This window comes from Camelus dromedarius, chromosome 3 (genome assembly GCF_036321535.1).
Source record: "Camelus dromedarius isolate mCamDro1 chromosome 3, mCamDro1.pat, whole genome shotgun sequence".
NCBI classification, from domain to species: Eukaryota; Metazoa; Chordata; class Mammalia; order Artiodactyla; family Camelidae; genus Camelus; species Camelus dromedarius.
This window is the reverse complement of record NC_087438.1, coordinates 99791742-99935920: the sequence shown is the minus strand read 5'-3', so window position 1 is coordinate 99935920 and position 144179 is coordinate 99791742. Positions and strand designations below refer to the sequence as shown.

General features: G+C 47.3%; 1 protein-coding gene and 1 long non-coding RNA gene across 7 annotated transcripts; both read left to right on the top strand.

Annotated features, from left to right (window-relative positions):
• Positions 1–2672: 2672 nt before the first annotated feature.
• On the top strand, positions 2673–8702 carry LOC135321015 (uncharacterized). Its single transcript, XR_010380388.1, has 3 exons — positions 2673–2779; positions 6615–8268; positions 8370–8702. It is a non-coding gene; the product is annotated as an uncharacterized LOC135321015 (long non-coding RNA).
• A 21615-nt stretch (positions 8703–30317) lies between these two features.
• FGF1 (fibroblast growth factor 1) lies at positions 30318–125158 on the top strand. Of its 6 annotated transcripts, none has more exons than XM_031449253.2 (5): positions 30318–30731; positions 40730–40871; positions 105143–105343; positions 117398–117501; positions 121888–125158. In XM_031449253.2, exons 3-5 carry the CDS (start codon positions 105175–105177, stop codon positions 122080–122082), a joined length of 468 nt encoding a protein of 155 aa, XP_031305113.1. In that variant the 5' UTR covers positions 30318–30731; positions 40730–40871; positions 105143–105174; the 3' UTR covers positions 122083–125158. The 6 variants fall into 6 exon arrangements, 5 of the variants coding, with proteins under 5 accessions (XP_031305113.1, XP_031305112.1, XP_064340477.1 ...); XR_010380389.1 differs by lacking the exons at positions 30318–30731; positions 40730–40871 and adding an exon at positions 98756–98868 and having other exon boundaries at positions 121888–124587; positions 124922–125158; XM_031449254.2 differs by lacking the exons at positions 30318–30731; positions 40730–40871 and adding exons at positions 98756–98868; positions 99568–99655.
• Positions 125159–144179: the final 19021 nt, after the last annotated feature.

Here is a 144179-nt window from a genome sequence, read left to right as displayed (position 1 = left end):
CTTACCATTCCCTTGCCTTCCTCGGGGAAGCTGTACCAGCCTTCACAAAATACACCAAACAATTAAAGGGTTGTCGATGCAGAGAATGAGGGTCAGGCTTTACTAGAGGGTAATTTCACTAAGGTTTTAAAGACGAGAAAAGAAGCCCTCATGGCAGCGGAGCAAAGCCAGAGAGGAGCATCTTGGCCCATCAGCAGTTGCAGTCAGAGAACAAGGAAGGCACAGCCTTGGATCCTTCATCCCCTGGCCTCTTACCCCTCTCAAGCTACAGAGCTGGACTCAGCAGCTGTGAGCTGGAGGGACGGAGAGGAAGTGAACTGCAACAACGCTGCCAGGTAGCTCCCAAATGTGCCATCTTGAGAGGCAGCCTCATTGTGTGAGAAGACATAAAATCCAGATGGCGATTTTTGGATGTTTAACTTCCTATACAGAAGTCACAATGTCCAGTACATCCTAATTCTATTTAGTGTGCGTGTGTGTGTGTGTGTGTGTGTGTGTGCTGGCTAAATGTCATTACCAATGACCAAGCACAAAAATGAAGAAAGTCATGAGGCCAGGATGGGGCGGGGCGGAGGGACAGTGGCCAGGGGCCACTGCTCGGCTGCATCTAAGTGTTGTGTGGCCTCCAGGGACCGTCACACATGTGAAAGCACAAATTTGGGCTGACAGCAACATCACATTCAATCAAGTCCTAGGCTGACCCAGAGAGCCACAGACTAGCTGCAGAAAACGCTTGAATGGTTGACTCAGAAAACAAATAGGTGCTTATTTGCATTAGAACTTGCATCTGCATGTTGTTTATTTCACTTAGGTGCAGACAACGGAACCGCAGTCTCTGCTCACATAGCTCGACATCCTTCTGATTTCAAACTGGGTTAGCCAAGCCTGAAACAACCAACCACAGGGCAGGAGGGAGGGGGTTAATCAAGACGGCACCTTGGAATCAGACAGCCTGGGTCTGAATGCGGGCTCTGCCGCTCACTCGAGCATGAGACCTGGGGAGACATGCTTAGTTTCCCAGAGCTTTTCTTCTTCTGTAAAACGGGGACAATATAAACAACCACTTCAAAGGTTGCCACGAGAATTAAACAAGGCAGATTTTTAGCCTGATACACAGTAAGTGCTTAAGAAATGCATGATCATGACTAAGGATGACCGTTTTTTTTTATTGCAGCAATCTTTATTTTGCCTTTGATGTCCTTCCTCACTTCAGAAGAGCAAAGGGTGCTGTTAAATTAATTACACCAGGAAGCCATTAGACTGAGATGGTTCTAGTGCCATCATGTGATGGCCTACGTAAGCAAGCCAAAATCTAAACCTGGAAATGCCTCAAGCTTAGGAAATCAAAACCTAAGGACAACCAGTCACAAACAGCCAACTAGGCTCTAAGCCGCAGACAAAGAACTTCTCCTCTTTACTTCTGCATTTTCTGTAGGTTAAGTCTCTCCCTAGCGCTTGTCAGAGGAGGGCTCCTAACCACTTCTGGACTGGTGCTGCCTGATCTGAATCGACTTTTTCTCAAATAAACTATTCAAAGTTTCACTGCGCCTCCATTTACCTTTTAACAGAACAAAGAGGAACTGAAATAGAAATGGGGCAAGATTTGACCAAATCCTTGCCTTATAAGAAGATAGAAGAGAGAGGAGGGGGATGCATGAGCAAGGCTCTCAAACACCAAGCAGGAACGGAAGACGGGAAAGAGAAGCGTAAGGACACACGTCTGCTCATGAGCACAAACCGCTCTGACTGCAACAGAGCACAACGATCACAGTAACTTAGCAGGAAACTTTTCTAAATAAAAAGGGAAATTAAAGTAGAATTAAAATGTCTCCTGAAGGGGGAGAGGAGGCCGTGCTACTTTGGCTGTAACGTCAAAACACTGAGGCGGCCCCTGTGCCTGGAGAGCATCACTCCCGCTACTTTACGGCAGGAGCCCTGGTCTCCCTGGTACCACAGTGACATCTCTCTATGATCTCCTGCTCCCATTTTTGCCTCTGGACAAACCATTCTCCACCCAGTGGCCAAAGTTATCTTTCAAAACAATGAATCAGATTATGTCACTGCTCTGCTTCAAATATTCACTAAGGGTTTTCCCAGTGGACTTCACATAAAACCCACACTCCCTGCCACGGCTGGCAAGGTCACGATCTGGCCTCCGGCTGCTTCCCTGGCCCCTGGCCTGCACCACCATCTCACTCAGGATTGCAGAGCAGGCCAAGCTGGGTCCCGCCGCGGGGCTGTTCCCCCCGCCTGGACCACTCGTGCCCGCATCTTTGCCTGGCTGGCTTCCCAGCGTGTGAGGCTCAGCTCAGATCAGCTTATGCAAGAGGCCTTCCTCAGACACCCAAGAAAACATGAACTCTCTCGTCCCATTCTCTATTCTATTACTTTCGAGGACTTCTATCACTGGGCAAAGCTGCCGTCTACATTTGTTTATACACTTATCTGACTGCTCTCCCCCCATTAGGATGTGAGCCTCTGGAGAGAGGGAACTTGTTCACGAATGACTGGAGTGGCACCCAATACAAAGGTAAGATTTCCTGATTAATAAGTAAACAGATGGGCATTTCACTCTCTTAAACCCTCCCCTATCCCTGCCTCCCCACCATGGGGGAGTTTGTGGTGTGGACCTATAAAAGCAGAAGCTGTCTGAGGCCAGCCTGCCCTTCTATTTTATGAAGACCTTACCAAGTTGAAGAGCAGATGGTAGGGGGCTCGGGGCCCAGGAGAGGAAGGGGCCCGGCTCTGAGGAGGAAAGGAGGAGGAGGACTGCAGGCTGGTGAGTGATGAGGCCCTGGAGGCATTCCCTGGCAGCTCCCTGGGGTGACGTGCAGACCTGGGGAGTGGCAGGATGCAGCAGGGGAGAGAGCTTCCTGGTGGGCTCAGGGAGGCAGGTGTGCCCTAGATGCATGAGAGCGCAGGGTCCGTGCTCACCTGAGCCTGGACAAGACTCACGCATCAGTCCCCTGGTCCCCCTATAGGGGTCTCCTCCATGTCTGGGCACCCTGTGACACCTGGGGATAGAGGAGCTGGAATCATAACTGACACTGAATTTCCTGGAAGCCTGATGGAATGGGGGCTTCGAGTTGGATTTCATTTGATTTTTTTAAAATAAGGAAGTGATGGGACATTTCAGATGCATCTGAGTTTCAGAAACAGAATATACTTGTTGCTCCAATATCTACCAAAGAAACACCCATTCTTACAGCAACTTTTACTTACTGAGACTTAAGAATTCCAGGCCTGCCCTGGGCACTTTTTGCCTCTTTCTCCCCTTAAACCTCAAAACAAGGCTAAGAGGGAGGTGCATTTATTATCTATTATCTATTATATACCTACCTAACTACCTACCATCATTATCTGGTTATCACTATCTAGCATTTTCTATTATCTATTTCATCTATCATCCTATCTATCAACTATCTATCTATCTATCTATCTATCTATCTATCTATCTATCTATCTATCTATCTATCTATCTATCTATCTATCTATTCATCCATCCATCCATCCATCCATCCATCCAACAGATTTAGAAGTCGAGGCCCAAAGATGCTTGGCACCCAGCTCCAGGTCCCTCCAGGGTACGTGCAGAGTGTTGGCTCTCACACTTCTCACTCCTCAGTACCCAGAGGCGGGTCCGCTTTGAGGTCAGCCCCCCCCCACCCCGTGACCCGTACTCCTGCCCCTCCCCCTCCCCCTGCAGGGTTTGTGAAAACCTCCTGACCAACCGCCAAGCCCCTGGCTAGGGCTTCCTGCATCAGCTCTTTGTCTTGCTTCTGGAAACAAGCAAGGGCCGCCTGCCTGTCTGTGAACGAGGAGTCTGCTCCCCGGGAGGAACAAGGCGTCCTGTCCCGCACGGCTGCAGGGCAAGGGAAGGGGGAAGTTATTTTCCCCTAAAGGTTTAGGGTTGGGATAATTTTAACCCTGAAGAGGCTACAACACTGAGATGGAATGAGCTGGCTCTGAGCCCTCCTCTGCCCCAGCACCTCCTGGCGGCACCCAAGGGGACAGAACCACTGCCTCATCTTAGCTTTTCCTCTCCCACCCACTGAGTCATATTAAATGTTTTCTTGCCTCAAAGACACAAAGATTTCCTCCTAGAATACATAGAGGCAGGTGAAGTGGGCAAATAACACATAGAAAAACAAATAGAATCATTTGTACCTTCCTGGCAAGGAACAGCAATCTATTACTCAGTACGTCATTTTTTTTTTTAAAGAATCACTGGGGTTCCCATCTGCTGCCTTAACCACATTCCTCACTGTGCCCACCTACTGCCCAGGGTTATTCCTGGATTGAGGAAAGGCCCGGGAAAATGAGTTCATATGGGAGCATTTGAGATTTAGTCACTTCCACATTGGGAAGTGAGAGTTGGATGGGGACGTGGGTGAGGAATAGCATTTAAAAAGGGGGGAGGGATGGATTAGGAGTTTGGGATTAATAGGTACATATTACAGTATGTAAAATAGATAAACAGGGACCTACTGCATAGCACAGGGAATGATACTCAATTTCTTGTAATAAGCTGTAATGGAAAAGAATCTGAAAAAAATATATGTATATAAATGCATAACTGAATTACTTTGCTGTGCACATGAAACTAACATTGTAAATCGACTACACTTCAATACAAAAAAAGAATTAAAAATAAAACAAATAAAATGTTTTTAAAAGACATGCCCAGAGAAGATTACACTTTGGACAAAGGGATGACTGAAGTGGTGGAAGTTCAGCCACAAAGTTGGGGCAGGAAACGGCTGGGACCCCATCACATCACAACACAAGTCTCTGCCTGGGGCCCTAACCCTGGGGAACCCGTCTGGCTGTTGAGGGAGCTTCCGTGTCCCAGGCTTTCTGGCCTGAACAGTGAATCCTAGAGGAGACTCTCCAGGGATGCCCTCTGCACCCCACCCCGGCCCTGCCTGCCTCTCCACAATCCCCTGTGCCACCAGATTTCATTCCTGAGACCAGGCCTGCACCCACGGTCAGGGAGGGGAGGTGGGCAGCCCAGGAGGGCCTGAAAGTCAGACACTTGGCAGTTCGGGGCATTTACATATTCTCACGGGGCTCAGTCAACAAGGCTCAGTCTACAGGAATTCTCAGTCCGGGCGCTTGCAGACTGGGGGCTGTCACAAGGCTGCTCACCCCTCCTGCTGCGTCCGGGAGCTGGGGAGGGTGAGCTGTGTAGTTGACTGGCAGCCCCTCTGAACCCTCCCCAGGGCTTGTGCCCAGGCCCTTTGCAGAGCTGCTCCTAGCAATGACCGAGCGTGCTACGGTCCTAGCACACAGGCTCCTCTAACTCCGGCTGAAGGATTCCCCCACTGGCCTGACTGAAGCTTTCTTAGAACCACACAGTGGTCTGAGATGCTTCCCACCAATCTTCCTTCCCAAGGTCTCCTTAAACAGATCTCAGACAAACAGAACAGTCTGAAGGCTCTCTCTTCCCAGCCATGTCCCTTCCTTTTTCTGCAAATAATCTCCCGCACTCCATCACATCTTGGCATCTGCTCCTCAGACAACCCAAACTAGCACAGGCATGGCTGGAGAAGGGAAGCAGAAAGCTGGGGCTTGGGGCCTGCCGCGCTCACCACCCACCAGAATGGCAGCAGACATCCTCCTGGGTACTACGTGGGGTGCAGAGAATCCCTGGCACAAGGTGGCAGCCATGTGGCTGAGTTGCCCCAGTGTCGGCCTGGGGAAGCATCCTGGTGGAAGGGGACAGCCTGACAGGTTAAGGGATCGGGCATCTGAATGACACTGGGGGTGGGGGGTGACGCCTACAAGATGGCGGAGTTAGCTGGTTACTGCCGAGTTGTCTTGAAGCCCAGCCAGGGAGGAGAAACCTAGGGTCACTAACAAACAAACAGTTGAGCACCAAGTGTGAGAGCCAGAGGGCCGATTTGGTAGCTTACAAAGAGGCCCTTATTTCCTGTGGTAGCAAAGCTAAGAGAACTGAGGAACCGAAGCAGGACTTGATTGTCTGAGTTTCAGAGTTTCAGAGACATTCAAAAGCTCAGCCTAGACCAGCAATTATGCTAAGGTCAACCCCCCGCTGGAAAATCTGGCACCTGAAATGTGGGCTGGGGATGTGTGGGCAGATGCTCTGGGCCTGTTCATACCCACGGGGCTGCTCCCCTCCCAGGGGGTGCCTCCGCAGGGGCAGTCCACCTCTTTCCGACAAGAGTCAGCACTTCCGTACGAATTAGCTGGCATGTGTCAGCAGGAGCTGGAGACCTCGGGGACTGGATTTGAAGGTTCTTGACCAAAGGGTAAGAACATAGGATTTAAAATACTTCGATTGGGAGGCACTTTCTTGGGACAAGGGATTTAATATCCTGTCAAGGACCCCAGGAGTCGAGGCAAACTTGCTGCTAGTGTAGCTACGACAGGCAGCCTCCAAGACGGCCCCCAGGGTCCCCTGCCTCCTGGTATTCACGCCCTTGTGTACTCTCTTCCCACTTAGTATGGGCTGAGCTTATGGCTCACTTCTACCAAGTAGGATATGGCAGAAGTGATCGATGTCCCTTCCATGATTAGGTCGGCTTAAGTCGTAGGCTTTCTCTCTTCCTGGTGCTCTGTCTCTCTGTACACACACTTTCTCTTTCTCTCAGACTCCGGCCACCATGCAAAGAAGTCCAGACTGTCTTGCAGGAGAAGGCACGTGGAGAAGGGAGGTCGTGGAGGATGAGACGTGGAAGAGAACCGAGACACCCCAGCCAGCACCAACAGCCAGTCATGTGAGTGAGCCTTCTTGGAAGGAAGCAGCCCCTCCAGCCCCAGCCAAGCCTTCAGAGGATGCAGACCTGGCTGCCACCTTGACTGCAACTTCATGAGAGGCCCTGAGCCGGAACCATTCAGCTAAGCCACTTCCGACCTGACCCACAACAACCATGAAATTATGTTTGTTGTTTTAAGCCACTGAATTTTTTTAGGGGATTTGTTCCACAGCAATAGACAACAAATCCAATAGCTCTCAGAAGCCTGGAGAGAGTGATGGCTCACGCTACGCAAAGCGGAAATGCCTGATTCGCACTAAAAGACAGGAGAGGGGGGAATAACGAAGCTGACGACTGGAGTAGACCCGTGATGTGAGGCCAGGGGGTCGCAGGACTGTGTTCCATGAGCGAGTCCAGAGGACAAACCATTAACCAAGACCATCAGGATCTTATTAACTTAGTGTCACTGAGGAGTTCGGGGGGGGGGGGGGCTCTCCTTTGCAGGCCAGAGAGATAGTCACAGAGATAGGCTTGTTAATGTCCATGGGGACGACCCCTCATTCTCAAGTAACAGAGGCCAGATGTCAATCATCAGAAGCCAGCTCTGGTGGTTTTCACCATAACAACTGGCAAGTTTGGAGGGGCAGCCAAGGGAAACTGTCCTGCAGGGAGTCTGGAGATTGTTGGTAGAGCCTTCAACAAGGCATTCCTAGGCATAATATAGATGAGCAGCCCACAGAGTGATGTTTGGCATTTATAATAACAACGTAGCAAGCGTGGAGGAGCAGGATACTGAGGGCAACTGGCCCCAGGAGTCATGGACCTCGACTCAGTTTCTAGATCAAGTCAATTTTCGGATCCAGATCCTATTGTCTGAAGGGTGGATGGGACCCAGCAACACCACAGAAGGTATATACTAGAACATTTACTCAGCACACTGTGAAAACGAGAATAGTCAGATATTGAGGGGCCCTTGGGCAGATCTGAGGTGACACTGATAGCCAGAGAACCAAAACCTTACCATGGCCCCCCTGTAGAGTCGGGGCTGGTAAGGATCAGGTTATAAATGGAATCACAGTTAACGTCTGGCTCATGGTAGGTCCCCTGGGTGGCAAAACCCCCGTGATCATTCTCCCCACCCTTGAGTATAAAATTGGAATTGATAAGTTCAGCAGTTGGTATAAAACCCACAGTGGGTCCTTGGCCTTTGCATAAGAGCTACCATAGTGGAGAAGCTCAGACAGAAACTTCTGAAGCTGCTCCCTCTTTCCTGGCCAAGAATGTAAATAAATAATACCACATCCTAGAGGGATGGAAGAGATTACCACCATTAAAAATTTAAAGTATACAGGGATGGTGGTCCCTTTTGTGTCTTCACTTAATTTGCCAGTCGGACCCCTGCAGAGGCCAGACGGATCTGGAGAATGACTGTAGACTGCTGCAGCTCAACCAATGAGTAGCCCTGATTGCAACTGCTGTACTGGACATGGCATTTTTGCTCTAGAAGATTAATAAGGCCTAGGGTACATGGAAAGTGGCTCTTGATTTGGTAAGTGTCTTTTCTATTTTTGTTAGAAAAGAGAATCAGAAATGGTTCACATTACCAAGAAACTAACAACATTGATTTACTTTGGCTTCCATGGACCACAGAGATGTGGACCCCCTGGACATCCCACAGAGCATCACACTGATTCGTTGTATTGATGGCATCAGGCTGATGAAGCAGGATGAGCAAGAGGAGGCCGAACGCTGGGAGCCCTAGTAAGAGAAGTGCACCGCACATGGCCGGGTACAAATGCTACAGAGGGTCAGGGACCAGCACGGCCACTGTGAAGGTTTTAGGGGTCCAATGGTCAGAGCTGTACCAGAACATCCCCTCTAAAGTAAAAGACAAATGGTTGACAGACCCAGCGGGAGAATCATGATGCTGTCCTGAGATTCCAGAGTGAGACAATGCAATCTGTGGCAGGCAGGCACACATCTTTGTAGAAACAACTCTTGATGTGTTCCTGGGTCCCAGTAGAGACAGAATGCTTGACTTTGGGTACAGAATGATCATGTATCTTTAATTGTCTCATTATGAGCTGGGTTATGTCATACCCACCAAGTGCGAGAGTTGGGTGGCCCCAGCAGCAGCAGCACAGTGTAGGCCGGGAATGGTGAATTTGGGACCAAGCCGCCTGGATGGATAGTCCAGCCCCCATGTCACCTATCACATCGGAACGAGCATCCCTTCCCCTGCTTACGCTTATGCCTTGTTGGGTGCCCTTGAGAACAGCTGCAGGCAGAGAGGAAGAAGCCCTAGCTTGCTTGATAGATAAGCTGGCCTTGTTGCCAGATGCAAGGCAAAAATGGATGGTGGCTGCAATATAGCCATAGTCAAGGGTGGTCGTGAATGGATGAAGCGGAGATAGAAGATCCTGCCAATGGGTGGATGTAGCTGCAAGTGATGCATGAACCACCCATTTTGTGTGAAAGCAAAAGTGCCCTGAGGTGAGCACTTATAGAGGTTTACAGGCACAGGGCATCAGGTCATCTGATCAGAGTCATAGAAGAAAAAGGGCTCCTCACTGGAATGGAGGCCCCTGGGATCCGCATGGTCTTGAAGAAGAGATTTAGACATTGCCTAAAAACTGAACAGGAATTTTGAATTTTCTGTTGCCACCTTGGAAAGAGATGAACCCTCCAAAACTGAGAGGAGAAGAAAAGCGAGACTGGGGTCCTTCTCAGTCTTCTCACATCTTGTGTCTTCTCACATCTTGGACATCAGGATGATGGGCAAGTCCTTGGGTACGTCCATCCCTTTAACTCCTTATTAAACTAACTTCCTAGAGGATCTTGTAGCGTCTTGTGGCTTAAAATAACACCTATATGCTGACGGCTCCCAAATTTATGTCAGCCCATCAAAATTTAAAACTCTGTGCTTCAAAGAACATAATCAAGGAAGGAAAAGACAAGGTGGGAGGGTATAGCTCAGTGGTAGAGAGTGTGCTTAGTATGCACGAGGTCCTGGGTTTAATCCTCCATACCTCCATTAATAAAATAAATAAATAAATACATAAGTAAATAAAAATAAACCTAATTGCCTCCCCCCACCAAAAAAGGAAGGAAGGAAGGAAGGGAGGGAGGGACGAAGGGAGGGAGGGAGGAAGGAAGGAAGGAAGGAAGGAAGGAAGGAAGGAAGGAAGTGAAAGGAAAGGAAAGAAAGGAAAGGAAAGGAAGGAAAGGAAGGAAGGAAAGGAAAGGAAAGAAAGGAAGGAAAGGAAGGAAAGGAAGGAAAGGAAGGAAGGAAGGAAGGAAGGAAGGAAGGAAGGAAGGAAGAAAGAAAGAAAGAAAGAAAGAAAGAAAGAAAGAAAGAAAGAAAGAAAGAAAGAAAAGAAGGAAAGAAGGAAAGAAAGAGACAACCCAACAGAGTAGCGGAAAATATTTGTAAATCATACTTTAGAGAGAGATTTGTATCCAGAAATATGAGGAATTCTTAGAACCCAAAAATAAAAGGACAAATAACCCAATTAAAAATGGACAAAGAATTCGAATAGATATTTTTCTAAAAACGAGACACGAGTGGCCAAAAGCATATGAAAAATGCTCCACACCATTAGTCTTCTGGGAAATGCAAATCAAAACTCAATGAGATACCACTTCACGCCCACTAGGATGGCAATAATAAAAGAGACAGACAACAACAAGGGTTAGTGACTATCTGGAGAAATTGGAATCCTCATACATTTGCTGATGGGAATGTAAAATGGTGCAGCTGCTTTATAAAACAGTTTTAAAATTCCTCAAAAAATTAAGCAGAGTTACCCTATGACCTAGCATTCCACTCCTAAGTAAATACTCAAGAGAACTGAAAACATGTGTTCACACAAAACCTTGTACATAAATGTTCATAACAGTATTATTCATAATAGCCAGAAAAACGCAAACAACCCAATTATCAATCAACTGATGAATGTGAACAAAGTATGACGTACCTATACGATGGAATACTATTTAGCCATAGTAAAGGATGAAGGGCTGGTACTCATGGATGGGATTTTGAAAACATGTTCAGTGAAAGAAGCCAGACATCAAAGGCCACCTATTATGTGATTCCATTGTTATGAAATGTCCCAAATAGGCAGATCCACAGAGAGAGGAAGTAGGTGAGTGATTGCCGAGGGCCGAGTGGGCAGAAAAATGGGAGTGACTGCTAGTGAGTTAGGAGGTTTCTTTTGAGGGTGATGAAATGTTCTGAAATTAGATTGTAGTAATGGTTGCACAATCTCGTGCATATACAAAAATCCACCAATGTGTAAACTTTAGAAGGGTGAATTTTATGATATGTGAATTCCCTCTCAATAATGCTGTTATTTAAAAAACCAAACCATAGAACTGAGAAAAAACAATTTTAAGTCAGTAAACTGGACCTCTCCCCTAAACTCCAGCCTGGCACATCCTACTGTCTCCTTGACATTTCTGCTTGGATGCCTAATAGACATCTCAGACTTAACATGCCCCAAACTGAATTCTCAGCATTTCCCAAAATTTGCTCCTCCCAAAGTTTTCTCCATCTCAATAAATGCCAACCCGGTACTTCCAGACGCCCAGGCCAAAGAATTCAGAGCCATCCTTGACTCTTGTCCTTCATCACAGCTTCCATCCAATCCTTCAATGAATCCTCCACTACCTCTAAGATATTTGTGGAATATGATGACTTCTTACACTGTCGCATCTGTCACTCTGGTCCAGGCCACCACCATCTCTTGCCAGCCCCCTAATTGGTCTCTCCAATTCTATCCTTGCCCTGTTAGGAACTAAACTGGGTTCCCTCCATATTCATGGGTTGAAGCGTTAACCCCCAGGATCTCAGAATGTGGCTACATTTGGAGATCTGCCTTGAAAGAGAGAATTAAGTTAAAATGAGACCATTAGGGAGACCTAATCACTCCCCAGGAGGATGTCCCTAACCGGTCTATTAAAATAGAAACCTGACTGGTGTCCTTACAAGAGAAGGAAATGAGGACCCACAGAGAGACCAGGGCTTCATGGCTGCAGAGAGAAGACCCTCTGAGGACATACGGAGAAGACAGTCCTCTGCACGCCAAGGAGAGAGACCTCAGAAGCAACTACTCCTGTTGACATCTTAACTGTGGACTTCCAGCCTCCAAAACGGTGAGAAAATAAGTCTCTGTTGTTTCAGCTACCCCGTCTGTCGTATTTTGTTGTGGCAGTCCTGGCCAACCTGCAAAACACCCCTCTACAACCTATTTTTCACACAGCAGCCAGAGTGATGTTTTAGAACCCTATCACAACTCTGCTCAACACTCTCATGTGCTGCCCACTTCCCTCAGAGTGAGAGTCACAGTCCTCACGTGGCCTGGAAGTTCTCATTTGCCTTCTGCCCTCATCTCCTCCCAGGGCTGCCAGGCTGCACAACTCCCAAGGGCACTGTGCACGTCCTACCCACTTCCCCACTGCCCCCCTCACTGTGCTCCAGCCCCGCTGACCTCTGGGAAATTCCTCAGACACACTAACTTCACCCGAGCCTCAGGGCCTTTGCACATGCTGCCCTCTGTGTCTAAAACACCCTACCCCCACATCCACGTGCCTCACTTCCTCCCTCTTCAGGCTGCTGCTCCAACATCACTCCCCAAGAGGACATCCCTAACTGGTCTATATAAAATAGAAAGATGCCTGTACGCTGTTTCATTTTCCTTTCAGCACTTAGCATCACCTGCCATATGATCATCATATATTTCATTGTTTCCTTGCATATTGTTTATTTCTCTCAATTGGCAAGGAAGCTCCCTGAAGTCAGGGACTTAACTTTGTTCCTATGGCTCTACCTCAGTGCCTAGGACAGAGCCTGGCCTGTAGAAGCTCAGTAAATAGTAGATTATTTTTAACAAAGGAAAGGGTAAAAAAACTGAGGGTATCTGGGTCACTTTTAAGACTGATTGCTTTTTCCCCTTGCTAAAAAGCTCAGAACCAATCTATTCACTGTCTTCAGTAAGTATACTAGGAAATGTACACAAGAACCTGGTTTTGTCTGTTTCCCTTCATTTTACTTTTGCTTTTACTCCTCTTATTGAGATACACTGTGTGCATTTCAGTCAGCTGCCTTTGTTTTCGAAATGATATTGAGTATAATGAAATGAATGTAAAAACACGTTTTAAGAATGTCTCCAGCTTCTGGCCCTCTGGGATGGCTGTTTGACCTCTAGCTGTCCTGGGGGTGAGAGAAGGACACTTGGAGCACTCCCCGTGCAAATCGCTGGGTGGACATGGGCTTCCCCGGACTCAAGAGTTCCTGGGAGAATTCTTCTGAAGCCATATGAATTCTCCAAGGGACCATCAGCTGCAGCAGAAAAAAAAAAAAAAGAGACTCTCTAAAGTCCTGATGGTCAAAGAGAATGGAAAAACTGCACTTTGGGGGAGGACAGTACATCTTCTCAGCCTATGAGGTGTCAGGCTGAAGTTGAAACGAGAGCTTTTAAATTTGCCTGCCCCAAAGGGCACAAGGGCCGTTTCTGGGTTAGCTGCCTGGGTGCCAGCAAACACAGGCACAGAGTGACTATTGTCCGGCCAGCCAGGTTCCTAGAGAACGCTCTGCACTGGCTCTCAGCGACTCATACGCTGACCCCAGGGACAGGGACATGGGGGCAAAGGGTCCTGAAACACTACTCAGACAGGCGGACTGTGACCCTCTGCTCCCTAGAGGTCAGAACTTGCCGCTGAGGCCAGGGCCAGGGCTTCTGACTTCCGAGATCCATGTTCCCAATCTCTCTGCTCACATAGTCCTGCCCCCAGCCTGCGGGCAGAGTTCAAAGCCACACAGGTCTGGAAGCAGCTGCGACTTCCTCTCCCAGAGGAGGCTGCCAGCTACCACTATCCCCTTCGTCAAAGAACTGGGTGGTGTGGGCAGTTTTCCGAAGGTTCTCACAGACTCCCCTTCGCCCTCCAAAGCCTTGTCACATGCCAGGTGGGGAGCCCTGGTGTTTTTCCATCACAATTTCTCGGCTTCAGACTCAATGTGGCTTCAAGTTACATTGCTTTTCTACTTTCTTTGCTTCTTTGTGTTCTGTTGGCCAGAACTTCCTCAGTGGCTGAAGAAGGCATAGTTGAGTGAGGAAAAAAAAATCTAGGGTCTGCAGGATGGAAATTCAACCTTAATTGTTGTAGAGCAGTGGCTTCCCGAGTGCCCTGGTACCTGGACATCATTCATACAGCAGTTCTCAAATACAAACATGTTCAAGCTGCCGAGAGACCTGTGGTTAAAGTCACCTGTTAAAAATCTATACCTGTCTATTTAGTGAGCCTGGGTGAGACCAAGGAATGTGCGTTTTTAAACAAGGGCCCAGGTGACTGCATGTAGGCAGCCTCGGGACCACATTGTGAGAAGTAAGCCCTCAGGAGCCAGTTAACCATCTCGGTGTCTGGGTCTGGCCACACACTTACCGATTCAGAACTTGCAGCTCTGTGTGTGTCCTTCTCCACAGAAGAATCCGGCACGCAGCTAAGCTGGGTGTGCCCTGCCAGAGAAATTATTTCATTCAGAAAAAAAAAGGGAAGGGATAGACTGGGATTTCAAAATTGTAGAATAGATAAACAAGATTACACTGTATAGCACAGGGAAATATACACAAAATCTTATGGTAGCTCACAGAGAAAAAAATGTGACAATGAGTGTGTATATGTCCATGTATGACTGAAAAATTGTGCTGAACACTGGAATTTGACACAACATTGTAAAATGATTATAAATCAATAAAAAATGTTAAAAAAAAAAAAAAAAGCAGCCAGACCTTCACTTTTGAGGTCCTTTCCTCCAGGAGCACTCATCACCCTCTGAAAATCAAGGCACGACAGTTTTCGGCACAGAAATCCTGGAGAAAAACTCTCCTGTGCCCCAGCAGGTGAGATCCTTAAACAATCATGACTACAGAAGTGAAAAGGATGATTGTCATCAGTTTATAGAGCTTATCTCTCTTTTCCTGGGTCTCATGGGAATCCCCAAGGTGAATATGGCCACCTGGAGCCAGCCACCTGGCTGGGAGACCAGCGCTCCCTGGTATTTGGGAGTGAGGAAGGCAGCTGTACCCGTCCATCACCCGAGCTAGCGTGGCTGGCACGCACCCTGAACAGCTGTGCATCACCGCCACACGGGCTCCTCGGTGCCCGGTGCCAGGTGGCTGCAACTGCCCAGGGCGAGGATGCGCTCTGTCTGAAAGGCTAACTGCACCTGGAGGGGACCATGGAACCTGCAGGAATGCTAGAGTCACCTGAGTGCAGAAAGCCCAGTAGGGGAAATGAGCAGACTCAGCCCTGAATTATAGCTGATTCAGCTGCAGGACTAGTGGTCAGACTTGCCTGTCTGGGCAGGCTGCTTCTCAGGGGGACCAGATGGTTTCATTTGGAGTTTATGCTAAAGTTGAGATCTCATTCAGATGAATGTAACCCTTATTTCTCAGTCCTCAAAAGACAAGTGGAATCATGAACGAATCTTAAGCTTAAGCACCTGTCCTGATCTCCCACCTCCAGTGGGTATCACTGGGATCATTTAAGCCATTGCTCTCTTTCATTCATTCAACAAACATTTACCAACTGCATACAGTGAAATAATAACTCAGATTGTCTAAGGGATTGCTCTGGGTCAGGCAGTAAGCTAGAGCTAGCATGGGCATCTTATGCAGTTCTCACCAAACAAATATGAGCGAGAGACTCCATTTCACAGATGAGGAAACTGAGGATTGAGGAGGCGAAGCAGCCTGTCTAAGGTACCACAACCAGTAAGGGATGCAGCAGCCTGCCGGATGGTCTGCCCAGCTGGGTGCGCCGGTGGGTTTACTCACCTATTCATTCTGCAAACAAACCTTTGTTCTCTCTCTGCGGTCTGCCCCTCAGCCTACCCACCCTGCCGCCCAGCCTGGGTCCCTCTACCTATCTACTAGCCTCTCAGGTGGATTCAAACCTGCTGTCCCCTAACTCCTCCTGGTGCCTTGTCACCACTCTCCCAATCTCCCCTCCACGCTCAAGCTCTTCCGGTGATTGGCCTCTGAACCCTGGTGTTCCTCAGAGTTTTCTGACACTCAGTCCCACGACATTTCTCCCGGGAAGGTGTCCCTGACCCGCTTCCTCCCCACACTCACGACTCCACAGTGCGATCCCATTGCATACGGAAGATGCCTTTATCCCAAAGTGACATCCCATAGGACATTGACACGTGGCGTTTCTATTTGTCGGTATCCCCTATTACAGTGGCTTCCTGAGGTTGGACTGGTGCCCAGCACCGTGCACGGCACACAATGGGTTCTCAGTGTCTGTCCAACCGACCAGAACTGACTCACATGCCTCACGTACCGGGCACGGGCAATAAAAAAGCAGGCCTGATATTTTAACATGAGAAGGTGAACGTAACCTCACGAATATTACTCACGCTTGGAAGAGAGAACATGAGAGAAATCTGATAAACTCATGCTCAAAAGAGCGAAAAACATGATGGAAATGCGGTAACTGGACTCTACAGGAAAGGCTACGGCATACAGGTTAAATGCATGACTTAGGAATCCGACCACCTGGGTGTGAGTCCTGGCTCCCCCACTTGGTAAATGAATGATCTAGAGCAAGTGAGTTTACTTCTCTGACACTTAATCCCGTCTATAAATGGGACTAACTCATCTTACAGGGTTGTGGGAGGAGTAAGTGAGATAATCTATGTGAAGCATTTAAAACAGCACATTATTAATGCTTGGTGAATGTTATATTTATTTTTTGCTTATAATAAATGGACTTGGTAATAAAAGAGTGAGGGAGGAAATGCAGAAGAGACGACACAGTATTTCGAGAGTATGGTACAAATCCCGAGGTCAGATAAAAAATGCAGGTGAGACGTGGCCAAGCAGAGGCCCAGCTTTTAGATTTCTAATTAGCTGCCATATTTAAAAATGGAGAAACTTCATATTAAGAAACAAACCCAGCGGGGAGGGTACAACTCAGGTAGAGAGCGTGCTTAGCATGCACGAGGTCCTGGGTTCAATCCCCAGGACCTCCATTAAACAAACAAACAAACAAACCTAATTACTTCCCCTCCACCCCCCCTCAAAGAAACAAATCCAGTTCCAACTTCTCTTGAGAAACTAGAAGAGCTGGCAGCTCTGGGCTCCTATTTCCCCACAGCGATAACTGTCCTGATTTGTGTAATAACTGTCCATTTGAGAGCCAACATGTTACCTTGAGCTTCCCCCGCCCCTCCACGCCCACTGTTTCTCACCTGGGCTTGCTTCACGCTGTAGGCGTCTGAGTTTGTGACCCGCCATAGCTGATGCCTTCTCAATACCAATATATTTTATTCTTATGCATGGTTCTCCTTTGCTCAAGAATCTCCTGTATCTCCCTAGTACTTCCATTATCAAACTCAAAGTTGAACTGTCACCTCCTCAATATGGAGACCCAACCAGCGTCACTTCCCATGACGCCCCATCACACCCCACTCCTCCCTGCTAGGGGGCTGGCATGGCCCCTCCGTCCCTTCTGCGCACCCGAAGCCCCTTCAAACCTTAGCGCCCGTCCAGCCGCCCTCACAAGCTCCTCCCTCCCTCCGCAGCCCACGGAGCGCTCTCCCTTCCCCAGGCCCGCCCTGCCCCGGGGGCAGGAGCAGCAGTGATCCCCGTGCAGCCCGGAGTTCTCCGTCTTGACCCCATACAGAAATCTGCCCTTGTCCACTCGGTTCTCTCCTTTCCCCCTGCCCTTTGGGGACCCCATCCCTGCTGGACCTATCCCTGGACTTTTGTGATTAAAAAAAAAAAAAAAAGAAAAACAGAATGGGATAGGAGAAATAATAGGAAAAGAGATGTGGGAGGTTAGGGAAAAGAAAGAGAAAACCAGGGCAAACCTGGGGCGGGCAGTTGAGAGGGGAGGGGAAAGGGAGGGACTGTAGCAGCCTTGGGTGGGGGCGGGTGCGGAGAAGAGAAAGGTGAGGACAGGGAAGGGACCTTGGCAGGTGTCTGCTTCCTCGTGCAGCCACACCGCACCATTCGGGGCCCCCCTCGGTCTTTGGTTCCTGTGGCAACGCCACCTTCTACAGGAGAGTGGAATCTCCACGAGGACAGACACCGTACTTAGTGCTCCTTTATATCCCCCAGAGCCCAGGGATGCCACAGGTTTGTGCAGAACGACTGACCTCAGAAAACTCAGTGGTTCTCAGGTAAGTGACCTGAGAAGATCAAGAACGTGGGCTCTTCCATTTCACCTCCTGGCAGAAGTGTGATAAGATCGGATGGCAACGTGGTTTTGCTTCCCAGCCAATAACCAGGAAGATGCTCCGGACTGGAGAGCAGTGCTGCTCACGCTGGAGCCTGCAGCACCAGCACCTGGGGGAGAGGAGGCGGAGGAGACGCTCATTAAAACAAATTGCGGCGCCGCGCCCCCAGGGCGTCTGATTCTGTCGGTCTCGGATGGGGAATTTGCTTTTCTAACAGCTTCCCAGGTGATGCTGATGCTGCTGGGAGACACACTTGGAGAAACCCGGCTCTCGAGTCCAGGGTGGAAGTCAAACTCCGAGGCCACATCTCAGCCACTTTCTGGAAGAAAAGTAACAGTTCCTTCCTCCTCCCTTCGCTGTTTAAATCTTCCCCATTCAGTGCCTTTACCTGGACCATAGATACCCACGGCGGGGTGAGGGTGCCACCTTGTGGCACACATGGAAAATTACCTGCACTGTAATGCACTCTTAGCCTTAATAAAAGTTGCCGAACAAATTTAGTCTTACCTGCTTGACAGAAGATCCAGGGAAACTTGAGATGTTCATCATTCCCTAGATCTGGTCCACGTGTAGAGGAGGGGCCAAGAGTCCATTCAGGTGGGTGATGGGTCAGATGCTTGGTCCAAAGGTGCCTAAGGACAACAGAAATAATTTATTCTCATGGCCTTGGGATTTTATAGTTTTAGGAGAATAGGCCAAACTGGGTTACTCACTAAATTCTCTATTGGAGAAGATGCCTTTGTAATGTAAGTTAGAACTGAACAATTTCAAAGCCCTGGAAGCACTATGTGGTTAAGAAGGGAACTTAGAATGACTTTGAACCGTTTCCCCCCTCACATTCCTGAAATTAGAAAGCTGCCTTTATTAACTCTGGTCTAGTGTAGACACTCTGGTACCCAGCTCTGTCACCAATTGACTTGGCACAAGCACGCAGCTTGTAAGCTTTTAGCAGGTGTTTCAATAGCCTTATAGCATATGCTGCCACCTGCTGCTCAGGTCTGGGATGTGCAGGAGTTGGTAACCAGGAAACTCCCTCAGCTGAGCAGGCTTCTCAGACTTCATAGTACATTAGAATCAGCTAGAGGGCTTGTTAACCCATAGATTTCTAGGCTCCATTTCCAGAGATTCTGATTCAGTGGGACTAGGATGGAGCCCGAGAAGTTGCGTTTCTACTGACTTCCTGGGTGACTGATGCTGCTGGTTGCAGGGCACACACCTGGATGGCATTTGTAGTTTCTCCTTATGCCACACATATTGAGAGCTTGAGCATTAATCAGTCTAAGCCTGTAAATTATCAAGAGCCTCTAATTCAGGTTTCTCAGCGTGGGCACTGTTGATATTCTGACCTGATAATTCTTTGTTGTATGTGTGTTGGCGGTGGGTGGGGGGAGGTGTTGTCCTGTACTTTGCAGGATGTTTAGCAGCATCCCTGTCCTCTACCCAGTAGATGCCAGGAGCAGCCCCCGTGCCCCAGGTATGGACAATCAAACATGTCTCAGGCATCACCAGACATGTTGCCCCCCGCTGAGAACCGCTGCTCTTCAAGGTGGGCAGATGTTCCTCTCCCACCGGGTAGACTGGGAAGGCATCCCCTAGTATTATCTTAAATACCTAATGTACCAACCTCTAGTAAACTCTCCGCTCTATGGGTTGAAATAATAACAGGGAAAAAAAACTTACACTTGTTTACCTACTCTGGGCAAGGCACTCTGTTAATGCTTTTTCATTTACCCCCTTTAATTCCTACAACCACTCTTTTACTGATGAGGAAACTGAAGCTTTGACGTGTTAAATAATTTGTCCAAGGTCATGGTTAATACCAGCTGGATCTGGGTGGGGCAAGGGGACTGTGGGCCTGAACCAATCAGCACAGTTCAATAAAAATATAAAGCAAGTCACAAATACAAGTCACATGTGTACTTCTATGTTTTCTATAAGCTGCATTAAAAAAGTAACCATTAAGTTAATTTTAATATCTTATATGTCACCCAATATTGACATCAAAACTGTTATTTTAACATGCAACTAGTATTTGTTAATTGTTGATAGATTTTACATTCTTTTTTATTTTAATTCAGTCTTTGAAGTCTGTGCATATTTGACACTCACAGCACCTCTTCATGCCCACCAGCCACACGTCAGGTTGCTCAAGGGCCACATGTGCCACTGGCGGCCATGTGGCATCGCACAGGACTAGACTCCTCGCCTCCGCCCAGCCACCCTCCAGCCTCGATGTGTGGAACAGCACGTGCCAATTACACCTCAGTGCCCTTCAATTTCAGCCATTTTATCAGACCCTGTCCCTATTCCCGTACCCTGCAACCTGTTCTTGGAATCTCCCTACTTCTTTTAAAATGAGGGCTATGGTTTTGTGAAACTTATCAAAGAAGAGATTCCTCGTCTGGTGGCCAGACTGCTGACTGTCATCTAATTTTAGTTCCGGTAGCTTTTCCAGTGGCTGCTTTCCCACAGTCTGTGTTTGTACTTGCATCACAGAGATCATTCATCTTACGTGACGCTAATCACCGAGGCACACATTAATATCACGCCCTCTTGTCTTCTGGATCAGCCCACACCATCTAGGAGTGTTCATCCTCATTCAGGGAATCTGCCTTTCAGTAGCCCCTACACGATGTTTCTCCCTGTAGTTCTCATGCTGTCTTTAGTGAATGTTTCTGCTCTCATAGGAAACCAATTATTCTCTAGAGAATTTTGCAATTAGACCCCTTTGTCTTACCACATTTGTTCATTAAAGTTTTACAGGCATGAAAATCAAAACAGATTTAAGCACTAAGGTCAACCTACCCCAATAAAAAATTATGACAGAGCTCATATTTATGAAATGCTTCCTATGAGTCATGCACTGTGTTCAGTACTTTTTTTTTTTTTTTACTTATTTCTCCTAATAGTCCTACCAGGAGGCTGCAATTACAGCTGCCATCCTAGAGGTGAGGGGAGGAGGCACAGAGAGTTAAGAAACTTGCCTAAGGTCTCCCCGCTAACAATTGGCAGGGCTGGGAGTTGTTTCGAGGTCTGATGATAGAACTGATCCCCTAATTTCTGTGCTCCTCTGTGTGAAAGGTGATTTGCAAATGTTGCTTTTATTTCTGGGTCTGTGAGGGTGTGGTTCTAGATTATAGCCCTTCTCTTGATGGAGAAGAGAAAGAAATAAATAAACACATAAATAATAAAATATACAATTCTTAGTATTTTAGGGACCGCCTTGGAAGAAAGCTGCCAGGACCACTCAGGGTGCAGGGCTCTTGCCTTCAAAGGGGGGTTGGAGGTGGCGTGGGGTATGATTTGCTTTGAAGTTTTGTTTTGTTAAACTTGTGCATGCTGCAAGGCTGAGGGGGAAAAAATTAAAGAGTTGGAGATACAGGGGGACTGGGAAAGGGGGTGGGTGTGCATTAGCAAGGACCCTAAAGAGTCAGGACAGGGAGGTGTTTGAAGCCCACGTAGGGGACACATGTTTGCGGGTGTGATGTCAGAGCCTCCTGGCACCTGCATTGCCCTAACACCTCCCACTGTCACTGATGGTCAACCCCTGTCAAGAGTCTCACGGCCAAGCGGCTTGGGAAGTTAGGTGTTCACAGTCAGAAACACTTTCTTCCCACCGGACATGACTTCTTATCCCCGTCAGTGAGGAAACGCACAATACGTACCCGCAGGCAGCCCCAGATGCACGTGACGTAGTTTGCTGCCAAAGACACCAAGGCTGTCTCCACCTAAAGCAGCTCTCAATGGCCAGCCTCAGATCCCTGAAACATTGCACCATCTGGATTACCTTCCCAAACAGTCCTGTCAAAACACAAACCAGTCAAAACAATCCAGAAAAGAGCAGCCATATTTACCGTAGCATCATTCACAACGGCCAAAAGGCGGAGGCCACTATGCTAAATGGAACAGGCCAGTCCCGAAAGGATAAACACTGTATGATCCCACCCACCTGCAGTATCCAGAGTGGCCAAATTCATAGAGACGGAAAGCAGAAGGGTGGTTGCCAGGAGCTGGGGGGAGGGGCAACGCGGAGTTGTTGTCTCATGGGTACCAGGTCTCAGTCTGGGGTGATGGAAAGGGTTCTGGGGATGGATGGTGGAGATGGGTTCACAACGGTGTGAATGCACTTAATGCCACTAACTGTTTACTTAAAAACCGTTAAGATGGAAAATTTTGTTACGTGTGTCTTATCACAATTAAAAAAATCAAGGGAAAAACTAGCTCATTTAAAAGGGGCCACTTGATTCCCTTGCTCTCATCTGTTATTAGACTGGCTCAGCTTTGCTTTTCAGTAAAGGAAACTCAGCCGGGGGCAAGACATCTCCTAGGACCTGGGGTCTGGGAGAGCTGGGGATAGCCATTCCCTGGGCTGTGGGACGTGGAAAGGCCAGCTCTGGAGCCCCGTCCTGACCTGAGAGGGACACTGCTGTGGGGTCCTCGGGAGCAGGAAGGGGGTGTGAGAGCCCCAGACACAGTGGGGAGCTGCTTTGGTGGGGAGACACCATCCTCTACCTTGCTCTGTACTGAGGGCCCCCGGGCCAGCGGCCTCCCTTTGAGGGAGAAAAAAACACAACACTGTCATTATTCCTAATTAGGCTCCTGTGAGTCAGCAACACTGGATTGTTTGGAAAACTCACAAGCTGATGTCAAAGAGACCAGACGAAAGTGTCAAAGTCAAGGGTGGGTGAGAGGAGGGTATGGCCACACCCACGACCCTCTCAGTCCAGGGCTCTCTCTAATTCGGCCAGCACCTCCTCCACCATCAGACCCTGGGAAAGAAAGCCTTTCGGCCACAGAGAGCAGCATTTTAGCCCTTCGTCATTAACGGGAGACAGAACTGTGACACTAGCATGGGAACACTAGTAGAAGGAACAGATTTCATTCCATGCATCTCCAGCCTGAGTCCCGAGCTCAACGCATGGTATTTTTATCAAATACTTTCTATTTCATGACATGCTTTGCCAACTTTCTATTATTAGACACATCAGAGAAAGCCCATATTTGCTTTCTCTTCCTTTGGGTTTCTCCCTCCTCCTCTGTGGGAAGACGTGGTAGTTCGGGTGGGGGCCCTGTCTCTTTAATAGTAGGTAAAGGAAAAGGAGATGGCAGCCATCTGGAGACTCACCTTGGTGCCAAAGCATCCTGGGTCTGGGCTCTGCCTCCTTTGCAAATGACATCTCGTCCTGGCCTCACCCCGCAGCCCCCAGATGGCAGAGCTGATGGTTGAGGAAAACATACATATTTTAGAGTCTACAGCATTGTTTCTCCCCACCCCCACTTCCTGTGAAGGAGGATTTAGTCTTGGCCAGCTACGTTCCGGAGCCTTTCTTGTGGAGAATACAGGAAAATACGTGAAGGGATTCGGAAGGGTGCAGTGCTGTGGGTCAGATGACACCGAAGAAAAGGCAGGGAATCACCTACTGGAGAAAGTGAAGGTGAGAGGGGGCACAAGGGAGATAAGAGCCAGGGATGGGCTGAATTGGGGGGACTTTAAGAGATAAATTAAGGGGGACTGGAGTAGCTGCCAGGCTGCCATGATGAGAATTCGGGAGAGAGATGGGAGATTTTTTCAGACGTGTTGTTGGTGTTATGATTGGAATCCATCCCCTGCCCCCTTGGCATTTTTAAGAGATTTCAGTAAAGACATAAATCGGTTTTAAAATTATTTTTTCTATGAGACACTGGTGTTTCTCCAAGGCAGCCTGGATCACTGGAGGCTCGCGTTTAATGATGAAGGACAGCCACCCTTCACCCCACTTCTCCCATCAACACAGACTGGAGTCCAGCTATTTTAAACTGGTGTCCTATAGGCTGAATTTGGACCCCAGATGGGTCTCGTTTGGCTCATTGAGAGTTAATTTTTTTTTTTAGCCACTGCTGAAAATTGAGATTTCACATCTAAAAAGCCTGCATTTCCTACTTCTCTTGAAAAAAATTGGAAAGTCTGGCAACATGAGACTTTCATTTCCATCAAGCAAAAATAGCCCATGCCCTGTGGTTGACCCCAGCGCCCACCACGCACATCAGATGGGCAGGTGCACCTGGCCTGCTTCCTGCATTTCTGTTTCTTACCATCTGCTAACGGCAGACTTGATCACTGAGACCTGCCTTCCTGCTGAGGACAATTAGAAAGACTGGACAAAATTAAGATAAAATCAGTCTGAAGGCATCAACGAGTTAATGATATAATGAAGAATCGCTAAACCAAGTTCTGGGGAAAGGTGGACATTCCGGGAGGCGAGCCCTATAACTGGGGGCTCCTTTCCCCTTGAGATTCTTGCTGCTACAAGAAGAAACAGCTACGAAGCTGAGAGGTGACGCAGCACCTGGGAAGCTTTGCACATCTAAGGGGACAAAAGCTGAAATCCGCCAAAGGAGAGGGGCCCTGGAACAGAGACCCTGCAGGACTACACCTTAAGACGAGGTGAATTGGAAACAACCAGATTCTGCAGGGCCTGAACCCAGCTCCCAATCAGCTTAATTCTTCAAATGGGATTAAGCCTATCCCAGGTTGCCGGCATCCCCAGGTGCCCAGCAGAAGCAAATGTAAGTGTCCTCTGGAGGAGAACACCGTAATGTCTCGTGTCACTTCTCCTAGCAATTTTCCACGTACAACGTCCGTCTGAAAAGACCCAGACGCGTAGGGAACTAAGACCACGTGAGTGAGATCCCGCAGTCACGGCTACAATGGAAGCAACCCCAGAGAACCCCACCTAGGGAGCTGTCCCACACAGACGTTGTTCAAAGGAGATAAAAGGCAGGATTTAAAAATCTGGCAGAGAACTGGGAACTTAAAAAAAAAAAAAAAAAGCGGGAGAGGGGACAATAATGATTTGAAAAATAACCAAGTAGAAATTTGGAGTCAAAAAATGTGATAACAACAGTAAAGAGCCCAGTGGATGGGTTTAGCAGCAGGCTAGACACAGTCAGTGGGAGATGTGATGAACTGGGAAGTCGGTTAGCAGGAAACCTCAGGGTGAAACTTGGTGAGGCACAAGGATGGAGAACACCGTGGGGAGATTAAGCGATACGGGTGATGAAGTGAAGATGGGAGTTCGAGGAGGAGGAGAGAGAGACAACAGGGCAGCAGCACTACTTTGAAGAGAAAAGTACTTGAGAAATTGCCAAAACTGACTGAAAACAAGCCGCAGATTCCAGAATCCCCGGGAACCCCAAGCAGGGTAAATAAAAAGGAAGCTACATCAAGGTAGGTCGTTATAGAATATGGGCAAACCAAAGACAAAGAGGAAAAAATGTTAAAGGCAGCTACCATTGCTTGAGAAAAAGGAACAGACTGTTAGCTTACTTCCTGACAGAAGCAATGGAAGCTAGAAATTAGTAGGACTTAAACATCTTCAAAGTGCTGACAGAAAGTAAGTGCCAACCTGAAATTCCATGTCCAGTGAAAGTAGCTCCTAATAATAAAGGTTAAATTAAGACATTTTCAGGATTCTTTACAAGCACTGGATCCCAAAGAATGCTCTTTAAGCAGAAGGAAGATGATTTAATATGATAGGTTACAGGTGCAGAAAGAAATGGAGAACGCCACAGAGGTTAAAGAAATCAAATGAAGTCAACTGTACCAAACAGCATTGCAATGTCCACTGGGGATTTAAAAAATTAAAATATAAGTCAGGAAGGAGGGGTAAAAATTAAAATGTTCTAAAGTCCTTGTATTACTATGGAAGAAGATCAAAATGTTAGTTAACATTAGACTTAGATAAACCAAAGATACATATTGTAATTTCCAGGATAATCTCTCGAAGAATAGTAAAAAAAAAAAAAAAAAAGCATATAACTTCTAAGGTAATAGCAGGAAAAATAGAATATTCAACCACTCCAAAGGCAAGAAAGAAAAGAGGAGAAAAAGAAACCAGAGCATGTATGGACAAATGAAAACATTTAATAAGATGGTAAGATTTGAATCCAAATATATCATTAGTTACATCAAACGTAAATGAACAAAATACTTCAATTAAAAACCAGAGTATTGAACTGGATTTTAAAAATCTATATACTGTTTATAAAAAACACATCTAAAACTAATTTTAAAATGTAGAAAGTAAAGGGTGGACAAAATATAAATATGAACTGAAATTATATTAATATTAATAGTATATAATAATACCAGACAAAAAATATTTCCAGGCAAAAAGCAGTACTCCAGCTAAAGAAGGACACATCATGATGATAAAAAGTTCAATTCACAGGGAACATACAGGGAATGTAAAACTTTTACACATCTTATAACGTAGCTTCAAAAATATGGAGCTAACACTGACACAAACCACAAGAAATGACCAGCTAAACGAGCAAAGATATAGAATGTTTGAACATGACCAGCAAACTTGACTTAGTGGGGACACACACACACACACACACACACACACAAACACATCTGTATATGATATTGTACCCAGCAATTACAGAATTCAGGTTCCCCAAATATTTATGATTCCCCTCCTTCCAAGCAAATAATAAAACTGAAATTCTCCACCTCATTTTACGTTAGGTGTGGCCATAAGACTTATTGTGGCCAATAAAATATGAGTAGGAGTAGCTTCCAGGTGCTAGTGTAACGGCAAACACGTGTCCCCTTTCCCTCCTGTGAGCAGAGGGCGGGAGCTCGCTCAGCGCGGGCCCTCAGCTGAGGACCGCACGGAGCGGAGCTGCCCCGCCAGCCTACCAACGCACGTGTCGATGGTGATGTGTGGGAAAGTTCCCTATAACACAGTATAACTTAGTCTACCCTGAATAATACACAGAAAAAGAGAAGGACTGGTTTTTGGGCACCGAGGTGAGCCTGTCTTAAGAGTATGGTGTGGTGAGTCCTGGTGGGTTCCCGGTGACTTAAGTTCTGGGGAGGTGGGGTAGGAGGAGAGCTGAGGCAGGAAAAGCAGCTCCCAAGAAGAGCCTATGAAGACCGGCTAGAGGCGAGTTTTGAAGGGGTTGGATTAATAATGAGAAATGGATGTTGTCTGGAAGGTGAAATTTCTCCAGAAGTTCGTGACTAGTTGAATATTGGTAGTAATGGAGAGGATGAACTGGGGAGAGTCTAACCGAGGCAAAAGGAGGGAATTAGGGAGAGAACTATTCTCAATTAATGTGTTAACATTTTTTTTCCTTTTCTTCCCACATCTTAGAGGTAGCCATTTTTAAAGAATTTGATGAGAATTTTCCCAGCAATTGCATGCACACGCAAACACACATATAAACCAATTTAAAAAAATTAGATCAATTACATTCTACCTGCTATTCTGAAAAAAAAAATCCAGTTAGTATCTTCATGGATATTTTCTGTGTCATCTCAAAGAAATTTGCCTCTTTCATTTTTAATTGGCTACTTCGTACACCACGGTATGGATGTAGCAAATTATGCAAGCATTTTCCTGTTGACAGACATTCAGGTGGTTTCCACTATTACAGTGTTTCAGCGACCTTACTATAAACTGTACCCATAGATTTTTGTCTCTTCTTTCTATAGACAGCAAGACAAGTTTTGCCACCATTTTAATGGTGAAAATTTTAGGGTGGGTAACAGGAATAGGACTAGGCAGGCTATTTGAGGTGACAATTTTGGTTAGGGGGTGCCTGGTATGCCTCGATGATGCCCAGAATAGTGTCTTGAACATAGTACGTGCTCAGTAAGTAATTGCTGAGTGAATGAATGGATGAATGAATGAACCCACATCCATGGCAGACACTTATTTGGCTTCCCTGCCCTCATCCATAACAGGATTTCTCAAACTCAGCATCACTGACTTTAGTGCCAGCCTGGATACTCTGTCACAGGGGCGGGGGTGGGGGTGGGAAGGGGCGCTGCCCTGAACATTGTAGGATGTCCGCAGCATCCCTGCATCCCTTGCCCCCACCCACTAGATGCCAGGAGCACAACCCCAGTTGCAGCAACCAAAAATACCTCCAGAAATTGCCCAATGTTCCTTGGGAAAATTTGCTCCCAATGATTTATAACATGGACTGTATTGTAACAGGGCAAAGGCCCTTTCTGAAAGCAACAGATTCTGCAGAGGTTGATCTTACTTCTCCCCAGTCCTGCCACATTAAAATGGCCCTTCTTGCCAGGTTTTCACAGTCTTATCATAGAGATTTCTGGATACCTTATTCTTGGTTCAGACCTCATTCTTAATGTCTCCCCCATGAATTAGGTCAGTCTTCATTATACATTGTCAATCAGCATTATACATTCTCCAGTCACTGGCTCCCCCTCCTTGGAGGTATTTATCAAAGGTGAATTCTTACATTTATTTGAGAAATTATTCAATTAATCTGTTTCCCTCACTCGACTCCCTAGAGGTTCTCATAAGTAAGAATTTGGCATGTCGCATGTCAGTTTTTGCTCACCATTTTTGTATCTAATGCCTGAAACAATGCCTGACACATAGTAGGTGTTGGATGGATGGGTGGATGGATGGATGGATAAGAGCCATTATCAGTCAACAAGAGCCACCCCTGGGCTGCAACAGCCTTCACCCATTTTTGCTCCTGTGCCTTCTAAAACAGTTTTGGAAAACAACGTTACCTATATCCACGTTCAAAACTGACATGCTACGTGTTCATTATTAAGTTCATATGAACCCGAGATAATAATTTCCAGGATACTGTAAATACTGCAATTAAAAAATTAAGCTGCGACCTCGTTCTTTAAATGTACCTATTAATCTATTATTATTGTTTCCAATATTCTCTATAATCTGCTTTCACAGAACTCTGCCTCAAATTCAAGGGACAGAAGAGACAAAGCTGTTAAACAAAAACATGCCTAACTAGTTATTGAGGGAAGCAGAATTAAATTACTAAAGGAAGTTTCCAGTTTGGGGACTTGGACCTGGAGATTTTTACATTTGGGGCAATGGCTTCTTAGTAAGATTTGGGAAGAGTGAGGGGTATTCTTTCCAGTAAGGGAAGGATTATTATGAACAAAGACATGTTCTCAGGCAAAACAGCTTTAGGAAAAAGTACCTAAAGAAAACTGAGAACCTGGAAATTGGTCCTCTGAGAATCATCCTTGTTGCGCTCAATGGAGAGTCCTCAAGACCACCACCCTGGGGGTAATTCCGCCTAGTGGCCAGCAGAGGGCAGTGTTGGACAAGCTGTTGGGCCCCATCTCCCTGGCTCTCCCTCAAGGTGGCAGAGAGAAAGGGCAATTCAGCTCGGAGGCAGTGGGGAGCCAGGCCCCTGGCTTTCCAGCCCAGTCTTCTCTGGTGTGTGTGTTTGCACAGTGAGTTATTCATAGGAAACTGGCCCCACGGAGCACAGAGGCCAGAGACTCTCCATCCTGTACCTAGAATAAGGGCCTGGGACGGCAAACAGACGGAACCCTTATTCTTTCTCTCCTTCAAGAACTAGGAAAAAAGAATTGGGGGGAAAAATCTCTGAGGAGTGAAGTCATGGTCTGAATCAACCGTGAGGTTTTTTGTTTTTCTTCTGATGAAATGAAAACGGTGAAATCTCATTAATTTATAGCTTCCGGAGACAGGAGCCACACAGGGGCCGGGAGCCCCTGCTCTGGAGTCAGGCGGTGGGGGCTGCGATCTGCCGTCCCCCCCCCCGTACCCCCTCCCCCCCGGCAAGCTCACTCCCCTGGCCTCTGCCGCCCTGGCTGTCAGATTGGAACAAGACTGCCTTCTTCACAGGGCGGCTGTGAGGGTAGATGAGGCAACCCGAGGAAAGAGGGCAGCGTGGGAATGGCATTTAGCGAGGGCTCAAGAAATAACAGCGCAGGTGATGATGTGGAATTGGCGTTCTGTCAGGCATGAGGTTTCAGAGCTTCCCATTCGTGTCCGAAGAGGCAGAATCAGGGGTGAAAAATCACGCTATTTCAATGGTTTACGTTTAGAAGCAGAAACAGCCAGGGGAAATGGCCAGAATCAGTGTGATTCCGTGTTTGAGCTTCGCTCCTCCACATGGCTGGATCCCACCCAGCGCGGCTAAGAGGGTCTCTGCGTCTGCACCGCCAGGTGGATGATGGCCGGATGCGGGTTGACGTGGGACACGCCCACCAGCCTCAGACGTGAGAGCAGTGACTTTGTTCATTACACCGATCCTCTGTGCAGCCTCAAAGTGTGGAGATGAACTGGGTGATATTCAGTTAGTAATTTGGACTAATTGCTCAGATATATTAAAAGTAAGGTTCAGAGCAAGATCCCCCCCCCCCCATTCTGCCTTTCCCAGGGAAAGGTAACGGAGGCTAATTCAGAAAGGCACAGAGACAACTTGGATGACATAACTGTCCTTTCGCCTGGCAGCTGTCCAGCCCCCAAATAGCTTTTGTGTTTGGTCCAAAAATAACATCACATGAGAGGGGGAGAAATAAATACGCAAGTGCTTGTCCTTGGGCTTTCTGTGGGTACACCGGCCACACTGGTAGGGGCCCCAAGAGGGTGACCTCACACCGCACTCCACCGCTTCCCTCCCCAGGCTCCCCAAGGCTAGAGGAACAGCCTGGATCAGGGGCCTGTGTGGTGTGTGATCTGCACACAGCCCTTCTCTGGGGGCTCCCTTGGGCTCCATTCACACCAGAGAGGCAGCAGAAGAGAGGGGACAAGCAGATCCAACAGCCTGGACTCTAGGAGAGTAAGGGCATCGCCTCCTTCGGTGAAGGACACTCCCTTCTGATGGAGAATGGAAACTCCCTTCTTCCTGCAGCAGCCGGCCTGCAGCGGCCCTGGTAGGACGGCGTGGACGCCCTAGGCTGTCACAGCTGCCCGTCGCCCCAGAAGGAGGGTCCCCAGAGCCAAAGCACAGAGGTGAGTGCGTCTGTTTCTCCAAGGAGCTCAGATTGCTGCAGACTTTCTGCTTGGCTTCAGGCTTGCGCTCAGCATGAACGTTCTCCCCAACCCCCTTCTCCCTCTTCTCCTCCCAGATCTGAGTGGGTGGCAGGTTTGAGTCTGTGTGATGGATGCTGTAGTAAAACATTCTCGTACTCCCTTCTCTCATTCGGAGGCCAACTTGCTTCCAGAGAGAACTGGGGAGTCTAATTCTGAGCAGGGAATCAGGAAGAGGTTCCACCAAGTAAATGATCTTTGCTGAGACCCGAGAAGACATTTCCCAGAAAATCATTAGACACATCCCATTACAGTAATGTTAATGCTTAGTTGTTAAAAGCTCCGTACGAAATAGGAAATAGATAAATGGATGTTGGCTGAGTCCTTGTAATTGGGTAAAAGAGAAAAAACACAAATGGGATCTGCAGAGCTTCCTTTCCCCACACCCACCTCCCTATCTCTTCCTGACTTCTTAGAGCCCAGCAGAATATACTTCACAGAGCCAAGAACTTTTTTCTTTGGTCGAGAACAAAAGGAATAAAATTAAGGGTTTGGGGAGAATTGCTCTGTAAGCAGAGTCGAGAGACAAAGAAAAAGGAAATTTTGCAGAGTCTTGGTTTCTCCTTCTAAAGTCTCTGCCTCTCAAGCACATGACAGGTGCCTGTGTGCACCTGGGGACGTGGACAGATGTCTCCGTCACGTGCACAGGCATGCATTCCTTGACACACATCGCCCCTCTGCTAGGGACCACAAATATCTATGCTAAGGGTAAGTCAACAAAATGCTTGTGGGAACCAGACAGCTCCTAGAATAAGTCAAGATTCTTTTAGTGACAATCGAATGGAATCCAGTTTGAAAAGACAGGCAAAATAAGGAGAAATTTTCTTCCTCATGTCGCTGAAAAGGTCAGGGTTTTGTTATGGTGGGATTCCGGTGCCCAGACGAGGGCATCCTGAATCTGTCTCTCTCCATTTTTTGGCTTTGCATCTGGTGTCGTCCTGTTCACAGGAGGACTCGCCCCTCCTGAGATGGCCACCAGCAGCTCCCTGTGGTGTCTGACACATACTAGGTGCTTCCAACTAATCAACAAACAAACAGCCTCCCTAAATAGCTTAGAGAGGATGGCTAGATTACTTGAGATCCTTAATTCTGATTTTGTAAGTGCTATGATAATAAGGACAAACATTGATGGAGCTCTGCAATGTAGACGGGATTGTGTGCAGTAAACAAGCATCCTCTCCCGTAATCCGCACAGTGACCCTGCAAGGTAAATACTGCTATTACCCCCATTTAACAGATGGGGAAACTGAGTCTCAGAAAGCTTCTCCTAGTTCAGAGCTAGGAAGTGGTGGCATGGGGGTTAGAACCCAGGCATGCCTGCCATCTCCTCCCCTATTAAATTCCTCATTTACATGCTTATCAGTGGCCGCACTTTCTGCTGCCTGATTTTAAAGAGCAAGGGGCACAGGTGACTGATCAGAGAGCGCAAGGAAGCTCAGATGTTTTCCCACCCCTCTTCTGCCACTATTACCTAATGATTTCCGCTAAGTGGGGGGGTCCTCATCAGACTGTACCTAGGGGTGAGAGGTCAAACCTCTACTCCAGAGCCAACAAGAAGGTCAGGGCCATGAGGATTTCACAAAAGGAGGTATCCCTGGGGCTCTGTAGAGAGTGAGCTGCTTTTTGGTTAAATGAGGTCTTGGCTTAGAGTGGTCCTTGGAGAGATGTTAGTTGGAGGGTGGGCTTTAGAATTTAAGTTTGCCCATCTGGCTGCCCATCACTGGGCATGGCCCTGACCTTCCTCCTGCTCCCTGAACAGGGTGACCAGGCAGGGGCCTCCCTCAGAGGGCGGCTTGCAGGATTTGGAAAGCAACCAAAGTTGGATCACAGGGGAAACCCAAATCTTAAGTAAATGGTATTTTTTATACCATCTGTGCCTCTGCACCCAACCACTGGCCTCGGGGTTGATATAGTCACCCGTGGTGCTGGGCAAGCCCTTGGTCTGAGGGTATCTTGTTTCTCTGATGCACACGAGCCCATCCTGTGGGTTAGCACCTTCTCAACAGAAGATCCTATTTGGTCCACGTCATTAATCCTCATGATATTCCTGAGAGCCCGAGAGCTGGTGTTCTTACAACCGAGGCGCACCGAGATGAAGTCACATCCCAGATCACACAGAAACAGAGAGGGGCCGGGCTCAGGGCAGAGGGGCTCTAAGGTCTTTGGAATCCAGACCTGCTTTGCTTCCCCACAAGATCACGAGAGAACAAAACTAAAACCAGAAGAATTGTATAGGCTAAGTAAAATGCTTTGGGTAAATCTTTAAGGGAAAAATCATCACTAGACCAAATAGAAATAAAAACATACGTTCACACAAAAACTTGTGCATAACACACTGGGACATTATGCTGTAGACCAGAAATTGACACATTGTAACTGACTATACTTCAATTAAAAAAAAAAACAACTTGTACACAACACAAATGTTTACAGTAGCATTACTCATGATAGGAAACAAGCCAAATGTCCATTAACTGATGAATGCATAAATAAAATGGGGCATATCCGTACAGTGAAATATCATTCAGCAGTAAAAATGAATGACATTCGGATACATGCTACAATATGGATGAATTTCAAAGACATAATGATTTTTCAGGAAAAGAAACTCATAGTGTATGACCCCATTTATAATGGCCAGAATAGGCAAATCTAGAGAGACAGGAAGTGGACGAGTGGTTGCCTAGGCCTGGTGGGAGGGAGGAATGGGGAGCGATTGCTAATGTGTAAGGGGTTTCTTTTAAGGATGACAAAAAATTCTAAAGCAGACAGTGGTGATGGTTGCACAACTTTGTGAATATACTAAAACCACTTAATTGTATACTTTAAATGGGTGAACTGCATGGTATGTGAACTATATCTCAATAAAGTTATTCCAAAAACCCCCAAACCATGGCTAATGAAATGATTAATGCAGTGACAGGACTTCGCAGAAGGATGTGGTCTGACCCTGCCTGCTCCGATAAGATTGTCTCGTCCCATAGCTTGGCCACAGGCCACCCAGACAATTCAAATGGAAAGAATACAGATGGAAAAGATGGGGTCCATAGATTTCTCCCCAGAGTCTAAACTAGGAGGACCTTTTTTCCTCTTTCTTGTACAGATCGTTTTAAATTGTACAAAATCAATCTTACTATTCTATTTTGGTTTCTGGGTTTCAAATCATGCTTCAAAACGTTCCCCATTCAAAGATGGTAAATCTTATTACCTAATGATTTCCGCTAAGGTTTTCTCTAATGTTTTCCTCTAAGGGTTGTCTTATTATATTTAAACCTCTGATTCATCAGGAATTTAAATGACAAACTGGGATCCAGGTTGTTTTGATTTGTTTTGCCAAATGGCTAGCCAATGATTAGATCAGGAGTTTTGAATCTGAGATTAAAATGGACTTGGGGCATCTTGTAGCTTCCTGAAATTCAGTGTGAAATCGGGTGTGTGTGTGTGTGTATGTTTATTTTTCTGGGGACAGGGTTATAGGTCTTGTCAGACTCTCTGGGGTCTTCTGACCCACAGAAAGACCACTGGTTCCTACATTTCATAACCTGTGGCCCAGGTAGACAAGCTGTGTGCATTCCAGTGCACCGGGGCCTAATCCAAACCAACAGGACAGCTGTTAAACAATTGTGGGGAAAGCCCTCGGGACAGTTCTCTGTCACATGTCAAGCGAGAGTCCCACTCCTTGTGGGTTTGGTGTTTTCAGAGAACAAGAGGTGTCTCTCACTGGTCCCCTTGGGCTGATAACACTTTTGGTTTCCAATCATCTGCTAACACATCAATGGAGCTGAAAAACCATTTCAGCTGACAGAACTTGGGGCACTCCTGTCACAAAGAATTTGAGGAGGTTTACTGTCCAATAAATATAAATAAGTGATGTCATGGAAACTGCCATTCCAAAGAAGGTAGCAGATCCTTCTGTGCAGACTTGTGCAATCACATTAGAAACATATACACCACACCCACGGGATTCTAGGCACTGTCTAGACTGGTGGTTCTCAAGTCTGGTCCGCGGACCAGCAGCAAAAATATATCCAGATGATTGGATAAAGAAGCTGTGGGGTTTGTGTGTGTGTGTGTGTGTGTGTGTGTGTGTGTGTGTACACGTACACAATGGAATACTACTCAGTCATAAAAAAGAATAAAATAATGCTAGTTGCAGCAACATGGATGGACCTGGAGATCATCATTCTAAGTGAAGTGGGCTGGAAAGAGAAAGAAAAATACCATATGATATCACTTATATATGGAATCTTAAAAAAAAAAAGACACAAAGGAACTACTTATAACTTAGACAATTGAGCTCTTGAATATGTGTGTAAGCACATTTGACTGTCCTTTATGATTAGATGACCACATTCTGTTGATTCTTATTTTGTGGTTGGCTCTATTCCTTTGGTAACTATGTAAGTTTAAAAAGCTAGAGCTCTAAACTGTTCTTAGAAATAATGATCAGTACATATATATAAACTAAAAATAAGTGCTGTATATTGTATGTATGTATGTATTTACATGCAATATAATGTATATGTGCAAACTGTTAACAATTCTACCTAATAAAAATGAAAAATGAAAAAAAAACAGTGTCACCTGGGAACTTGTTAGACAGGCAAGTTCCCAGGCCCACAACAGACCTACTGATTTAGAAACTCTGGGGTTGGGGTCCAGCCATCTGTGCTTTTGATGAAAACACCCTCCTGATGATTCTGATGCACATTCAAGTTTGAAAACCATCAGTACAAGGACTGGGAATATAATGGTGAAAAGACAGATAAAATCTCTGCTCTCCTCAAGGACTTGACATCCCATGCGGAATGTGCAGTAGGAGGAGACAGAAAACAGACAAGTAAACAAATAACTGAACATGATCATTTTCAGACAGTAATAAGATCTATGAAGAAAAAGAAAGCAGGGGGATGTGATAGACACTGGTGAGGGGCTGATTCAGAAGAGGTGGTCAGGGAGGAGGGTCTGAAATGAGGCCAGAATGATAAGAAAGAGCCAGCCAAGTAAAGAACGGAGGGGCAGAAAATAAATGCGGACACTTCAGGCAGAGGGAACAGTAAGTGCAAAGGCCCTGAGGTAGGACCACACTTGGCCTGTATGAGGTGCAGCAAGGCTGGAACACAGTGAGGAGGAGAAAGAGTGCATCAGGGAGGGACTTGTGGAGGCAGGCAGTGGGAGCAAGCTTAGCTTTTGTTCTTAGTGCCAGAGAAAGGCACTGGATAGTCCTGACCAAAGAGAACAAGATCTGAGTTACCTTTTAGCAGGATCCCTCTGGAATGAACTGTAGGGGATAAGGGTAGAAGCAGGGAAGCCAGCCAGGAGGAAATTACAAGAATCCAGGCAAGGAACGCTGGTGATCAGGTGGTCTAGGCCAGCATGAAAGATCTATTATTACATGAGAAACAAACAATGCGGACATGGTGCCTAGAAAATGGCTTTTAAGCTGTGCACACATTCAAATGCATAGAGACATTTTTTCCCCTGAAAGGACCCAGAAAAAAAGTGAAGAATGATTATCTTTGGAAAGAAGGGGGTGAGTGAGGGTCATTTTATACCTTTCTGAACATTACACATTTTTATCATGTGCATAAAGCCTTACTTTCATTTGAAGACAAGATATTTTAAAATTAAAATAGGAAAACAGGATTGAGGAAGACACAGAATTGGCAACAGGTGATGAATATCAGAAAGAGAAAGCCTACTTCTCGTGGCTATGACCCTGTCCAAGCGTCCTCCCCCGAAGTCGCTGAGTGCCAGGCTGACGAACTGGGGCAAGCTCCTGTTCTTGGGTTACAGTGGGAGCAGAGCGAGGCACCTTCCCCACTGAGAACCTTTGGACCCCGTTCCTGTCCTGCAGCTCTGGTGATGTTTGTGTCTGTCAGGTCTCCTTGGGCAACCAATACAATTTCCTGTGAGCGTCTGCTGCGTTTCCCTGTGCCCTGTTTGTCAAATTGCTCCCCTCCGTCATCTTGGCAGCTGCTTCACCATGAGGCCAGCATGCCCTTCATTTAATTGCATGATTGGGCATAAACAGAAGGAAATGCTTTGCTGGGGGTAGCGAGTGGCATGCAGCGTCTGATTTCTCCTGTCAGCTGATTAGGATTTGTTGAGTCCGAACAAGGTCAAATGAGATTAGAAAGAAAATGCAGTGTGTCTGGTATGCGTTTCCCATAACTGTATCATTTATGTAAACAGGATGAACCAAGGAGAAATTTTAAAGCAAATATTGAATGTCAGCCTCATGATTCAAGGACAAGAAGCCTGGGCTTATGTGTTATGCCTGGAGGGAAAGAAAATTTATTTACTGGGGACATTTTGAATCCTGCTGAATCTATCACACTCTGACTCTTCTTTTATGCCAGTGCAGTTAAAAAGTGATAGTTTTATGTCTGATTTTCAGAGGCACTGAGCACAAAATAAGAGAAACCACAGAAACGCCGCCGTCTACTTTCCCCCTGCTTTTAAAGCTCTCACAAGAGGTTTAGAGCCACTTTCTGTAATAGCAACTGCTGAAGTGCTTGGTAGTGAGTCAATCTTTTAGGACGTGGAAGGAAAAATCTCACCTCCAGCATCAGCCACAACATCCTAGACGTGCCTGATTCGGGCCAAGGCCACACCTCTGTGGATAAACCTCCTGGGCTTCTACTGGGATTTCTTTGGTCCTCCCAATCGGTCATTTTCTTCCTTTCTCAAGCCCACCTCTGCAGTGCTAGTAAGCACACAGATAAGGTTTTTGGTTTTTGTTTTTCATTAAAGTATAGTTGATTTACAATATTGTGTTAGTTTCTGGTCTACAGCATAGTGATTCAATTATGCATATATATATTCTTTTTCATATTCTTTTTCATTATAGGTTATTATAAGCTATTGAATATAGTTCCCTGTGCTATACAGTAGGACCTTGGTGTTTGTCTGTTTTATCTATAGTAGTTTGTATCTGCAAATCCCAGACTCCTAATTTATCTCTCCCTCTCCTTTCCCCTTTGGTGACCATAAGTTTGTTTCCTATGTCTGTGAGTCCCTTTCCGTTTTGTAAATAAGTTCATTTGTGTCATTTTTGTAGATGCCACATATAAGTGATATCATCTGATATTTGTCTTTCTCTGTCTGACTTACTTCACTTAATATGACAATCTCTAGGTCCGTTCATGTTGCTGCAAATGGCATTATTTTACTCTTTTTTATGGCTGAGTAGTATTCCATTGTGTATATATACAACAACTTCTTTATCCAGTCATCTGTCAGTGGACATTTAGGCTGTTTCCATGTCTCGGCTATTGTAAATAGCACTGCTATGAACATTGGGGCGCATGTATCTTTTCAAATTAAGAGTTGCCTCCAAATATATGTGCAGGAGTAGGATTGCCGGATCATATGGCAAGTCTATTTTCAGGTTTTTAAGGCTATATAAGGTTTTAGTCACTGCAGAAATGACTTTAAAAGCGACCTAAGGGCTTTAAGGGATGATGTCATTTCTGTTACTTGTAAAGGCTGTCGCATCTCTTGGATGCTTAATAAGTGGCTTTGACAGCTGTTATTCCCATGGACTATCCCCTGGCCCGGAGCTGGAGGGCTGCTCTGAGGCCAGGCTTTTCAACTAGGTAGCCCCCACCCCTTCCCATGCTAAATAACGGAGGGGCTGGACAGCATTCACAGTATCGTGTCTCCTGACTCCAAGCCTCTGAACGTGTATTACTTAAAAGATAAATCTGGGTACTTGACACAGATGTTGAAATAAATACAGAACTTGAGGGACGTTAAAGTAAAACTTTAAAAAGTTCAATACTGAGGAGAATTATATTATAGAAGGTACTTTAAGGAACTGAGGAATCATGATTTCCCAGCATTTGGACAGGACCATTGCTGAACACCCGATATGTAATCAAGAAATTGGTTTCTCTTAGTAGCTAGTGCTCATATTTGCCTAAGAGCTGTGTGGTTTTTCAACTTTTTTTTTTTTCCTGAACAGTATTTCACAACTAGATGTAACCGAGAAATAAAATTAAAATAATGACTTACACTTGCATTACTGGTTTTCAAGGTGCTGTCATACACTTGGGCACCTTTGACTGTCACCGTAATCGTGTCAGCTTGCAGGGAAGCTGTGGTTAAGGTCTCAGGAACCCCCTTCAGGAGGGAGGGAGGGAGAGCCCGGAAGAGCTGGGCTGCCCAGGAGCGTGCAACGGCACAGTGTGGGCAGGCTCACAGGTGCTAGCCTGAGGCAGGAGACCCGGTTTCAGACCCAGCGAGGACTTAGTTAACTAGGGGTGCAACCTGGGGGAGACGCTGAGCCGTGTCTCTGTCCTCAGGGTCTTTAGGGTGTCTCCTAACTTTAAAATGTATCATTCCACGTGGTTAAAAAGAGCTCACACACACCCTGGATGTAGCAAAGCAATTCTCCAATATCGAGAAGACTGTCTGAAATATTTTCCTCTTTCTACGATTCAGAAGGTCTTCAGGAATCGTGCAGATACTCAAGAAGATTATTATTATTTTTTTAAAGCAAATTATCAGTGCCTTTGAGTATGTGGAAGCAGCCATTCATGGAGGTTCCTATTAATAAGGCTTGGAGAAATGAACTTTTTCTGTACCTCTCAAGTCCCTTTTGGGAGAACCACAGCTCACCCATTGTTGGCGCTATGTGTTGCTTCTGCCTCTAGTGCCCTGTCATAGGAGACGAGCTGCTCCGAGGCTCGTCCCTTCAGGAGGCATCTGAAGGCTTCCTGACTGCTCCCTGATGGGTTTAGGGAACAGGGTTCCACCTCCACCTTCCCAGAGGAGCGAGAGACCAGTGAGAATATTTCTAGTTCCAACAGGTCAACCTGTACCTCCTGTATGAATCATCAGGTGGGCAGGCTTGTGGGCGCGCACACGCGCACACACACACACACACACACACACACACACACACACACACACACACAGAGCTACACCTCCCAGGCTCCAGCGCCTGCATCACAAGGTAGGACTCTTCATCAGTTACAGGAAACTATTAATCATGTTTCCATTTGGTCTCTTCAAAGACACCTCCTGATCTGTATCCTTTCAGTCCAGTTTCTTTCCTCACCTTCTCACCCAAGAGTTATTTGCAGAGGCAGCTCCCCCTCTTCCCTACCCCATCCTGGCCTCGGGCATAAAGACGATGCCCGTGGTCCACTGAAGAAATCCCCACGCCTGAAGCTGGGCTCACCTGATGTTTTGCCTCGTTCAGCAGGGACAGGCTTGACCCCTGGTGGGAACGGGCAGAAAATGCTCTCTGCCGCCCCTCCCCAGCCCTAAACTGGATGGCCATGGCCTTGAGCAGCTTTGCAAAATGGGAACAGCATAGACAGACAGACACACATACACACACACTGCCACACACAGATATCTCCATCCTGCGCAGGGCTGCCAGAGGACACGCAGGGGAGAAAAGGACGCCCTCTTGTCCAGCAGCCTTCTGATTCCAGAGCAGTGTCTCTGAGCCACGACCTGCTGTTTCCCTGCCAACCGAGGCCTCAAAATAAACAGGAATCTGCTCAGACGGGCTAGTAGTCCATTCAGCTCAGCCATTTGCCCCAAGACAAACCACGCTAAAATAACACCCAGGAGAGTCGCTGCCGCTGTCTGTCTGCCGTCTCTGCCTTCCTTCCCCGCTGGCTCCGCTTCCCTGGGCCTGCTGCTGGCAGTCCGGGGCTGGGGGTGCTTAGAGCTCTGTGTGCATCCCTGTGGGCGGGGTCGGTGCGGGCGGGTGCCTAAAGGCAGGTCCCCTCAGCTGATCAGCCAGAGAGAGACCTACAGGCTGACCTTCTCAGCCCCCGCCTGCCTCCCTGCTTCCCACCCAGCCCTGCGGGACTGCTAGCCGGCTCTGTGGCAGGGTGTCTGGAGGCGGACCGGCAGCCTGATGTGCATGCCGGGGCCCGTCCTCGCTCCCCACACAGAGCCGCAGTCACCGGGAGGTTCAGATTGCCAGCTCGGGGCTGCAGCGCGGTGACAGTGACAACGCAGAGCAGCCCAGACCGGGTGGATTCTCTTTCCCCTCGGCCGGAGAGGGGCGCAGCCCTCAGCCTGCAAGCTCTTCGGGTAAGAATCAAGATTTCTATTCTGGGGAGTAGAGAGCAGGTTATATCCAGAGCTGAGGTGGAGTGTGTGTGTGCGTGTGTGTGTGTGTGTGTCCATCCCAGTGAAAGTAAAAGACTGCCTGGAAATAAAGAAGGGCTGGCTGATGGCACAGGCATGTAAAAATAGCGCCCGGAGTGCAGGGACTGTAAGAATTGTCATGCACCACGCTGCCCCCTTTACCTTCATCCTCCCACTGCCGGGCCATGAGGGCTGGAGGGATGGAATGGTCTCATTCACTAAAGTGCTGGACGCAGCCTTTGTGGTCCAGCAGAATGCTGTGGCCTTAGCCTGGCTGGCTTGATTACGCTTGTCACACTCACCCTCTTAGGTAGCCTGGAAATTCAGCTGCCTAGAAATCTGGTCTACTGGGTGGGCACCTTAGATTTGATCAACCTTTTGATATAAAAGTTGGGCTGAAATATAGGATTATCTGAGTGTGTCTGCGAGGCTGATATTCCAATGGCCCCGTGGGTCACCTGGATTACTTCTTACCTGCCTTCCGATCTTCTTTGAAAACCACATCCCCATTTCAGGGCTCCTCCAGATAGGTACCGGCAGAGGAGGAACAGGAATGGCTAGCCACTGGGCACATTCTCTGGCAGTGATGCTGTCCACACCCACGTCACTGGGACATGCCAGAAGTATGCAAGGCTTCTAAATGCCTGAAAAATCCAGACCTCCAGGTGCTGGGGTGGGAATCTCAGGCATTTAATTGAGGACTCATTTTTTCAGAGACCCAGGAGGGCACCCACTTAGCTTGCCTCTCAGGTCCAAGAGCTTGCTCTGTGCTTCTGCAGATGCAAATGCTCTGGGCTCTCTCTAGCTGTTTCAATCCACGCCCATTTTCCTGCCTTCCTTTCTGCTTTGGTGACTGGCACTTTCCCTTTCATTCACTACAGGAATGCAATTGTTTATGGTTTAACTCTGAGAACACCAGCGGGTGGATGCAAGCATCCGGGCAGAGGGTGAACCGGGCTCTGAGTGAGGGTGAGCCCGCCCAGCGGTGGCAAAGGGTTGGAAAGAAATCAGCTTTGCAGAGTGGTGTCTAGCAAAGGGCTGGCCGGCTGTTTCCCGGGGCTGTCTGGGTGAATGAGTGCGGATGTGGCTGGAGACTGTGATTCACAGTCGCAAACTCCCTTTGTTTTCTTTGTGTTGGTCACTGAGGGCTTCCGAGGAAATTCCCCTTTTGAGATTGTGTATTTAAAGGCGAGGTCACCAGATCTGCAGCTGAGGGCAGCAGGTGAACTCAGGGAGACTGTTTTCTGTGGATCCTCCTTTTTAGTGTGAGGAAATGGATTTGCAAAGGCAGTGTTTAATGAAAAGCAAAGTTAATATGCAAAAAATGAAGGGAGGAAACATTGAGTTTCTTGTAAACTTCCTCCCAGATCTGGTGTGCACATACACATATATGCCTTGCCTGGTCCAAAAAGGACTTAAGGAAGCACTATCCAGTTCATTCAGTGGTTTGATTTTACAGGCAGGTGGCACGGACTATGATGATGATATTTCCCTGGTGACAGTGGACAGACATCCATATGCTCCACCTACATCTAGCGAAGGGATGTCTGTTACCAGGACAGAGATGTGCCTGCTCCCTTGGCTGACATGCATTCTGTGCACCCTGAATAAACTATTAAGGCTCATAGAGCCGCCAGCCCCGCTGTGCGAGCTTCCAGGAGTCAGGGATGATGCAGAGGGGAAGGCACACCCCTTCCACCTCATCAAATAGGCGTTGCTTGGCTCACGCAGTACTCCTTGATTTAAGCTACTGGAAAAATAATCTGTAGTCATTTGTGCCACAGACATACCCCATTTTAGGTAAATCTGACACCTATCCATGACACATAAATTGTAGGTGAATGACTATTTTTCCTTAAGAAAGGGTTCACTCATCTAGTTCACTGAGTACTGACAAGGTGTCCCTTCACAAACTGGATGCGGCCCACTCAACCACAGAGAAAGGTGGGGACCTACCTGGGTTGACAGGATGTCCAGCTCAGCTGGGAGGTAAGGAGTCCAAGGTCTAAGGACAAGGACAAGCATCTGGGCCAGCAGCCTAGAGCAAGAGGAGAGGGAGGGAGGGAACAGTAAGCATTTTGGTTCCTAAATGTCACTACTTAAGAGAAGCAGCAGAATATAGTGGCTCAGTGCACAGATTCTGCAACCAGGCAAAGTCCGGGGTTCAAACTCGGACTCTGACACTTACTAGGTCTGACCTTGTGCCTCAGTTTCTTCATCTGGAAAATGGGGGTAATAAAGTACCAACAATGCTACTGAGAGGATCTAATGTGTAATACTCTTAGCACAGTGCTTGGTTTCTAGTGAGTACAGCCTAAGTATTGACCATTATTGTTACTATTATTATTGCTGAAAGGTAGGTTCTAAAAAGGCTGCTCACAAGTCTGTTTGTTGCAAGGTCCAAAGTGATGCCCTGAGTGACCACCAGGGCCATCTTCCGGGCAGCATGGAGGTGCTTTTGCTTTGGCATGGACTTTTGCTTGAGTCTCTGAGCTTTCAGAACAGAAGAGCTTCTGTCCTGGCGGCCAGGCTTTCTCGAGCCCCTATACGAGGCAGGCGCTGTGCTTGACTTTACGTGTGCGACCTCGCCGGGTTCTCGTACCAACCCCATGAAGTAGGGCTGTTCCAGCGGCGCGAACTGAGCTTCAGGGGCTGGTCCGTTTGCCTTCGGTCACACAGTTACCAAGTGGCAGAGCCAAGCTGACACCCAGGCTGTGCTCCTAACAGGTGTGCCGACTCTGTTTTGGGGGAATCACTGGAGGTGTCCTGAGAGGCAGGTGGGGTTTGGTGACAGGTGAAATTCAGCAACAGCTGGTATCTGGAGGCCCTAGAAAGTAGGCCAGGGCTTGGAAGCTCTGCCAAGATGTGGCAGGATCTCGGCCTTGACCTTAGGGACTGAGTGTTTGGAAATAGGATATGAACATAGGTCCTGGGGGACAAGGTGGGCCTCAGGCTTTCCTGAAACAGGTCGTGGATGGTGCCTAGAAAGAAAAGGAATGGTGCCTGACAGCAGAGATGGGGGCACAGCCAGGATGCTGGGCCAGGGCTCCCTCCAGCCTAGGGTCACAGGTCATCTAGAGCTAAGGCTGAGCTCAAACTGGGTGACTCCAATTGTGGAGAGAGGAGGGATGGGCAATCCAGAACTCAGCATCTGGGTGCAGTGAAGTTTATGATGTAAAAAGCTTGATTTGCCAACGCAGTCCCTCTAAGTGGAAGATTTAAAACACGAGACACAGATTTGTTTTACGTGTATTTGCTCAAGCCCACCTCTCTGACTTCATCCAAGGAAAGCTGGTGATGGGGACAGGTGTGCGGGTTGCACCGACCTGGCACCAGGGCTGTGTGGATGTCGGGGCTACTGATGGGCAGGACTCAGCTCCGCCGCTCCAGGACCTGTGCTCTGGCCTGGGGGTTTTCAAACATGAATGTGCAGAAGAATCCCGGGGGATCTTGTTTAAAACCTCAGGTTCCTGGGACCCACCCGTACCAGTCTTGATTTAGCCAGGTTCATGAGGGACTCAGGATTCTGCCTTTTCTGGGTGGGGCCTGGTGGGGCCTGACACCTTCGGTCCCCAGGCCACAGCTGAAGAAGCCGAGGGCTGACCGTTGTTCAGGTTCCCTTGTCTTCATGGCTGTTAATGAGAACAGAGTCGTGCGACCTGAGTCGGTGGCGATAAGCCTCTTCTCTGTCATGGCCTTCTTCCTGAACCACCACTGGGCTTGGGCTAGACCCCCACTGCTCATAATACCGAGGCCAGCACACCGTCTGCCAGGGGGGTTTCTGTGGGCCGGGCACAGTGCTGAGCTTCACAACAAGTGAGAACGAAGGCCCTGCTGCCAGTAAGTGGCTGATCTGCGATATGAGACCTGCAGATGACCAGGGCAAAGGCATGGCACCTCGAGGCAAGTCGGTGAACGTAGCTTTCACTCTTTGTAGGTTCAACCCTCCTTTCTCACTCTGGGCTGTCTTTCTCTTCACATTCTGTCTTGTCCACCCCCATTCCCAGACTCCCATTCGATTTCTTTGGAAGATGATGTAGCCTGTGGTTCCCTATTTTTCTCTCATTCATTAAGTCAAAAAGGGCTGGAGCAATGGGTGGATGGAAGGTAGGTGTTATGGGTTGAGTCGTGTCCCCCTCAAACTCATATATGGAAGTCCTGACCCAGGTATTTCAGAATACGACCTTACTTGGAGATGGCGTCTTTACAGAGACAGTCAAGTTCAAATGAGGTCATTAGGGTGGGTCCTAATCCAGAATGACGAGTGTTCTTACAAAAAGAGGGAACTGAGACACAGTGACATGCAGAGAGGGGAGACAAGGTGAAGACAGAGAGAGGATGGCCAGCTACGAGTCCAGGAGGGAGGGCTGGACCAGATCCTTCCCTCACAGCCCTCAGAAAAAACCAACCCTGTGGATACCTCAACTTTGGACTTCCGGCCTCCAGAACAGGGAGACGAGAAATTTCTCGTTTCGGCCACCCAGCTGGTGGTACTTGCCGTGGTGGCCTTAGAAAATGACTACAGTGGGAACAAGACTCCTAGGGCCCCCCTCGAGGCCCTGGGTGTGGGCTGATCTAGGTGAAGGCTGACGCCTTGTGCCAAGTTGTGGCAACTTCTTTTATAACTGTAAGTGCTTTTCTGTGGGCTTCTATAGTGTTCTGGGGAGCCACAGGCAGACAAAGCCCAGGAAGGAAGAAGGAATGCATAGAAAGCATGGAGGGGAAGAGGGGAAGTAGGGAAGGGAAAGCCAAGAACAAGGGAGGCAGGAGGAGAGAGAAGGAAGAGAGCGCGGGGACCGGGGTGGGCACGCTGGGAGCCACGCAGCTCGTTCGCGAGGCCCCTCCCATGTGCAGGGAAGGTGACAGTCCCACGTTCACGAAAGTCAGAGGCGAGGTGGGGCCACCGACGTGCAGCACGCGGTATCTCTCCTGAGCGGCCCCCTGAAAGCAGAGGGCAGAGTGCTGGACCCAGTCAGGGGTCTGGAGAAGCGTGGGCTGAGATGCGGAGGACAGGCGGGGGTCGAAAGGGCGAGGGCAGGGTGTGTCAGGTGGAGGGAAGAGCAAGAGCGGAGGTCTCTTGGTGTGAGGACTGCGGCTTCGCCGAGGGGCGGAGGGGATGCCGGCGTGGCTGGCAGGCGGGGGGGGGGGGGGGGGGGGGCACATTGAGACCTACGAGGCCGGATGATGGTGGCCATGGGGAGGACTTAGGCCGTTTGCCCAGGGCCGTAGAAAGCCAGAGAAGGGGCCAGTCCTCTGTAGGGCAAACTCTCATCTCCATAAAGGACAGAGGAGCTGGTGGCGTGGTTCAGCAGTGGGCCAGCGCTGACACAAGACAGCAGGCTTCCCGAGCTCACAGGTTAGGGTTGGCTACGTCACCATTAAGGGGGACAGTTCCAGGCCATTTGCCAAACAGCCTTCTGGCCACGGTCCCCGCCACGACAGAGCACCTTCTAGGTGCTGGTCATGGCCCCACGGGAAGGGTCTAAACAGGGACAATTCTCTCCCGTCACTGAGGCTTATTAGCAAGCTTGGCAGCCAGGCCGGGCCCACACTGGGCTGGACCAGGCGGCCCCATCTTTGGCATCATGTGATGGATGCGGAGAGGCCCTGTGAATATAAACTCTCGTTTGCTGGCTGAACTTTGCCTGAAGCTACAAGAGCCAGCGTGCTGTCAGGAGGCTAATTGTTCAGCAGGGCTGCAGCCAATGAGAGATTCAAGTCGTGGAGGGGAAAGAGGCGGGACACGAGGTCCAGGTGGACCCCCCTGAGGCACCAGGAGTGAAAGGGGGCAGAAAATGGGAAAGGGGGAGCGCAAAGGACTGGAAGCCAAAATTTGCTGTATTTGTGACTTCCCGCAAGCAGCAGCAGAGTGGGCCTGTGGTGGTAGGAGCTCCAGCTCGGTGTCTGGACCCTGGAGCCTCCGGGCCTCCGCCAGCAGACACACACCCCTGTTCCCATCACTGAGAAGCCTCTCACCCATGCCATCCTGCTGTGGGCAGGATCCATGGTGAGTCCCCACGTCAGAGTGACGCCCCACCGCAAAAAGAATTCCCTCCCCTTTCCTTTGAGCAGAGGGACTGGATTCGGCGAAGTGAGGGTGAGTTCGTGGGGCAGGTGGAGCACACTTTGGAGAAGAGCAGGGACCTTCAGAAGGCGAGAGAGCAGCCAGGAGGCCGCGTGGGGGGCAAGATCCCCCGACTCCCACCGCTCTCACCCCCTCTCCGCGCTCCAGCCCCGCTGGCCTACCTTCTGTGCCTCTGCTGCTCCACGCCCTTTCCTGCCTCTCGGGCTTCGGAGTTGCTGTTCCGCATGAGGGGCTTACCCCCCAGTTCTTCACAGGGCAGACGGCCTCATCCTGCAAGCCTGGCCTCTCACATCAACTCCACCAAGAGGCTTTCTCTCCTGGGGCTCTCCATCTCATCTCTGTCTCCTTCACGGCACTAACTCCCATCTGCTGTCAGTTTTTTACAAAGCTGCTACTGCTCCTCCTGCCCCTAGAGCGTAAGCCCCAGGAGGGCAGGACCTCGTCTGTCTGGTTCCCTGCTGGATCCCCAGGGCCTAGGGCAGGGCCGAGCCACACAGCAGGTGCTCAGTTCGAGTTGGTCCAACAAATGAAGGAGTCAATAGTTCAGTCTTGGGAGAGGGAAAGCCAAGACCACGGACGGCAGTGGGACCTCCCATCCTCTGTCACTCCTCGCATCTCTAGAAAAGGGGCGTGTTACCTCTGAAAGCAGCAAGTTTGCATCAAGGGTCTGACCCTGTCTCGGGCGGGCAGGCCCCTCGCAGTCCTCCCGGGACCCCGTGCTCCGTGCCAGCTGCTCTGGTTTTGTCGGCGTGGTCCCGTCTCTTTAGAGAACTCACTTTGGGACTCTGGAAAAATCCAGCCGAGTTGTATTATTCATGCCTGTAGACGAATAACTTCTTTTGGCTGATGGGCATCAAAGGCAGACATGTGACGTCAGGCATCCAGGAGGGAGACGCTGGCCCAGCGCGCTCTGGGCCTCGCATCCTCGGGGGTGGATGGAGCCGCTCAGCACCCCCCCTCCTCCCGCCGCCAGCGGTCTGATGGGCGCGGAAGCAGCATCAATTAATCAGTGTGCGCGAAGTGCTGCATCAGGACCTCGGGGGACACAGAGTTGCTAGAAAACGATGCTGTTCTTGTGCTTCCTCAGAATCCTCGTCAGAATTTAGAAACGGCACCTGGAGGATAGCTGAGGATGAAGGCTCCAGAGTCACTCCCTGGAGTCTACACAGCAAGCTGCAGCCCCTGGTAGAGCGGGTCCCTGGTTCGGGGTCACAGGCCGGGCTGGCCCCGGCTTCTCAGCCTCTATGCGAGGGTGGCACTGAAGTTAGAGGAGCGCAATGTTCCTTCTTCAGCCTCCGCTGGTGTTTCGTGTTTGAAGTGGGGATGTTTTGAGTGGCAGAGATGAAGGCCGGCTTCAGAATGGTTTCTTCCCAAGGACAAAGTTCCCACTCAGCTGGCTGCAAAGAACCTGGTGCCGTTCTCCCAGGTCGGGCCTGGGATGTCTCTGCCGAGGGCTGGGGACGCAGAGTCCTAAACTCCTCGGAAAGAGAGCTGCCACGGGGGACCAAGATGTCCCCTGACGGCTCCAACCCTGCCCCGTCTCTCTCATCACCCTCTCCTTATGTCAGGGTGACAGGCTGGGGGCCGGATGGCAGGCAGTATGAGGGTCGGGGCTGCTCGGGTTTGAATTCTGGCACTGACACGCAAAGCCGCGTGGCCCTAGCCACGTTCTGTAAGCTCTCCACTCCTATAAAAGAGAGGTAGTAATGGGGGTGTTGACAGGACTATGCGAGTTCATACAGGTGATGTCTATTTGAGGGGGAGTGTTAAATTATCGACTGCAGTCTTTACTCTCTCATAGGGCTGATTTAAGACTTAAGTGAGACAAAAATGTTTTAGTACATAACGCACAGCCCACAGTGTTTGCTCAACAAAACATTAATTATTATTGCCGCTGACAAGCTTTGCAGTCTGGCTGTTTTTTTGGAAGCCTTCCTAAGAATGTATTTGAACTAGAAAAAAATGGTTTTGGAACGTGAAGGTCACCCGGTGCCCTGCTGCTCCCCTGTCCGTCTTTTTTTGTTCCAAGGGACAATTATCACCCTGTGCTTTTTCAGCACTTAAAGCCCCCATGTCAGGAACCTAGAACTAGCCACGAAAGGGTGCAGGCATGGGGCAGACCCAGGCTCTGGGTTCAGTGGTTTTAAGCTGCAGGCGTTTGCAACAAACAATTGAAGGAGTGTTGACTTCAGCAAGACTCCTTGCTCAGTTCCCAAGAAGGCTTTGGGATTCCCACCCTTCCGGTGGGTGTGCGATTCCTTGGTGCGTGGACTCCTTCAAACTTTTGCTTGTGTCCCTCGGTCCTGGGCTCTGAGTTTAAATCCCTTGAAGGCTGACCACAGGATGAACGGGATGGTCTGCTAGAGGCTGTGAACTGAATGGCCATCTTGCATTCAGGCAGCCTGACGCCCCGCCCTCGTGAGTGACCTCGGGTAAGGAACTGGTCCTCTCTGTGTTCTGGTTTCCTTCTCTGCGAGAGCTCCTCTCTAGATGGGGTTGTGGAGGTTATTAGGGGGGTGTGGAGAGCTGCAGCTATCTCTCTCCATACTTGCTAATTTCCTTCCCCTTCCTCTGTGGCCCTCCAGACCATCACAAAGAGGAGAATATGGAAAAACCCAGTGGTGATCAATGTTTTAGAGGTTTGCAAATATACCCTTGCACTAGGTGACCATGACCACATCACTTGGCTTCTGGAGCAGCACAGAGAGATGGATTACGGGAAAGGGTCCAGGTCACAGCCTGGAGGAGGGGATGCTGGCAGCCCCCACGCTCAGCCCAGCCCATTCTTGACCACACAGACCAGGCCCAGAGGATGGATTTTCAGCCCGTAGCTCTCCTGGGTCGCCAGACTTCTCTCTAAGGCCTTAAGATTGATGGTCTCCCATCACGGAGGTGGACCCCTTCCTGACACACTCTGACCTTCCCCAGATGCCTGCCTACCTCCCACTGCGGCCTGAGGGTTTAATACACATCTGGTTCTGGGTGGATCTAAATGCACACAGCGCAGCCGCGGGGAGCGCGTTTCCTAGGCAATGTCCAAGTTGTTTCTAGTGACCCATTGACCTGACCCTCCCCGCCTTGCTTTGCCCTAGAACTGAGCCAAGATTTTGGAGGGCGGCTACACCTTGGGATGGCTGGCCGGGGTCCTGCTGTGGTGGGAGGTTCAGATCCCACGCTGGGATGGGCCCTGGGGAAGGTCAGGGGGAGGGTGAGCCAAAGCAGGCTTCGCCTCCATGTGGCCTCCTGCCTCCCCCTCTTCCTCTGACAGCACGGCAGGGGTGTAGGGGCCCCTGCTTTAGGAGGTGGAAAGCACAGCTCTTCTTAAAAAAACTACGACCAGCTCTTGCTCTAGGATGGAAGCATCTCTGAGCCGGTTAAGCCGTTTCAAACACTGCAGCTCAAGAGGGAGACCTCCGGGAACTAATGAGGCATCCCACCTTCGTCAGACTCCAGCAGCCGCAAAGCCAGTGTTTTCCTGGAGGCGAGGTTGCTTCCTCTTCCTGGCCGGTCCCACATCCGGCTGGGCCCGTGCTGGCCAGCTCCTGTTTCTCATTATCTCTCCCTCATCCTCTTGAAAGGCTTCTCACTCCGCCCAGGGGGGTTATTTTGAAACCTGCACAGTAATGTGAAGGCTGAGCAGGACACACTGGCCACAGGCACAGGGGACCTGGGCTGCTGGGAGAAGAACCCTTCTTCTCGGAGACTCCCTCCCTCTCGCCCTTCTGTAGGCACTGGGCACCTTGTCCATGAGGGGCCCTGCCCTGAGGATACAACAGTGAAGAGACGGACATGGTCCCTACCTTTGAGGAGCTCACATTCTTATGAAGCAGAGGAGTAGGGGACAGAGTATACGTGTTCTCACACACACACACACACACACACACACACACACACACACACACACCCAAGTAAGCTCACCAATAAAGAAATGAAATAAGCAGAAATTGTGATGAGATCTACAAAGGAAATAAATAGGTACTGGAACAAGAGAAGCTGTTATAAATTAGGTGGAAAGGGCAGGGCCCTCTAAGGTGGCACTGGAGCAGAGATCAGAAGACCAAGGCGCCCCAGGCACGCAAAAAGGATGGGTAAAGGCTATTCTTCATAGAGGGAATAACCGGCAATAAGGCCCCGAGGTGGGCAAGAGCTTGCGTGTTCTAGAATCCAGCAGAAGTCCAGGACACCTCAAGCAGCGTGGGCAAAGCGGGGAAGGGTTGAGATGAGACTACGGAGGTGAATAGGGACCAGATCGTGCAGAGTGCAGGCATGCAGAGTTTGGGCTTTATTCTGAATGCACTGGAAAGCCACTGGGGGATTAGAATTAGAGGTGACATGTGACAATGGACATTTTAAGACCGTCATTTGGTCCTTAGTGGAGATTTGACTCTAAGAGGGGCCAGAGGGAAGGCAGGGTATGAGCTGGGAAGACTGGGAGCCATGGAGAAAGGAGACGATGGGGGTTGAGGCTGGAGTGGGGCAGCGCCACCACCAGAAACAGGCTGGCTCTGGCAGGAATTAGCCGGCTACTGGACATCTTGCTTTCAAAGAGCTCAGGGAGCAGAGCTAGTCAGAGCTGGTCAGTATAAGCAGCAGGGTGTTGACCTCCTGGTGCCTCTAACCAGCCATGTTTATTAGGTTTCCAAGCACAGGTAAGATCTTTGTCCAACACTGGCTCCCAAGGGTTTGTGAAAGGTGTAGAAATCCTCTGGTCTCTCCTCACACCACCGCAGCCCTCTGTCCTTTACAGCTTTGGCTATGAGGCCAAATGCCTTTGACTGAGTGATCTCACCTACATGCGAATCTCAAAGATGACTTTAAACGCCCGAATGCCCTAAACAGTGGTCCCTGCTCGCCAAGAGAAACACAGCTACGTTCTACTCCTTGGAAGAAAGGAGACAGAAGACGAAACAGAACAGAAATGTAGCCATTCTACATAGAGTAATAGTAGTAATCGTTCTTCTCTGTTGGATACTTCAAGGCACTTTACTTTTAACTCATTTAATTGTCCAAAAGGCCGATGAGGGCGGTACCACTTTTAATCCTTTTTACTGACGCTTAGAGGGAAGAGAAGCGATGTCCGGTGGTAGAAGCAGCAGTCAGGGTCCAGAGGCTGGTCAGCCTCCCCTGGCAGGACCCCTAACTACGTCCTAGGGAAAGATGGCTGTCTGCTTTGGTCACCCCTGTGTTATGAAGCGGCGTAGACAGAGACCTGAAGGAGATCATTCTGAACACCAGCAGAACAGGGAGATGAGTTACTTTGCTTTCTTTTTTGTTTTTAGTTTTTTTTTTAAAGTGTTTTGAGTACACAGAGCTTGGTACACAGTGGATTCTCAAAAACTAACTGTGTAATGAAGTTGTCGAGTTAATGAGGATGCATTACTTAGAATTTATTTTTAGATAACTAAGTAATACATTTCATTATAGGAAATGTAAGAAATATTAGAAAATACAATTTAGGAAAATAAAAATTTTGCTATCATCCAGAGCTAATCATTGTTAAAATATTGGCGATACTGACTGATAGCATTCCAGTTCATTTCCTGTGTTTATGTATGTCTCTGTCTGTCTGTCTGTCTGTCTGTCTCTCTACCTATCTTCCTATGCATGTGTGTGTGTATGTGAAACAAAAATGGGACTGTACTGTATGTATAGACTTTTGACTTATTTTTCACTTAGCAACATATCATGGGCATTCTCCATTCCATTTAATATTCTCCCAAAACAGAATTTTTAATGGTGGCAGTGTCTTCTGCTATAATTTATTAACGGGTCCTTTATTATTGGATATTCAGTTTATGGTCACTATTATTAGTAATGCCATATTGAACATCCTTCTATAAAAACATTTATGCATAGCTCTGTTGCTATTAAGGAGATGACATTGTATATTGAAATACAAAAGGGAGAAAGGCACCTCCTTTTAGGGTTCTTTTGGAAAAGCCAATCATGTTTCTTGCATCTGTCCTTTAGAATCACTTAAAGCGGACGAGATGGCACCTAGAATGTTCCTCATTTTCCCAGGCCTGGTCATTAATCACAAGGATGTTTTTGGTGCAATTTTGCCGCAATAGAGGAAAGTTAAGAAAAATCCAGCTTGTGGCTAAAATGTGGGCCCTGAGTTCAGACAACTAGATTTAAATTCCAATCCTGCCGCTCACCAGCTCTGTGATCCCTGACCGGTTCATTTCCCTGAGCCTCAGTTTCCCCGTGTGAAAATGGCATACGCCTCAGAGGATGGAATGAGGAACAAAACAGGTAACGCTCCCCGCCGGCATCTGCCCGTACGGAACACGTGCTCAGGAAATGGTGATCAGTATCATCAGCAAGGTCGAGGAAGACTTTCCTGACACATTCAGCGCTTTGGAAACCTCCCTCCCACCCTACACTGTAGGATCCAAAGAATTTAACACTCACTCAACATACCCTCTAGCTCTATTGCCTTTTTACCCTGTATGAAAGTCTAAACCGTTAAAAAAAAACATTAACTTTTTCCCTGCCTTGCTAAGAACCAGGTCTGCTGGATTAGAGACATATTGAAATTCTGTTGTTCACAGCTGCATCAGGAATGGAGCTTTCCTTTCCATTTTGCCAGGTGTGTTTTATAACTGTCTATCTTAAAATAAAAACAAAGCAGACCAAATGAAAAAAAAAAAAAACAAAAAAAACCCAGGACTGTCTACATCCATCCTAAATTGCTCTCAGTTTTAAATAACAAAACAAAGAATATCTAACCCCTAAACACAGACCACAGAAAGAACGAACCTGACTCATACATCATATACACTGTTTGTTAAGAAAGACACGCTATTGGCACACAGTACGTGCTCACTGAACCTTGCTGAATATACTTACTGAATATATGTTTTCCTTATAAACAGAGAGCTGTTGAGAAATAAATCAGTATGTTCATTTCATCTAAATACTGTCAGAGCCTATTTGGAGTGGCTGAAGAAGATGGTAGGTGATGAAATGACCAGATGACTTTTGAGTTTGCAAACTGAGTGTTGGGAAACTTTCTCCTCCGAATTCATGGCCCTTGAAATATGCTTATGATCTTGGTGGAATTGTGTAGGGATTTCTCTAACCCGCCATCCAGAGGAGCACGTGATAAAGCACTTCTGATCACCAGGCCAAGTTTTCCCATTTTTGTCTAAATATGAGAAATGTGCAGAAAAATCTTAGTGTATGTGTAATAGTGTATCCTCAATGTCAAAATGGCTCTAGAAAATGAATATATGTATGTATATGCATGACTGGGACATTGTGCTGTACACCAAAAATGGACACATTGTAACTGACTGTACTTCAATTTTTTAAAAAATGGCTCTAGAGATCACAGATAACCCATCTGATTGTAAGGCAACCTGACACAGGGCCAAGATCTTAATTGCAGGGCAAACACCAGAAGTCAGATAATTATAAGGCACCCTGTAATTTCCAAGTACATCACTGGATGTGGTGCAAACGCCAGCACTTTCTGCTCTCAGGTATTCATTTCTTCATATGCTTTACTGGTGTCGGCTGAAGGTCTTCTGTGCATGAGAGTTCAAGCCATGGGAAGTTCAAGGAGCAGACATGTTCTGCTCTCAAGACATCATCAGCCAATGGAGGGGAGAGACAAACCGACAACTGGATGGAATCTTAGAAGGAATGAAATAATTGCTAGGCGAAGCGCCATACTATGGATCCTTGAAGGAAGGAAAGACCTTTTCTACCGGGGAGATCAGGGAAGGCTTTGCAGCAGAGGTAGCATTGGATGCGGACCTTGAAAAGAGAAGAACTGTAGCTGGTAGAGATTGGAAGGGAAGGGCCGTCCAGGCTGAGGGAGCAGCACGAACCAGCTCATGAAGACCTGGGCGTAACTGATGTCGCACAGGAAGGTGGTGGTGGGGGTGCCCACATGGCTCAGATCGGGGAGGACATAGTGGAAGTTTGAGGCTTGTCAGACAAGATTGGGCGTCACAGAAACGCTTTACCAAGGACTCCGGGCCTTAATGTCTGGGAAGTGGGAAGTGATGGAAGGCTTCTGATGATGGAAGGTTGGCCGGTGCAGGTCTTCCTTTAGAAGGACTGGCTGGCCGTGTGGAGAAGTCACTGGAACAGCTATGCTGGGAGGCAGGAGACCAATCCTGAGGCTCTGGCTTCTGTTTTCCATCTCTTTAACCTCTTCGCAGCTTTGGACAGCGTGGCCCAGAGGCAGCCTCCCCTCTGAGTGCCGTGATCCTGTACCTTTGGGCCCCCAGTCTCCTGTGATGTCTCCTCTGAGATCTCTGGGGGTCTCTGGGAATGTGGGGTGTCTCGTGGGGTGGTGGCCTCTGTCCACCTCTCTCTTCAGGCCCCTGGTTATTCTCCCTTGAAGCTCCCATCTCTCCCCTCTGCTCCGACCCTCCCGCATCTGCCTCCAATTCTGGCTTCTCATCAGAGCTCCATCATCAGGGCTGCCGGACTCTCAGCTCTGAGCGGATGGTGCCTCCCACTCTCCCCCCACCCTGGCTGCAGCCCACTGCATGGTGCCCTCTGCACCTGCTCTGCTGACTGTGCTCCTCCTGGTTCTGCCCGCCCTTCCTTCCACTCCGCAGTCCTCCCCGCCCACGCCCTCAGCTATCTCTGACTACTCCTTTGCTGAGTTCCTGGCATTTGCCAAATCCTCTTCACACTCCTCCCCAAGTGACTTTAGACCCATGCCCTCCCTCCTACCCTCAAGGCTCTACTTTAGGATCTTTTGTCTATTTCAGCTCAACAAGTATTTGCTGAGCAACCAGGGATCTTGCTGGCAACACAGCAGTGCGGAGGAAGCACACGGCCCCTGTCCTGAATGTTAAGCAAGGACTTGAACACTGATGAAGTTTTCAGAGGTGGGAGTGCAGAGTAAACGCCTCTCAGCCTCTGCTCTGCCTCTGCCCAGCCCTCCCCCACCCCCCCCACCCCCACGAAGATTTTCCTATAAAATGTTACCAGAAGCATCTTTCCAATTCCCTTCTCAAAAATCTCCACTGGCTCCCCTCTGCTTGCAGACAGCAGTCTCCACTCTGGGATGGCACCATCTGGGGTGCTCGATGGTCTGGCTCTAGGGTGCACTGACCTGAGCATCCCGGACGCCCCTTACGCAGCGGCACCAGTCTCTCATGCTGGGACCAGACCACTTCTACCCGCCCTCGCCCCGGCCTCTGTCCTGGCTGCCCCTTTATTCCACGTCCACATGTGTGAAGCTGTTTGTCTTGTAGCTGAGCTGCTACAGCTTCCAGTAAATCCTCCCAGACCTCTTCTCCCCGCCGCCTTTGGCACCTTCCTCACAGCACTCATCGCAGTCCGTCTTACATACAGTTCTGCTTCTTACTTTCCATCAAGGACAGGGAACTTATCTGATTCATCCTGAATAATCGCCACAACAAAAATAACCAGCGAGGCTACGCGATGCTTTCTATGTGCCAGGAGTGGTGCTAAGTGCTTCTACTTGCGCTGCCACGTTGCACCCTCATGATGAGCACGCGGGGTGGGCACCCTTTAAAGGCAGCGTAACTGATGCTCAGAGAAGTGAACTGACTCCCAGGAAGCCTGATTTCAGAGCTCATGCCCTTGACCTCAACGCCACCTGTTATGCCCTCCCTGTGTCTTGTCAGGTCTCTGTACTTAATAGGTCTTTAGTAGGGGTGGCTCAGTTAGGGGGTGGCTCTGGGACAGTGCAGCCCAGAGCAGCGTCCTCAGGGTCGTACTGCAAGTCACAATCACCGACAGGTGGCAGATGCAGGACGTTTAGTGGCGCACCTGCTGTCACGTGCACATAGCAACTGTGAAGCAGAGACAGCTTTTAAAGGAGAGCTAAGTGTCTTTGACTGATTCAGAGGCAGAGGGTTAGATGGAGGCTTGTTGAACCCAGAATGACTGAATTTGATTAGATTTGGGTGGTGACATGCTGCATGCACAGCCCTGTTGGACAAGGCATCCAAAGCAAAGCACTTTCCTTTCACACCCCCCCACTGCTTCTCGGCTGAGCCCAAGAGGAGGTACTTCACGAGGGGAACTCTCTCTCCCCCTCACTGCACTGGGCCTGTCAGCTTCCTTAAGGGGAGTGGTGGGGAGCCCTGGCCCTCCCCGCGGGCCTGCCCTGCTCAGCTCCAGACAGACCTGCCTTTGTGAGCAAGGCGGGCAGGCGGGCAGGCACAGCTTGTCACCCCAAGTCCTGGGAGCAGGGCCAGAGGGGAGAACTGGGACAGGGAGGCTGGGAAAGGGGAAGGGCTGCCTTCCCAGAGGGCCGGACACGGCAGCCGCCACCAGGCTGGCCAGGCGCTTCCTCCGTTCCTTTCTGGGATGAACGCGGAGGGCGCTCACCTGGGAGAGCCTGTGGGAATGGAGCCCCAGGCTCCAAAGCCTGACGGTGTCAGCACTTTGGCCTTCCAGGGCTCCCCAAAAGAAAACATCTGCAGCGTGGGGCATTTGGGAGTGTGAGGGCATCGCTCCTGCCTTCCCACGGCCACTGCCCCCAGTGGCCCAGGAGGGGCTCCGAGGAGGGGGCCCTCTTTCGCTTTCCATCTTCACCAGACAAGTCGGGCTCATCTTGCCATCCTGTAGACACCTTTATATGCCACTCTGGGCTCCATATCCTGGCTTAACTGCCACATGTCTTTGTCTGAACACATTGGAGGACGCGCAGAGAGGCAGACAGACTGTAAAGTAACACGCCGTGGCTTCTACTCTGATTCGACGATGCCATGTTGCTGCCGCTGCGTTTTGTGAAATCTTGCATCTGACCTCCTCCAGCCCATTGCACTAGGTCCTTAAGATTTTTAAGTGAGCAGAAACAAGTCTTGAGGAGTTGGGACTTTTTTTTGACATGCCCCTTAAACCACAAGAGTCATTCTGTTATAAACACAGTGAACACTCCTAATTCCACAGCTCCCCCAAGGGGCAGGGCCCACAGTGCTGCTCCAGGTTCACCCTGTGATACAGACCTGGAGGGGGAGCCAGGGGCTGTTGGACTGACAAAGTCTGAGCCTTTATCAGATGCCATGCCACAGTGCAGCGGCCGGAGTTCCACTGGAATCCCCCGCAGCCAGGCTGCACACAAAAGTCTGGGTTTTCCTGACCTCGGATTTGGTGCAGCGAGACAGGCCAGTTAGAGAACAAGGCAGATTACAGGAAAGAGGGTCTCACCTCAAAAGAGAAAAGTTTGCCAGAGAGCCAACCTGGGGAAAAGACGTCAGCTCCATCTTCTGCGCTCACGAAATGATAAGGAAGATAAGAGCTCAAGAAAGGGATCGGCCAAGCCTGTGCACCCGTGACGCTCTGCAGCCTCCCCTGAGGAAAAGCTCGTTTGTGGTACTTGAAGAGGAAGGCTGTGTGATGCTCTCAGCACTGTGAGATGCTTTGGAGGGAGAGACCAAGGAGGGCATGTGAGTTACTAATGTTATAAACGTAAAGCATGATTAATTTTGATACATAAGACTCATGAGGTGAAATAAGTCCCTTGGGATTCTAGATAACGAAGCAGGACCCAGGCTGACCATTAAAACCCCTTTTCCTATACAAAAACTATCATTTTGCCATAAAAGTTCAGGGCATGTTGCAAACTGGAAATAGCGCACTGACATGACTTTTTATTTATGTCTACCACTATACAAAGTCAGAGCCTTTGGAAAAAAGCTGCATTAGAAAGAAAACGTAAAAACTTAGCTTTCTTTATCATCCATGAATTGTTAATTGATGAAATTCGGGGCTAAATACTTTCTAACTTAAAGCAAAGAAGATCTTGAGAGGCAAGCTATTAGAGATTTGGTGTCAACTGTAAAGATTAAAGTCACTGGTATTTTAAAATTACTAATAGATCAATATACTAGCTAACTGCACCAAAAACAGTTTGAAAACAAGTCACAACAGACTCTGAGAGCAACATACAAGGCCTCTTCCATCCTTTTTTCTTATCTTGGTTAATATGATCTTATAAGAAAGTCGGTTGTACAGATAAAGGTATAAAGTCATGAAGTTTGACGATTAACATGGATGCATATAAATGCATATGCACTCTGGCAAATATAAAATATTAAGTTAATTCCAATTCGACAGTATGATATTTATGCACGTTTCCCTAAGGTACCTTTGATTCAAATGTTCTGAATGTGATAAAAATGTTAAATAGCTTACTGAAAGCCTGTGCAAATGATAAATGAACATGCTAGATAAAAACCGATGCCTTTAGGAAAATAAAAAAAGATTTATTAGGTAGAAGTGAGAAGTTTTGAGAAAAACATGCTATTTACATAGAGCAGGGGGTTCCAGCAAGGACAGAGGCAGACAGCTGGGTGAAGTGAGCAAGGGGAGACAGGAAGATGAACGGACGGAGAATAGATTTGTCAGGGAAGATTTTGGGTCATTAACTGCTTGAGCAAAACCCCTGCCAGGGTTTGTGGTGCCCTTTTCCAAGGGGGAGCGAGCCAGCCCTCCTTCCAGGAAAAAACAGTTCCTTAAGTAACATGTCCAGGGTCCTGAGGAGGGGAGTGCTGGGGAGAGCTCAGAAAGGGGGGGGGGGGAGGGAAGCAGTGAAGCGGGAGGGGCGGGGTTCAAGGTGAGGCAGTGGGAGGCTGCGGTCCTACCCACCATCACAGAGCATGAGGGCTGATTTGGGTTCTGAGATCCCGTCCCCACTGGGAATCTGAGATGGATGTTTGCGGTGGGGCTCCGGAGGTAGCTCAGGAATAATAATAAGACTTTTAAGAAAATGTAATCTTGTTACATACGGGAACGTTAATTATCTGTATCATCACCATCATCTAACATTCACACAAAGCAGCACTGTGCTAAGTAAGCACTTTCTGTAACTTTCTGTCATTTTATTCTCACAACAACCCTGGGAGTGCGGGGAATATTGTCATCCTCCGGGCAGAGCAGAGGAAACTGAGGTCCAGAGAGGTGACGTTGTTTAGCCCGGGTCTCACGGCAAGTAGGAGCCAAGCCAAGGCTTGCCCTCCAGGGCCTGGCCCCCAGGGAAAAGGCTCAACCAGCTGAGACAGAAGAGGGCGACGCCAGGCGTAGACAGAGCCGTGAATCCAGCACAAAACACCTCCACTGCCACTTGCTGGATGGCTCCATCCATATTTTATTAAAGTAATGAACCACAGATCTTAAGATACCCCATCATTTTATGTCACACTAAGGAAAAGAACGCTGCACATCCTAAGGCTAGAGATGTTAACATACCAAAAGAAAAGTGCGCCTGAGGCTGGGGAGATGTTCCAAGTGCCTCACTGCGCTGGGGGCCTTGCCTCGGCTCCCTCACTCCCCCCCAGCAGCAGCCTCCGTTAGCACCCCCACTGTTACAGAGGAAGACACAGGGACACCGCGCTAGGGAGCTGTGGAGCCTGGATGGGTCCTTGGCAACCTCCGGTGCCCCAAATCCCTGTCTCCAGCCACCAGGTCACATCGCCTCCAAAGGTGATGGGCCGTCTCTGTCACTCATTCCTTCTGGTGGGCAGTCAGCTAAGTAAACCAAAAACACAACAGAGGCACCAGATTTCAAGGAAAAAGAAAACCTTGCCTTGTTCCTCTTCACAGGCTCCCCTGCGCTGGGCTCACCCCGAGTCTCAAGCTCCCCCTGAACCCTGGGGGTGCGTCCTCTGGCTGCCAGGTCAGGTGACCCATTTAGGAAGATCCTTGCAGCTCTGCCCGTTCATTTCCTAGTTCAGAAGCCTCCTCAGCCCAAGGTCTTTCTCTGACCCAACCCTCCTTTTTCCTGAACTCCAGTTGGTGATTTCTGCCAAATTCTGCAGCATCATCCTTGACCCTGAACTTTGTTCTTCCCACATCTTCCTTGCCTCCTCCCATCTTTCCAAGAGTCTTGACCCTCTGGCCTGACCCTGCCTTGTTCAAGAGCCTTATTCACGTCTTAATCACATCCTAGCCCTGTTTCACACCTCCTTCTCACTTAAGGCTTTCTCAAATCCCTGTGTGTCAAAATGAAAATACGGGGAAAAGAGATGTGGAACAAGGAGGTGGTATGTGTGGGAAAAGCCAACTGGACAAGTTTCCTTGTTTTAATTTTTGACGCCAAGACCTCCCTCACCCACAGTGGGCTTTGGATCTACAAGCTGGCCTCTTGGTTTCCCAGCTTGTGTCATCATCGAGTATCTTCTTGCCCTCTGCCTTAGCCTCTTGGCTGCCCTTCCTGTGATTTTCCACAGTGAGGACAGCAGCTGTACTTAAAGGCAATCTTCCCCATCTCTTTGAAGCACCCTTGTCCCCTCCCCTCCCAGCCACTGAGTCACTCTTTCCCTGCACATCTCTTCTCAGAGACTTCCCGACACTGGAGATGAAGCGGGAGCCTTGGCACTCTGCGCTTTCCCCATCTTCCTCCCCACTTCGACGAGAAGTTAAAATCACAGCTTGGACATGCCTCCTAACGGGCAAAATCAGTCCATTGGAAAAAATGCCCATTTTCTTTTTCTCCTGATTAAGTTTCTTCTCACTCGTCCCCTATCCTTCAGAATCTCTCCTTTTTGGCACGACTGTCTCAATTCAGCCTAACTTCCCACAAAGCCCCACTTGAACAAAATTTCCACTGTCCATCTACGTAAACCTTTACTGAAGGTTCAGCATTATTTGTTTTCAGGGTTTGATCAAAGTGCTGACCCTGCTCGGGACAGGTTTCCTTTGTGCTAGGCGCCCCCAGGGAAGAGACCTGTCTGCTTTGTTCGTTCACTCTGTGCACCGCGAGGACACAGGAAACACGTGCTGAGTGAATGAACGACTCACATTCACTGCTGGGCTTTTGTGTCCATTTGGGATGTAAACGCCATGAAATACCTGTTCATTCAGCACATCCTTCTGAGACCCTACTGCGTGCCAGGCTCTGTGTTATAGTGGACATGAACAAAACCAGAGTCCCTGCTCTCTTGAAGGTTCACTTCTAATGGAAAAGGACTGTTGAAAAACCATTAAATTGGTGTCTAGCCTCCAAATATTGGACGCTAATAAAGGTGTTGGACAAAGTTTTAAAATGACCAAAAGTTGAATTCATACTCATCCTGGGAGAGCTAAGAAACCAGAAAAGGGAGAGTCAGAGAATGAGATGAGAACATTTTTAAATAGCTCTACTGAGACATAAGTTATACACCATACGACTCACCCACTTAAGCGTACAATTCAGTGGATTTGACTACGTTGACAGAGTTGTGCAACCATTGCCACTGTCTAATTTCAGGACACTTTCATCACGCTAAAAAAAAACCCCACCCCCATTAAGCTGTCATTCCCCAGTCCCTCCTCCCCCAGCCCCAGCAACCACTAATCTATTTTCTGTTTCTATGAATTTGCCTATTCTGGACATTTCACATGAATGAATCATATAATACAGAGTGTTCTGTGACCAGCTTCTTTCACTGGCATATTGTTTTCAAGGTTCATCCATGTTGTAGCATTTTATCAGTACTTCACTCCTTTTTACAGCTGAAAAAATATTCCACTGTATGGATGCACCACATTTTATTTATCCACTCATCATTTGATGGACATCTGGCTTCCTTCCACTTTGGGGCTGCTATAAATATTGCTGCTATGAATATTAGTGCATACGTTTTTGTACAAACATATGTTTTCATTTCCCATGGGTATTCTTAGGAGTGAGACTGTTGGTGTTGGGTCTTAAGGCAACTCCATGGACGAGCATTTGAGGAACTATCAAACTGTTTTCCCAAGTGGCTGCACCAAGTTTACATTCCCGCCAGTGAGGTACAAGGGCTCCAATTTCCCCACATCCTTGTCAACGCTTGTTATAATCCATCCTTTGATTTGAGCCGTCCTAGTGGACGTGAATGGCATCTCGTTGTGGTTTGATGGGCACGGCCCTGATGGCTAATGATGCTGAGCATCTTTCCACATGGAGGTGAGAATATCTGTATTATGTTTGCAAGGCAGCTACTGACCCGATGCCCAGCACAGTGCCTGCACGTCACAGGTGCTCAGTCACAGTTGCTGAATGAACATAAGGAAGAATGGAACAAAGGAAAGTGCCTTGAAGGACACTGGTTGCTTAGCTACAGCAGGCCTGGAAGAGGAATGGTTGTATGAGGGAGAATATTTTGCAAAAAGGAAGCAATGTATTTTGACCCCTCCATCCCCACCCTGCAGTCTTTAAACCATGTTCCATTTGGAGCCCTCTTACCCAGAGGCTGGGTCAGGAGGCCAGTCACCCGGAGCCGGGGAAGGAAACGGGAACGCTGAATACTGAGGGCCGTCGGCTCAACTGCCAAGATTTGTGGAGAGAAGTTTTGCTCGAGCTCCCTTTTAACACAGCAAGGGCTGGTGGGCTGGGCAGACAGACTGTGGAGTTTCTACCACCGTGGACGGGGGAGCCCACTGGCCACTGGGGGTCAGCCATGAAGAAGATATGAGTGTGTGTATGTGTGTGTATGTGTGCACACGCGCGTGTATGCACAGGGAGATGGAGGTGGCTGTGTCTGGCAAATTCCGATGAGCTGAAGGCACTCCGGCCCGGCTACGTGGGGAGGCCTGGAGCGATGAGAGGGTGGACAGGCCTGAGGCCACGGCGAGCGGGTGCGGTCTGCACCAGAGCTCCTGCTGCGCCCGTGGGGCGCGGATGCCGAGATGAAAGCCAGAGGCCATGGTGGGGCGACCTGCAGCAGGGCCAGCGGCAGACCTCCTGGGCTGGGAGACAGAGACTCCGAGGGGCCCGCACACGGCCAGCAAGAGCTAGTCAGCCAGGGAGCCGCCCCGGCCCTGACCGAGCCAGGGAGACCAGGACCTCAGCCTGGGCCGCAACGGCGCCAGGTGGGCAGTGACAGAGCAGGCGGAGGGCTTCACCCTGAGACCTCGGGCCCCAGCGGCACCTGAGTGTCTGGCATCCTCCAGTGAGAGGCTGAGTGACCTCCCCTGACAGCTGGATGACACTTCCGGGAGGGGCAGGGAGGGTGGCCGAAGACGGAGGAATGTGGGTGGAGCGCTGCCTAACAGGACCGCTGAGATTCCTGTCCTGGGTGAGACCGAGGCTGTTACCTAACAGGCGAGGTCTTAGGAGGGAAGCCCCGACTACAGACAAAGAGCAACCACAGTCACATTGCGGGACAAAACCAGTGACCTGCACCTGGGCCTGCTGAGGGGCTGACCGGCCCCGCAGTGAGCCGGGCCCGCGCCGGGCAGGGGGCGCCGGGACGTGGTCCGAATCCAACCCCCGCCTGAGTGTGGCCGTGTCTGCGGCCGCTTCCAGGGGCCTGCTCTGGAGTCAAGGAATCTGCACAAGAGAATTTCTCCTTGACAACCAGAAAAACAGCTCAAAGTGCACGTCCTTTGTCATGTTTGGCTGTGGTTCTGTTAGAAGCTCTTCGAGGCATTAGGATGGGTCAGGCTGAGGAAACATCAGTCCTCTAACTGTGGCAGCTCCTGGTGTTTGAGCTGCTACTTTGTTTCAGGTGCTGTCATAACACTTACACGTGTCACTGAATCCTCCCAGGAGTACTGTGAAAGCAGGTACATTGACTAGTTACGTTTTATAGATAAAGAAACCAAGGGCTTGGTGAGGTTTCCCAGGATCTACTGTGGGTAAGAGCTTGGATTAATATTTGAACACAGTGATTTGACGGCAGAGGCTGGGTACTTGAGCACTGTGTACACTGCCTCCCATTTTTCTATCCACAAATCTCCCTTATAAGTGAAGCAAGATCTGGTTAAGGGCTGTTTATTTTTAAAAAATTTTTTAATGTTATTGTTTTTTATTTGGAAAAAAAACACACGTTGACATGCAACCAAAGTGGTAGAGAACCTGAGTGAGAACACTTTTCAGGGACTCTTACCCGAGCACAAGCCAACTCCAGCAAACTCAAGGTCTCAGCTTTGCTGGTTATGTGACTGTCCCTGAAAGACACTACACTCAGCTCAGCTCAAAGCATGTGTGCTTCCACCCACCCATCCATCCACTCACCTATCCATCCACCCACCCATCCATCTAGCCATCCATCTATATCCATGCATCCATGCATCCATCCACTCACTCAACCATCCACCTACCCATCCATCTACCCATTCATTCGTGCATCCATCCATCCGTTTTTTCAGTTCACAGTTATTGAGCCAAGTATTTACAAAGCACTAGGGACCCAAATGCATAAGGAAGTTCCTCCCTTTGAGAAGTTCACAGTGGGGCAGAAAACACCCCCGGAGAACAGTGTCTACAGGTACAGATGATGGTTCAGCCTGCATGGAGTTCTGAGTAGACAGGAAAGGGAGTGAAGAGAGGCAGGTAAGAGAAGGAGGGGTTTCCCCTGGAATGAGCTACCCCCAGATCTCTGCACCTTCTCTTTCTTCAGGTCTCAGCTTAATTGTCACCTCCTCAGAGAGTTCTGTCTGATCACCTATTCTAGAGTTGGTTTTACTCTTTATTCTCTGTCTTGGCTCCTTGAGACCAAATTTTTCTTTCTTTGCCCTGTAATTTGTGTGTGTGTGTGTGTGTGTATTATCTGTAAAGTTCCAAGTTCAATGTGGTCCCATGAGGACAGGAACAATGTCTTACTTTTTTCACAAAAGTATCTCCAAAGCCTGACATACGGGTGTTCAGTTTGTTGCCTGAATGAATAAAGGTTGGAACCAGGTCATAAAGAGCCTTGAATGCCAAGCTAAGAAGTCTGGGCTCTGACCTGCAGGCAGTGAGGAGTAACAGAGGGTGCCTGGGCAAGGATGAGGCGTGATCAGATCTGTGGTTTGGGAGGACAAAGCTGGAGGTGCGGTGGGTGAGGTAAGAGAATAAGCTACAGAGAGAAAAAATGAGAAGCCACCACCTTGGACAGGGGTCAAGACTTTGCTGGCCTGACCCAAGACACTGCTGGGAGGGAAGGAAAGGAACGAAAATGTAAGGACTCTTTAGGTCAAACCATTAGAAGATGCCTGTGGGCAGTGAGGGAAAGGAAATCCGACTAAGGTCTGTAGTTTGGGTTACTTTGTAACCACTGCACTGTCACTTATTAAAGCAGAGGCAGTTAGGGATTCTGGAGACATGCGTGGAAGCTGAGGCAGGCAAGGGCGCATGGTGGGACGAGAGAGCACATATGTGGTTAAGAGGGAACACCTGGGACTGACCCTGGAAGGATGCTGGACGTCAAAGCAGGGCTGAAAGACAAGAAGCCAGGAAAGGATGCTGAGCAAGGGCAGTTAAAGAGGAGGACCCAGAAGCCAGAGCTCTTACTGAAACCAGACAGAGGAGGACGGTCTAGAGTGAGACCAGAAGCACTACTGCCCAGGGGGGCAGGAGAGCCCACAGGAGAGAGCGTGGAGACTAGGGTCAGGCTGCCCCTCAGCTCCAGTAATGCAGGAAGGCGGGCGCAATGGGTCAGATCTTCTGAGGGTTAAAGAGGACAGGGAGCTCGAGTTCCAGGTGAAATCTCCCCATGGGTCGATGTTGAACTGATCAAGAACAACCACAACCACAACCACAACCACAACCACAACGTGGCTCCAGCAAAGCATGTGTCCCCAGGCCACCTCCAGCTCCTGGGTCAGCAGTCTGCAAGCCCAGTTTTGGAGGACACCATGGGCAAGCTTTTCCAAGGGCATCTTCGTGGAAGGAGGACCCCAGAGGGCGGGGGGTGACTGAGAGGGGCTGGAGCGCCGACTTTCTAGGGGGATGCTCGGCCGCGGGGGAAGCTGAGAGAGCCGTGGGAGCTAGAGGGTCCCAGGGAGTGGGGGGAGGGGTCTTCAGGTGACAGACACTTAGCAAGTTTGGAGGATGAAGGGAAGGAGTGAGACGATGGCATTCTTGTCCTTTTCGGAGGGCTTTACAAAGGTTATCGTTTTCCCCTTTAAATTAGAAAAACCCCTGTGATGCATTTTCATGGACTCCATCCCACTCTCTGCAGGCCATCATTTTTTTCAAGTTTCTATCTATGAATCTACACATACAATTTAAAAAATCAGTGATGGGCTATTTCCACACGTATTGCTCCAGGGCATTCTTTCCCCCACTCCTCTGTGTCCTGTCTAGCTCTCTTTTTTACGGCTGCCTGGGGTTTGCTTGGCTGTATAACGTATCATTCCACTAACGACGCAACATGGTTTCCAAGTTCTTGCTATGGCAAACAGGGCTGCTGTGAACCTCGCACAGCGGTCTCTGGGCCCTGGGGTGAACCTTTCCCTAAGACGAAATCTTCACATGGGGCTCAGCCGTCACAGAGCCTGCACGGCGTGCGGTTTCCTGGAAGGAGTTGGTCAATCTGCCTGCTCTTCCCTCGGGGCCTGGGGCTGAGAAATGCGGGAAGAAGGTGTTTTCCTGAGGAAGTTTATATACTGGAAACAAGCTTCCATGTATCCCAATCTGATGACTATATAGCTTTTTAATCAAGACGCTGTGGGTAAGGTGGCTCTTGTGCACAGGGAACGCTTAGTCACTGAGCTGATAAATACGGAACAAACACAAATCACTCTCAGAGAGAAAGCAACAGTCTACTCTTGTTGGTTTGAACATCCATCTTCTAGGCCTAGAGTCAACATTTAAAGAAGACACTGGTTCCTGAGGGCCCGCTGAAATATGCTAGAAGAGCCGTGCTGTAAGAAACTTGCTCACAGATTTCAGGGAGCCCAGAGGCTGAAGGCCATTAAATAAACGTTTAACATGATATGTCTGGGATTTGCTATATAATCTGTGAAATCATCAGTTTAATTATATTTGCAGATCATTCTTTGGCACAGAGGGGGGAAAACTGTCTCTCACTCCTCCAGAGAACACAAAAACAGGCAGGACAAACAAAGATGAAGCATAAACAGCCTCTTTCAAGGGCCCTGATTTCCCCGCCGCGGTCCACACACTTAGCTCAGAGCGCCCTCTTCTGGACCTCGGCGCCACTGCACCCGCCCGGGCCCAGCCCACCAAGGGCAGGACTAGCCTGACCGTCAAGCTTGGAAAGCGGCTCCAGTTCTAACTTCAACACATCTTTGAGTTTTTTTCTGCCTTAGCCACTGAAACTCCAAGACGTCCTTTCTCAATATTTGTGCTACATTTTCAAGTTACGCAAGACTCTGTCTCCTCTTTAAGAATGAGTCTTTAGTGACTCTTACAAAAAAAAAAAACCTTAGGTCTGAGTTTAAGCCATTGGGATTCCACGTAAGTTTATTAACTGTCGGGAATAAATTCATAATTTTGGATAAGTGGACACTAGGTCTAGAAGCCCAAAGAGAATGGCAAACAGTTTGATGTGTCATTACCCAATGCTTTTAAGCAAAATATGTTTAAGACTAAGGGCTTCTGTCCGTCCCGCTCTGGAAAGTTGCCAGGACCTTAGGGCAGACATTAATGTCCTCTGTGCACTGAACAGGTTCTTTGTACCTATTGCGTGCCAGGGCGTGTTCACAATGGGGGGCCAGAGGGGGGCAGTGCCACTTTAATCCCTCCTGTGTGATAATTAGGTGGTGTTTTTATTGCAAAACACTTGAAATTCTATGAGCGTCACGATGGGCTAATGGAGCCTCAGTAACGTGCTTTCAAATTACCTGCTAATCTAGCATGTGCTGCAAATGTTAAATTTCACTAGCCTAATCCTCTCAACTCAGAAACAGCTTCTTTCTAACTTCTTGAAAGGGGCTATTCAATCCTCCAAGGGACACGCTCATAATCTGTTTTGATAGGAAGGAGGAGGCAGGATGAAAGAAAACAGCTTTTTCGAAAAACTGCCCGTTTTCCTTGGAGCCAAGGTGTGCAGAGCTGGGGCTGGGCGCTGTTTGGATGTGGGAGCCCGCAGTTACCTGGCACTTCCTTCATATATCCTGCTGGGTCAGCACCAGGCCTGTAACCCATGGCTCACCATCCCCCACCTCCGCCCCGGCCCTGCTCATCCTTTGGGCAGAAGAGAAGCCCCCTTCTCTCTCTGTGTATCTCCCTCTTTCTCTCTCTTTTTCATTCAAGTGTGGAAGCCCTGAGGCCCATTCCCCAGACTGAGGGGCATCAGGTCCTGGACAGGACCAGGCCCAGAGAGGAGGATCCTTCCTTGCAACCAGACCCCAACATTTACGGAGTCAAAGACAGTAAGAACAGCACTGGGGCGTGAGCCAGGCAAGGTCATCCAGGAGAGATAAGGAAATGACGCAAGGCCAAGGGCTTCAGGAGCCAAATCTCAACACAACTTCCAATGAGATTCCACTAGTTATTTATGCTCTGACTTTTACTAACCTTCAGATGAACCTCAGAGAGGCAGACATCCTTTCGTCCTCACTGCTCTTGGATTTATAACCGTAATACGATGCTTCTTTGGGAAAGTCATGGGTCCTTCTGGTCTGCTATCCAAATCATAAGTGAACCTGGTTTTTTAAAAAAGCTAACCTTCTCTCCAAAATCACTCCAGATTTCCAACGGGCTGATTCTGAACGACTGTCTTTTGTGGGCTTGCTCCATCAAAAGTTCTAAATATTCAGGTGCCTTTCCCTAGGTTACACTCTTCAGTTAAATCCAGTTCATTCAGCTCAACTCACCAGATATTTGCGGAGCCGAGGCTGTTAGAAAAAGACCTGGACTCTGCCCTCAGGAAAGTCACAGACCACGGGGTGAGACAGATACATAAGCAAATCATTTCAGCCCCCCAGGGTAAGTGCAATGATAGAATTATATACAAGGCAGCTCTTCCAAGCCTCTGCTCTCAAGGAGTTATGGTCTAGAGGCGGAGCCAGACATTAATCGGAAAATTACACAAATAAAAGTAGAGTTTAAACTGACCAGGGCCATGGAGGAGAGGCAGGTGGCACTGTGAGAGCTTTAATGAGACATCTGGCCGGGGTGAGGGAGAGGGGGTTGAGTAGGGCATCCTTGAAGAAGTCGCAGTTGAGATGGGAAAGATGACTCAGTGAATTCGCTGTAAAGCGGAGGGAACAGTGGTCCTGACAGAGGGAAAGCATGTGCAAAGGAACTGTGGCAGGAGATCACATAGTGTATCCAAGGGACAAAACCAAAGCTGGCGTGGCTGGAACACAGGACTGGAGGGGGATGCTGGGGTGGCCAGGCCAGAGAGGTCAGCTGTGGCCTTCACTTCTGTGTGCTTATTTCCTTGTCTGTGTGAAGGAGATGAGAGCAGCACCCAGCTCGCAGGAATAAGTGAATCCCTTTTAGCACTTAGAGGAGCTCCTGTGAGTATCAGCTGCTGCTACTGCTGCAATTATCATCCTCGTCATCTCACCAGGATGAGCCTGCGAGGAGGACCGTGCTGGCCCAGGTCACGTCCTTCTTTCTAACACTTCACACTGGCTATGTGGGCACAGTTCCATGGAGGTCTCAGAGGCCGCAGAAATCAGCATACGCTCCTGTCAGGGTAACCACTGGCTTTCTGGAGACATTCTGAATGAGTGACCGGCTGGGCTGCTGACCACAGGGCTCAAAAACAGCCACCAAGACTTCTTCCCCAAATACCCAGGAAAAAACGAGACAGAGGAAGGAGGACAGGGCCTCCCGAGAGAAGGCTTGTCTATAAATGGAAAATTACTATGAAAGAAAACAAATCTTACTTGATGTGAACCCATTTTTGACTCTGTCTGGAAATCCAGGGCAGAAGGAAGTGGAGGGGACAGGGAGTGAGCAGGTGTGCCCAGGCCGAGGCTGCCTGCCCAGGGACCAGCGTGTACTGTCACCAGGATGGTGACGAGGAGCTGCGGCTGGCTGCCAAGGCACTCACCCCTGGAGCCAGACACTGGGCAGACCCAGGCGCTCCCAGGCTGTCTCTGTGCCCTGACATGTGCCCGGGCTGCAGAGGTTGGCCCCCGGGCAGAGATGGGAGAAGGGAGGTGAGGAGGGATGGGCAACATGGAAGCAGCGTCAGGGGAGAAGGAGAGCAGGGCTGGGATCCTGGGCACTTCCATTTCCTAAAATGGGTTGTCATGGCATGGAACCGGGTAACCTATCCGGTAAGTGCTCAGTCAACGTCAGTTTAAAGATCAATTAGGACTCTCTTTAGAGCAACCTGGAACCTCCGGTACCCAGGGCTTTTTATCCCAGCTCTGTAACCCATTTGCAGCACGGCATCAGGGGATTTCCCAACATCTCAGTGCTCTGTATGTCTCATTAGAAAAGAATTGCAACCTGACCATTTAAATGGCTCTGCTTCAAAAATATTAACAATAATAAGAGGTGACACCAGGCGACATGTTTTCACTACATGCCAAACACTGTAAAGAACCTTCTGGGGAGGTTACAGCCCCAGTCCTGAGACCCGAAGTCAGAATGTCTGGGTTTGAATAACAGACCAGTCCTTTCCTGGACCTGCGGACTGGAGCAATTACTTAATCTCCCTGGGCTTCAGCTTCCTCATCTGTAAAATGGGAATGTATTTTGTTGACACATTTGAGTAAAATGTATTATATACCACATGATGGGGTTCAGGAAGGACTAGAGGAGGAAGTGCAGAAAGAGGCACTGAGCAGAGAGCCTGGTCCTGCACACTGAAACATTCAAGCTTATCGTCACCATGAATTCTCTCAATCCATGTGACCCATTCCTCCTGTTACAGCCCAGGAAACTGAGGCTAAAAAAAGGTGGTGTGTCCACATGGTGCAGATTACTTTACAACTAAAAAGAAATGAGCCATCAAGCCATGAAAAGACATGGAGAAAACTTGAATGCATTTTACTGAGAGATAGAAGCCAATCCGTAAAGGCTACACACTGTACGATTCCAACTATATGACATTCTGGAAAAGGCAAAACTATGGAGGCAGTAAAAAGATCAAACAGTTTCCGGGAGAGGAAGGTAGGGATGACCCGGGGGAGCACAGAGAATTTTCAGGCAGGTGAAGCCATTCTGTCTGATACTACATGGTAGCTACGTGTCACCGTATATTTGTCCAGACCCACAGAACGTACACCACCAAGAGTGAGTCCTAATGTTAAACGATGGATCTGGGGCGATTTTACTGTGTTAGTGTAGGCCACTCAGTTGTAGCAGATGCACCTGTCTGGTGGGGACGCTGGTGATGGAGGACGCTGTGCTTGCGTGGTGGAGGGGACACGTGGGAAATCTCTGCACCTTTCTCTTTATTTTGCTGTGAACCTAAAACTGCTCTTTAAGAAAGTCTGTTAAAAAAAAAAAAAAAGGATTATGTGGCACAGCTCTTAGGAGGCAGAGCCGAGATTCAGAGTTTACTTTATCTGAGCTCAGAGCCAGGGGTCTCGCCCACTTCACTCAGCCGTGGTGGAAGATTCAGGCTCTGGTGGGCTGAAGCCGGGCACAGAGGAGAAGTGGGCTGAGGCTCAGGGAGGAAGGACTCAGGGCCCCTCTGGGCTACCTCTGTGTGCTCCGTGGTCTACGGGTGGGATCCCCAGCGCTCACCTCTCTGAGCCACTGGCCCTGCCCGAAAGGCTCACGGGAGGGAGGCGTGGGTGCTGCCGCCTCACCCTGCCCTCCCGTTCACACGGGCTCGCTCCTCAGGGGGGGGGGGGGGGACCATCTGGCTGCGTGCACGCTGCAAGGGGTACGTGTGTGCTGAGCTCTCTCCAACTCAGTCCCTCACCTCCAAAATACAGGAACTCCCATTCTCCACGTTAGCACATTTCCAGAACCTGTGCCTTGTAGCGGCTTATATGTGCTGATCATATTTTTCCATGAGAGTAATAGAGCACTTGAAAGCTATATATTTCAGATCTCAGTCCATAATGTGATATTAAAACAACATCCAGTCACTATGAACAGCTGTTATAGTTTCAAATAAGGAGGCTATAAGCCAAACTCTCAAAGATATGTATTGAATACAAAGGGGGTTGAACAATCACCATTGTCAGCATCACCTCACCGCCACGGTCATCATTTATCAGCCATGTAAGAAGTTTCAAGTTCTGGGTTAAGCAGGTTACATGCCTTAAGTCATTTGCTCTTCACCTTTGAGGTGGGCAGTAGTGCCACCATCATTCTGCAGATGGGGAAACTGAAGCTCAGAGAGGTTAGGTGACTTCCCAAGGGCACACAGCCACTAACTAAGCAGTGGACTCCACAAACTGCCCTACTCATCTCTGCTGGCCTTTTGAACCTTTCGCAGTTATCATCTGCTTTAAATGTCAGGCTGTAGCAATGTGCATGGTATAGGGGAGCTGTCAATCAAGGGTACGCTCCACCCCTCCCCATGCACAGCCCTTCCTCCACCATCTACCTGCCCTGCCCTCCGCCACCCCCACCTCCTCTCAGAGGAACCTTCTGTCTACTCGGTGCTTCCAAACTAGAGGATGCCTATGAATCACCTGGGGAGGTTCATTATAACGTAGTAGACTTAGTAGGTCTGATGCAGGGCCCAGGAATCAGCATTTTACAACAAATTGCCCACGTAATTCTGATTTGGGTGATCCTTGGATCATACTCTGAGAAGTTTCCTAAGAAAATTAATTTTTCTTATTTAAAACATCTATTTTAAAAATGCATATGGCAAAAAAAAAACTCCAAAGAGTAGACAGTTATAAGTACATTTCTCCATGTACAAGGGTATTTGTGACAGCAGTTTGGATAATAGTGAAAAACGAAAAGTAACATAAATGTCCATCCCTAGAGAAAAAATGCAAATACAGAACAGGCTATTTTTAAGGTCAGAACTTCCAGGATGTCTTATGTGATATTTGTTGTTATATAGTAAATATTACAGACAATGTATCAAAATGGAGAGGTCTCAGTTACAATGCTGAGCGAGTAAAAGCAACCTGCAGAACTATATATACAAGCAGAGTACGCCCTTTACGGGCATTGGAGACACGCACGCACACACTAAACTCACAGTAGTGGTTGCCTCGGAGGAAGGAGGATACAGATGTTATGAAAAGGGAAACAAGAGGAGCTTTGACTTTCTCTCTGATGTTTCATTTCTTTCATATGAAAAAAAACTAAAGTAAACTTGAGAAAAATGTTATTTGTTAAATCTGGGTAGAGAACACACAAGGGTTTGTTTTTTTTTTTTAATTATTTTTTGGTTTTTCTTAAACAAAAAAGAAAGCCACCCTGCCTCCCTGGTCACCCCGTTTCCTTCCCTGAAGGCAGCTTGGTATTTATTTTGTACCTGTGTAAGTCAGTCTAGGCATCAGCAAGCATGTAAGTCTAGTGTGGTTCTCTCCTACTCCCTCCAGGACCTGGTCTCATCAATTAAATCTCTCTTGATCTCCAATTATTCAGTCCCTTTCCATGAAGTTTCCTTCTTGACAAACATTCCCAGGTCTCTCATTTGAGCAAAGCTTCTCCCCACTCCTCCTCCTTCAAGACACAATCTTCCTCTTGGTGCGACCACAGAGCTCCCCCGGAGGGTGGTGTGGACTCACTGCTTCCAGCTGCTCACCACTGACTCAAGCCTCTCCTCCCTCGCTTGGTTCCTCCATCTGCCCATCTCTGGATAGAACCCCGTTGTCATTTCTTGGTCTTCATGTCCCTTGACTCTTCTGCAAAATCTGATGCTTCTGGTCACCCTATTCCTGACCTCGTCTCCTACCCAGGCTCATGCGATCATTCTTCATCCGTCTCTTTCTTTCCCCACTGCCTTCTCTCAACTCCCCTTCCTCATGCCCACACGGGGGATGCCCCTATAGTTCACCAATTCTGTCTTCTCCTTCCTTTTGCCCTTCTCTCCAACCACAACCTCAGCCAGCCCTGGGACTCCAACCCTCAAGGAGCATTTTGGTAAAGATGTTCATTTCCTTTTGAGTTCTCTTTCCATGACCTCAGAACCACATTTCCAACTGTCTGAGGGACATGCTCACTTCACCGTCCTGCAGACAGAGCAAGCTCAACCTGCCAAATTCAAAGCCTTTACTCCTCAGCAGGTCTGTATTTCTGCTCGGTTGGTGCTTCTTAATTTAATATGCATACAGGTCAGCTGGGGCATCTTGTTAAACTGCAGATTCTGGTTCTCTTGGGCTAGGCTGGAGCCTGGCAATCTGCATTTCTAGCAAGTACCTGGGGGTTACGGGTCCAAGGACCCCACTTTGAGAAGCAAGATGCTACAGGGATTTTCATTCTCTAGGTCAGGGGTTCTCAACTCTGCCTAAAAGTAAGAGCCACCTGGGAATTGTACTAGGTATAACATTGTTTAAAAATACACATACGGTTAAAAAAATTCAAACAAATTAACTCCTCTTTTGCCTGGCCCCAATCCAGACAAATTAATCTGGATTTCTGGGTGTGTGGCCCAGGAATCTGCATTCCACAAACCTGCATTCCACTGACTACCTGCTTGGGCTAGGACTGTACTGATGACTAAAGAGACAGCAGTAAATAAGACAAAGGCTCATGGAACTACAAGTCAGTAGAAATGATGGTGATGAAACAGAAGAATAAACAAATACCAGACAGCATTTCAGATAAGTGAAAAATTGGAGTTCTGAGAGAAAGAAAACTGAGAAGGGGTGACTTTAGTCAGGATGGTCACAGGTAACCTGCAGAGGTGACATCCGAGCTGAGATATGAGCCGTGACGAGGTGGACAAGCAGACGGCTAAGGAAAGAGGAGACTTTCAGGTTGAGGGAGCGGTGTTTCAGACAGAGGGAAGAGTCACTGCAAAGACGCTGCGGCAGGCCCATGCTTGGTGTGCTCAGGGAAGAGAAGGGCAGCCAGCAGTGTGGATGGAGCAGGACAAGCAAGGGCAGAGAGGAGAGGGGTGAGGCGGGGAAGAGGCTGGGGCCTGATGGTGAGCCCGGAGGACACGGTCTTCCCGTGGAGAGAGCTACGGGAAGCTGCTGGCAGGTCTTCAGCAAGCAAGGGGATCTGATCTGACTTAAACACGGTTATATGAGAGCAAGAATAGAAACAAGGAAGCAGGTAAGAAGTGACGGTTTTCGGGACGTAGTGACAGTAACGGAGAAGATAGAAGAGGTCAGATTGAGGATGTGTTTTGAAGATAGAACTTGCTGATGAACTGAATGGGGCTAAGAGATGGAGACAGAAACAGTGAATTCTCTGTTTTGGGGCTGAGGCACTGGGAACATTTATGAAGATTTGAAATACCTGAGAAAGAAAAGTGGGGCGATTCAGTAGGGGGGACCAACAGATGTGTCCAGTTATCTTAAGTTTAAGATAATTATTGGACATCCAAGTAGAGATGTTAGCAGGAAGTGAGTTATAAGATCTGGCCATAAATTATCTTTCCAGCCTCACCTCCCCACTGTTATATACATGCCATCCTTAATTCAAAGTGTCCTGTCTCCTATTCTCACGGTGAATTTTCCAACTCCATTCCTTGCTCGTGCTGTGTCTTCTGTCCAATGTACGTGCCAATCTTAGCCTTTTGAGATCTTAGTCACCTACAGAATCCACCTCAAGTAATCCGTCCTCCCTAGCATCGCCATCATTCGTGTGATGTGTGCCTCCTGGGAACTCCCATTACCCCTGGATGCCTCGTTTGTAGCACTCATCACGTTCGCCCCCCATGAGTTATTTGTGTGTATGTACCTCCCATGCTGGGCTGTAAGTTCCTGGAGGGCAGGACTCGCATCCTGTTCTTTTACCCTCTCTGCCATGATAACCAGAAATGAGCCCAGCACATAAAAGGCTGTTCATTAAACATGTCGAATAAATGAATGATTAGGACATGTCCTGAGATGACAGCCTGTGGTTACCTAGTCGCCAGTGATCAAAGGTGGGAGGTCTTCTCCCTGGAGGAAGCGATGATTGCTGCGTCAGCGCCCAGATCATGGGCACAGAACTACCTAGAACAATGCTGAGCGTCTCAACACAGGCACGACCTTGTTTATTTCCAAATACTACTGCGTGTAACTGACTTGAAGCCAAGAGTACACGCCTTAAAAAAATCTAAATCAAATTTACGAACTCGCTGAAGAAGTCCATTATTAGAAAAACTGGTGGTATGGTCTTTCCTGAGAAAAATATTGCATATGTAACCATCAGTACTACCGCTCCACACCCAGCCTTGGTAAGACTGGACTTGGTCCACTTGGCCTCCTGGTGGAACACGTACATTACACTGGAGCACTGGCCACTGGTGTTGAGCCCTGACCATTTTATGACCTTGTGCCCAGTCTGTCCATGAGGTGTTATTAAAATCAGATCGATTTATTCCAGTGCATTTTGCTTCACTGGGTGCCAGCCCATGGATTCTGAGGCGGGGAAGAAATAATGACAGGTCAGAAACCGGGTCTTGGTACACTAGCTGACAGATACTGAGAAAGTGAGAGAAAAACGAGATAGAAATGGAGAAGGAGTGAGCACGCAGGGAGGCTGGGGTGTGACCGCAGCTTAGAAGGGGGTTAGAGATAAAGGATGACTCCTGGAAGGAGTAAGGGTAAGGAGGGTGGGGGGGATTAAAAGACACATGAAAACCTACAGGATGGAGAGGTACTGGAGGCTGCGGGAGGAAGACGGTACAAGAATAACACCCTCAACCCAGCGTCTACTAAGCGTTGGTTACGAGCCAGGCGTTATGATAAGGGCTTTATAGAGATCATCTGATTTCCTTTTCTCATGACTTTGTAGTACATACTATTATTTAACCCATCACACAGATGAGGAATGCAAAAATCAGAGAGGTTAAGCAATTTACTTGGGGTCACAGAGCTAGTGACTAAGAAGAGCTAGGATTCAGACCCAGCTCCACTGGATGTCACAACCTAAATTCCTAACTGCTGCTTTATACCACCTACTGAATTTATTCACGGGCATTTCCTCTCATCGTGCCTGGTGTGGGCTGAGAAACGCAATGTCTTCCAACACCCCAAAGAGTGAGGCGCTGGGTGATGAGCTAATTCGGAGGTGTAGTTCAAAAACCCTGCTCTGACTGAGCTGTCTGCCGGGGCTGTGAGCCCTCAGAGCACAGATGCTCTCTCACCCATCACCAGGGAATACTCATCCCATTGTGACGGGCTCCACCTAAATGTTTTTTTATTGTCTGCTCTTCACCATGAGTAATGCCACTTTCCATTTTAAGCTGGGAGATTCAGGAGATGACCACGTTAGAAGCCAGGGTTTAAAAGCTAAGTGCTGCCTAGGGGATTACTCACCCACTTTAAGATGCAGCCAACATCACACCCTCCCACTCAGGACGCTGCTGGAATATTGTCTTCCTTGCCAAGGCCTAAAGGAAATCTGGTTTCTCCTGGAATCAGACTAGGAATGGTGCCAGGTCATCAGCAAGTTGGCAAGTTAACTGGTTCTCTAAGTGAAATTACCGTGGTGGTGCTGGTCCCCTCCTAGGTGGCTGCTGGTTCATTCATCTGGCGTTTGCAGAGGGCCTACTATGGGTCAGACACTCTGCTCCCTGACAGAGATGCTGCAGTCATCTAGATGGCCTTAGTCCTTGTCCTCAGGGAGCTCGCAGTCTAGGGGGGGAAGAAGCAGGCAAGTACAATAAAATACCATAGCCTGCAGAACGTAATACATCAAATGACAGAGAGTTTTGGGAACTAACAGCTGAAGGATTTATGCCAAGGGAGGACAAGCAGGAGCTGACTGGGCTCCTGAATTATAAGCAACCAAAAGTAACCTTCAATGATAATAAACGGGGCTGCCCAGAGAGCCACTGAGACGGTGGTAACCCCGAATCCCACTGTAAGAAGGATCCAGCCAGACCAAGACCTGGGGGGCGGAGGGGGAGGGCATCCCTCACATCTAGGATGGGGCTTCAGATGCTGGGTGGTCAAAAAGGATGACACATGTTCAAGACAACAGGTAGAAGTGAGGAAGGTGGGGAGGAGAAGGCTGTCTCAGAATGACTTAAGATACTGAGTCAGAAAACCCAAAAGGGAATGCTTAAAGAGAGCACTGACTTCTTGAGGCAAGCAGGCCCTGGGGCCACAGGCTCTCAGTGGTTTCCTGAGTGACTGAAGTTTGCTGCTCAACCAAGGACCGTGAGGCTCTGTGGGGGAAACAAGCCCACTGCCAGCAGGTAAGTAGGAATGATGTTTTGAGCTTTCCTCTTTTCTTTTTGGTGTTCCTGGGGCCATGCTGGAAGGCCACAGGAACTTGAGATTACAGAGCCCAGCTACTGCAGAAACATGGTCTCTGCAAAGCAGTTAGAAAAGATGATCGGGAGAGCCAATGGGATCATGGTGACAGCCAGCCTTTACTGCCTGTGCTACCCTGCGCTTACACGCATTATTCCATCTGATCGTCCTAATAAGCCTGGTAGTTTACTGACGAACAGACGGAGGCACCAAGATTATAAAAGGCTTGGCCGAGATCCCGTGGTTAGCAAATTGTGGAGCTGGGACGCGAATGTAGACTTACTTGACTCTAAGAGTTAGCTGACAGAAGACACAAAGAAGTGAGGGGCAGATGAAGAAAAATGGGCACCATAGAAGGAGAAAACAGTTTTTCCCCTATGCTAAGAGACTGGAAGCCTACTCGCTTAGCCATTACCTCTCTCATGGGTACCATCTTGAATCTTCAGGTTAGTTATTGCTCCCTACTGAGAAATTTTCAAATTTTATCCAAGGGGGGAAAAAGCCTTATTTCCCAGAGGGGACTTCAGTGAGGAATTTTTAGCGATAACTCAGGGTATTAACCTCTAGATTGCAGCAAGGGGCATATATAGTATTTTTCATGGATTTTTAACATAAAAATGTCTCTATACGAATAATACGTGCTACTTGTGAAAAAAATAGTAAAATGTGGAAAAATATAAAGAAGAAAACAAAAATCATCTATAACCTTCCCACCTAATAATGGCTGTAGTCACAATCTGGGGGGTATGTATACGTGTGTGTGTGTGAGCTGTAGTCTCTCTTTCCAATGCATGTGTATAGGTACCGTGTTTTAAAACCATAGTTCTTTGGATCTTAAATAATTGTTATTGCCTCGACTTCATCTTTTTCCTCAAGGGAGAACTGTATCACTGTATTCAATTTTGCAAATCTCCTAAACGAGTATCAGTAAACAGAGTGGGGCATAATATGGAATGCAAGCTCCTTTGTTCAAATGAGTGGGCAGGAGACGTGGGGGCCTCCTGGGGTGCACTGGATCTGGTGTATGTGCCTGGTTCTTTTAGGAAGATTTGGGTTTTCATTACTTATTACTATTTCTAGTTGGTAAGCATTATCTAGAATATGTTTAACATAATGATTAGCATAATCAAGTAACCATTTATTTCTCAGGAGGGATTTATTCCACAAGCTATTGTATAAATGACACTCAACAACGCTACACAGACAGAAAGCAGAGGAGTAGTTTTTAGGATTGAGCTCCAATCTGAATCCTGGTTCTGACCTCACTTCCCCTCCTCTGGCCTGGGGGACCCCATCTCTTTCTATGGCCCGGTTACCGGCAGTTCACAACCCCACAGTCCAACACACACAGCCATCTGGCTTTCCCAGGCAGGAATGCAGTTTGACCTCTACAGCCCGCTCTGAGCATCAACTCTCGGAGCCCACGTGGCTCAAGCCAGAACAAAGCCAGGTCTATTCAGTCGCTGCTGTTGTCAGCTCTTGGCACACCCAGTGCCACCCATCTCCTGTCTTTTTCCTAACTCATCAAGATAAAGTCCTACCAGTTGAGAAGCCCTGTGTGCTCCCTCTGTGTAGCCCAGACATCTGTTTTGTGTTGGGAGTCAGTGGCCGGTCAAGAGCTTGCACCATGCAGCTGGATTTGCTGATGTAAACAAAGCTGACTGCCTGTGAGTTTTCTGACCCCGAAAAGGCCCCACAGAACTATCCCCTCAGGCCACCACCAGTACTTTACCCCCAGTCCAAGGGGACAAGGAAAATGGACTTGAGTTTAGTTAATAAGCAACAGCTCAGAGGAAGTAAAGCACCTGGTTCCTCTCCTCCCTTCCCTGACTCTATGTAACCCTTTTTTTACGGGGCCACCATTCCCCATCCTGAACTGAGGCGATGTCACTGCCAAGTGCAGCCATGTGGTGGCCCAGGAAGCCCAGGGTCAGCGGGCCCCTCCCACCATCCTGGCTGCTCTACCTCGCTCCTCCCAGTTCAGGGCTCCGTTCTCCTCTTGTCTTTTGCTTTGTTTTCCTATGCTTTATTACATTGTATTTTTAGTTACAAAAGTAAACAGACAATACTTAAGTATGCAATTTAGAAGTTAATCATCTCCAGGCCCACCTTCTAGTCTATGTTTTAGCTCCAATATTCTATTTGCAAACTAAATGATTTAGATTAAAACATCTCCTAACTCTAGGAGCTATTTAATTTCTCAGAATCTCAGATTTTTCATCTGTGAAGATGAGAATTTTATGCTACTCCAACTGCTACACAAAATCATAGACGATACCTATGAAGCCTTTAATAAGAGTACAAATAAACTAGATTTAATTAGTTACATACGTTTTACTTTTAACATTTCACAACATGGATTATTTTTTATCATATTTACTCTTCTAATTACCTTCTGTGGCAAGTGATACTAGTTCTATATTTTCAGTAGTGATACTAAGTTTTTATTTGATATGAATTACAGATCGAACACTGATTCAATTTCAAAAATACTAATACTAACAAAAATACATTGTAGCTGCGTATATCTAGATTATTCAGGACAATATATTCTGTGTATACAGAAAATAACCCCCCTCAAAGAAATGACAAAGAAAACACAAAAAGACGTGAAACCTCAGCCAAACCCCAAATCAACTAACTAGCCAACCACAGCAAAATCTCAGAGCAAACCCGGATGAGTACGGAATAGTGTTGCAAGAAGTACAAGACAATTTTCAATGGCTTTTTAACACCATCAAGACCAAAAGAGCAAAATGCCCAGTTGGTCCTCATTGCCTGCCCCGGACCCTTTCTGTGCCCCTCTGAGTTTTCTTTGCTTATCCTGCCACTCCTACTGCAAAGCCTTGAGGCATTCAACGGTTTCCACTAGAAGCATCCGGGTGTGAGTCTCCCACCAGAGTTCCATGCTCCAAAATTATCATCCCCATCCCCTAAATCAAATTCGTTTTAAAATAGGTATGTTCCCAAAGTGTTGGCCAGAAATTTTAGTTACTCAGTTTAATAAATGCCCACAGATATGCACTGAGTACAAGGCAAGAGTGCGTGTCCGTGGGGGAAGGGAGCGCGGAAAATCCAATCCCTGCCCCTGAGGAGGTGAAACTCACTAGGGAGGCCAAACAGAGGATGCAAATAACTCTAATTGCAGGGTGGAAGGTAGTAACTGCCACAAACAGCTCCAGCCAACAAGCTGCAGGATGCCGCAGGAGGAAACAATGAATTTCAGCTTGGTGAGGACCAGGACGGGTTCAGAAAGGAGGCAGCACTGGCCCTCTGAGACGCATCCGTCCTTTACAAAGATTATATCAACTCTCGCACCCTCTCCCTTACAACTGGTGGATTATCTTGAGTCCCTTGCCTATGCTGGGCTAACGACTGGGAGGAAGTTTAGCATCCTGTCATCTCTTTTCTGCCAGCTCCTTGCTCAGGAGGACCACACAGTCTCATCCAGCTGGTGAAACAGAGCAGGACGCACGTGGCTCTGCACACATCTCCAGGCCCACCTGCTGAACTCCTGCCCATCCTCAAAGATCTCAGCTCAGTGTCACTGTCCCAGAGACACCCTCAGCCACTCTCCATCTTCCAGTGCCCTCGCCACCTCCGGCCACCTGCTATCTGATTTCCACAGGGAGATACAGACACTGGCACTGAAAGATTTTCTTACTCACTTTTAAGAAACTTTATTATCTCCCCTGATAGGAAAAAAACAGACAACGAAAGGAGGGACTTTGCTTGTTTGTTTGCCTGTGCATCCTCAGTACCTGGTAAATCATAGGATTTAGGAGATATTTGTTGAATTAATTAGTGACCGACAACAGACGACTCCACCCCATCTCTTCCTGCAGACTCTGCATCTCCCTGGTTGGTTTGTTAGTTTCTGTGAGATGGGATCAATGGCTTTAGAAAATACATAGTATTAATTCCAGATGGATTTAATCCATTGAAAATACTCATATTTGGGGTCAGTATGGCAATTGGCAAGTGAGTAGAGTTTCTCAGGCTTTGGTTCACGAGGGGACATCTAGGTGTAGCAGGTGACTTTTCAGGAGAACCAACACACTACACAGCACGCCCCGGACCACTCTTCCCCGCCGACCCTAATTCCTTTCAACAAATACTTTTAAGAGTGTATTATGTGCCAGGTCGGCATAAGACACTGGAGATAAAAAGCTGACAAGGATTCTGACCCACGGAGCAAAGTCGAGTGGGAGGAACAGGCAGTGAGCAGCTGCAGTGCAACAGGGAGGGACAAGGGACCACCGGGGGGCTGGCCCTGGGGCTCAGGAAGCTCGTGCGAGGAACACCTGAGGGGAATTCTGAGGGAGAAGCAGGAATCCTGAGGGTTGGTGGGCGGTGGGCAATGCCGGCAGAGAGCTGCAGGCCAAGGGGAGGCAGGTTCTAAGGCTCAGAGGTGAGAGCCAGCTTGGAAACAGAAGACTTTTTCCCTTCTTGGAGGCCACTGATGGACTCGATGCCAGGGAACCCTTGAGCCTTCTCGCTCAGTCCTAGACCAGAGGAGCTCGGAGGCAGTGTGGGTCACCAGTCACACCTCAGGAAATGACTGGAATATAAGGTCACAGGGGTAGGACGCTGCTGCTCTGTTCACCGTCGGAGGATGGGGCTGACAACACAGTAGACTCTTTAACAACCACCTGCTGGCTGAATGAATGAAGTGCCCTGAAGGTGACCTTAGTCATCTCCTCTGGTGTCACCAAGCCCCAGAGAACCATAAGACCAAAAGGCATCTCGAGAGCTGGCTGGTCCACTCTGTCCCCTCCAGGCCATCTGACTTGCCCTCAGACCTCCCAGAGATGACACCGCCTTGGAGATTTTTACCAAGTATAGCAGCATGACTCGGAAATTCGGTTCCTGAGGTCATACACGTACAGCCGAGGGACAGACGATTGGTCCAGTCATCCGGTGAGTCAGGGTAGGATGGAGAAGGGCCAGGACAACAGTCCTTAGTGCCCAGCCTGGCAGGTCAGGCAGCCGGGGCCCTCTGGCTCCCCTGCACTCTCTCATCTGTTGAGATGCCACAGTGCCTCACTTCCCAGCCTGCTCCAGAAGATCAGCGAGCCCCACACCCCACAGCAGCACCATCTCACGTGGAAAATATATTTCCTGGTAAACCTGGTGGTGAGATTTTCAAATCCGACTTGAGCTCAGCTCCTGGTACCACACCCTGGCTGGATGCTGCTGTCTCTCTCAGAGAAGGCCACTGGGCCCGTGTAGCCAAGACATGGTGGCCGGAAGAGTGGACACCACATCTGGCCTGTACTCACATTTCCCATGCCGCCTGAGGTCCTGCCATCTCCTCCTTGGCCGAGTATATCTAGTTTCCCTGCTTCTGCCTCTTCTCCAAAGTTCTCCACTCAGTAGCCAGAGTGACATTTCAAAAATGCAAATCTGATTATGTCACACGGCAGCCTGCATTATTTGGTGGTTTTCCACAGTCCTTTAGATAAAGGCCTGCAGAGCTCTGCCTGATCTGGCCCTGCCAGCCTCCCCAGCCACAGCCCTCTTGCCTATCCATCATGGACTATTTTCCGTTCCCCAAGTGGAGCATGCTCTTTCTGGACTCAGGACCTTTGCACATGCTCTTCCTGCTGCCTTCTCCTCCCTGGTCACTAGGAATATAAATGCCCCTTCCTCCAGGAAGTCTTCCCATCTCCCAGCCCCTGTAGTTAACTATTATCGGGCTCATAGGGTGCCCTGGACTTTGCTCTTATAACATTCAGTTCTCTGGGAATCCCTTATATGGTGGGTCTTCCCCACTAGAATGTGAACTTCAAGAGGGCCTCATTATATCTGCCTTGTTCTCCATTATATTCCTCAAGTCTGGCACATAGTAGGTGCTCATTAAATATGTGTCAAGCCAATGAGTGAGTACTCAGATCTTTGAACAGCTGGGACAACTTTACCAAATAAATTAAGAGGCAGAGAGAAACAGGAACGTAACAGAACTGCATTGCAATCCTCAGCCACGTGACCTTCCTGACTCTGGGGGAGGCCTGATTTCATCTTCCTATGGGCTTGTGTATTGTGACTAGGCCCCAGTTAATTCTTCAGAACTATCTTCTGGCTCAGTTCAGAAAAATCTGGGCCTTTTCACCAGGCGCTACCATAATCTGCCAAACGAATCGAGGTGAGATGCATCGGTAAGCCTGCTGGTCGGCCTGGGCCTCTCACTGCCGAGACAGGAAGCCTTCCTGCCCCAGCCCCAGCCTCGCCCAGCAAAACGGGGCAGGAGAGACCTAGAGCCTGCACTCATTTCTCCTTACCCTGTTTTATTTTCTCCCCCCAGCAGGGACAAACAATAATTCAGTAAAGGAAATATGAGTAATGGAAAGAAAGAGGAAAAAATAAACATATCAAAATGGGCAATGTCCCCTGGGCCACTGCTTTTAAAGAAAACAAGGACAGAAGATTTGGAGATATTTTAGTGACTTTGCTAAAATGAGAAAAATAATCAAGCTGACCACTTTCTTCTAGGCTGAATTCCTTCCCTCTCTCTTGATGTAGGGGAAAAAAAAAAAGGATCCCCCAGACCAGTGGTTTTCACACCCTGGTATGGATCAGAATCCCTAGGGGAGGTCTGTTTAGCCTGGGCACCCACGCCAAGCCAGGCCCAGTGAATCAGGACCCCTGGGGGAGGGACCCGCACCCAATTCCCACGCAGGTAGGCGTCACTCTGAAGAGGAAAGCTCAGGATGCGGCGGTAACGTTCTGTCCTGTGCTTAGTAACATAAGGCACAGCTCAGGTCAGAAACTCTGGTCTGCTCCTGGAAACCCGAAAGTCAGGAACTTGGAAACCTCGTTCAAAGTAAAACACCACAAACTATAGTTCGGATCTGCAGTCATGAAGATTGTTCATTTCACCTTCAGGGCGGAAGAGGGGATGGGAACACATATTCTATTCATTTTGTTCACTTAAGCTGACACTGACTGAGTGGACTCCATAGGCAAGGGCTGTGCAAGGGCAAGGTGATGACAGGATGGAATGAAGCATGGTGATGACAGTGACTCACAATTACTGACACCTTACAAATACAATGCGCTAGGCGTTTTACACACATTTTCTCATTTAATCCTCAAACACCCTACAGGGCATTATTATTATTATCATTATCATTATCATTACTGTTATCATCTCCACTTGATGGATGAGAAAAGCAAGGCACAGGGCAGTGGAATGACTTGCCCAAAGTCAACCAGCAAGTAAATGCAGATCCACATTGGAACCCAGATCTCCCTGACTGTGCAGTGTCCCATCTTTTTTCTTTTAATCGAAGTATACTTGATTTACAGTGTTTTGTTAGCTTCTGGGTGCAGCACACCAATTCAGTTATACACATATACATCCTTTTTCATATTGTTTTTCATTATAGGTTATTACATGATATTGAATATAGTTCCCTGTGCTGTACAGTAGGACCCTGTTTAACTATTTTATATACAGTAGTTTGTATGTGCTAACCCCACATTCCTAATTTATCCCACCCACCTCTTTCCAATTTGGTAACCGTGAGTTTGTTTTCACTGTGAGTCTTTTCTGTTTTGTAAATAAGTCCATTTGTATCATTTTTTCGATTCCACACATAAGCGATATCATGTATTTGTCTTCCTCTGTAGTGTCCCTTCTTAACTGTTACCACGCATCAATGACCTTAAGATACCCAAACCTTGCCTTTCTAATTACAATTAATGGAAAAGGTATTAAAAAACCGAAGGAATAGATGCAAATTATATAGCTTTAAGAAACAATGGGTGATCAACCTGGGGACACCTGACGAGCCTTATCTTCTTCTAGTTAATCAATCGGCTGAATCTCATGAGTGGTGGAAAGAAAGGGAGGTCCCCAAACCAGAGCAGGCGTTTTCCCACCTACATGGAAGGATGGAGTCAGGGAGGTTTAGAATTTGTTCCTGCCGAACGCAGAGGGGTACAGGAGTGGGAGGCCACAGCCCCAACCCAGAGGGAGGCTGTATCATGCTGTGAATTCCCCAAATACGAGACATTAATAATGCCACTTGTGACGGGCTGATCACATGCTGGGTACGGTGCCATTCACTTTGCAGGTTCTTACCAAGTTTGACCTCTGCAACAACCCCAAGAGCAGGCACTGCTGAGGGGAGGACACAGACTCAGAGAGGACCAGCGACCTGCCTCCATTCATTGCCTATGAGGTTGCACCTGCTGGTCTGAACCACAGTGGGTTCTTCCCCAGAACCTGGGTTTTCCCTTACTTTACATACAAGGACAGACACCATTTGGAATGCTGAGCGAGCAAGAATTCCCAGTTCTCTGCCATTTTAAACTTAGCTGTGCCAAGCCTCACCCCAAGTTGGGGAGATGCTGGGTTCTTACTTCAGCAAGTATTTACTGCCCTCAGTACACTGTGCTCCGTGCCACACAAGAGCCCCACGTCTACTAAGTAGAGGGTGTGGTACCCCTTCGCAGGAATTCACTGTAAATTTATGAATTAGAGGAGGTGAGACTTGAACAGAGGTCAGGATTGCCTTGTGAGAAGCGAGAGATGAGGGCAGTGCAGCAAAGGAGTGAAGGGGCCTGAAGCGTCAGAGACAGAAGACAACTCCAAGGCCGCCTGAGGGCATCTGCTCCCCTGCACTACTGCAAAGGCACCCCTCAGGCTGGGACACAGGCCCAGGAACGTGTGCGGTGAAATCTCACGGATGGTGCTGGGCATCCTCGGAGCAAGTTTAGGTGAAGGGGGCAAGGGTCTTGTTTTAGGAGGGGACTTTGAAACCAAAGTCAGCAGGTCAGAAACTTTCAAACTAATTTCTCCTCTACCTTGAGCAGACATCGAAATCAGAAAGGAAGTACAGATAAGTCAAGGAGTAGAAATGGAACTTAAGCCCATAACAGGTAAAAACTTTCTGAAAAGTTTGAGTAAGAACCTTAACAAAACACGTATGGTTTCCCCCAGCAACTCCATTTCCATAAATCCTCCTAAGGACATAACGGCTGGTAGGCAAAGATGACCACAGCAATTCTGTCTATAATGGTGGCAAACAGTACCCAACCTAAATGTCCAATGATAGAGGATTAGTTAACACAGTTTTGCATGTCCGCATACCGGAATCCTATAATCCTATGCAGCCATTACAAATGGAGATGTACACAGATTTAGGTTTATTAATGAGGAAAAAATCATACCTGTGATTCCACTTTCTTCAGACCAAGTTTGAATCAATTTAATGGAATTGAAATCATACAGAATAAATTCTCTAATCACGTGTAATTAGAGATCGATAACCCTAACAGCTACGAAAACTACACATACCTCTAACTAAACAACACACATCAGAATCATCTACCAGAGGAAAAAGAATCAAAGAAGAAATTGTGGAATGGTTTAAAATGAATGATATGTAAAACACAGGATACAAAGATTTGGGGAGGCAACTCAAACACTTACTAAAGGGAAATTTTACCTTTAAGTGCTCATACTAAAAAATTTTTTAAAGGCTTAAAATTAATGATCCAAGATTCTGCATGAGAAGAATTCGAAAAATAAAAAGGCAAAGTGCAGGGGGTGGGAAGGGACAGACTGGGAGTTCGAAATTTGTAGATACTGACAGGCATATGTAGAATAGATAAACAAGATTGCACCGTAGAGCACAGGGAAATATATACAAGATCTTGTGGTAGGTCACAGCGAAAAAAAAAATGCGACAATGAATATATGTATGTTCATGTATAACTGAAAAATTGTGTTCTACACTGGAAATTGACACAGTATAGTAAACTGACTATAACTCGGTAAAATAAAATTTTTAAAAAAAGGCAAAGTAAACTAAAAGTAAGTAGAAATAAGAAAAAATAAAGATAAAAGTCGATAGCAACAAAACAGAAATCAGGCAAACCACGCAGAAAAGTAACAAAGAATAAAGCTGTCTTTAGGTCTCGGAAAATCTGAGACATTCATGCAGATGAATCACATACCTGACTCTATTTTGTAAAATGCTTAGACCTCCATGAATGGAAATGTTCACAGAAGTTATCTCTGGCTGACAGGCTCATGGACAATCTTTTGAAACATTTTATTGTTATCTGCATTTACTAATTTTTCTATCACGCCCTCATATTTAAGGATTTCTAAGGGGACTGAGTGACATCCTCTGTTTATTTGTTGAATTGACATACAGTAAAGCCACAGACCTTCAGCATTAACCCTTTGTTTCCCAAAGGATGGGGCACGTGCCCCTGTTGATACAGGGGGAAGTCCTGAGTGGTACTGAAACATCTTTCAGCATCACTGCGGAGAGAAGGGGGGTCCCCTTTGAAGCCCCCACCAGGCATTTTCACTATGCAAGGAGAAAGCTTTGGTTTAGTGCCGTTCTGTTCTCAGCTCCCTTAGAAGAGCTGCTGTGCTCTCTGTAACCAAAAGAGCTGAGCAGGCAGGAAGCAGCCCCTGAGCAGAAGTCGGGGACGCCTGTCCTCTCACAGTACTTGCCTTTATCACCGCCTTCTTTTTACGGGACACTTTTGCAATTATACCAGAGAGATAAAGCTTCCTTTAAATAAGGGAATTAAGTTCAAGTAAAACTACATGTCAGTAATAAAATTTAAAAATAAGGAACGTGGTAAGGGGACAACGATCAACGTGATGAAGGTGCACACCTGTACTGACCTCCAAGGAAAGCAGGGTTCGCCTCTGGCACGGGGGAAACCACCCCTAATGGAATATCAATGTCACTAGACTATCCCAATAGCCACCCCCACCCCCCGACAACAAGGCCTTGATTCCCATCTCTCTCTATGTTGTCATTTTAATATAAACACAACAGCATGGAGATGGTAAATGCGGGATTTGCTCAGGTGGTGACCCAGGCAGAAGGGGACAACTTCAGAACAGGATTCTGGGCATGTCCAGAAAAGTCCTGCTGGAAGGACGATGGGAGAGGGAGGCTCCCACGAGCAGATACAATTTCTTTGTAACATTTGCCCAGAGGAAAGAGGCCCCTCCACAGGAAGAAGGTCAAGTCTGGTCTATCTTTATAGAAGCATTTCAAGTGGTTAGTGGACTTATTTCCTGTGGTTCCCAGGAATTCTGCAGCAGGCTCTCAGGAGGATGTTGGTGATAGGGAGCAGGGACTTGATGAGTGAGAATCAACAATTATCTCTATATTTGTTTCACTTTTTTCTATAAAAATAATCTAGGGAAAAAACACTTGCTTTAGAACAGCAAAGTTCATGATGACAGAGAGCAGAATTGGGACATAAAAGTTCCCAAGTGTGTGGCGGGGTTCTTAGGTCAGGATTTTGCAAGCTGAAGACTGATTTATTCCCTCCCCTTCCCTCCCTCATTCACTCAAGAAACAGTTGAGCAACTCCGCTGTTCCAGGCATCGATTAGAGGCTGGGGAGAAGGCGGGGACTCAGAACGGCTCTGTCCTGCAGGAGCATGCAGCCCAGTGGGGGAGAAAGACATCAACCAAGCAAACCCGTGGATGGATATGTAATTAAATTACAAATGATAAGAAGTGTTGACAAGGAAAAGAACAAGAGGCAACAAAAGTGAATAACAGAGTCAGAGGAGACAGCACTGAGATCAGGAGGCCAAGGAAGAGCTCTGGGGAGGCAGAGCTTCAGCCACCATCTGCAAAATGGAGAGTGTTGGGAAGGGAACCATTTGCACAAAGGCAGCTGTGTGGAGACGACCAGGGTGGACTCAAGGGTCTAAGAGAAGACAGGAGTGGGTGGAACGTAATGGGCAGAGGGAGGGAGAAACGGGAGGCCAGGTCAAGGCATAGGGTTTGGGTTTTACTTTATGGAAATGGAAAGCCACAGGTTTTAAGCCAGGGAGTGGTCACTTGATACAGGTTTTAAAAGATCTTCTGACTCTGTGTATGGAAATGCCTGCAGGGGGCCAAGAACAAAAGAGGGGCAACTTCAGAAGTTAAGACAGGAGCTAGAGGTGGACTGGACTGGACACTGACAGTGGGTGATACGAACATGATAGCGCTCAACTAGAGTCAAAGGGCTTGATCATGAGAGCTCCGAGAGGTCGACTAGCTAACAAGGCTGGGACTAGTGTGGGACAAGGGAGGCACTCGCTTCAGGTGTAAAATTTACGCAACAATCAAGAGAAATAATATTGTAATAGAATGTTTTTTTTTAAATCAAAGTTAATGCAAAAAAGGTCCATGATGAACAAAATATCAAGTTTCTTTAAAAAAAAAAGGATCAGTAGGAACTATATTCAATATCTTGTAGTAACCCACAATGAAAAAGAATATGAAAACGAATATATGTATGTATATGCATGACTGGGACATTGTGCTGTACACCAGAAACTGACACATTGTAAACTGACTATACTGCAAGTAAAATAAATAAATAATAAACATTTTTTAAAAAAAGGATGAGTAACAGCACTGTGCCAAGCCATATAAGGAGCCTGAGGCAAAAGGAAAAATCAGTCATTGATCCTGTCTTTTAAAAAAAATTTTTGATATTTTGTTCATTTCCTCACTCTTGTGCTGGCTAGTTCACCTTCCCGACCTGTACAGCAGGAGGCCGCCATGTAACCCTCTGCTCTGAAAATAGCTATTACGGAAGGAAAAGTAGTAACATAAATCATCACAAGCCCCCTGGTGGTTTAGATAGTATCCTTCCTCTTTACTATGGAGACTCTGAGACAGAAGGTGCCTCGTAGCTGCTTCATAAGCATTTCTGCTGGTAATGTTAACGGCTAACGTCCATCAGGCTCTTAACACGTCACGTGCTTTGCCAGAAACTGTTAAATACAAGCATCTCATTGAATCCTCACAACAATCCTGTGAGGTGGGGGCAGCATTACTCAGTTTTACCACGCCCGGCATATACTTGATGGGCATTCAACCAACAGGAAGAAAGGAAAGGTGGATAAATAGAAGGGAAAATAAGAGGAAGGAGAAAGTGAGGGGCCTCACACTATTCCTTCAAAGTCCCACCCGGATACCCAGTGATGCCACCTCTGGCAGACCCCATTCTCTAACAAATGCTATTCACCGCACTTAAAAGGATCCGTAGAAAAAGGAAACGAACCTTAAATACCATCTTCTTCCACAGGGATTGTTTTTGGCATGTTGGGCTTTTTAATTCCTTTTCCCAACAACTTTTTGGAAAATGTATTTCTCGAATTCATTCATTTCCAAATATTTAGTGAGCAATTACTATGTGTCAGGCCCAGACTGAAGGGCTGATAATATCATTGGCTCAATATTATGAGTCAAACAAACCAGATGAGCCAATTTAACGCAAAAGTCCATGATGAACAAAGTATCAAGTTTCTTTAAAAAAAAAAAAGGATCAGTAGGAACTATATTCAGTATCTTGTAGTAACCTGTAATGAAAAAGAATATGAAGACGAATACATGTATGTGTATGTGCCCTCACGGGGCTTACCTTTGTGTATGTGTGTGTGTGTGTGTGTGTGTGCGCGTCTGTGGAGTTGAGTGAGACAGGCAGTAACAAGGAAGCAAGCACATAAAATCATAAATGATCATAAATGCTATGCAGGAAACACATCCGGGGCTGAGAGAGAGGACAGGGAAGTGACAGGATCTCCCCAAGACAGGGTGGGCCCCACCTAAGGAGACTCAGGGAGGCTCCTAACAGTCATGCTGCCGAAGATGCTGATTTAAGAGTTTTTGCAAACCAAATCAACCGAACTCCCTACAGAGTGTGAAAACGTGACAACCTTGTGACTTAGTCCTACGGAGGACAGTTCTGAAAGGCACACACATTCATTGATGTATTTTCTGTATGAACAGATCCACAGAAAATTTGTTCACACCAGGAAGAGTTGAGGAATACAGCATCACAAAGCATTTTATATGAGTAAACAAGTACCTTGTGCTGGGAAATGCGCTGATTTTTGACTCCCCACCCCATGGGCCCACCTAAACATCCAGATTTATCAAATTCCAGAGGAGCCCTTGAACCTGACAATGCCAAGGAGCCAAGGAATGAATGCAGGCTCCTTGAAGGTCAAGAGGAATTATGTGCAAACAGACGGCAGCCCAGAGAAGTAAGAAGTCTCTCTGACGTTTCTCCTTCCTTCTCGTTGCCTAATCTGCTTTCGAAGGCCAATCACGTAGAAATGTTCCATTTTCCAAACCGCCCCACCCAACACAGTGGGCGCTTTCATCTCTAAAACATGAGAGAGGAGCAGTGGATGGTGGAGGATACTAATGGCTTTGAAAGGTCACTTTGACAAAAAGAAATAAACAAGGAGAGAAAAACCTGAGGAGTCGAAGGGATGAAAGCAAACCACGCTTTGAGCTCCCTGCCAAAATGAAAGAAAACTCCTGAGGGGGCCACGTTTGACATATGAGTGTACTGGCATGGTTATCAGAACCTACCCATCCCTGTGATTTTTCTGATAAACGGTGTCTTGCCTGTAAGGTGCACCTTCCTGGAGATGCTAGATACCAGGGGCAGATTTATCTCTTAGTTTAGCTTCTTGGATAGAAGATTTCAACTCACTTCCAAGTGCTTTCATCCCTTATGAAACACTAATCCCGTCCCGGGGCCTTCAGTGGGGTTGTTCTCTCGCTCCATCCCCTTCCCATAAAACCCACCTGGTTCCTGCCAACAGCTGGGCCGGGTGTGGACCTGTGTGTGGAACACCAGTGCCGTGGGCACGGGACCCGAGAGCCATCAGCCACGCTGAAACAGAGCAAACTGCAAACAGGCGACTGGTCCCTTTTGGGTCTTTCACATGGGATCCAAGAGAGATGGCAAATGAAAGAAAGTGCTAAAAATAGCCAACGTCCTTAAAGAGAAATAATGCAAAAGGAAACAAGTTTTCTATGTCCTGATGCAGGCTCTGTGAACGCTAGGGCCTAGAAGGCTGGCGCTAGGGCAGGGGCCGGGGAGGGGGGAGTCTTTTCTTCCTGCCCTTTGGCTGTGACACCCCCTAGGTCCCTTTGCAAACGCTGGGCCCTGCTCCCCCGCCCGCCTCCTGGATGCCTCTGCAGGAATGCGGCTCTCGGGGCCCGGGGGAGGGGGGGGGGCCTCCGTGGCCCGCTGTCAAGTTCCAGAATAGACTCTGACATGTGAAACGAGCTCCGTGGGGTTTACATTCCTCTTCCATATCCAAGCGCCTTAAAACACAAAACCGCACGCCAGGGCTGCTAGCTCCTCTTCCAGCGACGCTTGGATATCATCCGTCTGGCAGAAATGCGAGTTTTGTCCTTGTTACTTTTGAGTCTTTTGAGTGAGCATGAGGCCCTTGGAAACGAGGCTGCCGCACAGAGGGGCCGCATGATACACTGATGTCTCAGAACTGAGGGCTTCATTCCCGGCTAAGCCGCAGACGTGCTGTGAGAAGCTGTTCAGGCTCTCTGTGTCTCGGTCCTCTCGGCTGGGGGAAGACGACCGGCGTTCATCCGTCCAGTGTAGCAGCAGGACAGCAAGCACGGACTGATTACCAAGTACCTAACGGAGTGTCGCTATGACAGGCAGCCCCAGGGTGCCTGTTCACTCATGTAAAATGCTTTGTGAAACCCCATGTGCAATAAAAAACGTAAATAATCAACACACTAAAACAGGCTCTTACCAGAAACAGCCACAGTCCCTTCCATCTCTAAGGCACTCACTGCCGGCAAGGCCCTTCCCGGGCCGCGCTCCACTCTTTCCTCATGGTGCCATGACAGATCCTCTTAACAGCTTCCGCTTAACACCTGATCAGGTTAATCGACTCTCTGGTCATGCAAGTAGTTGATGACACAGCAGAAACCAAAAGCCAGGTCTCTGAGAACTTCCCTTTTTCATGGCCTTTCCAACCCAATCTGAAGGAAGCCCAGTGGTCCCTGGCCTCACCCCAGCTCATCAGAAGCAAGGGCCAATGACTCTGCTGTGACAAAAGCCAAGACGGACCTCACCACGCTGGGTCACCTTGGGGAAGCATCACTGTAACAATCAGGAAAGTGCTGGTGCGGACCACTGTGCCTCTGTGGGAGAGGAGAGTCCTGTGTCAAGGGAGAAACCTGCAAAGACTTCCTTAAGGAAAACAAGGACCTCCTTTAGAACACAGCCCTTGGGGCTTCACCAGCTCTGGAGGCTGCTGGGTGAAATGAGCAGAAAAGCTAAGGATCACTCAGTTCAAGGGGCGTTTTATTCTCTTTCCCACATTTCTTCAGCAGTTAAAATCATGCACCCTGGAGTCAGAAAACCCTCCCTTTGGATCTCAGCTTTCACATTTATGTAGCTGTGTGACCTTAGACAAATCACTTAAGCTCTCTGAGCCTCAGATGTCCTCAGCTGCAAATCGGGGGCTAAAAAAGCAATGCCTTGAGTTCAGTTGAGGGCAGCTTCCCTGTTCTGTTTTTATTTATTTCCTTCCTTCCTGCCTTCCTTTCTTCCTTCCTTCCTTCATTTTAATGGAGGTACTAGTGATTGAACCCAGGACCTTGTACATGCTAAGCATATGCTGTACCACTGAGCTATACCCTCCCCTCTTCCCTGTTCTGTTAATTAAACTCTGGGACACTGAACTGGCTAGCGTAGGTGATTGCACAGAAAATGTCACTCTATTGATTTACCTCCCAGCCTCCAAAATAAAGAAAAACAAACAAACAAACAAAAAAGCAATGCCTGCCGAACAGAATTCCTTTGAGATTAATTAAAATAATGTATGCAAAGCATTTAAGACAGTACCTGGTACACAGTAAGTGTTCGAGAAAAGGTCACTGTTTCATTATTTATGGACACATTTTATTATTTATGGGTATGTCCAGAGCAGGCTATTGGGAAACACGGCAGGGCAAGCCCTCGGCATTTCCAAACAGATAACAAACACATACTTCAGAAGACTGAGTTTGGAGAAGCCAAATTTTCTAGGTCTGGAGAAAAGAAAAAGGGGGGGGGGGGAAGACTCAGCAAACAAACTCTCTTTCTATGAGCCGGAAGGTCTGCTAACTTTAAGAAAGGAATGTCCTTGCTGGGCTGGTTCTGGAGATTGTAACTTGCACAAGAAATTCAAAAGACTTTTGGAGACACATCAGTAAGAGAAGGCTAGAGGAAGGGGGCGAGGGCTGCCAGAGCCCCTGCAGAATCACTTTGTATCTGGCTCAAAGCCCCGGGGCTTTAAAGCATCAGTCCGCAGAAAGGATATTTCCATTGAAGATGTGTGCAGGTCTTCAGGACGGCGGAACATCTGCAGGATGCTCTGGCCCAGGGTGGACCATTAAAGTTCAGACAGAACTGGGGCCTGCAGAGCACACTGCTGCGCCAGAGAGCGCTCTGTTTTTCCTCTCTGAGTGGAGGCTGCTGTCTCTAAGCACTTAAAAGAATTCCTGAGCTCCAAGTGAATGAGGCTCTATGGGGGAAGCGTTTTGGGGGTAGACAGGCCAGACCACAGAGAACTGCAGATCCAGAATCAAAGGAAGGAATAAAGTATATTGGAGGAGATCCTTGGGAATGAACGTGTCTGCTCGTATTTTCTACTCTTCATCAAAGAGCATGAAAGCTAAGGCTAGGATGGGGTGCCGGGAACACAGCCCGAATAGATGAACAGCCCCACTTCCTGCCAGCTACACCTGGTCTAAGCATCTCTGCCCCTCTTACCTGAAGCAGGCTTGATGAGTCTGGTATGAGTAGACTGTAAATTCCTTAAAAGCAGACACAGTGATTTCTCCTATAGTTCTAGAATCCCTTATTTGAAAAGCCTTGGGGTTAGACCTGTTCAGAATCCAGAATTTGGGGGATTTTAGCAAGGTAGTACGGTGTATATATTGTATAATACGGAACAGGTCCAGTGGCATCTGGCACAGTACTGTATAATCAAACATGCTAGTAGCTCTGGACCAGATGATATAAATATTAACAAAAAGTGGGATAAATAAAGGCTTTAAATAGTCTCAGGACAGTCTGGGTCAGGTTTTGCCACAATCTGAGTTATGAAACACCTTCTGGCTTTCAGAGTCTTCTGTATTTCAGAATTATGGATTAGGACTTTCAGGCTTTTCTTTTTCTTTCCATTTTATTTTTTCCTTCTTTTCTTTTTTAAATCTCCAAGACCTCTGCAGTATTCTTCCCCCTGCAAGTGCTAAGTGGAAGCTGCTGGCAACCAGAACATGACATCTTGATCTCCCTCATGTAACATCAGATTCTGGAAGCCAGGGGATAGTTTATTCTCAGTGACGTGGGGATCCTTAAGGATTAGAAGGATCCTAAATTAAAGAACAGGAGAGGAATCCATATGTTCTCTGTTGTCCTGGACAGTAACACACACAAATCCATGAAATACACTGAGAACTTGTCATTAGTGTATCGTTCTCAGTACGTAAGCAAATAAGAAGGGACTGCACGTCAGGGATGAGGAAAGACTACCCTATCACTTAGAGAATGATATTTTTCAAATATTACAAAAATATCACTAAATGTTAAAAATCAAGTTTGTTCAATCCTAAATCAATAGCAGAGATGACTGGCAAAACTAAACCATAAGATACATGGAGGCTGATAAACAAGCTAACATCTACTGGATGTTACAAGCTTACAGGTGCTGGGCTCAGCACCTTATGTGCCTTATCATGTAACACTCAGAGCAACTCTGTGGAGGAGCTACTGTTACGGGGCCCCATTCTGGAGATGAGGCTTTGGGACACTGAGTAATTTGATCATGAGTGTCCAGCCAGGACTCCAACCTGAGTTTGGCAGGCAGGGAAAGGGAAGAAGGAAGGAAAAGAAGAACAGATGGAGGAAAATAGGAGGGAAGGAGAAAAGAGGGGAGGAGAGATGGGGAAAAATAATGGAAAGAGAGAAAAAAGCCTTGACTTGGAGCATCTGTCAATTTCTGGGGTGTAAATGCTCTCGCCGGGGTCAATTTCAAGCTAGTAATTGTTCAGCAGTTGGCTGGCAAAATTCCTAAAGGTTTAATAATTGGCTTTCACAAACTTACAGGAGCCATCTCCTGCACACCACTGTCAAGCCCGTCCCATGGCCACATCCATAGCTTACCGCTAACTTGGGAAGATGAGAGTTCAGCTCCTGGAACAGAACTGGCCTGGGCATAGCATGCTGAGGTGCTACCCCAGGCCAGCCAGCCACGGCTCCAGTCCTACCCGGACCTGCTGCAGACCACTGAGGGTGGGGCAGGAAAAAAGATGGGGGGAGAACACACTGTCTCCTTTTCTCCAGGTAATCGTTCCTTCAACAGAGGGCATGAAGCAGGTCCCTGCCAACCTGATGCTCCCTGGCAGAAATAATAATACCTAGAACTTTTTTCCGGACTCTACATACTTTTCTTGGTCAGATAAGGAAGTCCGACTTGAGACCAAAGGGTCTGATTCCTTCCTTTAGATCCTTAATTTCCTTAATATTTCTTTGGAAGCAGTGAGGAAGTATCTTCTACACGATGGGAACCAGCTTTGGGCCTCATTTTAACCCACAGTAGTACATTGAACCCAAGTAAAATACATGTAGGCTCTTGGCTTAGCTTCTCTGTTAATACCTGTAGGACACGACCTTCTAATTAGCTGTCCTGATAATATGTTTCCACGAGAGGCTCCTGAGAGGGGACTGGCCTGTTGGTATCCAATCAACAAATGTACACTCACCATTTGGTGAGTGTTGGGTGTAAAAAGAAGAGGAACAGTTTCTGTCCCAGGGTCTCAGAGACTATTAAAGGAGACAGGCAAGCAAACATAGTTAAATATATTCACTCACTCATCCAACAAATACTTATCAAATGCCCATTTGATGCCAGGCACTGGGATACCATGGCGGGCAAAGCAGACGGGTCTGTACTATCATGGAGCTGACAGTTCAGCCATGGAGAGAGACATTAATAATCAACAGAATAAAAGTTAATTAAAAACTGAAGTAAGAGCTCTAAGGAAGTGTTAAATGGTCCTGTGAGAACTAGAGGAACCTGACCCAGTTCAGGGAAGTCAGGCTGGGCTTCCTTGAGGAACTGACAACTGAACTAAAACTTGGACAACAAGTAGGAGTTAACCAGGTGAGTGGGGTAGAGAGGAGGAGGAGAGGATCTGTGCTCCAGAGAGAGGGAACAGTGTAGGTCAAGGTCCCAAGGCGGATGAGAATGCAAGGTTTCAAGGAAGTGGAAGGCTAGTTTGGAGAGTGAGCGTGATGGGAGATGAGGCAGGTAAAGAGGCCGGGGCTGGTCCTCACAGCGCCCTGCAGGCCTTGTTACAGCTGGCTTTAGGCTTTATCCCAGAGCAATGGGAAAACACTGCCGGGCTTAAGCAGGGAATCTGCATGGCAAGGACACCCAGTGCTGTGACAGAGTAAATGAGATGCCGCTATGGGAGCATTAGGGAATCAGCTCATCTAAGGTGCTGTGTGTGGAATGAAGGAAGCGTAGGGAGGTTAGGGCTGGGGATGTGTCCAAACAGGCTTTCTGGAGGAGGGACTATCTGAGATGAATTTTTGAAGGATGAGTACGACTTAGCCAGGCCAAGGTGGAAGGGTGGAGGAAGGGGGAGAGAGAGAACACGGCTGGATGAGTGTGAGGGTGTGGGGGGCTCCAAGAAGAACAGGCCAATAAGAGAAAAGGCAACAAGGTCAGGTGGGGACCAGATGAGGGAAGCCTCATAGGTCATGGTGGGGTCTGGGCTTTATCCTGACAGCAGCGGGGAACACACTGACACAGCCAAAGATCTTCAGCAGGAAAGTGAGGCTCATTTTCACATGTTAGAAAGGTCACTGGCAGCAGGGTGGAAAGTGGACTGGAAGGAAGCAGTGCTGGAGAAGAGAGACCACTGCCGCCTGCCCCAGCAGCCCAGGTGAGAGAAGGTGTCACATCTGCCTTAATGCAGCACAACGGGAACAGAGAAGACAGGGCGATGCTGGGAGATGTTAAAGAGGTAGAGTTGAGAAGGCTTTGTCACCAGTGGGATGGGCGGGAGTGATTTCTACTCTGCCCAAAGAATAGTCTCAACAAAATGAATTCTGTTTACGGTGAGTCTTGCCTTAGGGTCTAGGACATGGTCAATTTTTGTCAACGCGCCATGTGTCCTTGAGAAGAATGGTGTTTGCTAATTGTTGGGTTCAGGGTTCTCTTAAATTGTCCATTTCATTAAGCCTGCTGATTGTGTATTTCAGTCTTCCACATCCTTGATATTTTTGTCTGTTTGCTCTACCATTTGGGACAGAATCTCCCACCATCATTGTGGATTTGTCAAAACTTCTCCTTCTATATATTAGTCAATTTTTGTTTTATATATTTTGAGGTTCTGTCATTAAATACACGCAAGTTAGAATTTTTAGCTCTTTCTGTTGAATTGATCCCCTTGTCACTATGCAGTGATCCCTTTTATCCCTGATAATTCTTTTTTGCCTGAGACCTACTTTATATGATACCGCTATTGCTATACCAACTTTCAATTTTTCATTAATATTTGGTGTCTGTTTTTCATCCTTTTGCTTTTAACCCTTCTGTGTCCTTATGTTTTAAATGTGTCTCTTGTAATCACAGTGTAGATGGGTTTTTACAAAAATCCAGTAGACAGTAAATTTAGCTCATTTACATTTATTGTAATTAGAAATATATTTGAATTTATTTCTGTCACCTAATTTTTAGCAATTAAAAAAAATTCTATTTTTTTCTCTTTTTTCTGGATCCTTTTGGATAAGTACTGTTTTATTTATTTCACCTCTTTTCCTTTATTCCCACCAGTTTCTGGCTGGAATGAATGCATTCTATTTCTTTTCTTTTAGTAGCTTCCCTTAAATTTAACATGCATATTTAACTTAAGAAAATCTAAGATTAATTAATATCTCTAAGGAAGAGTTAAGGCTTTGGGTGATGTCATTCAAGGAGATGGGGAGCAAGGACTTAGGACATATTTGGTACCAAAGGTGAGACCTGTTTTACGAAAGCTGCATTTGAGGACACATACCCAATTATCACCTTAACAGATACCTACACATCTACCTTCAGGGGTTCAAAATACTCTGCAAAACATCCCCCTTCATGGGTATTCTTCATTGCTTACCCAGTGACAGGGTTAAAAACAAACAAATAAACAAACATCAGTGTTTGCCTCCCCTTGATTCTTAGAACCATATGTCTTCCCTTCTAGCCTAGTCAACTGGGCCAAACTGAACACAAATGTGTCCTAGAAATAGCAGGCATCACAAATGTCACTTCAATAACTGTTGATAAGCTGAGAACTGAGTCTGAAACAGTGACCTGCATTCTCTCTTACAGAACCATGGCTTACCTTTGCCTCCTCCAAATTCTCTACTGTGTTTGTGGCTTCACTGATGAGGGAGGGGGGTGTTTAGCCAATTTCTGCCAGATATGAGAGGGAATGAAAAACTCTATTTCCATAGCAACTGAAAACTTATTTTAAATTAACCATTCAATCACAGCTCACCTAGGCCACATCAGGCTTCAACCAGTCCAACATAACCAGTGACTCTTATCTCCTAGAGATCAGGTCCCAGTTTAAACTTTCCAAGTGCTGTTATGAATACTACACCCACGAACCCTTCAGACGACGCTGAGGCAGGCAGGGTGGGGATTATTAGGAGAGACACCTTGGAAGGAGAGAATGACTCGCCCAGGCTCCCAGAGCCAATCTGTGCACCGCTGGGACACAGTGCTGCTCACTGCCCCACAGTGACACGTGACTGCTGTATTCCTGGGCGAGAGCGGACACGTAACGTTCTGCTCATGGGTCAGAGTTCAGATTCTCTACCAGAGGCTACAGCTGGCAAGACATGTCAGCCTTACCACAGATGTCCCAGCAGGCTTGGTGTTCCCCTCTCTTTGGTGCCACTGGTAAGTCAAGACAATCTTCCCAGTGCCCCAGGTCTCAGGGGGCTGGGCTCAGCACACAACCGTGACATGGAGTCCACTGGGCTTGATCTTTTCTGTCTCCCAACACACACACACACACACACATACACACACACAGATGGCCCCTCCCCTGACAGCCAACAAGAAGATAACAGTAATGAGAAGCAGAGCTTATACATTTCCCTTATGCTTAATGCCTGGTTTCACATAGTAAATGGATTCATTTATTAAAGCAATTTGTGAAAATCCCCAAGGGCCTGCTAAAACTGCTGCCTCAAGGTTTTATCACGTCATATACGTCCCTCATTATTCCTACCCTTTAACAAATACTGCATTGGCAAGGAACTCTGGTCCATCCACTGCTTAAAATACAGGTAAATTGTAAATAAAGCAAGAAAAGATGGTGAGGGGGTGGGGGGAGAGGCATTTCCTGCCCCTGGAGTTCCCTTTGCCAACAAAAAGGAATTTCTTTTTTTGTACATTCCCGCTGATTCCTAATCCCACTCGCTGCTCTAGTCTGTCAATTTCACATGGACCCAAGGCTTATTATCAGGAGTCAGCATGTCCCCTTCAGGTTTCAGGCAAGGATCGGAACTGAGGGGTGACCGGGGCTATGTGAAGTCAATACAGCCACCTCATCGCTGTCCCTCTTACTCGGGGGAGCAGGCAGAGAGCAGAGGCGTGGTCCTGTGTAACCACAGGTTGCACTGCGATCGGGAGGGAGGGGAGGCCCGCTGGCCTCTGGCAGAGGTCCTTTGTCTGGGGAGAGCTTGCAGCAACAAAGCCCAGGCTGCATGGCTTCCCCACACGCGAATGTGAGCATGAGTACAACCCTTGGTGGGAGCTGATGCCTCCAACCTCAGCCAGCCTTTCAGTGCATCTGCTCCCTTCATCCCTATGGGATGGAAGCAAGACTCCCCCTGGGTGCTGGATCTAGAAGAGGGGCCATCCTCACTGAGCAGTGGCTGCACCATCAGGGCTCACGGGGACCTCCCTGTGAAGAAACCCAGGGATGGCAAGAAACACAGTTCTGCTCGTCTAAGATGGACAATACGCACAGCTATTTGTTTAGTGAAATGGCCACCACTAGTATATAATTATTGTCTCCTGTACCAAATTAAGTGCTTGGGGGAAAAAAACTGATGAAACAGAAAACATGGATGATCTCTTAGTTGTATTTTAAGGAAGAGGGATTTGGCCATCGTTGTATGCTAATGAGAGGTGAAGATGTCCGTGTTTGGAAGCACCAAATTGCTTTCCGTCGGAGGGGATCCAGAATCCAGCACAGAGAGGAAGTGAAGGGAGAGGGAGACAGAGACGCTGGGAGGAAGAAGGGCAGAGTAGAAGGACAGCATGAGAGAGAGGGGGACAGAGGTGGGCACGGAGACTCAGAGGCCTGTGGATGAAAGAGAGGGCTTTGGCAGAGAGAGCGAGGGTTTGGGGAGGAAACGCAGTGTGCTGTGGAAGGTGAACCTTGCAGTCTTCCCTGTGAAACTGATGTAAATGAAATTAATTTTCCGTCTGTTACTATGCTATGTGGAAAGGGCCGGACAGAGTTTCACCACATGTGAAGGGGATACATGGGGTGGTCTGACTTTAAAGATGGTTTATATGGTGTAGGCGAAACTCTCCCTTGGGGTCTTTGGAGGGACTTCAGACCATAGCGCATGTGGCTGTAGACTGGGAGAGACGTTCCAGACACATCAAAACGCCTGGAGCAGAGGAAACAAATGGAGGCTTCCAACATGAACCGTAATTCCAAAGTCACTGGGACAAATCACCCAAGCTGCCGCCTTGATTTCTGAAGGAACTGCTGTCTGTGGGAGCAGCTCCTTGAGGCACCCCCCCAGGGAGGGGTGGATGGGTGGATGGTGGTGGGGGGAACACAGGAGGCCGGCTGGCCTTCTGTCAAGTTCATGGGGCTCCCTGACGCCTGGTGATGAGGGTTCTCCGGGGAAAGAGGAGATGCATGGGGGCAAAAGCGGAGGCTCTTGGTGGTGACAGCCAACATCTGGGTCACCAACGAGTAACAAGGTCACGGGGGCAGAGGTACATGCCAGTCAGTGGGTAAAGCCCCCACGTCTGGTAATAACACTGCGGTGTCAGTGAAGCCGCTTAGCCTCGTCATGGTGACGAAGGGCAAGTTCACACTTTCTTTCAACAGACCCCTCCTGAGGCTCAGCTCCACCGCCTACTAGCCGTTGACCTTGGACAGGTCATTGAGCATCTGTAAGCTTTGGTTCGTTTTATGAAAAAATGGGGATAATAATCTGCCTCAAACGGTTACAGTGAGGATTACATGAGTTAACTTGTAGCCCACAGTAAGTTAGTGATATGATGATCATTACTATTATAAGGTTATTTGATAATCAATACATACAGTTAGCACTTACTGATAGGATGAAGTTCCCATGTTAGTTCTCGGGTCTCTTCTTTGCGTCTTTCTTGTGCAGTCCTTGTAGCTACCAGCGCTTCGTCCTCCTACATGGTGAGGCAAGTACATACTTTAAAATCCTAGTGTTTACTGGCTTTGCTTTTTAATCAATCCTTAGAGGGGTCATGGATGCATTTTTACCTAATAATATAAATTTGTATGTAGTGAGTGTTCAGAACATTAGAGGATTGTAATAGGTAGTGTGGTGGTTTCTGTGCCATAATAAGCATGTCTCATTGTAAAGTAATTCAGATGAAGACGGCCTTTGCACCAGGGTCAGACTGCCACCTTCTCTGTGTGATCGGAGGTACGTGCGAAGCTGTGGACGCAGGCAGTGACTGGCGGAACCTTCCTAAAGCTCCATCTCGTAAAACTTCCTTTGGTACAGGGACTGCCCTTTAAAACCCCCACTTAAGACCTCCGCGTGCCTCGCTCTCCAGCTCCACTTCTGTTCCCACCAGGAAGCCCAGAATTTTCCTTTACGTGTTAAGCCTTGGCTGTCTCGGAAACGCCCCCTCTGCCGTCCCCGTGGGTGTCGCGCGCCCAGGCCGCCCCGGCCATCTCTGTGCCCGGGCCTCAGCACCTGGTCACGACAGTGGGAGTGGGGAGGGCACAACCTCAGTGCCGGCCTCTCGGCTTCTGTGGGTTTCAGCCAGACCCTGAGGGTTATTTTAGTGCAACTTCAGTGTTTAATTTGAGGATGTGTGTGGATCAGAAGGAGGGACCAAAACGTAATTTTTTTTTCCCCTCCGCCAAATGATCAAATTTGATGTTCTAAAAAATGCACCAGCCCGGTCCAGAGCCGTGTCCAATTGGGAAGTGGGAAATGCCTGCAACTCCCTCCCAGGCCGGGACCCTCCTTCCTTAACCACCGGCCACCGCGCAGGCCCGTTTGCTGTGGGCAGCACCTGGGCAGTCTGTGGTTACCACCCGACCAGGAGCCTGTGCCCCGAGGCTCTCCTTCCCTTCTTGAAATTGCACGCTGCACCTTCCCTGAAAGAACGTTCTACAGGGCTGTTTAATTTCTTACAGCCTCGACAGCGCCTGGCAGCAGCTGCTGAACCATGGCTGAAGGGGAAATCACCACCTTCGCGGCCCTCAGGGAGAAGTTTAACCTGCCTCCGGGGAACTACAAGAAACCCAAACTCCTCTACTGCAGCAACGGGGGCCACTTCCTGAGGATCCTTCCAGATGGCACTGTGGATGGGACCAGGGACAGGAGCGACCAGCACAGTAAGCGCCCATCTCTCTTGTAGCCCCTCGCCTTTCTGGTGTCGGCCTTGGTCAAGGACGGGAGACAGGAGGATAGTAAGGGCTGACCCCCTGCCCCAAGGCTCTGTGCAGGCACGACACGCTCGGAGGCAGGGGTGACCCGAATGTACCAAGTGCCTTGGTGTGGAAGATGGGGAGTTGTGAGGGTTCAGCCTGCCTAAAAGGGTCCTATCTCGAGAGTTTAAGAGGATGCTCTGTTGACCTCACACAAGTGCTCTGAGATCAGACTGGCTACCCGTGTTCAGTGGTTCCAGGTTTCTGTAACAAGCGAGGGGTCTGGTCCTCAAGGCCGGTCAGGGCCCCGCTCGCTCCATGACAGGAAGAGCCACGCGGGGCCAGGGCGGTAAACCCCCAACAAAGACATGGGCTCAATTTCAAGTTAACTGACTCTCCAGGGTACGGTTCCACTGGGCTTGGCTTGTGACATCCTGGTTCATGAGCGCAGGCTCACACATTATAAATTCCGCCGCTTCCACTCTGCACATCACGCAGATGTGGTTGTGGGAACCGGGAAGGGGAAGTCCTTCTCCAGACCTGATAGGAACCGGAGAGCGGAAGTGATTCAAGCCAAAGGCTGAATGTCTCTTTCGGGCTTTCCTGCCAGCCTGGCTCTCAGATGGTGTTGACAAATGGAGGTATGACTTTGGAGAAAAAGAATCTTCTTGACTATCTAAGGATAAAAATCTCTTCCTTTTGCTTTAGTACTGTTGGCGTTGGTGTGCAGGTTTGATGTTAGGTGTCTGGGTCCTACTGTGATCTTATCAGGGATTCCCCGAGCACCACTGAGGCATCAGATGTTGTAAAGAGGACAAAAGTCAGATCTGGTCCCCACTAAGAGGGTCTAAAGGGTCATACGTGTCACAAATCAAGAGAATAAAAGTGTGGATGAAATTAGGAGACAGAGTAGCACAGGTAGAAATTAAGGTTCTGCAGGATGGCTTTAAAATGGAATGCAGAACACTGGCTTTGATGTGATGGTTTATATTCACGGGACATGCACCACAGGTCAGGCACTAAGCACAAATGGCCTCCTCAGTGGCGCTCACTCTCCACCCTCAGACACACAACCAGCATTTATCCACCAGGTGGCACTGTCCCCTCCTTCCCACCCACCATGCAGACCCTTGAGATGAGGAGCAGGAAGGCTGAGGGTGAGGCTGGCCCCTGCAGGGTTAGATATTTTTGAGCTTTATTTTGATGGCTTGTCTTCAGACGGGCCTGTTGAATGCCTGATACCTGATGAAAACTGGGTACCAGAGAGAAGCAAGAAAGACTGCTGAGTATGTCAAACATACATATCAGCAACTTTTACCGCAAATAACTGGACGTGGACTGTAGTCTTGTTGTGTTGTGTCAGGCAAGCTACACAATTCATGTGATCTGCCCCACGCAACACAAAGGGAACAAGCTGTAATTTCTCTAAGGTTTTAAATGTTTCTAATAAGTCTTAGCAATTTTCTGAACTAATGGGAATGCTCTCTGATCATCAGAATCCCAGGGGAAAAGACAACCTTGGTGATGTGCTCTGTGGAGTTAAGCCAGCTCTCCTGGGAAAACTTGAATTCTTGGGTAATGAGAGGCTACAATTCCAAGCCCAAGTAGTGGAATTTCTGTACCAGCGGTACATGACTTCACTGCTAACACTGTAGACTGCACTCTCGGTATGTAACTTTGGGATGTCTCGAGAGTGCTGCGAATTTAGCTGCCTGACCTAAGATGTCAGGAGTCCTGGAAGGCAGCATCCGGTAGCGTAGGAGTGCGTGTGAGGAGGTCTGCCTACCAGTAATGCTGGATCAGAGACTTCCCAAGTGAACTTGGGCCAGTTACTTAACCAGTCTAGCCTCACTTTTCCCACTTATAAAATATAAGAATAATATTACTTGCCTCATAGGTTTCTTGGGAAGATTAAATGAGATAACGTAGTAAAAATTCCTGGCAGTCTCTCAGCCCAGAGTCCCAGGGCAGCCCGTGTTGGGTCACGTTGCTACTGTTGTCACCATTATCATCACCACCACCACCAAGATGTCCACACATTCAACACAGCACATGGAAACAGAATATTACACTTAAAGACCACGCCTGGTCTCTTCTCCTCAACCACGCTGCCCTCCAGGAAGGCCAAGGGTCTAGATTCAGGTTTTGATTCAAGGCCTCTCTGGCAATATTCAGACTTACGCTGGCCTGTTTACTTAATCCAGGACTAAGAACAAAGGCCAAGGAGGACAGAAATCACAGTGGGGGGAGCGAGCAGAAATCCATCCCCGCACCTGTCAATGCCCAGAGAGCTGGATAATCCACATGCTCCCTGCGGAGTCCAGGGTCCTGGGTTTAGACTCAGAAACCTTGGGTTCCTATTCCTGCACCACCGCTTTCTACCTGGAGCAGCACTGGACAGCTACCATGCTCTCCATGTTGTGTAAACTGCTCTGTAAAAGCCGCATCAGGTCGGCCAGCCCCGTGCCCCTTCCAATCGCCCTCTCCCATCCAGAAGTGTAAAAGCCTCCAGGGCTCCTAGTCATCTCCTCCCGGGGGGAAATCTTGAGGCTGCACTTCCTCACCTCTGCAATGGGAATAACAGTACTGCCCTGGGCATCTGACAAAGCTGAAAAGTCTTATGAGATTCTGTAGCCAAGAGGACTCCTCAGCACGGATGCGCCCTCTCAATGTGGTTCTGTCGCCCTCTTCTGGCCAGTGGTGGTACTGCCACAACCCTTCTCAATTTCAAGGATCAAAAACAATCAACCTGGGCCGGCCTGGAGCGGGTGATCCCTGGGTAACTGGTTAGCACAGTCTGCAAGGGGATGGTTTCTACTCTGTGATCATTAGATTGAGCATGACTAGAGACTCTGGTGACAAGTTGAAAGCCACACTCTTAAGTCTTCCTTCAGGGAGAATATATCTAAAAGCCAATCAAATATTTAAATAAGTCTACGTAAATCATGCAAGATAGAACCTTCTGCCTTCCAGCTCTACAAGGCAAAAAACAAAAACAAAACCCTCCTTTCACAGCTTCTCTCTGTCCCCAGCCAGTCGATCTGCCCTGGCAAGATGGGACGTTTTCAAAAATTTGTCTTCCCACCTTACCTCCAGGAGAGTAAGTTTCCCAGGACCTAACGCAAGGCCTTTCTTGGAGTGATATAAACCTATGATGGGTGCCTGCGTGCGCGGGCTGCTGTAATGGAGGCTTGAATGGGAGGTCTCCGCTGGTGGGAGCTTCGGGACTGCAGAGATGTTTTTGGCGTATCCCTTTACAATGGCTCAAATCACGGCCAGAGGCAATTACCAATGCAGGCTGTGGACATCTGTCACATCGCCATACTAGGAATGCCAGCAGAATGAGAGAGAAGGGGCGACGGGGGCAGCTCGTGAGAAGATTCACCCTGACTCTGAGGGCTTGACTTGGGGAGGCTGGTACGTGGTGGCGTCACCATAAAAGGGAGGATCCTGGAAGAGGGACAGGTGCAGGGAAAGAGGACCAGGGGCATTCCAGACACAGGGCATCTGAGGAGTGCCTCGTGTACCAGGCAGCCCTCCTTGGAGTTAGCACAGCGCATTTACTCGTGTGATTATTTCATGGCTTCCTCCCCCACTGGGCTCCCCAGTGATGGGGACTGCGCTCTCTAACAGCTCCGCACTGCAACTCTTATGTCCAGCATACTGCCTGGCAGTTGGGATCATGCCCAATAAATATGAATTTGATGAGTCAATGAACTGTGTGGGTGGCAGGGAAATTCAAATTCAACAACGTACTCCGTCGACGTCTGTCGAGCACCTGATATATGCCAGGCACTGCGCTAGACTCTTTCATTTCCTCTTAGCCATGGTCCTGGGAGGTTATTAATTATCATTCATAACTAACTACCCTGTGAACTAACCTTGTGAACACTGAGCCCACAGGGCCTGGGACCAGCTTCTAACTGGGAAACTTGGCACAGACCCACAGCTCCTTCTTCCAAGACCAAGGCGCTCTCCATAGGCCTTACCAATACCAACACCATGACGGGGGTGCCACCCCACGTGCTGATTAAGTAAATGCACTGGACTCACAGCACCCGCGCTGTGGGTCAGATCGGGGCAGGAGCAGGCAGGTCCCATCCCTGCTGTTTTCTGGTTCCGTGTCACCACGGGGAAGTTACTTCTCCTTCACATGCCTCAGTTTCCTCATTTTAAAAACAAAGGTGACAACAGTACCCACCCTCATAGGAAGGTAGGAATTTTAAGTGTGATCATTTGTGAAAGTGCTTAACATACTTCCAGGCACACGATAAGTGCTCGGAAAATGGTATTTATTATTATCATTACCTTCCTCATCTTCATCCTGAGGCTTGCCCGGCCTTCCTCGCCTAACTACCTGATCTCTGGAGTCTGCTGAGTTAAACGAATGCTACGCCAGCTCTCTCCATCTCAGCATCTCTGGGACGGCCCAGGCTTGGAGCCCACCAGGCCTGGCACATCGGTACCTCGTGCCCAGGTACCAGCACCGCAAGCCCCGCCCTGTCTAACCTCTCTGCGGATCACACTGTCTTGGGCAAAGCAAGGAGGAGCCCTGTGTCTGATTCCGCTCTTTCTGCTGGAGATCGCTCTCGGCCAGAAGGGGCCATGACTCATTCCTGGATGGGATTCACAACTGGAACGGTACCTGGAGGACAGGAGTAAGCTCACGGGCGCCCCAAAACCTGCAGCCTCCTCCCTCGGCACACACCCCCTCGCCTCCCCAGGCACAAACAAGGCGGCGTGGGGAGCAGGATTACTGGCACCACTCGCCACACAAATGGAAATGTTCCTGAGCAAAGTGTGTGCCAATCAAATATTTATAAATCCGACCACATCCTAAAGGCACTAGAGGACTTCACTGGTCCAAAGAATCCTACTTTGCAGCCCTTTAGAAAGGGCAGGCTCTTTCCCTCCGGTGACTCCGTCCTGCCCCTAGTTTTAGGGGTGGTCCAGACTCCCATCCGGCTATGACTCGGCACCTAGTGGTAAAGGCACTTTGCTCCCCAAAAGCTTGGGCCAAAAATCAAAACAGCTTTTCAAACGACCACGGTGGGCACTGCGGGGCAAGGCTGCCAGACGTCAGAGACAGGGGCTAGTCTTCAGGCAGGAGCGCTACCCTGCAGCAGGATGTGATGCCAAAGGACTCCCTTCCTCTCCTCCCCACCTGCCCCTTATCTGGTTACACAGAAAGGACTTTTCTAGATAAACTATTTTTTTTAAATGTCACACAGTCCATGGACTATACCAAAATTTTCCAGGTACCTTTTTCAGACCCTAAAGGAGAAGCAGACACCATTATTCATTCTAAGAAAAGTCTTTTTCATTTATCTACATAGATGTATTCCAAACCATTGGAACTTTTTTCCACTAACTCCGTTTTATTTCTTCTCCGTCTCCCTCAAATGGTTTACGGCGCCCAGCTTGTGGCTACGTTTTAATTATAAACGCCGCTGACATAAAACAACCTCACCGAGTTCTGAATGAGGCTGACCTCATTTTGGGTAAACACAGCAAAGGACGGGAAGTCTCCAACCCAGAATAAACCAGGCACGTAATCTCTCTTGGCCTCTCCTTGGACAGCAGAGGTGGAAAGCAGGCCTAAAGGCCATGGAGGGACGGGCTGCAGGAGCGGCACCTCCCTCCGCGGGCGTCTGTCCTGCTGAACGCACCAGGTGATCTTCGCTTTAAAATTTCCTAGGGCGGGATCGGAGGATGCAAGGACCGTGCCCCAGAGCTCAGGAGCGTAACTCCTTTTCTTCTTTCTACCCTTGGAAAGTAAGGGCTCACATGTCTTACAGGGAATAGCCTCCTATTAAGAGGTAAGGGACACCAGAAACCAACACAATGTTGTAAATCAACTACACTTCAATTAAAAAAAAATGAGGTAATGGAAGGCTTTGGGGAGCAGAAGAGAAAACCAGAGATACTGGCTTATAATTCCTCTGAACAACCAGGGCAGAGCATCTGGTCAGAGGTCAGCATATCCACTCGAAGCCCAGGATTTGCCCTCACATAGGTTCCCGCAAATAAAGACCCGTGGAGGGGTCCACGGACGAGCACAGGACAAGGCAGGAGCACGGGCTGCCAAGGAAAGTCAGTGCATTTCAGTTATCTGACACCTGCTTTTTGATAAATCGGCCATTCCCAAACCAGCACACCCAACCGCATTCCTGGAAAAGGGGCAGGACGCTGGATTCCACTGGGGACACTGTGATTACAGATCCACCAGGCAGACACTCCCAACCTTCTTGGAGCACATTCTCACAGCGCTCTGTAAATTTCTGAATTTCTCTAAGAAACTTGCGTCTATCACTAGAGTACCTTTTTAAAAGACTTGCTTTCCATTTCTTCTGCTCAGTGAAAAGTCGCCTTCCGCATCTCAGGCCTGGGGAACGGTGAGTCCCCTGTGGGCTAAATGACTCGGCTCATTTTTCAAGAAGTGCTTGGCCCTGCATCCTTGGGATGCTCTCGAGCCACTGACCTTCCTGCTCATAGAGAACAAGTCCTAAATTCCCCATGTGGGATGGAGGGGCCGCCCCACCCTGTGTGCTAGGTGCTGACCTGGTGCAAGGTGCTGGAAGAAGAGAGCAGGCATGGCTTTGGTGGCCCTTCACCAGCTTTCCTGGCTCCCTCTCTGCCTCCAAGAAGAGCCCCTCTTGTGGATACCAGTGCTCAGGTCTAGATGGTACCCGAGGTCGAGTCTGCACTAGGTCAGAGAGCACTGCGGGGCTCATCAGGAGCAAGAAGCTGAGCGTCTGCCACCAGTGAAGAACCAGGCTTTACACGTCAACCACCCACCCACCCCCGCCCCCAAAAGTACAAAAACATCAGCAGCCCCACCACCCAGATTACCTGTTACCAGCTAGCTGCTTCTACCTCAGAATTGTGTTTTTAAAGAAATGAAGAGTTAAGACGAAGGCAAAGTTCCCTCCACCACCCTCCCCTGTCGTAGTCCTCTCATCCTCATTCTCTTGTAATGTTTTTTTTTTTTCCAATACGTTATTTTCTGCTTTTCTTGGAAAGGAAAAAAAGAACTATATAAACATAGAAAAGAGAGTTTTTGTTGCAGTTGAACTTTTGTTGGCTTTTAGCTCAAAAAGAAGTGGGGTTTCTGCTACCATGTTGCTTTATCACTCATGGGTCGTCTGCACCCCTAACTGGCTGTAAGCCCCTGAAGGCAGGGACCTCGCAGGGCACTGAGCACAGCGCCCAGCACACACTGGCCGGTCAATGAATACGTGAAGACTGAGTGGCGTTCCGCCAAGCTCAACGCACTGCTCCAAGGGGGAGGAGGTGCTGTTTCAGCCAACGCGGTTGGCCAGCCCCTCCCTCTCATTCTGAGCCCCCCTCTCTCACTTGCTCGCCTTCCCACCCCGCCCAGCCCCTCAGCAGCAGCTGCAGGAGGCTGTAGGGAGCTGGACCCCGAGTCAGTTACCCGAGCAGTATGGTTGGGTGTTACTCCTTCCTGCCGGCTTTGCTTGCAGAAGGATATATGTTCAAGAAACTTAGCCAGAATGAAATCCAGTGAAAATGAGCTATGAAACTTGGACATCCTGGAGAAATAATATTTACAGAGGAAACTCTTGAGACGAACTCTCACCAGCGCAACAACCCTGGTGCTGGGGCTCACGGCCGAGGACTGAGTCCTGTGCCAGGCAGCGCTGCCTGTGTTTACCTCCGGGGAGCCTGACACGGCCGGGATGGGACTCCTCACACGGCCAAGTCAACTCTGCTTATCCCCACGGCGAGACGAGCGGGGATCGCCGAAGGCACAGAACAGAAGCAGACTAGAGAATGAAAACCTTTGAAATCGTCACCAGTCCTAACGAGTGTACCCCTCTGGTGGGGGACACTGACAGTGGGGAGGCCATGTGCACCTAGGGGAAGGGGCACATGGTAATGTTCTATACCTTCCCCTCAGTTTTGCTGTGGACCTAAAACTACCCTGAAAATAAGGTCTATTTTAAAAAAATCTTCCTTAATTACCTAAGAGGACTTGACCTTTGGGATTCCTGTTGCATCTATAATGTGTTTGATTAAATACCTACTTATATGAGCGGCAGGTGAAAAAATTTCAGGCAACTAACATCACTCCATTCTATGGCTACACATGGGACCCTGGATGGCCAGTCGCCATCTTGCACCTGTCTGACCTTGAACACAAGGGGGACCAAGAAGAGGAGTGAATATGGCTTGATTTGGACAATCATTCCTATAACTGGAGCACAAGGGATTGCATGAAACAGAGGGAAAAACAGAATACCTGGACAGCCGGGCCTGGGCTCTGGTCATGGTTTTGCCCCTAATTGTAAGTACAATGTTGGGTAAAACATGCTCTTACCAAGCGTCAGTTTCCTTACCTGTAGGACAGAGCCAGTGCCACCTTCCTCCAGGGATGCTGCGAGGAGCGATGAGGTCACCTAAACACAGTGGAAATGACAGTAAGAGTATCGGACACTTCTCGGCATCAGAGCCTTACACCTCACAACTCCACAAAGTATCATATAGATAATGAAATGGGCAAATAACACGCCTAATCATCACACAGCTAATACACAGCCAAACCAGAATTTGAATTCCTGCAGTTTGATTCTGGAGTCCAAACTCTTTAATTTTACACTATTTATAAAGACAGAAACTAGCGTTGTGCCTGGCACATTGTCAGTGATCAGTAAATGGTTATTCCCTTCCTTTGGTCTCTCTTAAATATACAGGATTATGCTGAGGAATTAATAGAAAAATATACGTGAAAGTTCTCTGAAAACCATAAAGTTGAATGAAAACACAGAGCATTAAAAATTTTTTTTTGTTGAGATAAATTCACATACTTTACAATTTACCCATTTAAAGTGTGTGATGCAATGGTTTTCTTATATTCAGAGATGTGTGCAACCATCTCCATAACCAATTTTCATCACCCCCCCCAAAAGAAACCCTATATGTCTTAACCATAATTCCTCCTTCTCTCTCCCCCACCCCCTCCTCAGCCCCCCGCTACCACTAATCTACTTCCTGTCTCTAAGGGTTTGCCTATCCTGGATATTTCATTTAAATGGAAGCATACGGTATGTGGTCCTTTGTGACTGGCTCCTTCACTTAGCGTGTTTTTAAGGTTCCACCATGTTGCAGCACGTATCGGTACTTTGTTCCTTTTTATGGCCAAATAATATTCTACTGTACACAGCACTGTTACTCAAGTTTGTTTACTTGCTTCCTAGACTGTTAGAGCTGAATCAACTCTAGCGACCGAATCCAGACCCTTTCCATTTTACTAATAAGGAGAGCATGGCCCGGAGGTTCAACAGCCGAGCCCAGGCCACCCGGCTGGTTGGTGGCAGAGCCCAGCCTGAGCCTGACAAGTCTCAGCTCAGCCCCGCCTTACTTCACTCCGCAAAGCAATATTGCAAACACAATTTAGAATGTGCAGCTACCGACGAGGGACCAAGAGAGTCATCTCTGCAAAGATTAGTCTAATGTCATTTATTCAGCAAATATACACTGGCTGTCCCCAGAGGACAGGGCACAAAGGCACGTGCTGGAGACCAAAGGGGCATAGGACAGATAAGACCCCTGGCCTTTGTCCCAAGTGTTCATTCCCCCGGGGAGGCAGAAACAAACAAGTAAACCTCTAAGTGATAAAAATCAATGCCATGAAGGAAACACACACGGACCAAGAAAGACAATGGTGTGGGGACTAGGGTGGCAGGGGTGGTGGGTAGGGGTGAAAGGACTTGCTATATAGAGCGTGTGGGGCACGTGAGCAGGAAAGGCCTCTCTGAGGAGGGGTTTTAGGCTGAGGCCTGGAGGAGAAGGACCAACTTCGTGACTATTAGGGGGAAGAAGGTACCAACAGAGGGCAGAGCATGTGCAAAGGTCCTGAGGCAGGAGAGAGCGTGGTGTGCAGAAGGAGGCGAGGAAGTAGAGCAGTGACTCAGTGAGCCAGTGGCATGACTTGAGGCTGGAGGAGGGGAGGCCTCCCGGCCTATGCTCTCAGAGATAACCAGAGTTAGGGGGACCTGTGGGAAAGGAGATCATGACTTCCGGTTTCCTTCCTGTGAATTAAATAAACTCCACTTACCAGAGGAAGCCAGAGGAGGCCCTGGGTCTCTGTAGCAAAGACTTCCAAGGACAAGAGAATTGCATCTTCAATAAGGGTGATGTAATGATGTATCACCCTTGGGATGAATCACCAGATAAGGAAAACAGAGGAAAATGAGAAAATACAGACATATTAGAAAGGAAGTGGCTAAGCGAGTATGATCCAGCCACGTCATGGAACACAATTCCATGGGCAAAAGGAACGAGGGTAACTCTTTCAGTACTGAAGTGGAAAGATTTCCAGTTAGCTGTGAAGCAAAAAACACAAAGTACTGTATGGTGTCTTACTATTTGCATAGGAAAAAAAAAAGGCGGGAGGGATAACATGCATTTCTCATATATGGAGAAAGTATCTCTAGATGGACACACTCAAAATATACCTAGGAGGGGTTTACTTGTTCGTCTCTGTCTCCCAAGGAGAACACACCCCAGATGGAGGCAGGGCAAGGATGCTGTCTGTCCTGCACCCCCACAGGTTGGAAGGCGAGGTTGGGAGGGGCAGGAGGTAGACTTTGCACCGTCTCTTCTTCTGTGTCTCCAAGTATGAAACATGGGGGTGTATGTCTGATTCGAAGTAATTAAATAGAAAATGAAAACAAAGAAAAAGCAAAGAGGGGACTAGATACGCCGACTGAAGCCCTGTGTTCCTTCCAGCACCTCCACACCTCAGCCTCTGTCAAAGCTGACCCTTAGAGAGGTCAGCTGCCCTCCCGGAGAACTACTGGGTGCTCATCGGTCCCTGGTCCAGAGTTCACCCTTAATCATAACAAATGATTGTGACCAAAGAAATTGTTCAGACGAGGCCAGAATTAATTTCAGCTCCCAAATAGAAACCATCAAGGCAGCTCCTTCCAGAGCCACCCCAGGGGGGATGAACAAATGAATATCAAACAGGACTCCAAGGAGGTATCCAGCAGTGGGCAAGGCACTGTGGGAGTATCATCAGTGTAAACGGAGAGTGTAGCTCAGGGTACCTCAGTCCTTGCCCTTAATGCGACATTGCCCACCCTTGGCACTACTGACATTTTGGACTGAATAATTCCTCGTGGTGAAGGGCTCCCCTGGGCGTTGCTGGGTGCTCAGCAGCGTCCCTGGCTTCTACTCACTAGATGCCGGGAGCACCATTCTGCTCCAGTTGGGACAACCAAAAATGTCTCCAGACACGGCCAAATGCCCTTTGCAGAACAAAACCATCCCCAGGAGAGAACCAGCAGTCCCATCCCTATGTTCCCAAGTAGCTGCTGCGCTCTCCCAATCAGAAGCCAGGGTTTCCCCACTGCCTAAACCCCACTGGGGCTGCCACAGAGGTTGGGGGCTGACTGAACTGCACTGTGGGTGAGTTCCCTCAGTTTCAGATGTGCCAAAGAATCCAACTTCCCAGGAATCTCCTCTGTCTGGAAAAATAATACTCCCAGATTTTTTAAAAATAACCTTCTGAAGCTCCCATGCCAGGAAGGCCCGGGCCATAAAAAGGCATCCCCCCACCAAAGCAGGCTGAAAACTGGAGCAGAGCCCCTCAGGCTGGCCAGCTGCTGACTCCACAGCACCCCAGGAGCCCCAGGATGACAGAGCCCAGGACTGAACGCTGCTTCCTCCCCTGATCCTTCCCCTCCAGGTGACCGAGGAAGGAGGGAGGTGCTGTGAAGTGCACGTGGGGTCATCTCATAACAAACAGGGTGGGCGGGCGGGCGGGCCTGCCACCACCTCTCTTCTCTCGAGAACAGGATTCCCCACGGACAGCTTGCTTTGGAGGGCAAAGAAAAAGGAACTGTGTTCCTCTGTTTTGATTAATCTGAGGCTCATCCTTGAGGGCTCAGCGAAATGAATGAGCAGAATTTTCCGTGGCTAACTGTCCTGGCCGCCAGGCCCTATCGGCAAAAGCGTGGTGTTTATTTACTTTTGCTCATGTTATTTTTGTTTCAGTTCAGCTGCAGCTCAGTGCGGAAAGCGTGGGGGAGGTGTATATAAAGAGTACCGAGACTGGCCAGTACTTGGCCATGGACACCGACGGGCTTTTGTACGGCTCAGTAAGTATAAGGCTGACATGCTTCCAGACGCGGCCAAGGTTTGAGGTTTCCAGAAATCTTGTCACATTGAGTGATGCAAACTATAAAGCATCAATTAGTCTCTGTTTGTTATTTTTTCCAGCAGGATTCCCACCCTCCGCCCGGCCTTATTTTAGGCACTAACACAGAAGAGTTTCTTGCAGTATTCTCTCAAAATACTCCAATGCATCACCGAGACATAGAGAAAACATTGATTGAAATTTTAGTAACTCATCCAGTCACCTGCTCCAGAATACTCAATCCCACTTCATTCTTTCATTCCAAAAATGTTTCCTGAGCATCTACCATAGGCTGTCTATGTGTGTCTCTAATGCTTTTTTTTTAAAAAATTGCAGACCCCAGATTGTAGCGGCCTATGTGCCATGCATAAAACTTCGAAAATAGCCCTTTTAGTCTGGAAGGGTCACCGAAAAGGATTAGAAGTTTAATAACTTAGGGAATTATATTCAATATCTTGGAATAACCCATGATGAAAAGATAAGAAAAAGAAGATATACATGGATGACTGAATCACTATGCTAACACAACACTGTAAATCAACTACACTTCAATTAAAAAAATTTTTTTAATGTTTAAAAGCTTAATTCAACAAATACTTATCAAATGTGCCTAAGTACAGTTGGGTAGTGAGCCACATCCCTGTCCTAGAGAAGCAGAGTTTATTCAGTAGCTAAAATCCTCCTCACTTGCTCTATCCCCTTCCTAGTTCATGGTTTATCCATGTTTGACTCAGTCTATGTCGATCTTCGTGAGAAAAGAACAGAAGAGAAGCAGCTTGATTCTGTCCCTATTGGGGTCTCTGGTAAACGATCTGAATGGAAAAAGACTTGAAGCCAGTGGCTGCAGGTTTTGAAATTATTTCTGGATTTCAATGATCCTTTCTCTGTAGCCTGACAAGACAGTGACGGCTGGACCAAACCCCTTTCTTCCCTTTTAGGAAGACGGCTACCAAAAGGCAGCCAGTAGGGGGATTTTGGTCAGGGGCTCCCTTTAACTTACAACACGCTGCCAAGTGGTAGAGGGCATGGGAAAACCCTGTCTTGAAGTTGTAATCTCGGCCATAATCTCAGCCACAGATCGGGCTGTGAACACAGTTCATTTTTTTCACGCAGCCCTCTAGGGTTCAGGAGACAAAACCATCCGAGCAACAGGTAGCTTCTAGTAGGCTGTCTGCTGAAATATGGATTGATTTGGACAATTTCAAGGGGTTTGGAGCTAGGCAGGGACCTACATAGTGAGTCGATTTTTTTCTTTTTTCAAAGGCGGGTCTTCCAATTGGTAATAAAATCAACAGACCAATCACTCAACCTCAGACTCGTAGCTGAATCTCATGCGTCTGTCACTTTGGCAAGTTACTCAGCTACTCTGAGCCTTGTCTGAAGTGTGGGCAGTAGTGGGTAGTAACTACCGCATTCAGGGCTTCAGAGGAATCGGAAACCAGGAGCAGAACCTGCCCGCCAGGGTAGCTACAGGACGGTCGGTTTATAAATCCCTTACCCGCGTTATTTCTTAGGTTACGGTTTTATAGCTTTTCCTCCTTTAAGTCAGTTCTGATGTTTATTATAACCTTCTCTTCCTTGTATAAAAAAATGAGGGAGAATTCCCCCCAAATCCAATTTCCTCTAGGCTCCGGATACCCCCTTCTCCCACCATCGTCCCGGCCATCACTCTTTCCCCTGAAATACTCATAGGGTGGTCTTAATATATTATGCCGAAGAATTCTTGTATTTCCCCGCTGATAACAAGCAGGCCTAAAACATCTCAGGGCTCTGCCTCATGTGCTGACCAATTTTAGGTATTCATCCAGCCTGAGACAAATTTTTGTGTGTGGAAAGGATATATTTGTTTAAAAAAATAAGTTTGAAAGGCTCTAAAAGGTTAATATATTTATCTCTGGGAGTGGTGAATGGCAGATTTCATGATATGGGAATATAATATATATAATTACATATATATATTAACTTATAACAAATCATATAATAATATGAGAATGCCTTTCTGATTTTTCCCAGTGTTCTACAGTGGGTGCATATCACCTATGTAATTGGGGAAAAGCATGCTAAATATAGAAAAGAAAATGATTAAAACAGTAGGCATGAGTCAGCTGTTAATCCCCAGGCCCGCGGCACTGCACGAAGCGTGTAACAAGCACTGACAGTCCTGGGCGAGGGACGGATGGAGCACCTCCAGTTTGACCGGCTGACTCAACCTGTGACTCAGCCATTCTGTGTGTCAAGTGCCCTAGTGTAACAGACACACCAGGTAGGGGACGCGGCCGTCCCCAGCTTCGTCACAGAACACAGGCCTGACGTCCACAGCGGGGCATCATGGGCTGAGTCCTCCTTACAGGACAGTGGGCAACCCACACGGGTCCAAAACTGCCTATCTCCTCCCACCCCCGACAACGTGCTTCAAACACCGACGTCTGGATGAGCTCCTCTAGAGGCAGCAGAGTCGTGCAATTAAATATTACATCTCTGTCCCATCCTGTTCCAAAATGACCTGAAGTGTCTCACCCAGCCGTCACTCCACTAGACCACAAGTGAATAAAGACCGGAATACTTCCTGTTACATAGCTCCTTCCTAATCAAGGATAAGTTTATTGACTGCTTTGCAGGATCTCAAGAATCAAATTAAATTCATCCCCTAGCTGGTGAGCACCTATTATCTGCGAGGCTCTGTGCCTGGCGGGTAGACACAAGGCTGACAAGAGTCCGTCTCTTCCCTCAGCAGGGCTGACAGTGTAATAGACAAACATGCCCACGAACAGAGAATAAACAGCAGGGTTGGAAACCACCAGAATGGGAATCATCAACCACTGCGGGTGAGATGATGATACAGAGATCACAGGACTTGGAACTGGAGCAAAGTCAATACGGAACATATGTATTTTAATGCTCCTCACTGATGTGTATCCAGACGTAATAAATGTATTCTGAAATCTTGACAAATAGAAAGTTCAGAGAACTGGGATTCCTCCCACTCTAACAGATGAATTCCAACTACAAAAGTAACTGTTGGTAGATATTTTTAATGTAACTGCACTACTTAATATGTTGTAGCTATCTTTCTAGGTTCATAAATTTGGACTCCACTGTAGGGATGTACCACTATCCACTTAACCAGTCACCTTCCCACAGGGATTCAGGTGGCTTCCAATATGCTACCATTATATCCAAAACTTCAAAGAACATCCTTGAAAATACAGTTTTACACCTGCTCAACTATCTCAGAAGGGTCCATGCCTAGAAGTGAAATGGCGCGTCAAAGGGAAGGCATATTTTACATTTTCATAAGTGTTGCCAAACTCCCCTCACAAAGTTTCCACCAATTTATCTCACCAACAGTGCAAGAAAGTGCCTATTTCCCACACTGTCACCAATACTAAGACTTGTAAATCTTTCTGCTCTTTGCAGATATTAGAGCCAACATATGTTAAATCGTCTTTTAACTTGCATTTTCTTGCGAGTGAGATTAAATATGTTTTCATAGGTTTATCACACATTTTTAAAACAGCAGATATAGCATGTCATCTCGATAACATGCTGTCTGTGTCCATATGGCCGTAGCTGTGTCGCTCTGTGTGCTCATATGTAAAGATGTAAGGAAGGATGTTCTTCAACTGTAAACAGTTGCCTGTATCTGGGTGGGTGCACTTTGGGGCAATTTTTTTTTCTTTTTTCTTTCCTTTTTTAAAGTTGTGATTTTTTCCAAGTACTGTTCTTCCGATAAGTAACAAAAAATAAAGCTAGTTTCATTTAGAAAAAAACAAAACAACTTTAAGTTCCAGGAGCTATTTTATGCTTAGGACACATTTTGTGCAAGCGTTTATGTTCTTAACAACACTGAAATAAAACCCTGATATTGTTAGTGGAAACTGCCACAATGTAAAGCCAAATTAGTAGGTTTTCATTTATTCTTCAAGACCAAACTTAAGAATCCCCACTGCATTACAGGCCGGTTTTACCCATTTTGGACGTTTTTCATGGTCAACCTTAGGTGCCAGGTCTCCCCAGAGACAAAAGACCCAGCCCTGCCCTTAAGGTGCTTAAAGTCATGTAGGATCTCCCCAGTAGGAGATTCTAGGGTCCTGAGCACAGCAGTTATGAGGGGAGCTTCCGTAACAGCAAATGTGCATTGAAGGTTCATTATGTGCTGAGTCCGGTACCAAGTTCTCATTTCCCTCCTCAGAGATCGGTTCCATTATTACCCCGATTTTACTGAAGAAGAAACGGAAGCACAGAGGGCCTCACTCACTTGCCCAAGGTCACACAGCTAGTGAACAGAAGAACCCCGTCTAAAAGCATTCACCAATAGTTCTACTCTCTTCTGGTTTTATCTCTTTAGCAGACACCAAATGAGGAATGTTTGTTCCTGGAAAGGCTGGAGGAAAACCATTACAACACCTACACGTCCAAGAAGCACGCCGAAAAGAATTGGTTTGTTGGTCTCAAGAAGAATGGAAGCTGCAAACGCGGTCCTCGGACTCACTACGGCCAGAAGGCGATCTTGTTTCTCCCCTTGCCAGTCTCCTCTGATTAAAGAAATCTGTTCTGGGTGCCGACCAGTCCAGAGGAGCCTGAAGGGGTCCTCACCCCCCGGCCCCAGATTGTTCCCTTGATCATCGGCTGCGCTAACCCCTGGCCCACTGAGCCTGAATTTATAATGCGCTTCTCAATGCCCAGTTCACTTCTTTGTAGAGCCCTTCACCCTGGCACAGTTTGGAACAGAGGGACCGAATGGCTTTTAGGGGCCAACTGGCCAGACAGTCTGGGTCTGGTTTAGAAGTCCAGTTGCCTCTGGGCATCTACTGCAGGCTGAGCCTCTCAATGCAAGGGCAGGGCCAAGTGAAGTGTGTACGGGGGGCGGGCTGCCAAATGGGTTGTTAGTAACTGCATGCAACTCCCTCTGCAGAGTAAACCCCGTCTGCGAGTCCCCCAAACATCTGGCATGACTCCCTTTCTTCCTCTCACGCATATTAGCAGAGACACTTATGGCTAGATTAGCGGAAGGCAGCTTTCCATGAGTGGAAAGAAGGATGAAGAAATCCCCTCTCGGGAACAGAAGGGATTGAAATGGCGCGGGGAGACTGACTGGATTCTAGTGGACAGTCTAGAGGGATGAAGGCTGGGAGGCTCAGGCACAGGAGAGCAGAATGAATGCACAACCTTGGGAGCTGTTTCGATGCCCTGACTTCCCCAAGGTTCTCTGGCAGCAGGAAGCCCCCGGCTGATGCTGGGGGAGAGCAGGAGGTGCGGGTTCCTGAGAAAAGCAAGGACATCGGGTGTTGGGAAATTCATTTGGGTCTGAGGAGTGGGTGCAAGAGTGATAAGAAAGAAAGGGAAACATGGGCTGGGGGGAGGTTATCATCTAAATAAAGAGGATGATTCTACAAGTGAGACAGAAAAAGAAAGGGACGTCACAACCCGTGCTTGGCCACCAGAAAGCAGAGGCTTTGGGGTCCTGGGGCAGTGCTTACAAATCATATGGGCATCTCGATTGACCGCAGATTCTGGTTCAGTGGGTCTGGGGTGGACTTTTCCCGTTTCTAACAAGCTCCCAGGTGCTGGAGACGCTGCTGCCTCCCTCACCATACTTTAAGCAAGGTCCCCGAAAGTGTTATTCAAATGAAGGGGGCTCAAACGCCAGCCCTCCCCAGCCACGCCCGTGAAGCCACACACCCGTGGGTCTTCCGGGGCACTCAGACGGCTCGGGCAGCCGTGCCTGTGTTACGTGTTAAGGGGCCTGGGTTTAAGGCGCTTTGGCCCCATGTCTCCAAAATGCCCATTTAGAAGATAAACCAAAGCATACTTCAGAAACGTTAACCCCTCACAAACAGCTTTTCCCAAAAGGCCATTTGTGTTACCATTACTTGTATAAATGTGCTTCCTGCTTAAAGTGAACTTGACCCGAGCGGCTAGCAAATTAGAAACACCATTCATCTCTGACATGATACTGTTGCCACATAAAGGCCTTTAATAAGCCATTTAAACTTCCTGTGAGACTGTACGCTTAGTCACGCTTAAAAATACATCCTCAAAGGCAGTTAGACTGATCAGCGTGCAGCCACTGAGAACGACAATAGGACATGACGTATAAGCTCAATCATCTGCTGCTTAGACCACCTTTTCCTATAAAATGAGATTTTTCTCTGTTTCTTGCTGTGCTATTATCAACTCTCCTTTGAAAATGGGGGGCTCTTAAGCAGTGATGTAATTCTGGAGAAAAACTGCTGAGAGTGTTAGCTCGTGCTTTCTAATGAACTGAAGTCATTATTAATTGAAAGGTAACTCGTTAGTAATTGGACTGTCTATTCTGAGTGGAAGAAAACTGACAATCTGTGAAAGCTCAAAGTGACACTGCAACTGAGGGACCGAACCAAGTTAACACTACGGTTAACAGTATCTTTCTGCATTTGTACAGCAAGTTTTATTTCATCACTTTTTTTTTTGTTTTGTTTTTGTAACTTGGATAAGACGATTCTTATTTTGTTTTAGTAAATCTTTGCAGGCAAGTTGGGGATAGTGCAGTGCGGCCTGACATCTCTTTACTATGAAGACTTGGCCAGAAAAAGGTACCCAGAGAGGAAATCCAAGATATTTATAATGGCCCATAACTTTTAGTGTATGAATCAAATTCAAGTGTAACATTGGCCAAGGAAAATTAAATACTGCGGCTAACAGATGAGACGGAAGTCTGTGGTTTCAGAGACCCAAAGCGTTTAGAAGAAACACTACTGTGACCTTGACAACCTCAGCCCAGTCATTATTCATGTATTCGTTCAATGAATATTAAGTGCCAACTGTGTGCCAGGCACTGGCCTGGGTACTAGGGCCCCTGGGAACCTTGTCTGTCTGGTTTGCTGCTGTCTTCTCTCCCAGGGCATTATATTTATGGTGAAGGATTCATTTCTTTCAGTCAAGTAAAAAAAAGAGACCGTGGGTTCCTGCTGAATGAACAGCAAGTCCCAGAAACCAAGGTTTTGGAAGAATTAGCAACCCGCAGCATACAAGAAACCCCTATGGAAATGTGAGAGGACGCGGCAAGGTAAACCTAACACTTCACCTGCAAGCCCATGTCAGTTCAGGGGGACCACTTTCCAAAAAGGAAGGCAGGCTGTCTGATCTTGTAAGAAAGGAGCGGCCGGTGGTTCCCTGCCCCGTTCTGAGCATGTTCCTTACACATGGAGCATTCCTGTTGCTCTCCCTCCCGCTTGAGGAAGTCTTGGAGCCATCCGCCTGCCGTGTGGCCAACTGTTACGAGTTGCCTGACATTCTGTACGAAGCACCAGGCATTTCGATGGTTTTCAGTGTGGTGGTGGAGGTGGTAGGGATGTGTTTCCTTGGAAGGGATGATAATTAAAGCCTCCTACGGCCAACAGCGTGCACTTACAAAACACTGACTGGAGCATCACGTGTTACTGAAGATCAGGGTCCTCGCTTCGTGTTGGAGGCAACGGAGCCCAGGTCCTCAGCCTTGTACAGTGCACTGCTTAAACCAACCGAGCTCCTAGGCTGCAAAGCAGACCTCTGAAGAAGATGCCTGCCGTTTTTCATCACCATCTCTCTTTTTTTTGCACCCTAAAAATGCTAATAAATGTTCCACTTCTAGGTGATAATGTCTCTCTGAGTTTCTGAGCATCATTGTGTCTCATCATCCTTGGGAAGGACTTTGTGGCATCCCTGAGGTGTGGCTGCCTTGTTTTCTACACTGAGCTGGTCACCAAATGTGAGACTTTGAAGGAGAAAAGGAAAAACACTTCTCATTCTGTTTGGAAACCTAAGGCCAGCCCAGTGCTTGTCTAGGGATCCATTAGGGAAATACAGTCAGGAAATTTGCCCCCTGAAGAGCCAAGCACCGTAACTAACTCAGCTGACGCCTTTTCTTCATTGTAGCCTGTGAAACCGTGCTGCTGTTGCAGAGCTGAGCAGCTGTGCTTTGGCAAAGATAAAGTGACCCGAAAAAAATGTTAAGGGCTTATTTACAATTTTCAGTCAATGTCAAGAGGTGTGCCTCTCGCATCTCAAAAGCCTTTGATGTGGGGCTGTAGGTTTGCCCAACAGATTTTCTGAAATCATCATCACATTTAAAAAACCTCCTTAAATAAACTTCTAAATCTTACGACTTCTTAGGAGAAAGTTTACTGTTGCTCAGGCATTGTGGCAGAATCTCATCACACACATACGTACTCACGCACATGCCAACATATGTTCACACACACAGGTACACACACACGTGTGCACACATGCACATACATCTATAAAAAACAGTTGGGCAGTGTTTGCTCACTTGGCCAATGACGTATCACCATCAATCCCTCCTTTTCCTGTGAAAGTTGCGTAAAGCAGTCTTTTTCTACCTTTTGGACTGTGAGCAACCATGAGAACCACATTTTCTATCACAACCCAGCACATACATCACCTTGAACACACACACAACTGAAACCAAAACCGTCACGAAATAAAATACATGAAATGCGCTGAGATTTTTCTTATATTCCACTAAAAACTGCTGGTCAAAGATCAATGAAATGGGGTCACGACATTCATGGGTCATAACCACAATGTGAAATGTATTGCCTTAATGCAACCAACCATTCTCCTTCCCAGAGATGACCAGACCCTGTTAGGCTGTTGTATTGTGACTTTAGTGTTTTCAAAGACACGGTTTGTTCTTGAGTAAACAATAAAGGGGACATCTTGTTGCCCAAGGACCATCTATTTTGAGGGCACGGTGAGTTCTTTTAGCTGGTTTGCTAACTAATCACGCAAAATGAAGGCAATGGTGCAGATCCCACAGGCACCCACTGCCGCCTCCAATGCTGGTCTTAGCACATTTCTACCCTCAGAGCTCCGGAGACTGACCCTCTCCCCTCCTACGGAATTCTCATCACTTTGGGTCTTGAGGTCATTCCTTCCCTCTCATCACTTTGGGTCGACTTGAGGTCATTCCTTCCCTAAGTCTTACAGTCTTTGCTTCATTCCTCTCTCTTGCCCCCACAATTTCCATTCCATAACCACTTCTAAACAAGACATAAAAAGCAGATTGAGCCAGGAAAAGGCTAGAAACCCAGGACTTCTAAGCATCCTCCCCAGCCCCTATCAATGTCTGGAAACTACGCTCTTATCTACCTAAAAACAGAGTATACCATTCATGACTCGGTCGTAAGATAAACACCACTGCTACTGGACTGCACCTCATGCAGGGATTAAAAAATTCCCATCTTTGCCGAACCAACAAAAAGTGTAACTCTATGCCCTGAATGTCTGAGGGCCGTTAGGGTAGCTGAGAATTGGCCTCTGTGGGTGAACCAGACTGTAAAGAGAAAAAAATATAAATGAAGACATCACCTTTCATATTTCTCTGAGTGATGCCTTGTCTGCCATGGGGCAGCAAGGGGAGGGGAATCCCAAACCTTAAGCACTTTTGGGTTGTTGGTATATTAACAAGCCTGGTCACAGTGACACATTAAACAAAGATGTGCCTTTAACTGCACTTTCACAAGTTAACAAAAATTACTTTCAGCAGCAATTGTGCAAAGTTAAGAATCTTGAAGCCCAACCAAGCAGTGGGACTTGTATGTTTTCCATTTCAAAATTACTAAGGATTGGTTTGACAAGCGCTAAAACTGAAATGATAGCTCATAAAAAGTAGCACACACCCCTCCTTCCTACTCAGCTCCCTAAACCTGTCCTTCACCCCCAGAAAGACTCCCTTTTTCGTTGTATCTAAAATCTTACTCTAAAATCGAGTCAGAGAACTCAGCCCTTGAGACATGGGGCCCTGGCATCAGGTGCTCCGGACCCCAGTGATTCATCTAATATCCTCTCAAGTTACAAGGGAAATGTACTAAATGACTATTGGGATCTTTCTATAACATGGCACCCACTTTGCGGTTGACATATTGACCATGACATACTACATTGTTAGCTTTCCACCAAAGCTATAAAATAAAAAAGAGAAACCAGGTCACATACAAAGTGAGGCTGGAGGGTGGATCTGCTTTTATAACATGCATATATTGTAGGATCTCATTTTGGGGGTTTCTGACGGGTCTGAGAATGTTTGTGATGTGGGGAGGCGGTATTTCCCCAACTGCTTCCTTCCTTCTCAGCTTCCCACTGTCGCACAGGCTAAATTTATACACCCAGCAGCTAAACACTGGTGTCTATTTTATTACATAAACAAGCAAAACCTCACCACGTCCTTGATGCGCCCTTCTATCAGCCTTAATGAAGGGTTGGGCATTCCCTGTTTGGAACTGTGCTCAATTTCAGGATTTGGTTCACTTGGCTGCAGTGTGTGGGGATGTAGCTGTAGGCAGGCAATTTGTGCAAATCATCCCCAAAACACACTTCATTGTGATTTTGATATTTCAGGTTTTTCCTACCTTAGGAAAAAAACCTTTTTTCAGTCTGACCCAGAGATACAAAAGAGCAAGATGTTAGATTATTTTAGTGATTCGTCCTAGCCCCAAACTTTTTTCTCCAAAGTAAGTTACAGGAATGTTATTACATGCTAATTCTTTTGTGTGAATTGTAAAAACAGGACTGCTCACAGACTGGGAATGTCAACTGCACTCAGAGTTCAGTAATTTCTTGTAGAAACGAATGGTAAAATCTATGGCATTCTCAAAATAGGAACTCTGGCATGAGGAACCCTGAATCTGACCTGGGAAATGATGTGCATTTTAGAACTGGCCGGATTCTTTCTGATAGTATAGGATAAAATTGCAATCCAAGCTGACCGTGTAGACAGGACAAATGAGAGAGAAACTTCTTTCTTTATTCTTGGTGCCACTGGAACATGTCATATAATGTTTAATTGTAGTGAAGAAGAGGGATGGTTTTACAGATTACTTGAAAATGTGTAACTCCCAGGCAACTCTTAGACTTAAGAAGAGTTTGATCAGGCAGAAGGCTACTCCCCCCAGACTCATCCACGACAGCAGCAATTAATTGAAAATGAAGCATCTTTCCTCAGTTCCCTCACTGATTCATCCATCATTTACTGAGTCTAGTGCTGGGCTGTCTAGCATTGGGTTAGTCAGGGTCTGATCAGGAGACAGAAACCACATCAATAATTTAAACAGGAAAATTTTAATGGAAAGGATTATCAACTAGTAAAAAGGGACTGACTACAAAGAGGGGTAAAGAGGTCTCTGAAGAATATGGGAGCAGCAGATGCAGGGAGCAGCTACTATCCCCAAGGCGGAGGAAAGTATTCAAGGAAGGAACAAAGCTGCCAGATGAAGGTGTGGCTGTGGCCCACGGGAGGGTAGAGGATCTAACCTCACGCGGAGCTTCAGGGAGCTTCCCTCCGCAGCCCTGGCGAAACTCTAGAAGCAACCTGCTGGGGACACTCACTGGACGTTGTGCACCATTAGGTGTCCAGCAGGAAGCTGCCCGCTGTGCCAGAGGAGCAGGAAGAAAAGCACAAGAACCCCAAAGAAAAGCCCCTTCCTCTTGCAGCGGCCCTCCAGCGCCCCCTACCGACAAACCTGTAGGTGCATCAGGGGGCAGAGGAGAAATGATTACAGGGTCGAGTTCCTGTAGGGCAAAACAAGGCAAAGAAGAATTAACGAGCCTGGAGCAGAGCAGCAATACACTGGTAACTAGCATAAACAGGATTTAGATACCGTGCTAGATACAGTATTAGAAGATGAACAAATGTGGTCCTTGCCCTTAAAAAGCTTGCAACAGCTGTGAAGAAAGTCCCCACGTGAAAGCAGCAAGTTTTCTGGCTTTGTCCCCTTTAAAAAAAAATGCCATTTTTCTAAATCCTCTAAGCTTCTCCCAAGCCCACCATGTATGTTCAAGATACTTTCCTTAGATATTGTTAACTCAGTTACTAATTTAAATCAACCCAAACCAATGTAATAGCCACACATAGAAGAAGGTGGCTTTCGAGTCAGACTTGGTAGAGTTGGAATCCTGGCTCTTTCGTTTCTGGACTTGGTGACTTGGGACAGGTTACTCATCTCTGTGTCCTCCATCTCCTCCTCTGTCAAATGAGGATGCAAACAGCACCAGCCTCACAGGCTTGTTGGCAGGATCCAATATGATGGAGGCACATAAGTATTTTTAACTTTAATTATAATACAATAAAGGTTGAATAAACATTTGTTATTATTTTCATAATGAAAATAATTATACGTATTGTAAGACAGGGCTTAAGATAATCTTTTAGACTCTCCATTTAGGCTCCCAGTGACTGTTTCCACAAGTCCACATTCAGAGAGAGCTTGCTTCACAGCAATTCGTTTGAAAAATGTACGGGAACCTTAACCTTAACCTTAACTCCAAGCTCACTCTTATAAGGCATAAATTATGTTATGTACTTGTCCTGTTGTAGTTTGAGCTGGTTAGCCCATATCAGGGCTACCGTATTGCATTTTAGATGTTGCATATTAAATGAAGTTTTACAAATTAAAAAAAAATGTTATATGGAGGCTAGCAGATGAATAATAAGGGGCCAGAAAAACATACAACAACTATAAGAACAAAAAACCCAGCAAAAGAAACTAGGTGAGTTCAGTTCAGAGAAGATTTAAAATGACATATTATGGCTCTCTTCAGATAATTCAAGGGTCATCTTGTTTTTCTTGCTCTGGTAGTCAAAATGAGTTTAAGTATTTGGGACTTGACAAGGAACTGGTCGTGGTTCAGTATAAAGAAAAAAATCTCTCTAACAACTACAGCCATTCCAAGCATGGCTGAAGCACATCCAGAGACAGAGATTAGTATCTGCTGCTCCTGGGACCTTCACACAGAGACTAGATGGGCACCTACGGCAGACTGATGCATCACCCATGTCCCCCTTCAGAAATGACCCTCCCAGCTGCCAAGAGTATTACGCACAGGCGGACGGCCTACATGAGAGCTGCCTTGTCCAAGGGCACGCCCTCCAAGGTGGTCTGCGTAGGTGCATAACTGCCTGGCCCTTTGCCTCAACTTTGGACCACCCCAAAGGACCATTCCAGCTTCATAATGTCTCATAAAGTCAGCTGAGGCTTCTAGGTTGAGGCTGCCTTCTGCGCTGTGCTGCCTCCCTTTCCACAGGTGTTGATCCCAGATCCCTAATAAACTCACTGCCTGCTAATCTTCACCACAGCGACTGCTACTCAGGGAAGCTTGCCTGTGACAATCCCTGTCCAGGATGCTAGAGGCACCGCTCTGAGCAGGATAACCACAAAGGCCCCCTACAGCCCTGTGATGCTACACAGTCTTCACACATCCAAAGCTGAATGTTCTAAGTCTACAAAGTTCCAACCTGTCTCCACTGTGTGCCCCCAGATGGATGGCCCTTAAGAGAAACCTCAGCCTTCTTTCTGATCATTTGACCTGTGTCTGGCCTGATGTCACCGGGCACTCGTTGAGTCATTAAATTGTTCATTCAATCACTTGTCCAGCCTTTCAATAAATATTTATTAAGGCCCAAATGTGCACCACGCCTGGTAGACACAGTGGTGCACAAAAAGGCTCTTTTCTGGAGCGTACATTCTAGTGAGGGGAAACATATGAACATAGTATTTCTCCAATTTCAGTCATTTGCCTGTATGCCCATTGACTGATTATATGTCTTATGAAAGGTGGTTCACAGTTTTATCTACTTGGGGCTATTGTAAGCAGAAATAATCACAAAGGGACAAGCTACTACTATATAGATTTTTTTTCCTAATAGTCATTTAAAAAACACAGAACTTTAAAAAAAAAAAGATGAACACCTGCATATCATCTTTCCCATATACACATGCCATAAACTAGGAAGCAATTTATACAAAGGATCATAGAGAGGAATGCAAAATTGCACACGTGACAGGTGCTTACAAGGGAGAAGTATTCAGTGTCCTCAGAATATGGGGATTTAACGTACTCATGGGCTTCCCTGAGGAAGTGAGCTGATATCTCCAGGAAGAGGAAGAGTTGATAAGGTAAAGACAAGAGCTGTGAAGATCATTCCAGACAGAGGCAGCAGCATATGCTAAGGCCCTGTGGCAGGAGGGAGCACAATGCGAGTGAGGCTCAAGAGTGGACAGCAAAGATGGGGAGCATGGTGTGAACTGAGGCCAGGTAGAGGCCAGTGATGGAAGAGGGAAGTTCGGTGGGCTCCATTCTCCAGCACATGTAGATAACCAAGTGGAAGCTGTATCTCCACAATCATTCTCTCTCCCCCTCTCCGTCCCTGCACAACTGAATTATATCACTTCTCCAGACCCTCTGCCAAAGAACACAAATAGTCAGTATCTGCATGCATGTTTCTGGCCTGGGTTCAAGTCTGGACTGTAAAATGTATTCCAGACTTAAAACTTTGAGGGGTTGAGGTTATATTTCTTAAATATTTAGATATTCCCCGGAGGCTTTTGTTTATTCCATCCGGCAGGTGAAGTACAGGAAAAGACTTTTTGTTCCCAACAAATCCCCTTATACCCAAAAGGAAAAGCAAGGTTTGCCAGCAGAGTCAAGGGTGAGAGATAGAACAAGGAAGCAGTGATTGTGCATCTGAGTCCCATTCACATGGAAAACGCGAGCTAATTAGCTTCTTAGTGCTGTGCTTCCAGATTCCGAATTTGACGCTGCTGTCCAAGTTCGGGGAGCTATGTTATTAATTAGTCCAAAAACAAATGAAGCGGTTTAAAAAGAATCACGCAACCAAAACCCACATCCTTCACAGGATAGATAGAAAAACAGAAAGATAACTTGGAAACTCTTCAGGGATGGTGCCAGTTACAGGGTTTAGGGGGGATTTGGGTACGTCTTAATCTGGGTATGAAAATAGACAACAAATCATGTTTACACAGATCTAATGAGGAAAACTCCCTGGACTGCAGTGCCCTGCAGAAACTGACTTCTTAAAGTCCTATGATCAAACAGCGACCCCAGAGAAAGAACAAAGAAACCAAAGAGACAAAAGGAGAACAGAGACCAATTATTTTCAGTCCCAGATTCTGTAAGAACATGACTGATTATGATAACCATCCGGGATTGACCTCATTCATTTCTCTAGAAGGCACAGAGACCTGCCTTCCTGACAACCAAACAAAGAAGATAGTTCCTGAATCCCTGCTACAGAGGAGGGATTGTCGCAGATACTGGGGAAGAAGGGAGGAAAGGGATCTACTGAGGAGCCCGTTACCCAGCTGGGGAACAGGGTACATTAACAAATTATTAGAAGGTAACACGGGAGAGCACTGAAAGAAATATGTACAGGGCACTACAGGAGTCCGGGGTTTGGGGGGAGGAAAGGTCCTTCCCAAGGGAGATGGGGAAAGCTCCCCAGAGGAGGTGGGGTTTGACCTGTGTCTGAAGAGATGAGCTGGTGTCTATCAGGTGGAGAAGTGGGAAGAGGAAGCAGGACCACTGAGTCTCACCTCATTCATGGACCAGGCACTGGAGAGTGAGCTTGTAAAGGGGGGAGTCACGCACAAAGTCAGCCCTGAAAAGCCCACAGGGAGATGGACCTACCATCTCTCAGGAAGTCTCTGGTATGTGTTCGGGAGGTGGGGGTGGGGGGCTATGTCATATGATCATTGTGAGTAAGTTAAGCACTGTAATCACACTGAACCAGCCAACGCTGCTCCCGGTATGAGAAGTCCAGAAAATGCCGGTAACAACAGACCCCCGCCTTGCCCTCTCTCCCCTGGGAGCACATAGGCATGGAGTTGACTAGCAGGCAGATCACCCACGGTATTTATCTTTCTCCTTTCTCTCTCTCTCTCTCACCCTATCTTTCTCTCCTGGCTGAGTAAATTGACGTCCTCTACATCAACTGTGTGTGATGTCACTTTCCTGCCAAGCATAGGGCATCCGCTTGGAATTACCCAACTTTACTATCACATTTGTGGCTTCTTTAAGCCTAAGTCTCTAAATCTTTAATACAGGGAGAATATTAAAACCTTCTTCATAAAGCTGAGGATTAAGTCAACTAATCCATGCATGTTGCACAGAACCCTGCTGGGGACAGGGTAGCTGGTCAGTAACTTAATAACTGAAATCATTATCACTCCAGTCAGAGGAGACAGCATGTGTTAGGATGCAGGAGTACAAAGGAGAATGGTATGCTTAAAGGACGGTGAGCAGCATAACTAGCAAGAGGTGAGGGTGGTAAGGGAGGTCCTGAGGAATTTGTTTAAGTTCTTTATTGCAGGACTAAGTTCAATCTTTGCCTTTGTGCAAGAAGGAAACAATGGAGACTTTAAGCAGGTAGGAAGGAAACAATGGAGACTTTAAGCAGGTAGGTTATAACTCCACATTTGTATTAAACTGAGATAGTTCTGATGGTAGTATGGAAGAGAAGATGGGAAAACCAACCAGGAAGCTACTTGAAGAGCTTGGTCTTGAGATAATGAGAATCTGAACTGATAACGATGGTGACGGTGGTGGTGATGGTGGTGATGACTGTCTTTGGGTTCTCCCCAAATCTGAGACCATGACATTGGTACAGGTTGGGAGCAGATCCCAAGAAGCACAAGTGAAGGAGGGAAGTAAGACAGGCATAGGAGAAGGGCCAAAAAAAAGTGCATCGCTGATGAGGACACTGCTCTGGACCAAGGGGCTCAGTTGCCCTGGGCGCCTCTGAGGGATTGTGGAGAAGACACTGTGGAGTTGCTCCAACAAGTAAGTGGGTACTTATCCCCTGACGCCATCCTTCTCTGGTTGTGAGCTTCTACTGGAGATGTAATCCCAGCATTTCTGGGCCTCTCTGCTTCTAGACTGAGCCAGTTCCATAACACCCAAGGAAGTCCTTGGGCAGAGAAAAACAAAGAGGCAGGCCCTCGAGGTGGGAAGCTATCAGTCTGTATGGGGACTGTCCATCAGGACTGCACGCAAGCTCAGAAGTGGCTGAAGGGATATGCGGCAGGGCCTGATGATGATGGTGAAGATGGTACTAGTTACGGCAGGTGACCTTTAGTGAGTACTTACTATGGGCCAGGCATGGCGCTAAGCATTTCACTTACATGTGTTATCACAGTCTTTCCTTACAACCCCCAGGACATGATGATGCTATTCATCTCCCCACTTACAGATGGTGAAACTAAAGCACCAAGAGGTTATGTGATATGTTCCAATCACACAGCTAGTAACTGACAGAGCCCACACTTGAGCTCATGTAGTCTTACGCCAAAGCCCACACCTTCAATCATGACTGTATACTGCCTCAGAGAGAGCAGCGACGAGCTGGGAAGAAGGGATGAAATCTGAGAATGATTTAGGACAGTGCTGTCCAGTATGGTAGCTACTAGCCACGTGTGGCTACTGAGCACTTGGAAATGTGACTAGGGCAACTGAAGAACTGAAATTTGAATTTTATTTAATTTTAATTTAAATAGCCATGCATGGGCTAGTGGCCAGTCCACTGCACAATGCAAATTTAGGAGTTGGAACACCCTGCCCTTGAAGAAAGAGGATGACTTAGAACTTTACCAACATGGCGATGCTCAAATGCATCACGAAATGAGTCACAGCTAATTAGTTACAAAGTATTCAAAATTCTGAAATTAATGCAATTTTTATTTTTATATTTAAACAATATTTTTAAAAAATCAAACTAACGCAGGAACATAGTTTTAAAAATCATGCAGGAACTCCTGGTTCCTGCTCTTCAGAGGCAAGCCCTGTCATTTCCTCTAAATATTTCTCCTGATGCTTAACTTTGTATTTTCTAAACAATATGTTGATATTTCATTTCTTGATTTTTCTTCAGTATTAAACATCTCTCGCTTTCATCCTATGGAGAATAAGGATTTAGCTTTCTACCCCATGCACCAGCCAGCTGTGTCATAGCCCCCACACCGTCCACGTGCCCTTCCCATCCTCCCCATATAGTCACATGGTATCACCGGATAGTTCATGAGTCAAAGTTTACACTAGCAAAACTATGTAACTGTTACAGATAAGCCACAGGGATGACTGCATGTCTTTTCTTACACAAGTATCTGTTTTTCATTTCCTCCATTTTCAACTTTCTCATCACTAATTCAGCCTCAAAATATCTGACAGAGCTCTAAGAAGCATCTCAATACAATCAAGCAACCACATTGTTTATCAGCTCAGTTTTCACTGATACGCCCCTGCTGGAGCCCTCCACCCATGAGCCTGCCCACAGGGCCTCCCGTGGGGCAATCACCCTGGGACTTCCTTCACTGTTTCTCTGGGATTTCTTGTGCCTTCCTCCTGTTTTAGATATGCTGTTCCAAGATCTCATGCAATCCTCTTTTTATTTAGCTCCCCAATTAAAAATATTTGTATTTCCTCCAGTAGATTTTTTCCAACTAGTTATTTTAAAAGACCTTTCTGCCTGGAAATGTCTTCATTCTAACCTTACACTTGGTTGACAGTCTAGCTGGGTATGAAAGTCTCAGTTGGACATTATTCTCCCTTCGAAGCATGAAGGCATTGCTCTTTTGTCCCCCAAGCTTACACTGCTGATGTGAAGAAATGTGATGCCACTCTGATTCCTGAGCAATTGAATGTCACCTCTTTTCCTCTCTGGAAGTTTTCTACATCTTCTTTCAAACAACTCTAGTATTTGAAGTGTTGTAATAATGTGCCTTGGTATGGGTCTTTTTAGTCATTGTATTGGGTTTGCGGTGGGCTCTTTTAATCTAGAAATGCATGACCTTTTGTTCTAGGGAACTTTCAAGTAAAACTTTCCGGATAATTTTCTTCTTTCCATTTACTCAATTCTTTTTCTTTCCTACCCCGACACACACACACACACACACACACACACACATACATACATACATACACATGCACACATTGCGTCTCTCCCTCTTTCATGGTTCTGTTTCTCTGGAGACTCCTGATTAATACAACATGTTAAGTATGAAAATAGTAATATGATTTTGTAGAGAAAAGTCTCATTTTTGAAGATGCATGCTAAAGTATTTAGGGGTAAAATGTCATGATGTACATAATTTACAGTGGTTCAGCAAACACACATGCACAGAGATAAAGCACATATGGCAGAATGTTAACCAATAATAAATACAGGTGGGGAGTGCATGGCTCTTTATTGTACTCTTCTTTTTACTTTTCTATTCAAAACTTTCCAGAGTAGAAAATTAAATCAAATAATAAAATGAAAAATCGGATCAGTAAGTGGGAATTGGTAGTGGTGGGGGTTCATCTCATCCCTCTGGTAATCAAGCAAATGAAATTTTCAAAGCTTCTGAGAGGAGGGGAGTGCACAGGAGACTCTTGAGCTGGAGGGAGGCAAGAACTATAACCAAGACTACTGCTAGACTGGGACCTTGTGCTGTACATCAGAGATTGACACCCTGTAATTGACTGCACTTCAATTAAAAAAAAAAAAAAGACTGCTGCTAACCAGGAATTTTAAAGAGCTATTATACTGTCAGTGAAGGGAATGGATTAAGAAAAAGGATAGTCTATCCACTGGCCTATGAACATGGCTGTCCTCAACTCTGTACCAGAAGAGAGAAAAGTTTCCCTCTAAAAATGTGTAATTATGGACCTGTGCTCAAGTAGGTTTGGGCTACAAATTCATACTATGTACCTGGCCTAAGAACCCTTAGCCTCAGAAATTAATATAAGAAAATAGTTCATGATATTCCCTGGATACCAGGTAAAAGCAAACAAAAACCTCTCTGCAGATTCAAACCCCAAATCAGGATGTATAATTTTTCCACATTTAACGTCCTCCTAATCACTGGTTCATAACCTAAAAACTACTTATAAAAAGTTGACTGAGACTGAGTCAACAGATACAACAAATTGTTCAGCAGCATTGCTGAACACCCAAGAACATCAGATACTGGAATTACTAGCTATTAATTGGATATAGATCATAAAGTAAGTATATTGAAAGAAGTATCTTTCAAAAGGGGCTTATTATGTGAGAAATAAAAAGACTATCCTGGACACTAGGCAGATTTAATTCAGAACGGAATCAAATACAACATCAAATGAAAAACAGAGAGAGACTGAAATTAACAACTGAATAGGAGAACTACTTCCAGGAACGTCAGAGGACTGAAGTGATCATGAAACCCTCTCACAGACGACAATGACAAAAACACAACTTTGAAAAAGTAGTTTAAAGAACAACTATTTAAAGACCCTGGAGAGAGTCCAAAAGAAGAAGGAGGAGTGTTTACTCTCAAAAAACTGTGACAGGAAGGGGTAAGAATTGAGAGTGTACGTCTTCCTGGCCTGAGCTAATACCCAACTCTGACAGCTATAGCTGTTGAAAAAAAAAAAAAAAAAAAGGCAGTGGAAAACCACTGCCTTACTAGCTAAGGTGCCAGAGATCAGAGTTCAAGGCTGAAAATGTAGCTAGAAGTCTACAGGAAAAGTACTGGCAGCAGAAAAACCACAGAAGGAATATACAGCTCTGAGTATAAATGCTGCCCAAATCTCTGGCCAACAGCTACACTACGCATGTGTAGGAGGAGGCCCTGGGGCCTGCTGAACACGCAGGCGGGAGCCAGAGACAAACCTGCTCTTGAATCACAGAGCTATGTGCAACCCTCTCTGTGAGTTTGCTGCCTTTTTTTTTTCCAACTGAGTAAACTTTACAACCATGCACAAGCCTGTTGCCAGAAAGTTGGATCTCACAGGCTGGAAATATCAGAGACAGAGCCCCAAACCAGAAAAACAGCTAGAAAATTAGGGAGATGGGAGCCCCTGGAGGAGAATCAAAAGAAGGTGACCTCCATCTCTGTTGAAGTCCTTGACTAACCAACAAATTACACAGAAACAAGGAAAACTCTCAAAGGACCAGGAAAAAAGTAGTAAGGGGAAACCATAAGACTGGAGACAGTAGCTCCTGCATATGAGAAGGGTGACTAAGTTTGCAGTTGGAGTGCAGACAAGTTAACTGCTGACTAGAACAAAAAATATATATAACATCTCAGAAGAATCTATAGTTGCCATAATGTACTATCTACAAGGCCCAATTTTCAAGCAGAAGTTACTGGACATGCAAAGAAACATTAAAGTGTGCTCTATACTCAGGGGGAAAGGCAGCCAAAAGAAACTGACTCTGAATGGTTCTAGATGTTGGATTTAGCTAACAAAAATAAGCAGTTATTAAAAATTTGTTCATAATAATAATAAAAAATATTTTCAAAGAATTCAAGGAAATTATGGTATCATGTTGAATGAACAGCGAGGAGCTCTCAATAAAGAGAGAAATGGAAACTAGAGCAAAACCAATGGAAATTCTACAGGTAACAAGTCTAAAAACTGAAATTTTAAAAGCTCACTAGATGAGCTCAACCACGTTTTGAGAAAGGCAGAAGAAAGAATCCATGAACTTGAAGACGGAGCAGTAGAAGTGCCCGAACAAGAGAAAGGACAAAGACTGAGGAAAAATGGAAAAAACCCAGAGACCTGAGGGAACAATATCAAAATGTTCAAAACACATGAAATTGGAATTCCAAGGGATGAGTAGAAAGAGAAGGGGCCAGAAAAAAAAAATTGAAGAAACAGTTGCTGAAAACTTCCCAAAGGGACACAAAGTAACACTTAGGGGCGATGGAAACATTCTGTATTGTGATTGTAGTGGTAGTTTCACGGGTGCATACATCCATCAAAACTCACCTAACTGTACAATTTAAATGAATGTGCTTTATTGTACACGGATTATACCTCAATAGAGTTCAAAAATGTAAATGATGAAATATACCTCTCCCTTCCACTAAAAAAAAATCATAACAGATGGGTTCAATACTCTGTTGGATACATCTGAAGAGAGAATAGGGGTAAACCCAAGGATAAATCTGAAGAAATGAACAAGAATGTAACATGTTGAGATCAACGAGAGGTCAAGAGACATGGAAAAGAGAATGAAGGGGAGAGCTGTAGTATGAGAGATGAGTAGAGACGTGGACTGATGGTATCTGGAGAGTATTTCACTGAGTATTTTCCAGTTTTGATGAAAGACATGAATCCTAAGATTTGGGACACATATGAAGTCCTGTGCAGTATAAGCAAAATTGTATCCACATCTGGACACACAGTTGTGAGGATGGAAAATGCCACAGAGAATATATCAAAAACAGCTGGAGCAAATAGCAATTATCTGTAACATGGGATTTATTCTGGCAGCAGACTTTTCAACACAATAGTGGCAGAGAGAGAGAGTAGAAGCTGGTCTTCAAAGTGCTGAGAGAAAATAAATATCAACCCACTCCCTGTTGGTACCTCGTAACCAGCTGCAGAGTCACTTCTGAACAGCACATTCTGTTGTGAGCCTTCTCATTACCTCTTCGCTCCCAGTCCATCAAAATAGGCCCAGGCTCTTAGGCTGTTAAGGGATTTTATTTAAAGTAAACAGTGTTAATGTGTTGAGGGTGTTAATGACTTAATACTGTGGACTGCCAGTGTTGACTTAAGCCATTTTTATTATAATATTACTTAAATATGCACAAATATATAAAACTAGGTATAAGCCCTTATGCTTATAGTTCTTCCACAACTATTAAACCAAGACAAATTTATACATGAGTATATGTGATTTATTTATCAAGAAATTAAAAGTATAAATGACAATGCCAATAAAATCCAAAATACTACATAAATGTGACGGATGATGTTATTTTACTGAGATTAAAGGACTAAAATTGTGTTTAATAGCAGAAGGATATAGCTGTGTGCCTCCTCCTTCACCAAAGGAGGCTCGATGCAAGGGGTGTGGAGTCAGGCTGCCGGGGCTGGATCCCACCCTGTGATATGGGCGGTCTTCATCTCTGGGATCCCCACCCCTCCCCGTAAAATGAAGATAACGAGGACCTACTCAAGGGATGTTGTGAGGATTAAATGCAACATCACGAGGCAAGTAGTGAGCACATAAAAAGGGCTTTATTATTAAATAAATAATAATAACTAAATTATTATTATTATTGCTGTTGTAATTTGTTCTTTTTGATAATAAATCCATTTTATCTTCTGTTTCATTATTTTGAAAGGCTAATCAATTTAATGAGGCACCCTAAAATACAATGCCCAAAAAATTCCATCCAAGGAAAAATACCCTCATGAACTTGGGACGTACAAAGCTGGCTCTTTGTTATATCTTTGCCTGTAATGAAAAATGTACCGACCACACCAGGCTTCTGCGTATGGAATGCCTATTAGTGTGAGCCGCCTGGGGACTCAATTCGCACACCATGTTTTCTCTGCCATCTACCCTGTGACAGGATGTCAACGCCCTTCCCTCCGTCCTAGTGTGAGCATAAACTCCCACCCAAACCTGAGAACCAAAAGAATATGCCCAGTCTGAATAACAGAGTGATCGTCCAGGTGACCCAGAACAGGGTTACAGTCCTTTTTAAAGATCCTCCCTGAAGCAGAAAGACACACACACACTACCAACACCACTCTCAGATTTAAAAGCTTTCTGGAAGTGAAAGGTTTTAAGCCAAAAGAGGCATTCCATGGGGGAGAATCGTAGACCCGGTGCCAGGCTGTAGCGGGAGGTTGGTAAAAGGGAGGGTTTGTCATCCTTTAGGGGCAAAAAAAGGCTTACGCATTAAAAACAAAACAAAAAGCAAAGAAACTAAAAAAAGCCCACCAGGTACTCAGTCTCCCAAGAGAGCAAGCCCAGCCATACAACAAAGTCTTATAATTTTAGTTTTTATAGAATAGCAATTTATAAGACAATCTGGGCTGAACTATCCCTACAATGTGTATCAAGGCAAATTTAATAAGCAAACTAGCAATACCAGAGGAGAAATTTTTTACTACTTAAAAATACAACCATTTTTAAAAATGACTTTGGCCCCTATCATATACAAATGCAGCAACTTAAAAGAAAATTACAGCTCTCTCTTAATTAAGGCAAATCTATTAAGCTCTTAGTCCCAAAGGTACATCCTTGAAGGTAATCAAAGTCTATTCCCCATACTTACAGTTCAGACTGGCCCTAAATGCCAATTAGTCTAAATGGATAAGGAATTAGCTGAGTTAGGTAGGTCCAGACATATCTTACAAATAAAAGCAGATCCTTCCAAGTGAGAAAGTTGTTTCTCACTTGGAACTTTTTGCCCCTCTGTTTAAGTCCTCTCCTAAAGGCATGGCAGACGGGTGAAACATGGCAAAGACCATGTACAACGGATCACGTAGTTAATTAACAAAGACCAATTTGACCCAAACAAGCTGTTACACCATGACCCAGAATGTTGCACCAGGAGGCCAGCTCCACTGATGGGCTCCACCCATTACCTGGAGTCTACTTTCCCTGCACCCAAACGGACTGTCTTCCTCCATCTCCCAAGATCCTGAGGAGACCAATGAACAAAAAATTGGTGTAATTCCTCAAGTCCTTAAAGAACACTAAGTACAAAGAATGATGACTAGATTCAGACCAAACACCAGATTCTTAGAAAATGGAATCCCCACATATACCTCCCACCCCACCAACTTAAACTAAAAAGTAGGAGAGGCCAAAGAATCAAAAGCAAGGACTCAAATAGACACTTGTACACCCATGTTCACAGCAGTATTATTCACGATGGCCAATGGTGGAAGCCACCCAAGCATCCATCGACAGATTAATGGATAAACAAAATGTAGTACGTACATACAAGGGAATACTACTCAGCCATAAAAAGGAACAAAGTGCTGATACATGCCACAACGGAGATGAATCCTGAAAACATTACACTAAATGAAATAAGCCAGATACGAAAGGACAGATACTGTGTGATTGTACTTAGATGCGTTATCTAGAATAGGCAAATTTACAGAGACAAAAAGTAGGTGAGGGGTTAGTAGGGGCTGGAGGGAGGGAATGGGCAGTTATTGCTTAATGGTTACAGAGTCCCTGGGTGGAGTGACAAAAGTCTTGGAAACAAACAGTAGTGATGGCTGCACAATGTTGTGAATGTAATTAGGACCATAAAACTGCACACTTAAAAACAGTTAAAGCGGCAAGTTTTGTGTTCTATTTTTTTAATCACTATTTTTTTTTTAATGAGGGAGTCAAGGCACTGAAAACAACCCAAATGTCCTTCAGCAGGGGAATGGTTAAACAAACTGTGGTACATCCACAAGTTACAATAAAATGAAACAAACTATTGGTACACACAACAACTTGAATTAATCCCAAAGGTGTTATGCCGAGTGAAGGAAGCCAGTTTCTAAAGGTGACATCCTATAAGATTCCATTTAATGACATCCTCAAAAGAAAAACTCTAGGGGTGGATAATGGACCAGGGGTTGCTAGGGGCTGGAGTGAAAGGACCAGTGTGCTTATGAAGCGACAGCACAGTGGTTTCCTGGGGGTGATGGAGCAGATCGGTACCCTGATTGTGGTGGTGGTTATGTGAATCCATGCATATGTTAAAACCCAGAACTGTTCATCAAAAATCCAAAAAGTCAAATTTAAAAATAGCACCAGTTGCTATCACTGCTCTTCTAACCACTGATTGCTGCTTCCTCCCAAGTCTCCATTTCCCATGAATTTCTCTACCTCTTAAAATACCCAGAGATCACAATCTGGAAAACATGTCTCGTAAAATTATAATGAAGGGCCATGTTTCTATTCCTAGGAGAGATTCTTTTCCCTGCACCTCATCCATCCCTGTGTAATCACGCTGTTTGTCTCTGCAGCCTGATGCCGTTCCTGCATAAGACTTTATTCACTTGGGGAAAGAAACGTGGCTGTGTCCCAGGGATACGGTCCCCAGGGTCCTGGAGATTGTGAGAACACACATGTATCATGACAGTGAGAGGAGTCCTCAGAGTGCTTCCTCTGAGGTCCAAACTTGGCAAAGTGTGTGTTCTTGCAGTGGAGCCTCCTAGGGTCTCTAACTGTGACAGCCCCCTGCCCCCAAACCTTCTGGTTTCATGACCATGAGTACCTGGAAGGAGCCAGTCCCACAAGAGCCCACATCCAAGGCTCCATCTAATAAACACACTTAAAAGCTGTGGGAAACTCTGGATCCAAACCAATGGTCTGCAAGAGAAAAATGGGAAAAGAAAGTTCCCAGCTACCTCCTGTTTTCCGTGGCAATTCATGCTACCTCGGCAGCCCTGGCCTGCAGAAGCCTCTGGAAGCCCCTGGAACATTATTTATGGCAGCTACAGCCCTGGATGGGAGCTGGGCAAACTGGGGAGAAAGCAGACAGAGGGGGACTGCCCTGCTTCATCTCCTCATGTACATCCTCACCTCTCCTGGCGGGGCGGGGCAGGGGTCGCCTGGTGACAGGATACTTTACCGGCAAGCCATTTATCAGGACTCCTCGTTAAAAAGTTGGAAAGCGTAACGCTGGAGCTGGGTTTGCCACCTTCCAACACCTCATTAACCTCGTCACTGTTCTTCTGTCAAGAGTAAGCGTCTCAAGAATCACTTCATGAGTTCTGCCCTGAACCCTCGAGCAGAAAAAGGAACAACACTCTGCCTGAAAAATGACCCGCCCCCCGATATGACCGCAAGAGTTGTGCCAGATCACGAACAAAACAAGGAGGATCTGACAAGGTAAAGGAGATCTACCTAGACGTTACTAAATGTAGGAGGAATAATAAATAACCAGTTTTTCACAGGGGAGGATGTCACCCCACTTCTCTCTGAAGGAGACAGCTGAGAATAATCATGAGGGATCTGAGCCATGCTGTGGAATGAAGCTGCACATCTTGTGAATTTTGAACTCAGCCCAAGTATTCCTTTTT

What these genes read in the sequence shown, in the direction of transcription:
- FGF1 (XM_031449252.2), top strand. Translation starts at nt 105,175, where the DNA reads ATGGCTGAAGGGGAAATCACCACCTTCGCGGCCCTCAGGGAGAAGTTT. An exon ending in GGACAGGAGCGACCAGCACA is followed by an intron (nt 105,344 to 117,397) that starts GTAAGCGCCCAT and finishes TTTTTGTTTCAG; the next exon opens with TTCAGCTGCAGCTCAGTGCG. An exon ending in ACGGGCTTTTGTACGGCTCA is followed by an intron (nt 117,502 to 121,887) that starts GTAAGTATAAGG and finishes TTATCTCTTTAG; the next exon opens with CAGACACCAAATGAGGAATG.